This window comes from Cyclopterus lumpus, chromosome 10 (genome assembly GCF_009769545.1).
Source record: "Cyclopterus lumpus isolate fCycLum1 chromosome 10, fCycLum1.pri, whole genome shotgun sequence".
In the NCBI taxonomy this organism is placed as follows: Eukaryota; Metazoa; Chordata; class Actinopteri; order Perciformes; family Cyclopteridae; genus Cyclopterus; species Cyclopterus lumpus.
In genome coordinates this window covers 17252524-17396702 of record NC_046975.1, presented here as the reverse complement: position 1 = coordinate 17396702, position 144179 = coordinate 17252524, and the positions used below count along the sequence as shown (strand labels likewise).

Below are 144179 nucleotides of genomic sequence, written 5' to 3'. Positions count from 1 at the left end.
ATGATTGACCGCTCTGGCAAAGAAACTGATGATGGCTATCATAAGCAGTACTTGCATTTAATTACCCTGGGGTTTACAATGCATGATAAATACCCACATGCATAGAGATCGATAATTGGCATTCACAGTTTGGAATAATAACCATCAGACCTCCTTGTGAGCTTTTTCACGAGTCACTATGACTACCACACACATTTCAGGCATCTAGAAATACAGTATGAAAATGCATGCTCCACTATGAATCAATCGGTGTATTTCACCCGCCTATTTCAGAGCATTTATCTCTCACAAAATGCCATGGTATAGACTACAATTTTATTATTCGTTGTTTCACAATATCACAGAAATGGACGTTTTTTGTTCCGTTTGGTATCGTGGGCTTGTGAGTGATCATTTCATTCCACTACAGGAAAGAAAACAGCAGTGTGACTACAACTAACTTCCTTAGAGCTGCTCCTTAATTGGCCAGCAAGGGAAATCTGCCATTGAAATGTTGTCACAGGGAATGTGTGCTATCCCAAAGAGCGAGTGGTATGGGGAACTTAGGGGCCAGCATCGGCAGCATCTTTAAAAATCTACTTCTATTTGTTACAGGAAGGATTATGCAGATAAATGGATGGCCACATTTCTAGAAAGTGAAAGAGTATCATGCCTCACTATGCTTAACATATAGTTATCACAGGATAAGTATCAAGGGTAATGATATAATAATGAACGTAGTGGTATGATGAGTGGTGAACATTTTCTTTCTGTCACTGGGTTCTCCCTCTTTTCAGCCAATACCACAATTAGATTATCAGAGCAGAAATAAAATAATGAAATAGGACAACTCCTTGATCAGAGAGAGGCCAGCCTTAGTGCCGCTAATCGTTAATGTGAATCTCACAAACGTGTGGCAAATGTAAAAAAAAAATACGTTGCTTTAATTATCCAACTGACGTGAATTCATCCACAGTCACTCCAGACTGTTCCTCTCATATGATATGGCCTCATTAATTCAGATTATATTCACACCTCTCAGGGTTGTTATCACACGTTTTATTTTTATTTTTTGTGTGACAGGTCACACAAATGTACAAGAAATCTCCGAGGGATTACACATGGGACTGTGCAGGCGTTGAACACAGCTTCTTTTAATGCATTGCTAGAGGTGTTGATTGTTCTTAGCTGGTCACATCAGTTTCTTACAGAACCGGTAGAGCAACATCAGCGAGTTACAATTTGCTTTTCCAATTCAAAGTTTTTGCATAGTTGTAATATTACCATGAATGTTCAATGACTCACTATCTTTAATGGCTCTTGTGTGACGATTAATTAAATCAAATTAAATGCATTTCCAAAAGTCCTACAACATGTACCTATTTGCAGCCAAACAGTCAGATGAGAGGATCAATCTCAACACATGTCAGTGTTTGATACAAATGTAGTTCAAATCTTTGGTCAAACTTAGCACAGAGACTGGGACCAGAAAAATGTTGATCCAATCCAACTGGACCCACCTACCAATCAGACCAAAAGAGGGACCCAATCCAAAAGGGCCTCGGGCTTGGTCGAACCCGATCCTAATTGACCTGAAGATAACTAGACCTAGGACAGGACTAGGACAACAACAACAACAACAAATCGCTCTGGTATTTGGCCCAGACCAGTCCACCACATCTTCACGATGCCTGAATATGTAGCCTATACCAACCATGCCACTTCCAAAAATCACTAACTCTGGGTCCAAGGTCTTTTTATCGATTTCACATAATTTCTTAGATTCACTTTTAAAAGACACTTGCATTTGATACATACCCATGGTGATATACATACAAAATTGCAGAAACAAATCTCAGCTATCTATATAATGAAGCACAATTGTCTTTAGGCACAGTGTAAAGAGGTAATTTGGCCCTTAAATCTTATTATTAAAGTTCTTCAAATCTTTTGTGAAAACATACTTTTACTCATGTGGACGAACTGCTAGAAATTGGTTTACCAAAGCCTTAAGTTCACAAAAGTGGTGGAATATATGAATAAAGTAGTAGACACATGCAATAAAACACCATCTAAAACCACATTTTGTAATGTCGTTTAAGAGTACAAGTGTTGTCTGTCACTCTACTTTCACCAAATATGAGAGAGACTGAGATAAAATGGGACTGAGAAATGACTTCGTACTACAGATCAAGCATCATGGGATGTATGCAAATAAAAAATTAACATTAAACCGTTTTTGTTTTCAAACTAAATATTTACTATATATTTTAGTCTGTTTTTCAAGAACAGTTTACCAAACATGAACTGAATATGTCCTGTATATAAAAACAAAGGATTTACTAACTGAAAACTGCAGTGTTAGGTAGGAAGCGTAAGGTATGTAGATCCTTAGTTTTCCTAGGTGTTCATTGGTTAGTTTCATTGGCTCGATGTGTGAATCACGTACAATCTCATGAGAAGAATGACATGGAAGTAGAACATCTACCATATTTCTGTGCCGTTTTACCGCGTAGCACATGAACTTCTATGGACTCCAGAGGGTTTGTAAGAAGTCATTAAGGAAGATTAAAAGAGGAAACTATATATGACAAACAATCATAATAAATACCTTCAGAAATTGATGTTGCAAAATAGCTTACTCCACTGTGAAGGCTTTCCACAGCCAGCCAGTAAAGGACCACATTTGGTTCCTTTGGCACATTTTAATGCATCTATTCCAATATTTACACTGATCTTCATTATTGCATATTTTAATGAGTTTGCTTGGTTGTAAAAATGTAGTGAATCATTGTAAAGAAGATATAAGCTTCTTGTGCGTTTTAGCCGTTAGTCTGTTAATAGCTATTCATATTTTTTATTAATTATTCCTGACTGATCAGAACATTTGTAATGAAGAATCATTAGACCTTATTTGTTATTTTGTATTAATTTACTGACACTTTCACTGCAAGGTTTATCAAGACATGTCACAATGATAGTTAATGTAAGTAGCCTAAGTCATTAATTTGGTCATTCATTAGGCCTATAAACATTTGTTTGTTTATGTGTGGTGTAAATGGATAATACAGCATTTCAGTGGACTTTTTAATGCTTACTCTGCCATTGTCAAGTTGCTGCCAACGGCGTTTTTCGGAGAAGCCTGAGTCTAATGAGGATGTCCCCAGTCATCAGTGAGTTTGCTAATACTTGTCAAACACTGAAAAAGACTCTCCGCTCTCTACTTGACAGGACAAAACCTCTCAGCTGAGCGCGCACGCACCTTCATATAGAGCCCGTTCGGGCGGGCGAGACCGATACAGAAAGACGTGTCTCTATCGTCATGGTATTGTTTTCAAGAAGAGGCTAGTGATTATAAAATGTACATGTCCCGTAACTTGTTAATTAAAACTATTTTATTAGAATAAAAAAATGATTAGCAAATATCAAAGCAGCCAGCTGTGAATAAATGAGAAACCTAAATGGCGGTTTGGCCACAGTCGGTGTTACATTGATATGTGCGCCCTATCGAGATGTGCTACTTAGCGTTCTGGACATGCGGACTTATGGAAAGCTTGCGTTGTTTAATGACGGCACTGAGGCAATGGGGAGGGGTTTAAAGAGAGTGATTGTGCCAGCCCCAAAAAAAACAATGGGACTTTTTTATGGGTAGGTCAAACAAAAAAATAAAAATAAAGACAGTGGTGTCGGCCAAAAGGCACGTCGGCCCACCGGGAAAGTGCCTATTCTGCCAGATGGCCAGTCCTCCCCTGATTAGACCTGACCCAATATGCAGTTGACCTGAAAATACCCTGATAGAGCAAGACCACCAACAGAGGCAGCAGCATGATTTGTTATCAATTAACAAGGAGACAAAATGCAAAGTCAAGTCAAAGTATAACCTAATTCCCCCAATTACGTTTTCATGATTCAAAAACAATTTATAGAAGTAATTGAAAATCCTATTTCCACTTGCTGCACAAACAGTAAACATTCTGTAGGCAACTGGGCAACAGAAGGTAATCATTTGCAATCCAATATAATATATTTTAGGTCTGATTCAAAGATAGGATTCATCAAAAGCTATTACATTGACTACAGATTTACCGACATGAGACCTGTGGCTGTAAAACGAGACCCAACATGATTGAGTCTATTATGGACCCAGTCGGACTATGGTTCCTCAGAACCAAGTGGACCCAAGAAGAACTCTACCAGAGGGTGCTTCCCTATCAATAAGCAGTTGCAATAAAAAAAAAAGCTACAGTATGACGTTTTACTTTAATGTAAGTTGGTAAAAGGTTGATATGACCTTGCATTTTTCCCTGCAACATCATTTTAATGAATGTTCGAAATACACAAGGAAAATACATGCACACCATACACACAGACAGATGCTCACGCATGGATTTTAATGGCACGTCTCATTGGCACACCACATTACAAATCACTTACAGCGGGTGTGAAGATCAGTGGCCTTCAATTTCCTCATTGAGGGTAATTAAGTCAGAGTGATGGCTGTAGTCGGTGGGGGAGGTCTGGACCTGATTGTCCACTAGTCTCTCAGTGTGAAGTGTTGATGATTCCTTTGGACACAGCATTGGATGAGGAGCTGCTGTGGGAAACACTATATCAGCTCTGGCCACACTCCCTAACTTTACTCTCATTAAAGTTGGCAAGTGACATTTAACTACTACACCAGGGACTTCACAATGCAAATAAATGGCAACTTCAGTGATGGAATTATAATGGTCTTCTTATTGTACTTTTAATGACCTAATCTAGTTTTTAAAGTCACCTCCTCCGCAGGTAGGCTTGCCTGCTCCTACAAGCCTTCTTATTGGCTAATAGGGAGCAAACGATGTCAACTTAACTGCAGAGGGATTCTTAGCGGTGAGGAGAGGGAGAGGCTAAAAGCTCAATAACTTACTTTAACTCCTCCACTTTTCCCACTTCCAAACTGTCTTTATGTAGGCCCATTTGGGTATTTTCATGCTACATTTAATACAGGGGTCTCTCTAATCCCCAGGCTCGCCTAATGAGGCGGTAATGAAAAGTTAATCCACATAGCTCAACTCCACCTAGCCTTTAGCTAATGCTCCTTTTAACTCAGCTCTCATTAACTTTTAAAACATGAGCCATTAACAGGTTGGTAGACTACCCACCGGCTGGCCTCGCAAGCACTCTGGTATCCAACCACTCACTGTGTCTGAACTTTAAAGCACAATTAGGTGAGTGAGAGAAATCTTGGAACACACTGACCACCTAATTAGGATACAGTCTGGATTTTCTGGAGTTCAGCTGTCGGTGTATTGATTCCTCCTTGGGATTCTTTAGCTCGTGGAGTGGTCAGGTTGGGCACTAAACCCCGGTAGTGATGTCCCTGACGGTCTTCTAATTGTTGTTGAGGATGCACATAGGGGCACAGTTTAACTTCTGTCTGATAATTGTGGATTCTAAACAAGAGCGATTCATTAAGTAGAATGGCAAATATATGTTTTTCTTAGCTTCAGAATTATGAATATTTTTTCACAGCTAAACATATTGATTTGTTGTTGCACCCACTCCATTTTCATTAGGAAAATATGAATAATTTAAGAGGATAATTAAATATGAATCACAACTAACCCACGTCATAAGCTTTCGGGGGGGTATCTAGTTATTTGAAATAGACACTTCCACCTCTAATACAGACTGTGACTGTTGTCTTCCTGTCTATACATGACAACCCTGGGGCATAAAACATGTCTGACTGAACCAACGATAAACAGCGATTTGATTACGAACGGTTAATGCAAGGGTAAACAAGTGCGTACATTTGCATTCCTGGGGCTTTCTTGACAGCTCTCAACTGATTACCAATTCATCATTTTTGTGCTGTGCTGACAGATCATTCTACAGCACTGTTGCTCTGGAGAATGAGAATGAGGTTAATGAATGTGGATCAGGCTAATTCCTCTGTCTTTGCCAGACTGCAGGCCTATAAAATACCCATATATACAGACCTGCATGGGTGAAATGGTTTGTAGCAAAATGGAATTTGTCATAGCCCCCGTGGGACAGTGAGCCGAAATAAAAGCACATGCAGCTCTACTGTCTTTGCAGTAATAGAGATAATGTCTTTTAGATGTTAAAAGATTTGAAAGGCATCAGTTCCATGAACGTCATGTACATGTTTCACATTTAACTGCAAGGGAAGTTGCTTAAACTCTAAAACATATTTATACCGTATACCGATAGTAATAACTTTAGGCAAGCAAGAACATGAATGTTACAGCATGCCTGCCCAAAACACTCCAAGTTTAATGGGGGCATGCATTAATGTGAGAATTTATGAGATAAAGCATCTGCATCTGCATGTGAGTGGTCAGAACAGCTTAAAGTGGAGACCACAGGCAGTTGGTAAAATTTGCCAGACTGTTAACACTTTTAAAGTGCTGTTTGAGTTCCTGTCTTCTTTGGACTTTGGCACATCCTGTGCCTTCGCTAAATGAATCACATTGCCTGGCCTCTGAACCCTAACACAGTTTCTCTCACTCTCCTCAAATTCTTACAACACAGTCTATGCAGGTATGGCAAATACAGGCTAGAATCTGTAGAAATATTATGGGTCTATGATGTCAAAACACAGCTTAACATTCTGATATCTCCAGGGTGCTGAAACTCAGAAGTTGAGGTTCCTCCCACCCCCAAAGAGCTATCTTGCTCTCTCTCCTTGGAGGGCTGCCAGTTATCTGTTGTCACACTCAAAACTACAGTATTCCAGTTCCTATTACAGTGTAGACACCCGTCTGCATGGGTAAGATAGTATTTGATGCATTCCCTTATGATTTAAGACAGATTCAGCAACTAATTTATGGGCTTGCTTTGTAATTGCACGGGCACGCTTGCGCATACAAAATCCACCAATGAGTAATAGCCGGTGTGCAGTGCCACACTGCTAGTGCCAGACAGTCAATTTTACATAGTTAGAAATCAATTTATGGATCTTTACTTTGACTGTGTATATGGCGATGACTCCTGTGCCTGGAGGATCATTTTAATCTCAGTATATCACATTTTCTAATGAGAACAAAATACAAATTCCGGCACATGTATTTTTATAGAGCAAGTTTTAATTTTAATTGTCTGGGCTCTACAGTTACACTTTATATTAAGTTGTTAATTATAGTGATTAATTGGAATCATTAATTGTAACCATTATTCATTACGAAATCAAAGTCAATACGTATCTCTTGTCAAACAGACACTGATGTATTGTGCGTCATAATGAGTGATGATTACAGGCTTGTGACTGTTTGATATCACCAAGCAATATTTTACTTGTACTACTCAAACATAATCTGAACGTTGATCTCCTAATGTACTTAGTGTTAATTGATTTTTATTTAGTGAATATATAACCCTAAAATAGCAATGATACAAAAGGTAAATATCAGTTTCTTATATAACAGAAACATCTTTCATTTAATATAACAGAGTGCAGTGATACATCCCGTGCTAATAATAATTGAAGATTTCCCTTACACTTTGCTCAAATTCTACAGGGAAAGAGCAACCAGTTGGCCTATGAATCAAGTTCTGCTGAATCTCAATTTCACACTTATGAAATTAGCAAAGTCTTGAGAGATGAAAGAGACATGATTCAGCAGAATCTAGCTTTGACGAGTGGGAGAGGGGTTGGATGTGGACCAAAAGCATGACAGCCGCTTGCAATATTTGAACCAAGTCGTAGAGCAGTATAACGTAACAATATAAAGATCTCCAGGTAACATATGGAAACCGCAAGACTCTATGAAGATAACACGGTGTTGGCAGAATAGCGAATACATAGGATGGAATATACAAACCATCAAGAACTCAAAAAGATGTTGACGACCCATAGGAATAGATTAGGAGTAGAACTGACATTGGTCCCTTATCTATTAATAGCAATTTGCTGACCATCCTGCTTCATTGATTTGTATGAGAATCTACCTTCTGCTTCAATTTTATTTCAAATTCTCTATTGTTTTTTGGGGTTTTTGTCAAAAGAAAAGGAGGCTCCTGCCATTCATCTGTGTTGTGTTGCCAACAAACAACAGGCACATCTTCAGATGTCAATCTTGGGGGTTACAGACATTTTCCAACCGGCTGTCAGTGCAGTGACCAAAGTGATGCTGAGTAAACAAGCCTTATTGGAGAGGCATGATCTCTATGGTTAGTGTGGAGGCCGAGGGGAAGGAATTACCAAAGGGCTAATAGAACGGAGTTTGCCTCACACTCCATGATTAATTAATTATCATTTTCTGCTTGATGGCTCTCTGAGGGCCATGGTGCTTTGCTGCTGATGCTCTGTCAGCATTTGAGGCTTATTACTGTGCCAACCCATGTAAACCAAACAGTACACTCTCCCAGATACTTAAAATTACAGATTCATAATTTCCTAGTGAAAATGTAATTGGCACATTCATTACACTCTATATTAAAACGAATCATAGAACATATGCAATTACAGCAACCGTGGACACGCTATGTGAGCTATGTTTTTGATAGGAGTAGTTATGTACTTGAGTTTGATGGTTTCTTCTTTCTATATAAGGATATCATAATTTATTGTTCATGTCTTGACAGTGTCCCTCCATAGGAAGGGCTTAAGAGTATTCCCTGGGGGTAACACATCGACTGCGACTTAACTTTCAAAACTGTAATTACAAGAAGAAGAAAAAAAACAATAGAGATTAAAATGTTACATGCACTTCTGTCATGTTTGCAAGGGGCAACTTAGGCCCAGTAGTCGGAGTACATTTGGGTTTGAATAAATAATCACTCAACATTTTGTTGATCTTTTCAATAAACAGACTTAAAGACTTACGACTATTCTTGCGTCATAGCAACTGTTAATCATTTGATATTTCCAAAATAAATATCTGATACATGACGGGGTTGATTTGGATAATCAAAGCTGTTCATGGTTGTAATGCGAAATTTGCCTGCACACATTTCATACTTACATAGATGTGGAATAAAGCCCTCATTGGGCCCTTGGCATATCCAACAAATCAGATGAAAAATTGGAAAACTTTCTACTGACCAGATTGAAAGCTGTGCATGCATTCGTTCATACATCCCCATTGGGGGCACTTTGGCACATAAAAGCTATTCTTCTAACAACCTAATTTGGGTCATTTCACTGGACCAGTCATCTACACAAGCTAACAGGCCCACAGAGGTCTAGACAGAACAGCTTCACTGTTGCACAAAACCTTCCTCTAACTGAATAGCGGGCCCTGCCTCTCATTCACAAGTCTCATTGTTTTTACAGCTTCTATTTGCTTTTGACTGCACACTAATCTTGTATGTTCTTAAAGAGATGGAGAGCTTTCATATTATTTAATCAAAATAACATTTGAGAACAAAGCTGTAATAATAATACTAGCTGTTTAGTAAGCCATATGGAATTAGAAAAAATGGTAAACACATTAACTAAAGTTTCATGACATCTACACAAACCAAGTCAATGCTACTCAAATAAAAATAACTATATAAGTATTTATATAGCACCTATAAAAACAGAGTTTACAAAGCGCTTTGTCAGACAAAGCAACAAAAGCAAGGCAATAAAACAGAAAGCTCAACAGTGAGGCCCAACAAAGCTCCAACAAATTAGGGTAAGAATTAAACCTTGATAAAACGGTTGAATTGATGAAGCGATAAAACCAACAGACACGATAAAAATAAATAAGTAGAAGAGAAATAATTTAGCAGGCCTACCAAGACAAGGAGCAATGAAGGTACTGGTGCATATTTGCACAAGTGCAAGTTGCAAATGAATGTGTTGCATGAACCACAAATATTAGCTAGCTAACTTATGTGGCGCGGAACTGCAGGTCGAAGCCGGATCAGGGCCTGTCCAATGGGCTGGTTGCTGCTGGAGGCCTTTCTAGAGACCGAGCAGGAAGACTTTGTGTTGAACTTGCATGATTTCATCCCATTCCCTGCATAATCTGACCCAGTGGTAATGATGTCAAGGGTTAAGAATAACTATATAGAAATAGTGAATCTTCTTGCTGATAGTCTTGTTTAATTTTAATTTTAAACTGAGACGGTTTCATAACAAGTACATTAAAAGTACTTTACTTTAAACATTAGACAAAAGCAGTGCTATTTCAAATGTGCCTGTGAGAAGACAGGCCAGCAATGCAAAAAGCATGATCAGTTAAGGTAAAGGTAAACACTGGAGTGGTGCTTCCACTTTAAAGAGCCAAGGCAGCAGGTGAGGCTGTTCTAATTGACTGCTGAATGGAAAAAATGCTATAATGAGTGCAAGATAATCACCTGCTGACATAAGCAAAGAGTAAGAGGGTGAAAATGCAGTTGGGTTGTATTAAGAACTCCACTCTCATAGGATATGAAGCATATGAAGAGGTAGGCATTTTGCACTGCTGGAGGACTATTGAAGCAGCATGGTTTCCAGTGTCAGATGAGTTTTATCGTGCTATACTCTTACACAATTAGCAATTTCTCAACACTGCGCAATCTCACTATGACTCTCAAGGACAACACCACTAAACCACTCAACAGTATTTCTACTTGTATAATAAAGTACAGAGACAATCAAATATACGTCTCAAGCCAGTTAATTTGAGGAGCTCGTTAATTGCTGGGGGACGACTTTCACAAATGTCTATGCTTCTGCATTGTTATTAGCCCGTTAAGGCACAAGGCAACTATATGCAGAATACTTGTGGTAATAGTATTAACAGAGGTACTGCATTTCTCCCAACATTATCTTTTCAGTGTTTTGGATAATACTTCAAAATAAATTATAATAATAATCAAAAAGAAAACAACCATTTCAGACAGTCACAGAGCAACCCTTGGGCCAGCAACATAACTTATTCCAAATTTCAGAAAAGAATACCATTTCAAACCCTTAATTTTCACATGCTGCACAGATAAGTGATTATTGACTGTGTGGGTGTACTATTTACCATAAAACTAATATGATGTCAATTAGCCATTAATACAAATGTCTTGCCCTTTTCCGTGAATGTCTGATTTGACTCAGCATTTAATATGCAGGCACTATGTGCTTGCACACAGGGAGGGTGTTGAGGACAGTGGCTCGTTCTGCATGAAATTAAAAGCAAGCTAATGGCTGAGCTGGAGGAATACCACTCAAGAAGTATGAAACTGCCTATTTTCTGAGTCAATCTGCTACAACAGATAAGCCAAATATAACAGCCTGTTAATAATGTCATACAAAAGCAGAGGCTATAGGCTCTTTCACAGATACAGTCCCTGAAATGTTCGGGAACATTTCCTGCATTGGGCGATGAATGTGAATGGGAGCATGACATGATTTTCAGGGAAATACGCAGGCCTGCCACAATATTTTTGTGAATAAAAGCAGTAGCAATGCAGAGACACACATGTAAAGGGGTCCATCTGACGAAAGACACAGGTGAAGGGAGCGAATCAATCACATAAATCGGATTTATGCACGGTTTAGCAGTTCCCATCAATGCATGTTTCAGCATTAACAATCAATTTTCGAATATGTAATACATAAATACATAAAGAAATATAAATACATAAATCTGCCGCATTGTCATAGCATGTGAGAAAAGGTCCAAAATGTAAATGTTCCTGAATAAAGTGCATGTCTGCATATTTTTTAATTCACCAGCGGTGATCCAATTTACCAGGATTTGTGTGTGAAAGAGGCTTATTGTAAAAGTTGTTGCGTGTTGAGAGTGTTGTGTTTCAAATAGCTCGTCAAAAGCTTGTCATTTGTTGCTCTAGTAAAAATGCCATTCATATGCTGGACAACACTGTATGGAGGACAGGTGGCAGCTGGACCCATAAAAAGCTGCACAATGGCATGGAATAATGATGAAAAAGAGTCATTGACCAATGGGGAGTGCCATGAAATGGCACACATGTCATTGCACAAAGCCACTGGTCCATTCAGCCTTCATGACACCTGGAAGCCTTCACTCAAACACAATCTCAAGTAACACCACTTTATAACAGTACTGAAATATTGAGCATTCAGCAAGTTATAGTAACCTAAAGCTCTGTGATTTCTAATAATCATGCGCAATGTGCAATATTCATACATCGTAACCCAGTTTCTTTCAAAACAATGTCAGCTTTCACACCAAATATTGATCATTGTTACATAAGGTCATGTGTGGGATGGTTGCCATCGACACATGCCAATGTGCCAATTTAAATAAAAGGTCAAGATTTTAAATGAATATATTCCCACCTCCATTATCTCCATCCTGCAAGCTGTATGGAAGGTAACTCTGCATCGTACATCTTTTATTTTCCAATCGCAATGCATTTTGCAAGATGTCAATTTTTGTGTTTGGAATAAATGTGCAGCGTGTATTCCTGGTGGATTAGTCTCGATTTGGAGGATTAATCTTATTGTGCATGTAATTAAGCACAAGCACATTTTATTTGAAGCAGTAAGCTGTCAGCATCTGCACACTGATTAGGAACTCAACAACAATTAGGAAATAATTCTGTTTTCTTGACAGCACAGTAGAAGTTAGATGATTGTAGAGCCAACTTAAGGACCAGAGTGCTTGTCCAGTTGGATGCTATAAAGTGGTAGAACTGGCAGAAAGCACAATCTGAACGCTGAACCTAAACCCCACAGGGCTTGGCTCATGTCAACCAGTGAACTGTTTACATCCACAAAAGTTGAGAAGCTTGTATTGTCTTCCTAGCCTTATCAGGGACAAAGTAAACAACAAGTTGACAACAACCAGAAGCATGTCCACGCAAATCTTCTCCACGAAGCAAAAGGGATGTGCTCTGCTGTTTCAATAATGATATCTAAATACTATAATGAAAAAAATTATAATTTTGTCAATGTTAAGTTATTATGTGTGCACTAATAGAAGCGATAGTCGGAAGAAAAGACCAAGGGCACAGATCCTCATCCATCCTCATTACTAATACTCTTTCTGTAGAGACGGAGGTATGATGAAGGCCTATCTTCAGGGAAAATACTGTTTCACATCAATGCATCAGTAACTCCAAATTGCAAGTGAATTGGTCATATCCCCTTTGGTAGACTCCTTAGAGGGTGAATAACTCCAAATCACATGAGTCATTCTGACTTTAGGACAAATTCACTGTCATAAGCCATGTATCACATTTTTCTCCAGTTTCGTCATTTGTGTTTTAGACAGTCATATTATTGCATTATTTTTGTTATACTGCTGTGATTTATCTCCTTTTCTCTACTTTGTCTATTACGATATATTACCACCAATAATCAATGTATCTATCCCATGCCATTCAGCGTGCAGCCATGAAACTATCAAAAACTTAGTAGAATAAATGGGAGCTGGTTTAAGCCTATTTTTACAACGATATCCAGATCTTTTGGTTTGCTTTCTCATGACAAAGCTCTTTTTTCAGTCTCTATGGGAGCAAATACCCGACATGTCTGATTACTTTCTCTTCTTGCTCTTCCCAAGAAGAGTTTTAAATAGCCGACGCGATTACAAATAACAATTTTTTTAATAAAATCTTGCTCATTACTTGTTCACACACAGTCAAGTCTACCAATACCTTCTTGGGAGATTTGAGCCTGGGCTTCCAAAATAATATGAAATCAGCATGGCATCCTAAATGCAAATATATGCATGATGAATTAGCAAACAAAAACTCACAGTTAGATGTTTGACATCACGTCGCAAAAAGTAAAAGGTGAGAGCAGTGGTGGTAAATGTATGCAAGGGAGAAATATCACTATGTAATGCAATCTTATACAACACCAACACTATACTGCAGCTTCAAAGAATCCTGGGTTGAATCAAATCTCTATGACTCAGTTTCAACACACACCGAACATTATGAGCTTTACAAAAAGTAAAGCTTATTTCCTAAGCTGGGTTTAAATTTCTATGATCCCTGAATTGGGTTTCCAGTTAACAATGAATGCTTGACATACTGTTTGTTATTTTTTTCATGAGCTCACTTTTTCCCCAGGTCCTGAGCTTGACACTCATTTTTAATCGCCATACAGAAATTGGGGGACATTTGAGTTCCTCTTTTATTGTTTTCATTTTATGTTTTTTAAATGTAATGTAATTTTACCAACTAAGGTTGAGCCCTTACACTTTGGTCCGTTTCTCAGATTTAAACTTTTGTTCATTGCAACAAGCTGCCTAAGACCCTTTAACACAAACAACCTTTTCGGGCTATAAGGCTCCTCTGCCAAAGTGCTAAAACATCGGACACACTTGGTTTAGAGCTCCTGGTTGGTTTGCTGCAGCAACTGGGTAGGATTCAGGTCAGGTTTTCAGACCAAACACAAATAATTTGTGCTTATAAATCAACAAAAAAAAAACACTATCTATCTCTAATGGAGACCGAATCCAAAACATTCACATTTCACAGAGCGTTTTTTCTTCTTCTCTCTAGCCGTTTCAACTCAAAAACAAGCCAATCAATAAAATAATGAAGACATGGAATATGGAATAAAACCCTGTCTTCAGTATGTAGAGAGTTGGTTTATTTTAGTAAAAACAAAAATGAAACTTTTGGGCAGATTGTGGGGCTAACCTTTCATTTTCTGTGAAATTTGCAAATATTTGTGTAGGCCTTGGTTTGAAAGGCTTGAACATGAAAAGTAGATGAATATTGCATATTTTCCAATCGTTTTTTTTCTATCAGTGTGAAAAGAACTTGAATCAGGGGTGATCACTGGTGAACTGCAACACAAAAAAACTACATAAAGGACGTACTGTGATGAATAAGTAATTCTCTGTCCAAAGCATCAAAGGAAATGTAGGATGCAAGGGAAGTGTGGGGTGCAAGGGAAGGACCCAAACGCTGACCAAACAGGCAGATGGAGGCAACATAGGTAGGTAGGTTAATAGGTAGGTAGGTAATGTTCAGACAGAACACAGCACTGCAATTATGATGATCAGACAAAGAAACACAGAAATGTAACCAGTATATGTGCAGAGTGGCTGACGAGGGAAAGATAGTGGGGAAAGGAGGGAAAGTCCAAGAGCATCTGGTTATGACAATGGTTTGATTTGGGGAACGAAAAATGTGTCCATAGAGTGATAAAGCCTATTTTTACAACGATATCCAGATCTTTTGGTTTGCTTTCTCACGACAAAGCTCTTTTTTCAGTCTCTATGGGAGCAAATAGCCGACATTTCTGATTACTTTCTCTTCTTGCTCTTCCCAAGAAGAGTTTTAAATAGCCGACGCGATTACAAATAACAATTTTTTTAATAAAATCTTGCTCATTTGTTCACAGTCAAGTCCACCAATACCTTCTTGGGAGATTTGAGCCTGGGCTTCCAAAATAATATGAAATCAGCATGGCATCCTAAATGCAAATATATGCATGATGAATTAGCAAACAAAAACTCAGTTAGATGTTTGACATCACGTCGCAAAAAGTAAAAGGTGAGAGCAGTGGTGGTAAATGTATGCAAGGGAGAAATATCACTATGTAATGCAATCTTATACAATACCAACACTATACTGCAGCTTCAAAGAATCCTGGGTTGAATCAAATCTCTATGACTCAGTTTCAACACACACCGAACATTATGAGCTTTACAAAAAGTAAAGCTTATTTCAGGCATTAGAAAACATTACAATATACTCAGGAGTCTTTTATTCATCCTCCCCCAGCCTACGACTTTGGCGAGAGGTTCAGTTCCTACCAAATTGTAGAAAAAAATATATACATTACACTATTGGCAAATAACTTGAGACTATAGAGCATTTTAATACAGCATTAAGGTAAATCTGCACACTAGCTTGCTTCAGCCTAAACAACACACAGCATTGACCCTAGCGTTAAGGTCACGTAAGTTCGCGCCGAGTTACGAGAGCCCAAGGCCGAACTCAGTGGGAAAAGACAAAATAAGGGAGCGCCCGGTCCCAACACACACACTGCCCTTATCATTGACTAGGGCAAAGGGGAGGAAGATACACAGTAGCATCCCAGACTTTAGTCAAGGGCACCCCATCCTGCAAACTGGATTATGCCAGCTCTCACTACGCCCCCACCCTTGCACCCCGACAACATGCACACACACTGATGGATGAAGACCACAACCGATGGACGTGAGCCAGTGTGGGTGGGAAATACCCAGTGCTCCAACCAGGCCGCTTCTAGCTAAAATAAGCTCCGCCTGCTACAATAGTCTTAACCAATAGGACCTCACAAGAGGAATCCTTTTTGAAGCTTCAGTGCACGCTGTTTAAGCGCCTTTTGCTTGGATACCCAACCCTGTTGGGTGTTCATCTTAGGACCGTGCACGTTTAACTGTACGGGATGCAATACTCTGCTTTTTGAATGGTGAATAAATATTTGTGATTTTACCTCTCGACTCCGCTCGTCCGTTAAAAGCCTGAGCCGCACACTTGTTCCCTGCGTTCCGGCGCACAACACCATGCAAAAGAAAATCAGTTTTATATTAAGTTAAGATTTTTCCATGCTTACATTTACAGCAGATCAACATTTTCCTTTAATTTGAAAATACATTACTAAATTTAGAGCAATTTAACAGCCCAATCAAGCTTAAACACGCCCACATCAGAAAATCCAAAGATGCATTCAAACTTAAACAAAAATACAAGTTTTGTTTTAAAGACAACTATAAAGGAGGGCTGGATTAATACATATTGGGATTAAGTGACTGCACCAATGTATAAAAAAGTGGTTTAGTTTTTAAAGCAATGTTTAAGTTCCCTAAACCTAATCTAAACCATAACCACAGTAATTTAGCTAGCCTAAACTAATTCCAGAAAGTGACATTAAATTGAAAACCATCTGACACAAAGTCCAGTTAGTGTTATTCTCTCACCATCCTTTGATGGTAGAGGACCGCAACATTCTCATTCTGTTAAATTTTTGCTTATCTGGACAAATTGTACATGACTGTGCTGAGAGATGCACAAGGCATCGGTCAACCTATGTGTTATAGAAGAATAGAAGATATTCTCATTCATGTCAGGTCTGGGTGTATTTGCAATATTTTTAGTGATCTGACTTTGACACTCCATTTTCAACAATGACAGTATAGTAATTGCTTTGAGAAGTCATGGTTGAGCTTTACAATGATATCAAAATACCACCACCCTTCCCCACCCACTCACTCTACTCAGCATCCTGTCTATCTACAATGAAGTGCTATTACTGACGCCTTTCATTCACTCAACCGTGAGCCCTATTTGGAATTGCTCCACCACTGTCAGACCCACTGCAGTTTTTCAGCATGGGTCCAGAAGAACACAGTCTTCGCTTTTGTGTAATCAAAGAGACAAATATTGAGTGTGGTTAGATGCACATCAATTTTCACACACCAGATTTTTTCCTGTTTGATTTTCTGCATATGGATACCATGCCCCATCTGTAAAAGCTTGAACAATTTCAGCTTTTACTAACCTAAAATTGATAGCTAGAAAATTAATACATTAGAAAATAAATTTAAATACCTCATGCAACATCTTTTTTCACCTAATGTATGAATTGGAGAAAATTCATCTGGAGCTTTTTTTATAATATCGTATGTGATTTTTCTAACAAATAATAATTCATTAGTTCCAGATTCTCAATTGTGAGGATATTTAGCTTTTTCTGTTTTATGTGACATTGAACGGATAATCTTAAGGTTTAACAGGCAATTTGAAGACAATTTGATATTTTTACTATTTAATCACATACTTTAAACCACGACTAATTGAGAAAGTAAACAGATTTATCATCAATTAAAAGAATTATTTGTTGATATTTTGGTTTTGTTTAATCTGTATATAATATTGACTGAATTTGATTTTTTTCTCACTATCACATCTGATAAACATGCCATAGCAATAACAATCTAATGTCTCCCAAAATCCTGAAAATGTTATCCTATAACATATTGAATCATCCAAATACTGTGCTTTGATTATAATGTATCTCAGAATAATTAGACATGAACTTAAACTTGACACAGTTCACATTTTATAAAACATCACTATGGGGAACGGGTCCCTGTTTTCACTAAAGGGCTGGCAGTGGCAAATGTAATTAGATGGGAAGAATTCCTCCAGGTGTTTAATGGCTGCTCGCAAGGTCAGCACAGCCATGTTTAGGATGCCATTCAGGCGTGAAGAGGAGGAGCCGGGCCTGGTTGACTGGTGGTGTGAGCATTGTCGTCCCCTCAGGTGACTCACATGAGATCCACCCGCACCCCTCTCCATTGTTGTAAAATTTGACAGCAAATCAAAGGGGAGCGTTGTCTGTCTAAACACATTATCAGTGCGCTGTTGTGGGTTATTGAGAGAAGCCGCGTTCCTGCTTTCCCCAAGTCCATGAGATCACAGCTGCATCCTGGCATATACAACCAACCAGGCTGATTAACCTTGAAGACCTGGGGCTCAGTGTAGCAAGGGAGCGGCAAGAACACCAGTGTCAAAAATTAAATGAAACAGACCTGTTGGAGGAGCCGGAAGAGGGGCAGGCCTGCAAGATGGGAAGGGCGGGGAATCTAAAGTGAATCTTTAAGCAGTTTGTTTGGTTTCTGCTTTGTGGCAGATACTCTGGAGAGAGGCTTCCCATCTGTCCTGCTCTCACCTTGGCCAGTGTCTGCCAGCTTGGTCCGCTTGTCAAATTTGAGTAGTTGCTATGGGACTAGTCCACTGAGGCCCTGTCATAGACCACAGAGAGCAAGGCCCTATCATCAATCACACAGATGAGCACACACACCACAGGAACCTCTCTCTTCAATGATAGCCAGAGATCTAAATTATTTTGACATGGATTTTTATGCAGAGTATAGATGGATGATTGTAATCACTTCCAAAACAGGCCACTTGATTGCTCCTTAGTGGCTGCCACATTGATAGAAGGCTTTTTGGCAGAACTTCAGATATAACATACAGTTAATAATAATGAACCTAAATGTAATATGCTATGACATTTTAAAATTCTCCATCAGTAACAACTGGAGATGTCTTGTATGAATAGCTAGACTTGATTAGACATAAATGATCTTGTTACCAATCTTGTAACCTGATCCATTTCCCATGAATGTCAATTACACCCAATTATTCGAATTATGTTGAGATTTATAAGACAACGGAAGGCTTCGAAATGTTCAGCATTATTTTTTGGGAAGAAGACTAACCGTAAACCCTAGCCATAGTCCAATGCAACTTTATGTCTTACCTTTCTTCACGGACCAAACCAGTTTTTAGCGCTATAAATCACAATATTTATGAATCCATACATTATATATACAGAAACCTTTATTTTTGTATCTATTGCTATTAATATGGTAGTTTGTTATAAATCTTCCTAAGTTACCTTTAGTGGACCTAAGACAAAGAATCTTGTATGTCTGAAACAATGCTCATACTGATCCAGACTAAGTTTATTTCACCACCAACCTGGAACAACGCCCGAAAAACAATTTTAACCGACCAGAAGTGAAAGTAAACTGTCCCAAAATGTTGTTTCTCTAGTCTGTTATTATCATATCTAGTTGGTAGTTGGTAGTGGCATAGCAAAAATCACAATAAAAATGTTGAATAATTAAATAATTGTATTTATTTTGCTATCCCGAAAGAAAAAAAAACACAGTAGAAGGTATATTAAAAGCATTTCATTTTAAAATAATCCATATTATATCGAGCTAGCTGCTAGTGTCGTTAGTTTTTAGCTTTGTTTGCTTCATTAGCTCCGTTATTATTGCTTAGCAATACTTGTGTTTACATACAAAAGGTCTGTGTGTTTGGGATATCGGATCATCCCAAACACATTTTCTATTGGCCCCCGGACAACGAGACGCCATTAGTCTCGAATCACGATAACACCTATGACTCATGTTAAAGTTGGCTGCCGTACAGATGAAACATGTTGTCAAATGCAGCAGACACAACATGGACATAATGAAAAGTTCCTTGACTGAAAAGGTCTTCTTTTGTTGTAATAAGTGATGTAGAATCATGACTATCATGCCTCATTAGCCAAATAATAATAGAATCAATGACAAAAACACCCACCTCGTACAAACTGAGCAGATTTGTCCAAACAAATACATTTGCAGATTCAAATCATGACCTCACTTTGTTCAAATCAGGCTTAAAAAAAGTAAAAAGTGCAAGTTTTTTAATACGGACAGACGTTTTAGATTTCAAGTTTTATTTTTTACTGGATTATGGGATTGGTCGCGTATGTTCCATGAGTAGCTCTCCGCGGCTAATCAAACCCCCCCGTGGTTGCAGTGACTCACACTTTCTCACACCTTTCATTGCCTTTGTAATACTGCCATTGACTGACTGCTGATTCCTCACTCACTACTCTTTACACAGCTGAATATGCTCTCTTTAAGTGTTTAGGACGGTGTGTTATGCTAATAGCTAACAGCTAATGGAACCACCCGTACACACAATGCTGAGTAGATTGCCGACACTCAACTGCTGCTAAGCGGGAAGACAGCTTGGCAAGTTTAATTTGGTTTCAAGCCAATTGCCTGTAATACATGGGATAGGGTTAGAAAACAGAGCTGTGAGTCTTGCTGATAAATGAATAGTGTATTCTACAATAGCACGACCCTCTTAAAACCTTATTTTGTATTTTTTATTTGAGTCAGTCTGTTTGAATTTGTCATTACTGTAGCCTGGTAACTAACAAGAGATCAGAGGCCACTAATGTGACAGCATTCTACCAAGAGAATAATGGACTAATGCTGAATCACCTGTGAACATGGTGAGATAATTGCCATTTGGGAGTGATAATAAAGTCTGGGGAGCAACTCTGTCTCTGTCTGGTAAGTAAAGATTGAAATGCCATGTGACTTGGCCATGCTTCAGGTAAAGAACCTAAAGGTTTATTCAAGGCACCATTATGTGAATGTGTGAGCTTGCTTGGTTTAACAGAAGGTCAATTATAATGGAGTCGTGCTCAGGTTGTCACCACAAAGTGCATAATCAAGGGGTACTGCTGGGCTAACCGCTAATCCATAGCTGTGCACTTAAGCGTACCAGGCTTGTAGCCATGGATTGCAGTTCAATGGGTGCCCATGGTCCGGGTCTAAACCAAGGACCTCTATGTGTGTGTGGGTGGGGAGTGTGTCTGTGTGTCTGTGCACATGTGTTTAAGCATTATCCCCATTGAAAAAGACCAGCTGTCAGTCAGGTAGCTTATAAACACAATATAAGCCTTCAATACAGGTGAATGTCAGCATGGGATTGTTTTAAAAGCCACCTTTAATCAGCAAGCCATCCTCTTGGAGATAAATTGGCTTTGATGATATAGACTTCACTTAGCACATCACAAACAGGACAAGTTTTTTGTATGAGGACTTGGACATATATGACTTTAATTAAGGGGAAGACAGTCCCATGTTTCAAGCAGTGATATGAGTGCATCAGCTCACTCGCCAACAAATATTAAAGAAGAACATCAGTGGGAGATTCGGAATAATTGAGAGCAGTCTTTGTTAAAGACACAAGTGAATAGTGAGTAATCATAATTAATGGTGACTTATTGTAAGGGGTGATTTTTCTTCTCTGTAAATCCATTAGAAATATCATCAATTGCAATTTACTAATTACATTAATTGCCATTTATAAAGAAAAAACAGGGTTCAGGAGTTTGAAACTTACTATGAATAAACACATTATTCCCATTCTATCAATTATACATTTTTGAAATGGTCGATTGTTAACCATCCTTTTCAAAAAAAAATTGAAATGGGTAAAACATTTGTGAATCTTAAAAATAATACAACCTCTAATCACCTCCGGTTTTCCAAAGCAAGTTTGATCTGAACATAGTTTCTCAGAATCTGTGATAGTTTCACTGAGCTCTCAAATGTCATATGTTCCTCCAAAGTATCTGCATGATATGCACAGAGAGATCTCTGATCTGTTTCCATGTTCAATTTCCACCCTGTCGACTGCATTCCGACTGTGAGCCTACAGCCAAATCAGAGCAGCACATCTGCCCACACAAGATCCACAGCAAGGTCTAGTACCCAGTAGCACAAAATGCCAAATTGCCTACTGTGATACACAACTTTCTGCTTCTTACAGCCTGGGACATAACTTCTATCAACTCAAGCTGCAAACCTAGATATTTTACTTGTCATTCTATTTTGGGAGACATTTGGCATGTCAGCCTTGGCTCGACATCCTACTGATGTCTATCATGGCTCTACTTAAATTTGCCTTACATGAAGACGGTCTCAATGGGTCAGAACCCTGTTGGTGATTAGCCTTGAACAGCTTGAACAGGGGAAAAGAAAAGAGAAACCATTCATAGAGCCAACAACCCGAGGGCCTAAGAGAATATAAAAACAAATGAGGATACAAAGAAAACACTTTAGAGACACGTAATGTTTCCAAAAACAAATGAAATTGAGCAACTGCTACATGAAGTTTGAATAATGGACAGTTGCGCAACAAGAGCTTCAGACCAGCTTCCCAAGGTCATTTTCCCACCGCTGTGTGTACACCCACATCCATGTGCACAATGTGTGTGTGTGTGTGTGTGTGCGTGTGTGTGTGCGAGCGTGCGTGCTTGTGTGTGCTAAATCGCCTCTGGCGATGCCTGGAAACATGTTAAAACTTGAGTATGGGACTTTTGCATATAAATGAACGTCCGTTACATTCAGGCCCCTGCCAAACGATTTCACACAATGCTGATTAAGCCTTCCGCCGCCAGGGAAAGCTCTCTGTATTTCTCAGTAGACGAGAGTTGTGGTGTCTTGTGTCTGTGGCGTCATTCCCCGCACTGAGAACACCAGAAGAATGCCGATCGTCCTCTGCAACCTAGTCCAAACACACTACTTGCAGGGCTATGTTGTTGCAAGGCTGTAGAGTCTCAGACAGCGGTATACTGGATATGTGGATTCCCTGTGCCTTAGTGTGAACCCCAATGAGGAGGATTTTAGTCTGTTGAGAGATGGTTTTAGATTATTGTCACACATATATCAAATTACTGTAATTTTCCCTAAACATTTAAGGCTGGAGAAAAATAAATCCACGACTTTTGTATTATCAAGAAAAGGCACAAGGAAATGCACAGTAGACAGCAGTGCAACAATACAAGATGTGTATATTTTTTTGTGCTTATTTGCCTGAGAGTATTTTTTGTCCTTTCCTAACAGCTTTTCAGTCCCAAGGGCACAAGCCACAGGTTACATTCGTGAGTTTCTACACCAGCTTCACAATCGGTAAATCTTTGCTTTATAGGGTGCAGCATCATTTTTGTTTGCCTCTTCCTTCCAAACTATTCATTTCTTGAGTTTATCAGTACAACTTCTCAACAAAAAATCAAAGAATGAATCACTCTTTCAGATATACAAACATATAACAATCAGTGGGGTTAGATTCGCCATGCTTGCCCTAGCCCTCTGTCTCCTCTCTAGAGTTTTCACCACCTGCTCTGTGCTGAGAATATCCCTAACCCGTGGATCCAGGATCATTGGTTTCGACAGGCCTTACTACAGAACCCTATCAGATTAGCTAAACTATCTCTTGACCAATATGGGGTCTCAGTATCTCCAAAACCTATAATGAGAAAACCGAGATGGAATTTGAAACTCAGTATGACCGGAAGGATTAGAGTGCAGCCCAAGACTTCTCTTACCACAAATATGTCAGTTGGATTTGAGCTGGAGGGAGGCTTGAAGGTGGTTTTCTATGATGACCTACTTTCCTCCTAAACCGGTTGCAATGCAAGGACTTAGGACATGGTCAACGTCTAATAATGTTGTTGCCCCCAGAAATGGAACTGGCCTGAAAGTAGGATTCAGTCAGCACTAATTTACCAGGGCTACAGGACTTTCTATGGCGCATGGTCCAATGGGCATTTAGGGCGTGTCCTCCACTACTTTTGGAAGGTAGACAGTGAATAATCTGGGCGCAAAGTAAGGTACAAGGGGCAAAAGAGTCGATTAAAAACAATGGCAGCTTGTAAAGAGGTTAGGATAGATGCTGCAATAGCATCAGTCATAGCAGAACTGGAGAGTTACTCTTCATTGTAAGAAGAGCAAAGAATGGCACTAAAGGCCTTTCACGATGGACCAGATGTCTTCGCTCTTCTCCCGACTTGCTTTGGCAAGAGTTTTAAAGATTTTTTGAAAGTGCCTGCTCTTTCCGAAGCAGTTTCTAATGATGCCTTCTCAGATGGCACTGGGTAACAAACCATCTGGCGGGCCAGGTTAGAGGGGTCGTATTATGTCTCTTAATTAATCATAGGGTGTTTTGGGTGTAACATGAAATTAACTAATCAGTGTCATTTCCCATCCCATTTCCTTTAAAAGCCTGAACCTAGCCCCTTGCTATTTAAATGATGAATTTGGCAAATTGGAAAAGCGGTTTCTGCAGTGAACATATATTATTATTTCAAGGCTACATGCAAACAAATATGGATTGAAACTAAATATGTCATGGACATGAATGAGGAGTATGAGGTATATTTTTTCATAAAAAGAAAACAATTATACCATGAATTGGTGCATAACAGTTCACCAGAATGACGACGCAGCATTTCTGTTGTGAACCCCCCTATGTAGGTGCATCTTACTAGCTGAACAGTGTGCCCTTTACGTAGCCGGAAAATACTGCTCCATTGATTTTAGACCAGACTTTTGTTTGCGCATTCACTTCCTACTGCCTCAAGAAAGCGAGGCATTGACAATGGGCCTAACCACACCATTTTAGACCAACAAGCCCATGGGCGCACAGATGGGCAAACAGATGGGCGCAAGTACATTTGCTTCTTACACAACTTGAGAGCTGGGCATGAAAATGACACCAGCATCGGTCTGAAACTAGCGATGACGGTTGTGTTACGCTATGTGCTGCTTTGTGAAAAACAAGACCCTTTACATTTGTGTTCAATTTGCAAGAACAGCGTAAATGCTACAGTGACAGACTTTCTCTACAATTTTAGGTGAGGTTTCTCAGTTGCAGGATGGGGATTTTTAATTGAACTATGCACACTGTTTGCTCAAAAGAAAAACTGTGCATACATGGGCACACACACACACAGACACACACACAGAAATTAATTCCCCACTTCTGGCCTCACACAAGAGAATTGTCAGAATATGAAAAATAACTGTAATTTCAATATAATAATAGACTATCGTCCACACACACACATTTGAGGATTGTTTTAACACACTGAATGATAGGCTGGACTCAAGTCCCGCAGCACATTGAAGAAAGGGAAGATTCACGTTCAAGTGATTTTCTGTGGTCCTCACCAGGTACAATTTGCCTGCAGCTCAGTGAATATTTAAAAAAAAAGAAAAGCAAATCCTGATCATTTATATTCTTTCTGCATATCCCATGTGGCCCAGTATTCATGGGTGATTATATGAATTGGAATTCATAAGTATCTTTACTTTTTAATTATTAAAATCTGTAATTTTGCTTTGATACTGTACCTTGTTGTCAACCTGTACTTAATTGTTGATAAATAAAAGCGCTGCTAGAGTAAGACAATAACACTTAATCTGTTGATAAATATTTAATTTTGAGTGCACTGATTATGTATTGCTTAATCATAGTTTAAGATTATGTCCATTAGCATGAGACAAAATGATTGACATTTTACAGCTTTTTCGGGGTGTTCAAAAAGCCAACATTAAAACTACAGTATCACTCTTCTCTTGGTTGTTTTCAGCGTGAACAGCAGCATGAATGCAAACCTTTGGCAGTCTCTCAAATGCATCCTGTGCCCTTGAAAATCAAGAATGGCCTGTTCACACAGCAACTTATCTCCCAAAGTGAAGCTGACGTCTAATCAACACCTGCAACCCTTCCCTTTGCCACATGTCCAAGTGAGACTTCAAAAGTTGTGCCAAGCCACACGCTTCCCGCTGTGGGAGAGACAGTAGTTGTGGTGGAGGGGCAAAAAAGAGCTACATTTCTTATCAAAGCCCCCCAGAAACTGTATTTCTCGCCATATGCATTGGATAGTACCTGTGATGTGTTGTTGAAGCCTTGTGTCCCTTTGAATCGTGAGGATGCTCGTCTCACATGTTTGTGGCCACAGCGATTGTGGCCCACGATGTTATATTACACAGTTTAGCAGAGTGGGTACCTTTTCTTTCTCCCTGCTTTTGCATTTCACACACCCGAAGAAAAGAAGTGAATCCGTTTCTATTCGTGATCCAGCATGTCGCTTTCTCCCAACGACCCTCACGGCACCTGATCCATTTCTCCTCCAGCCTGCTAAACGCACACATGCTTTGTGTCCCACAATGCTTGATTGGCCATGCTGAATGGTTGATGTACAATGCATTGCTGTCTTGGGAGCCAAAATGCCTGTGCAGTCGTATCAGTGTGTTGCTTTATCCGTGTCTTGAGATGGCACAGTAGAGATCTGTCATCATATTGCGTGCGCCTTTTAATGGGCCACACCTCCTGTGTCACCATTCAACAGTGGAGATGAATACAGTCTTTGTCAAATGGGCTCAGTGTTAAGATGGTGAAAGGAGCTTATCAGTCTGGTGCTGCTTGCGTGCAATAATCAATTACAGGTGCCTAGAAGTGACCTTGAAACGTATTGAATCTGAAGAAATACAATGAGAGGATTTGAATTGCACACACTGGTGTAATACTGCCAAGGATTCTCAACACACTGTGCTGGAAACAGACTGAACAAGGCTGTGTGGATATATTTTCCCCCTGCCCAAACCTAATATCTTCCTGAAATGCATCGTCTCCCCTGGCCTTATCTCGCTCTCTGCTCTCTCAGCTGTAATTGTCGATGAGAAGCTTTTGGTGTTGCTGTTCCACCAGCAATAGCATGCAGAATGTGTATCCATCAATCTGTTCAGTTCTCCCTGAGCAGTTCCCTCACAGAAATCCGTTTAGAGCTTTTCTTATTGAGTGGAGTGGAGTGCAGTCCTTCTGGGGCTTCAGCTCTCTAACCTAGTTCCCCCTCAGTGTCTTTTCACAGAACCTGTTCCCATTTGTGAATACATGTGCTCACTAGATAGAAACAGAAGAAAGGCCAATGATAGAGGAGACTGAGATTAATTAAGTGTGGGTATCTGTTCAACATATTTCCATGCAGATTTTACAAGTGATAGCTTTCACAGTGTATTTCTAGCTGCTGTAAATTGCTACTACTCTTAGGGATATTAATACACTTTTACAACCAATTAAGTAAATGACTGGTATATGCATCTAAATATATATGAAGATTTGGTGTGCCTTTATTACTGAAGCAGTCCTCGCAGTACACTCCTGTCCATAATGAGCTGAAAGTGCGTTTCAATCCAGGAATTTCTGTTCACTTCAAGACTCTCATACCACTCTTGGAAGAGCTATTTACTCTCTCCAGTGTACCTCCCACAGATGAAGGTAGCCGTAATTGGGAAGCAATGTTTTTTTGTCATGATACATTTTACACCAAAAAAATGCATAGCAGACATAGCAGGCTGTTCACGCCTGTTCTAAGTGTGTTGCCTTAATTGATGTGTCAGTGACTATCATAGTGTTGAACATGTTTATGTTGAGAGCAACATTAAATATGCGTGCAGTAGAATGCAGGGACTTGCTGTATTACCATCCAAATGTGCAGTCTGCACTCATCCTCACCTCACAATTATGTATGAAATGTACGGAAAGGTACTTTACTGTACAGTTCACACTTGAACAACCTACTCATAGCTCTTTATGTAACCAGCGTGCTCATATCCTATCATTGTAGTGTAGTACCTTTTATTTCAATTATTCATTTAAATTGTTTTAATTAAGGTGTTTGAAATGTGTGTGGCGGTGCACAGCTCTTCATGAGCTTTAAGAAGAATCATGAACTTGAATTAACACAGCAGAGGAAAGAATTGTTATTGCAAGGTGTACTGTGTGTGCATGTTTGTATTTTGAAGAATTAGGCACAATTAACTGATGCTCAACTTTTTGTAAAACAAAGCAATCTCATTTATATGAAGCCCTGTTTGTATATGTTCAGGCTTTCTCTACAGAAAACAGCAATGATGTAGATTAGTTGCTAGCAAGGTGAGGATGTTTGAAAAGGAACTCATTAAAATCGCTCCGCCACTGAGTAAGAATAATTGTAAGTCTTGTTGCAATGGAAGACTTTGATCCAATTAAGCATGATATCGGCAGTCCAAGGTAGACAGAGTTGTGTGCTGTAACTGAATATACCTCATATCTCGCTCCTAAATTGAAGAAAATGAAAAAATTGGGTCCCATCATCTGTATTTGTCCCCGACTCAAAGATCAAAAGAGATTTTACATACGCGGTCCCAGTGTCTGAATACAGTCCTTTTTCCATCTTTTTCCATCTTAGAAGATACATTAATGTTATTTCGCCCAAAAGTAAAAACTGATCTAAAAGAAACACCAATAAATCCACCCAAAACTGTTCAAACCGACTTATATACAGTCCTTCCAAAAGTCAAATAGTAAATAAAAGGGGCAGTGTGGAAGTTTTAACACATTACATTGTATAACTACTCACTTTTAGTGATATTGGTGCTTGAACATTAGCATTAGGCTGATGCTATAATTCCTGTAAATCAGGGATCCCCCCGGCCATGACGAGAGCAGTGACCTGACCAACAAATTAAGAAGCAGGATGCAGCTAAAAGCTTATTTGTGTTAATTGCAACCTGATACACCAACAGGATCGATTGTGTCTGTTCAAAAGTCCTGGAGTGAGTTCTAAGAACATTAATAAAACTTCACAAATCTTTTTGTTTGTGGACGTCTAAAAATGTTCTCATTCTGCATTGTGGCTTAATATGTTGTTGTTGTTGTTGTTGTTGTTGTTGTTGTTGTTGAGTCCAAGCAGCTAATGTCCATATATTGAAATCACTATCAAGTAGTCTTAAAAAATCAGCCTCTCTTTTAAGTAACCTTTTAATCAGCCACTTACATGTGCAGAAGTAACCGTTGTGTTATTGGCATTGACCAACACATCAGTCAATCTCCTACACATGCATTATAGTCTTTTTGTGCCACTGGGCAGCCCCTTCAAAGAACACTTCTACTAATGCAGAACCAAAGGATTCTGTCAATCAGAAATGCCCCAGTCCTGCAGAATTCCCTGCAGCTTGACTTTTCTTCCCTGTCTGCAAGTTTGTGTTCCTCCAGCGTTCCTCTGTTAGCAGTGGGCCCTATGGTGCTTGCCGCTTCCTTGCGGCCTCTCCATTAGGCGCCTAACAGAGCGTTGGTCTGCGGCTGCTTTCTCCCTCAATGCCTCCATCTCCCTGTCGCCCTTCAGGTCTCATCGCCCTCGCAATGGAGGATCCCTCCGCCATGATCCCAGGACACATACTGTCCTCCATTACCCATCCTCACAGCCCACTGCATTCAGATTCCACTTCCAGGACTCATACATGTGCATGTTTGCGTCTGTGTGAATACTGTGGAGGAGTGTGAGTGAGTCGGCAACCACAGACAGTAAGTCATACCTAGTTACGCTACCCCAACACACACACACACACACACACACACACACACACACACACACACACACACATACACACACAAAGAGAGGGAGAGAGGAGAGGGAGGGAGAAAGGGATCAATAGGCCCTTTCAAAGGGTTTTGTTTTTAGCTTGGATGAAGTCGATCTGTAGATTCCTTCCACATTAACTGAATGAAAGACCTTCAGCAGTGACAAGTCACACCCCTGAGCCATCACATAAACACTGAACATCTGCCAGAAAGCAGTCCCGAGTCAACCATTACCATTGTTGAATAGTTTGCAATGAGCATGTTTTCTGAGAAGAAAACCCCCAAAAACTATGGCTGAAAGGCCAACATTGTCATTTTTTACTTGTTCCTAATATTTCAACAACTTTCAGCACTACTGAATGTACTTTTTGGCGTTTGCCTGAAGGTTTAAAACAAATAAAAAACAAAATTATTACTTTACTTTGTTTTGTTTTTTGCTTGTATTGTGTGTATTGTGTATCCCCTTACATGCTTTATTTCCTTGTCTGATAATGAAAAGCTGAACTTAAAGGTGTGTTTTGTTGATATATGTTGACATTTCGGTCACTTTTCAGGTAGATATTATTGATCTTCAGTTTTGTTTTATGGTCCAAATCTATTTATATTCAGTCTGCTCTCTATTCATGAATGTAAGTATGTATGGTCATTCTTACTTATGCAAAAGATTGAAAAATCTGCCAACGGTACATTGCTCCTCTCATTTAAATCAAATCACTCTGTCGTTGCCTAGAGTCACAAACAGCCCAAAACTGAGATAACAAATTGTTTTATCCATAGGATCCAATTAAAAATGCTTATCTCCACTGAGTGCACAAGTGATTATACTTGCCAGTGAACTCCAGGAAATAAGAGTGATGAGAGATGCTCGAATCATAACGTACTTCCAGTTAAAGAGAGTAATGGGGATTGGTACATAATTCGGTATAGATACCCATAGTGCATTGACGATGTATTATAAAATCTTTGGTGATACATTAACTTGTATGCCTGAGGTTGACATTTTTGGTTAAAACATAGGATCAATGGCGATGAAACTCCAATGCTCCGTTACAATGAACGGCAATGAATGTGATTTAAGCCTTTTTATTAACATAAACACACAAGCACAGAACATACCGTCGACCTCTGACCTCATGACAGTTGAAATGTTAATGAAAAGGTTTAAATCCCTTTCATTGCCTTCATTGTAATGGAGCAGTGTATTTTTCCAAAATGAATATCATGAGGTCAATATTCATTTTCGGTTTTGCCTTAGGTTTTATTTCGGGACAGTTCCTGGAGGATGGTGACATTTTCATCTCTAAATTTCATCATTTGTGATTTGGTTGCCGTAGTAGTAGTATTTCTTCTTTATGAATGGATCTGTATAGTGGACAGACTGACTCATTAGTGCAAAGCATTTTTTCCCGTGTGAGATTGTGAGATATATTGAATTGATTGGCTCTTTGGATTTCCAGTGTTTCCCAGACATGAGGCCATCTGTGGCACACCGGAACATTTTTACCATGCCACAGACTCATAAATAATAAAAATCCATTATAAATTGCTAAATTAATTCATAAAGTTGAGAAACAGCGTTACATTTTAAAGCAGCTTGACAACACCGATGGGTAAAGTTTGAGGGGTATTTCTCACTAGTGTATTAACACTAACCAACATTAAACCCATTCCAACAGAATTAATAAAGGAAGATAATCAATATGGGTATAGTTAACGACACAAAAGCAATACTCATTAACTCTGCTCATTGGATGTTATTAAATCCACAGCTAAATTATACTCTAACAGACAACACGTCCACATTTCATAATGTACATCAGTGTAAAGGAGACCTTTCCATTAGAATAGCCAGACTATCACATATAAGGGGACTGATTGGGTTGTAATGTAGGTCCCAAAGATATTTGGGGCTTTACTGAAGACCAGAGAAGGGAAGGAAAGTTGCATGCCAAATTACTCAGAAATTACTGAATAGCATTTACAATGCTGAAATCACTCTTCCCTCTTTAGAGACAGACATCTCTAAGCTATTACGTACCCTCATATCTCAGGGGAAACACTGCATTTCAGCTTCAAAAAAGAATTAAGGCTTAAGAAAAGAATCGGGAGTTGACATCCATAAAAAAAAAAAAAAGGTGATCTGGTTTCTAAATGAATAACATCCTATGAAAATTACAATGTTGTGGATTTTTTTAAACTGGCCTGCGAAGCAGTACAGAAGGTCGGTGACATGTGTGTGTTGTGGTAGATGCAATGGCTAACCATAGCATGCCTCAGGACACTGTGACAGCTCCCACTTGGATCAAGTTTTGCCAAGTGCATATGATGCTATAGCTTCTAATTTGGCACATTGTCTTGGTCCTGTTGTTGTTTTCTCTGTCCGTACCAGTCTATTTCCTCTATATAAAATAAGCAGATTAAAATATGCCTTTAAAACCGGACTAAAAATGTGAATCTAGCACATCTCAGTAACTTGGGCATTCATTTTAACTTGGTTTCAACCTCACACAAGCACCCAGCTTGCTTTAATAAGACTAAAATAAGATTAATGAATATCCTGCTTGCTTACACAGTTTTTTAATTGAAATATGTTACTCCTAGTGTTTTTAGTTACTGTGCCATGTATTTCTGAATGTCATACAAAATCTTCAATGTATTGAAGGCCAACGAAAATATATAAGGAAGAGTTACCGCTTGATTAATTCAATGGCTCTTTAAAATGTGACCAAGCTGCATCCCATCTGTTGTCTCACAATGGGATATTTTTCATGTTGATGAATGAAACACACATTTGAGAAGCTAGAGTATGCCCCTATCTTTTCCCAGCAGGCATTCGCTTTTATAGTTATTCAAAGCTTAGTAATGATGCATAGATAACCTTAATGTATTGGTGAATATATCATATCACCCTGTTAACATCATTTAGGGAAAAAACAGATCCTTCAAATGTGGCGCACAGCTAATTCAATGATGAAACATAACATCTAAATCTGGCAGCTGTGTTACTGTAAACATCCATCCTCACCATCCTCGTGCTTAGAAGCTGAGACCGAGTAGAGGCACACAATGAAAACTAAGAGCAGCTGTGGGGAGAGGAGGCTGTTGTAGATTAAATGTGAGTGGCAGACAGGAGGGGAGTTAGACTGGCAGAGAGGTAGGTGGGTGTGGAGAAGATTCACACAACCATGAGGAATTGCATAATGGCTGGGGACGGGGAGGAGAAGGTCTCAGCGGGTGGGGGTGCTTCTTGTGAATTACCAGCTACATTTATGAAGCGCTCGAGCAGCAGCATGCTAATGAAATACTTGATAAGACAACAGAGCAGGAGTCAAGTGCAAGTCCTCTGCTAAGGTATAATTTCTGCAAACCTGTCCCTTTCCTGTCCTTTTAAAAATGATGACAGAGAACCTCTATCAGGACTTTCACTGAACAAGATCATACGAGGTACAGCCACATATTAAATGAGCTCAGTTTAATAAAGCCTGTTCAGTCCATATGAGGACGTATGAGATATGGGCTAAAAGAGTCCATCAGGGAAGGAATAGGCCATTCATCCTTGTATACCTTTCTCTGTTTTACGACATGCATAGTGCCTAGAAGTGCGCGAGTGGCTACAATGTTGGTGGATGATCGTCATGGACATAAAACATATAGGCTAAGGAAAATCAATACGAGTGATGGAGACCGTTTACGGTTTCATTATTCCAGATTCATGACCTACCACCGCCCCATGCTGTTGTTGCCCCCAGGCTAAGGCTCATTGTCACTCACATTTGCTCATTAAGTGCCAATCACACAGTACTCCAGGCTATAATTTTGCCAGCGCTTGGCGGCACTGCAGATGTCACATAATGATCCCCTGCCTACTTCCTGCATAATTCAATGTAGGTGCAGTTGACAGAGTTTACCCTTGAAAGTGAACTCTGTAACTGGTGGTGAATTGGGTCAAGCTCAAAACTGTTCAGTTTTCTATGTGGACTGAATGAGATGCACCCGTCGAATGTGTTTTAGCCTGTGGGTCTGTGTGCTGGTACAGCTCTAATATGCATGTATTATGCTTTTATGTGCATGTAGTAGGAGCATACATATGCCTTGCTCTGATATCATTGTAAGAGGACCGTGAGTAGTGAGTGGTTGATATTACTTCCTCCTCTTCACGTAACATTTGGCGTTATGACCTTAAAATAGTCAGCTGAAATAAAATGCAAATAAAGTTTTATCTAAGGGACAAATCCGGGTTCAGGCCTCAAGGCCCAGTCGGACTGAGGCTTCAAAAAGGAAGTTTTTAGGAAGATGGCAAAATGTCTGTATACGTAATACAGTACAATTAAAAAGCATGTCAAGGTTCCTATGGCTGGCTGTGATTAAATATGAAGCGGTGCCCCGGCATGGCAGTCAATGAAATGAAAAGTGTCATGTGTCAGCAGCCATGATCCTGATTTTAATTGACAAGTTGTCATAGTTCAGGCATTTGGGAGGCAAATAAAATCATTCACAGCCAAGAGAGACAGAAACCTGGGAAAATTGATGCTTCCGTTGCAACCAGTTAAAAACACAAATTACACCACTAAGACCACGTGAACATGCAAAGAGCAGAATGAGAATGCCCAGAGGAGGTGGTTGCAATAATTTAATCAAGACAGAAGCCTAAACCCATGATACTAGCCCCTGTAGGCTGCAATATTCATTGTATCTCACATTAGGGCAAAAATAATTGAATGGAATGAATATGGGGTCAGATCCGTCTCAATATCAATTATTGCACCCAGAAGGATTAACAAATGTGTTTAGTGAGTTATATATCAGTGACTCTCCACACAAATAATAGTCTTCATTGTGTATAGGTGTAAACCAAAATCTACATATAAAAGAAATTAGATCCTCAAATATAATTGTAATACACACACACATAGTTGAAATCAACAAATGTATATATTTTCAATGCTTTAATTGAAATTTGTGATCATTGGATGTGATTTCTAAACAAATTGCTGAACCAGCAGATAAAAACTGCTTTTCATGTATGAACTTCACTGCAATTATGTGTTGGTTGTTTTTAAGACTCCCCTGACGATGCTCGAATTCACAAATGCTTTTTATTTTTCATAATTAGAAAAGTGTGTGTCCAGAGAGTGAATTGGTTTCCTTGACTCAGACCTTTCAACATATCCTTTAAGTGGCTGTCCTTGAAAGTTCAGTCCTAGCTGATTTGGCAACACAAAAATCAAATATGATTTAATATTACAGGTCCCATAACACAGAGGGAAGGAAAACTAACTATGGTCCTCTTAATAAAGAAGTCAAGCAATAATTGGCCTTTTCCATCATTCCGTGATCTGATTTTATGCTGCACACGGAATCAGTGATCAGCGAAAGTGAAAGTAGTTGATTACCTTGCTGAGAAGTTGAAGGTGTGCAGCCTGTCGCCTTCAGCTCTTCATCTAACACCTGGCTGCCACTGCTCCTTGATTAATGCAATAGTTCAAACGGATCCGCTGTCAGAACATGCAGAAAATGACCACTGTCTTGTTTCGTAGAAGCCTTTTTCATGAGCAATAGTCTGTGTCAAGCTCACTGACAAACCCACGATTGGGATCATATCACGATTTTGAGTTGCTGATCGGATCGGCAGAAGAAGAAAAAAGCACCCAAATACAACTTTAAAAAATGCCCCAATTAGGGCGGGGCACGGCCTAAAATGTATATTATGGTATGATTTTTAAGCGTGGACAGTAACTGTGTGTTTCAGTTTATATTTGTATTCGCTTAAATGTCAATGTAAATGCTTCTTAGTTTCAACAATCCAAAAGTCAATATAACTGTCAAATTTTAAAATGTCATCTTTTTAATTGGTAATTGTCATCTATAATTGATATTATTTTCAGAAAGCATGCAATTCAAATGAATAGGAAATAAAGGAGTGTATCTTTGTTTAAATACTTGCTTTGATCATTACACCATTTGGTTACCTCATTCTGCGATAGATAGAGAGTGTCTTAACATTTATTTTAATATAAATCTTTAAGATTGCCGCTTGAAGTAGTAACAAACATAATGCTGCTATATCACATTAATTGGCATGCAATCTACAAACTTCCAATTGCAACGCTAACTTTACCGGAGAGGTTAAAAAAAAGTTGCATGTAGTTGTTGTCGTCGGTCAACAGGTGATCAACGGATGAGGATACAGAGATTGGTCTGGTTGGAAAAGGCATTAAATAATAGTGAACTGTGTCAACTGCATCTGATAGTTTATCCAGTATATAAACTGGAAAGATAGAAGTTATATCCAACCAGTATAATGTGCACAGAAGCACAGAAGTGTGTGTGTTTTTGTTTTTTAGCAGCCTGGTGCTGACTGAGATAGATTTAATCACAGTTACCACAATGAATCATTTCGTGTAATGGTGTCACTGCTGTTTGGCAACACTTTTCAAATTAGAGGCTGCAGGTGGGAAACGCATATCTGTCCTGCTGCCTTGCCTCAAATGACTGACGTAATGTAATAAACCCAAAGGGAAGCTTTACATCCACAAGCCTTTGTTGACGACACCATATTAGTAAGAATCACTGTTCTTTCGATTATTATGCACTTCTTTAAGGCATTATTGCAACATAAAACTGTTTACCTGGGAGAATGTCTAGTCAAAGTGCATGCTCACATTATGCAGCATTTCTATGCAGCTGCTGTGCATTCCCGTCACAGATTTAATTTGTAATCGTCGAAGGAATCATATCGCATAAATAATACAAATGAGTGACGTGGTAAAAATGTTGATTCTCAGTGCAATGTCAATGACCCAATTTTCATCAAAATGTCAATACGCCTTGCATGTCCAGGGCACAAAAGCTTTCTTATCCTCACTGCTATATAAATACAGCCTTTGCAAGGTAAATCGTGTCGCAATACAACTCCAGAACTTCTGAGGCTAAAAACAGTAGCAGATTAACTACTTTGATAGACAAATAACCCTTGAAAATCATTTTTCTGGCAAAAATATCAAACACTCCCTGGTTCCAGCTGCTCATATGTGAGGACATGCTGCTGTTCTTTGTCATAGTTGACTGAGTGTCTTCTGGATGTGGACATTTGACTGGAAGAAACAAGCCATTTCATCATTTTTTTTGACATTTTGTAGACAAAACAATTAATCAAGAAAATAGTTAAGATTAAATAATTTATAGTTGCAGCTCTAAATTCACCCTCATAATAGCCCCCCATCATCAATGAAATCATATTCATGCAGTTCTGGCCACAAATGTAACTGTTTGACATATGTCATTCTTTTGAATGTTAATATTGGAAAAAATCCAATGTGTGGTTTAATTTTCCATGTGTACAAACCTGACAACTAGACCTGAGATAAGCACTAAATTGAAGCTCATGAAGAGTCTAATAGTTGTACTAAGTGCTTTGCGTAAAAAGGAAAAAAAAGTTATCAGGCTTCACTCCCTCTGCCAAAACAACCTCATTAAAGGGCACCGCTTGTGTGAAATAGAGCAACCATTATGCATTATAACCCTAGTTCCACAAACACAGGGAGAGCCCTTTATTCAGCTTTTCTGCCTTTTCCATTATTTGCTGCAAACATAATGGATACATAACAGAATCACAAACTTTCCATTAGGAGAGATGAGCTCTAACGTTGTTTGGTTATACAAAGCTTCACTATGCTTTGGAAAAATGAGCTCAAAAGGAGGGATGCACTCCTTCAGACACCATTGGGTCTGATACTGTTCTCATGTACTCCAACCGATACCATCACGGCAAAGTGGCGTTAACCTTTTGTCAGTTGAGCCGATACTCAGTTATGCTGTCAGGCTTTCGCCTGATGCATAAACAGGTTAAATCCATCATTTATCACCAGCTGCAGTGCATGCACAAAACAGGAAGTCCCCAGTAAGTCTCCACCACATAATTTAGTTTCGTTGTCAGCTATAGGGGTCAGCCAGCGTATTGCAAGCCCGCTGCAATGTTGACGAGAGTCCGGTCGAGTCTGAGAGCATGAGGGTCGATGAGCACTAAGTAACGTCACAGCTGTGAATGTATCAGTGCCGTGTGTGTACGGTTTATCAGTGAATAAATGCTACAACTCCTCGAGACCCGCGAGGAGACCCAAGCTAAGATCCCATGTCTTGCCTGTCAACCAGCTGATGACCAAAGTGAAGGTGGCCAGTCATGAAGTTAGTAACAGCTCCGTCCCGGGCGCACGAAAGGTGGGCGGACCCTTAAGATGGACCAGTGCTGTAATCCTTTGAATGGCTTATTTTTTACTCTTAATATTTCTTTTAACTGAGAAATGGAAAGCATGGTAAATTGGTTAATTCTAAACAGCTCTACTTAAAATTATGCTTGTTGTATTTTCAAAGGTATTGTTAGAAATGTAATGATATTATTAAGCACTCTGTAATCAGTTTTAGCAAGTACCCCAAAGGAAGGTACTTGTACTAAACGTGTTTTCATAGAACTATGGTTACAATGTATAAGTACTAACCTCTCTACCTTTGGAGTATTTACAATCCTTGCTTCAATCCAATGCTGCCCAAACTACATGCATTATGTAATTCTCATATGTTACCAATTAGAGAACCCAACAGAGTAGAGTTTCTCTCAGAGAGAGAGAGAGAGAGAGAAAAAATAGGGCCCAGAAATCATCTGCCCTGAGGGGTAACTTGTCGCAGGTTTTCACTTCAACCATTATCAGGACCTTGTTAATTGCATGCATCATTTTGCTATTGTGATAAATGTTTTCAGAGTATAACTGCAAGCCTCCCCTTAAGCATTTAACACACCATTTAAGTGTTCGACCTCCAAAAAGTGGCCCAGGTGATTTTACTGATTAACTTCTCTTCAAGAAAAGCAGCAACAATTATCTAACATGGCATAATCATTGTTTAGAATTATAAGTTCTAGGCTCCCAGAGCATATGGTTGTCCATATCTGGTCTGAGGTGATTACAATATATAGAATAATTCCGTCCATAGTATTTACTAAAACACTGATATCTACCGTTTTATTGTTTATTCAGTAGAAAACAAATTCCTACTTTATTACGAATATTTACCTGAAGCTGAAATAGTTGTGGATAAATGCTGCTCAGCTTGTAAAAACATGTGTGCTACTCAACGCACATGAAGACATAAACCTAATATATTCTAAAGCTTCTGGAGGTAAATATGGTGTTGATGTACTGGTCATATACTTTGAATATGGTTCTATAATTTAATGCTACTGCATTTCACAGTTTAATTACACTACATTTACATCTTAACAGCTATAGTTTATATTCTATTACAATCATAATTCCACTGAGCCTTCAATATATAATACATTGTTATAGCTTTAACCAACAAATAGTATATTACTTTAGGAAAACTGTTTTTCTCAACTTGATGTTCTTATAAATACACTTTCAATAAAAGATAGACAAAACCACCAAAACATTAGGGAACAAGTTTCCAAATAGAGACCTAAAACAAAAATACAATGTTAATCTCCAGCATGCAACTTAAGTGCTGTGAAAAGCCTTTTCCAAGTTGCTGCATGAGAGGCAGTCAAATGTGAAGAGTTAAAGCTACTCAGAGTGGCTAACAGCACTGAAGGCTAAAAATCCCATTTCCATCTGGATTTCATTTAAAAATGTAAACACACTTTGTTGCAACACATAAATCCCAGCCATGTCGCAACTCCTGAATTGTCTAGAGGCGTTATCTAATCCCTAAAACATTCAACTCGTTGCTCAAGTTCTTTTCTCTCTTTCTTACTTAGTCTGCCTATTGCCCCGTCATTTTTCCTCAAATTTGTTCCCACCCAGATGAACCTTAATTGAATTGGATTCTAATATCTTTTGATACAAGTCATATAAAATAAATAAATGCCATTAAGGAAGGAGTCACACCTCTATCTCACCATTCTTCTCTCATTTGGGATCTGGCTCAATCTCAAGACTGTTTTTGGCGATTTGGTCCTTGGTGTTCTCTGCTGAATGGCTCTTTTATCAACCACGATGGCTTTTTTTCTCCTTCTCGCCTCCCAGCTCAGTGTGAGAGGGGCTTGGATGCACCCTTCTCTCCCCACCCACTCCTTTCCCCATGCTCCATTTCTTCCCCTTTCCTCCCCTCTGCTCTTCTCCCCTGGAGGGACTGCCATCCAGTCCGTACGGATGACCTGCATCATCATCATCATCAGCACCACAGCGAATGAATTTACTCTCCTTCAAAATGTCCTGAGATGGCCACCAACGCTTGTCTTTACAGTGACACATGGCTATCTAAGTTCTTCTCACTTTCGCTGATGCACGCCACAGGGCTGATGATAAATGGGGCGACATGACTGATCACGTGTGAGGATAGAGACTGTGACACACAGGGAGAATCAGCAAGGTTATGACAGCCGAAGTTGAAGGCCATCAAAGGCAATTACTGCATGTGTTGCAGACATAGAGGTAAATGTCAGGTGTTCGCTATCTGTAATGTTGGTGACTAATAATGTAAAATATTTAGTGTATTAGCCTGGTAACTGTATATATTGCATCATCTTACAATGTTCAATTAGACTGCAACCAATAGGATGCAGACCTATTCATGCATTCACACGCAACTCCATGGACACAGAGAAATATGCACTCGTTCACACAGGAATATTTCGTGAAAATTATGAAATTACAAAAATATGATAGAAGCGGAAAGTGCTTATTAGATGCCAATTATGGATGCAATCTCGTTTGTAACATGCATTTTGATTAACATGGGTAATCGACCAGAGTAGTTTGAATTATTGATTAATTGGAGGATTTTCATGGGGGAGTGGGGGAATGTAGCAAAAAGGTCTGTACATAATGTACAGTGTATCAGACTGTACTACACCACACATTTGGTCAACTTTTTATTTGGCAACCAAAAGCAGATTTTATCTCAGAACAATCCAAAATGAAGTTTTTAGTTTTTTGTAGTTGCAGCCTCAATATATTCCCACTGATAATAGCCTCCATCATCCATGAAATGCATTTTGGTCACAAATGTAACTACATAACATTTTTCATTCTTTCAGATGATAATATTGCAAACACATCAATGAGAAATCATTTGAGTATGGTTTTATTGTTGATAAAAGGTAATCCAAAATGCAGGCTATTTTAGGGACCACTTAATTAGCATTGCGTTTTCCTTCTAGGGCTGAAAACAGCGTGAAGAGAAAAATAATTAAGTGTTCTATTTTGCTCTACTATTTGCAGCTCCTTCCAGACTTAATTGTGGCTAATTAGGCAGTGTTGGGAGTATTGATAAGCAGTTAGGTGACACACCTTTTCAAGGCAGCCAGGAGAAACATAAAAATGGCTCATTCAATTCAATTCAATTCAGTTTATTTTATATAGCCCAAAATCACAAATTACAAATTTGCCTCAGAGGGCTTTACAATCTGTACACATACTTATCACAACTGTGGATGAACGTGAAAGACGTTTCCACAGTAAAATAAGACGTAAAGATTAATCTTATTAAAGTCTTGTTATCAAAATAATACTAACTGTCATGATAATGGATATTAGACATTATGTGAGACAGGCAGGTAATTGTAATAATAAAATATATAATTGCTGAGTATAATGTCACAGAACAGCGCACAATTAATTTTTATTTGGCCCCAATACTGATTATAGTTCTTGACAAATTGGTATCTGATGGAAAGGGAGTCCGATACAGTTACTTAAATATATATTAAACATGTATCTGGCATATTGAAATAACAGTTGGATTACTAAACTTGGTACATTTTAGATTCCACAAGCTACTTAATCCAACCTGGTTGAAAGCTTGAAAGCTTCAATTATTGATGTGAAATTAATGAAAGTTTAACTGGGAAAATGCAAAAGCTAGAGAGAGGATGTGACACCCTGGGGGAGTTGTGGAAACACTCAGTCCACTCGTGGTTGAACAGTGGTGTTAAAGTCAGGGTTCTTCCCTTACACACACACACAATCTTTGACAAGTGCAGAAGAGTTATATTTTGGCCTTCTATCAAGTTACAGAATTAACATTAATAAGCAACAGCTGGTATGACCAGCCCCAGGCACCGTTTGTCATTTCAACCAATGAAAGCCACCGACGGTCAGCACCGGTTGAAAATGAGAAACTGCTACCTAATGTCATGTACACTTTACTTTGCTAATGATAATTAGCGCCAGAGCGTAGAAATTCATGTATTTTGCCAACCTCAGTGTCTGAACTCAGAGTAACTCACGGGGGCGCACAAATCATTTTTCACATTGACACATTTTAATTTTCACTCACATATGCACAGGCATTTATATCTGCTTTATTTGGCAAGTGCATTCAAATATGCCTGGATCCAACCTGGTGGCTCTGTTGGTGCCAACAATTAAGACATAAAGCTGAAAAATAATCTCCTAGGCAAATGCTCACCCCCAAAATGAACTAAAACAAACAATCTTCAGTGCTCAACAAAAAAAATAGAAATACAGTACTAAGTACATAGATTATTTTGAAACCTGCTGTGAATGTCTGATCTCCGGTGGTTTTACTTTCTTGCTTTGTGGGATTTAGACGTGGACCACAGGGTGTGCCAGCTGTGACTTCACTAGTGGTTCAGCAGGCGGCCACACCCATCAGTGTGGTCAAAGGTGAAACGGAGACAGGGAAGTGAAACACTAAAGTGTAAAGTTACACTCTAGTACTTCCTCATCTGGCAAAGGACAGTGTTTTGTTGTATTGCCACGCAAACATAACAACAATGTCCATCTTTGGAAAGCGGAACCGGAATTATGTTTTGCATCCAGCTCAGCTCCTCTGTTTATAATTACCAATCTCTCCCTGCAGCCTGTTGACTTCTCTGCGCTTGAAGTGCCACAAGCACATTTCATGCAATTTACCTCCTGAATAATTTCGAATTGATTGGGAATGAGGCACAACGCACATTGATGTATTGTTATAATATGGGATACTTTTAGGTCGTAGATTTATCGGCTTCACTGCTGGGGAGTGAATGTCGTCCAAATTTGCTGTTGCCAATTCATGCCAAGAGCAGTGCATGTGTGCACCTCCCCCCAGTCAGAAGGTGAGCGTAATGCCAGTGCTATCTGTCACAGGACCGTGGATGAAATGGGAAGACGGAGAAGCACAGGATCAGTGTTTACCCACCTGGCCAATTAGAAGACAGAGAAACCTACAAGATGGAGTCTGCCTCCCGGAGCAGGTACTAGTTGCTGTTATGGCACTCAGCAGTTGCTAGGCAACACCATCTAACTGTTATTGAGAAAACTTATTGTGGGTATGGCTATCATACGTATATGTTTTTTTGTTTGTTTTTAAAGAGTGCATGTGTGAGGTTTGAAATCACCTCAGACTGAGAACAAGGAATGTAAATACATTTCCAATCTGCAGAAAGAGGCTCTCTGTAAAAGTGAAAGCTATGTGGGAAACGGCACATTTTAAGGGAGCACAGATTTATCAGCAGCTTCTACATTGGCCAACACTTCCGATTTAAGCGATAAATCTTATGTGAAATGCCGGGTAACAGTGCATAGTGTGTTGTAGTTTGTTAAAGGAAAGATGAGCTATGGGTTTCTGGGAGGATTTGATATATGCACCGCTTGGCAGGGGATGCGGCGTAAGCAGAAATGATGAGAGCGTTGACACGTTGGCATACATCACATGGGAAGTCGTAACACCCCTAAGAATCTATTTCAAATGAAATACCTACTTTATGTCTATTACAACATTATTCTACATGATGAAAAAAGAAAAAAACTCTTTCATTAACTAACTATTATGTAATGTATTAGCATTTCTTTATTAAAAGCTGATTGTGTTTATATGCACTTTTAGGTAGTGGCCCTCATCATCATGAAGGTTTTTGTATACTTTAAAAAACTATATTATCTGAACATTACAATGGAAAGAAAAAACCTACAGACATTTCAGCTTCATTCTATTGGCTAAACACAACCTTTTAAATAAACATTGTGGGATTTGTATCATGTTTATTTTAAACATGATATGGTACCAACTTTTAATTTGAATAGTTTGTGTCTTATATAATATACATTTGAATGCAAACACACTGAATTTAATGATGTCTCTGTAATGGTGCTGACAATGAGACTTTGCCTGCAGAAATAAATACAACTTATTGCAGGCATATATTACAGACACTTAAAATTCTGGATTAATGCACAAATTGTAATATCAGAGTTGGGCTGCATGCATTATACAGAGAGAGGAAGAGAGAGAGAGATGAGGGCAAGTAGCCAAATCATGTCTATTAGTGCCGCATTTTCCCAGATCCTCAGCATGAAAGCTACACCCCTTAACCAATGCATTTTTCTCTGTATTTGTAATTATTTCATTAAATATTATATCAGTCCTTCAGCCCACTGCTGCCTGGTTCAAAGGAAGTTTGGTATCATGGCCTAGAGCCCGAATCACATACACACACCGACATCACTCTCCTCTCTCCTTCCCTCTTTCTCATTCTGTCTTGCTCTCTCTTTCTCCCTCACTCAGGCACAGTCCAGCAATGCCAGTGTTGCCCCAGGCTGACTGATCACAGGAAGGAGCAACATTTTTGAATTCATGGGAGGATTGAGTCACACAGTCCCAGCATCAGCCTCTATGCGTTACCCAGCTTTGCTGTTTTTCACTATTGCAGACCGCTATGATTCAAATGGAATTTTAATGGCCTACTCTGCTAAAACCGCATCATTGTCTTCTCCCATTTGTTTCTGGATTTGTCTCCTGCATGATAATGCGCTTGGTGATCATTTTGGTATTTGCTTAGTCGTATTGTACCAGGTATTCTGGTGGTCCACTAACAGATCCTTGTGGTAGTTCACGAAATCTTATATTGCTTTTTGGATTTTTGACACATTATGTCAAACAATACAATACTGTTGCTGCAAACTCCTCATACAGACTGCGTATATAGAGAGTTGAGCGATTTAATCCAAAAGGGATTTTTCTGTTTCACATTGTTCACTTGATTAATTATCAGTACTGCCATAGCCAGGGAATTATTTCCCTAAAATAAAAAAAATGGTAAATACAGAAAAATCATGATAATGCATGTGTATCATCATCAACAGGACCATCATAGTACCATATTTTGATTGATGATTGATCAGCGTATAGATTCACCATATCTATATTGGCATATTATGGAGCCAATATAAATTAAACTGTATAGGTGGAAAAAACATCAGCCATTGTAACCTTTAGAAACTGAAGGAAATTACAATTCCAGTATTATGCAGGTATTGACATTCTCAACCAGCTGCCAAGCATGGATGAGTTGTAATACCTTGAGGAGCTCACCTATTTATATTCATAGTCGTTCCCATACAGGAGGGGGCAGTGCAGTGAACCTCTCTTGACTTCAGCCAGCGGAGGGATTCAGAGAAAGAAGAACAGTAGATGGATAAAGTGAAAGTTTAAACCCAGGGCTTATGCACACAGAGACGATAATCCTAACAAAATCTCCCTCCAGTATCCTTCACAATCAACTTAAGGAGATGACCTTGGGTTATACTTTCGGTCACGTTCACTTTCGTCAAGGATGTGTTAAACAAGCAACTTAATCGATGGGTAGAAGTCAATTCTAAAGGTTTAAAACACTCAGAAAAGTGTCAATATATTGGTAACTGACTAACATTACACTATCTAGAATGCCACACAGTTGCCTGTTGATTTAGTCGACTATACGATTGACTTCTTATCTCTTTTGTCTCCTGGTTTTCCATGTTGTTTTCATGCAAAGTTTGGGCGGGAGACGTGCAAATGAGTTTCACACGTGTTATGCAAATTATTCAATTTTGCATAAAAATATATTCTCCTTTTCTTCTCTCCCACCAGCACAGACACATGACACCCGTAGATAGAAAATGGGGTTTGATTCCACACAATGTTCCTCGTCTAAGCTGTGTGGGCGAGTCATGTGTCTCTAAATTAAGTGTTTTTGGATATCGCTACTCCGAGACTATTTCTAGTCCTTTTTCACCACTCCCCTCATTCCATAACCCCACCGAGATCAGGCACACACCGACACTCATATATTTTTGACAGGATTCCGCATTAGCCGACCTATCGGACATCTATTTGACACACAAAGTTAATGGAGAGCCTGTTTAATCACAGAAACAAACAAATTAACCTTTAAATACCAGTAGGGGCATTTAAGTGCTGGTTACACTCATTGTATATCTATTAGAACTCTGGTCGCTCGCTGTCTCACACACACAATCAACCCCCCACCCCTAATACCTCCTTGCTGTCGGCTGCAGCTGGGAAGCGAGGTGAGCCTGTATATGTGGGACATCACAGAGCTCATTAATGTGGCAGTGCAATCAAATCAGGTCAGATGAATGCATTGGTGCTTACTGCCCAGAGGAGGGATTTGATAGCCAGTTCAGAAATGCCTGATAATAAGTTAATTAGACATTCACTTACTAGTCCTGAAGCTATTTCATCACTCGATAGTTCCTTGATAGGGTTTGAGTCTTGAAAATTGAGTGTCACATACTAATATTCCTAATTTGGATTAGAAACAGTTTGCGTCCTAACTTGCAATTTGACATAATCATAATCACAAATAAACTCATTTACAACCAATTTATTAAAGATTTAAACATTTATTAAGATTTTAAGTATATTGGGATTCTTCAGATTTTTCCATTATATAGTTTAGGAATTGAGTGGGGACATAGCTGGACATAGCCAAGTGCTGGATATACTATACCCACACTCATTTTATGGGGTTGTCTGGATAATTTAAAGGAGAGGTCTTTTGTATGTTTAGTTTTTTTTTTTTTTTCATCTCGGGGGATGACTGGATGCAGGTTTTTATAACATTGCGATTCAAAGTCAAATATTCTTGCCCACAGTTTGAGCAGCATAACGTTCAGTATTATTCTTATTCATATCACAATCTGTGATCAAAACAAAAACAATACCTCACATCGGATCAGGAAAAACTCCCAAGAAATAGAAAATAACCTTTCACGTGGGAAAAAGGGAAGAAACCTTCAGGAGAGCAACAGAGGAAGATCCCTCTCCCCGGATGGACAGAAGCAATAGATATCATGTGACCAGAATGAGTTACATAAACACATTCAATGAATATGACAGAATGTATGATTAATTCGTAGTAGGCATGGACCACGATCCAGACCTCCACAATCCATGAAACGGAAGGGGAGGGGAAACTGCAACACCAAAATGAAAGAGCATTTGAAAAAGATGTCACTTTAAAAAAAGAAACTAACAGAAGACAACAACTAAGTCCATGGTATTATTTATTTGGTTAGTTGCAAAGTTGTAAATATTGGCTTGTCGCCCTCGCTACCAATATTAGCATCCCTGATTCAACAATGTTGGGCTGATATAAAACATGCGTGAAATTTGAATCGTGGTGTTGTTAACCACTTCACTTCAGGTTAATCCATGAAAATAATTATGTTTCCGATTAATGCAGCAAATAGCTTATTTATTGTCGCATTCAGTGGCACTTGTGAGTAGTTAGTGTGGTACGATTTGGAATGAGTGTTGGTATATAAATGATTGGGTCTGTCCATTCATGTTATCAAGTCAAGGTGCTCTGAATTATTAATTGAGTCATGAAATGATATAACGGGCAGCTGGCTCGTTCAAAAGTGAGAACACATTGAGTACAGTACTTGCTGGTTAAGTGGACTGGAAACTCAAAATTCTGTTTGTCTAACTGAGTTTGCCATGTGATGGACTGAAGACCTGCCAAGGTTGCATCCTGCCTCACACCCAATGCATGCTGGGATAGGATCCAGCTCCCTGTGACATTGAACAGAGTAAGTGGATATAGAAAACGGATGAATGTATATAGACAATGTTATCTGTCTCTCTCTCCCCCTCTCTCTTTCCTTCTATTCAGGGTGTTCCAGTTGTGTCGTCCCGGCAGTGGTTATATAGTGGTGTATTGTCACAAGGGTCCTAAACTCTGCAACACCTTCAGTTCACAGGGGACCTCGTCCTTTCCCCTGAGCTTTAGTTTCAGTCTTCTAGGCCCTATCCCTCATGGCTGCCGTCTCAGGGGAAAAGCGCAGATAAAGTGGCATCTGTGGAAATACAGGAAATCAAGGGGTAACAAGATAACTTTGAAGAAATAAGAGCTGCTGGCTAAGTTGTTGCAATGGTAATTATGTAATTCATTACACAGTGCACACTCCATTTGTAAAGGAAGGACGCACACTAACTATTAAATTACACTTAATGTAATCAATATATAATCAATATACCAGCAAAGTAAAATTGTCTTTACCACTCATCACCAGAATAAGGCATCATGTGTAATATACTTGATGCTAACATATACTGTGATGGTAACATCACAATTGCAGTAAATTACAATTATTCGTGCCATACTGCATAATAAATTAGGCAATTGTACCTTCATCAGTTTGGCTCTTTTCTGCCTGGCTATAGTAACAATGAACACAAACATTGTTATTCATAGCCTGACTGGTGTCTGTTAAAGTAGCTAGCCCAGCTCTGGAGCAGGGTTATTAGCTCTGCATTAAGATGAAATCTGTCAATTCGTTGCCCTCTATGGTGGTGACTAAATAATGGAGATATGTTGAGCAATCCTTGTCGCACTATGCCATCAATGCATCTTGATGCTGTGGAGTTGAATGAAAACATCCCTGACCATTGTTTATTTACTTCTTAAATTAGCCAGAAATGACATTGAGACTGCAGGGTTATAATAGTTGTAGAAAAACATCAGCTGCCAATCATATTTGTTCCAAAGAATGTCCACGTTCACTTCTTTTTTTTAATGGCTGAAACAAAACATTTATTTGTGTTTTGAAGATTATAGGGCTCTATAAACTTCCTAGTTTTGGATGACTATGGAAAACTAAGATTACCAACAACTGTAACTTATTTATATTTAAATACTGAACCTACCCTTCTGAATTCCCTAGTCACATGATGAGCTCCATTATCTTACAATACCCAATGTGCTAGTTTAATCACCCTTAATATTTACTTCTCAGACTATAACCATATAACCAACACTGATCTTTACATCATCATGAATGGTAAACAAATTGTTAAACTAAAGTCATTTGCCAACCAAAATATCTATATATTTTGTTCTCTTTCTGCTATCTTTGGTAAGTGGCCATGGTATGAATCCGACAATGCACTAAAAGGTTTACTGATATAGTAAATATCAAGGAAACGACACAACAGGAAGTTGGGCACCAGAAGTGGACTTACTCAGTGCACTCATTATTTTCCTGTACTGGAACAACTTTTTTATACTTTGCTGCTTAAATCCCTCCTGGCAAAATGTGTGCACGTGTGTGTATGTGTGTGTGTGTGTGTGTGTGTGTGTTAGCTGCTGTTGCACGTATAACCTGTTGCTGACAAGTCTTTTTATCTGTTCTCTTCTTCCCTGGCCTGCAGCACACTCTGTAGCAAAAGTGTTCAGCTGATCTGAGACCAGTGGCAAGGTCACTAGAGATCAAGAGCCCACCTGCTTCACTTTTCTTGGGGGTGGGGCTATGCCTCTGCCTGGCAAACTACTTTGGTTAGAACATATGTGTCAATTGTAGAAATATGTGTTAAAATGTATACTACTGAAAAAATGTGTCACGCTCAGCTTTTAAGAAATACAGTCACCAGGAAGGTTTAAGAAGTTATTAAATCTAGTGATGCTGTTGCCAATTTAGGAGCACTGCTGTAAGCAACTATGTGTTCAGCTTTGCACCATTTCTGTATTCAGTCACTTTGCTCTGACTGTGCTGCATTGTGCAAATTGAGTTCACTGATTAAAAGCTGTAGTGTTAAAGGTGTTGCAGCATTAAATTAGACACAGATTACAGCAAATCTAACAGACTGAAACTACTGTGCTGATACTGCATTATATCGCATGTGCAGTTACAGTTTATTTGTAATCAAACCATTTGATACTGCCCACTGTTTCTTTCATTAATCTGTGTCAACCAAAAGCCAAAAGCATTGCACGTGTTTTTTCAAAAGCTTGATTGCCTCTTTTACATATTGAAATACTTGTTATACATTTACATAAACACAACATCTGGTGTAGAAAGCAATGCATTATAGCTTTGTTAGTAAATTATTATTAAACTTAGTTTATTGTTTGTTCACTATGCATATTTAGGGGATTAATTTCAATGTCAATTGAGGAGTACAGCAAAACATTACTTTTCTCTTTGGCAATCAACCAATGAGGCACTCATTAAGACCAGCATTGTAATTGCTCGGTGGTGTTTCACTTTGATTTACTCTCATCAATAAATAAAATACAATCACTGCTGTTTGATTATACCGTGTGCGTTATTCTCAAGTGATGAGATGAGGCTGTTATGAAGGTTATGTATGATATACTCGAAAATGTAATCGAGAACAGATGAATGTTGTTCTGCGTCTTGATTGTAAAGCTACAATATTACTTTTGCTGTAAACCAAACCGTAGTTTTGACGCAGTTTCAACAATAGTGAAGTAAAATAATTCTGAAAACGTTTAGCCCAGTGGTGTTTGGAAAAAGATCATTTCAGGAACATAAAAGAGCCGGAGGGAACATTTCTCGGAGGCAGAATTTCTTTTGTGTTGTATCAATTTCCTACGGCTGGCTGTTGTTACCCTTCTCCAGTGATGCATAAAGCCCCCAAAACATTCTTTAAGGAGCCAACCTCAAGGGTTGTAAGTCAACTGCTGTAGGATTGTACAGTTCTTGTCATTCCTTAATGTAAGAAGGACATGTAATTTACCTTTTTTTTGGTATACATTTTAGTTTGTAATACATTACTGGGGATATATTTGTACACGTTGCAAAGCAGCATTTCTCACAATGTCACATACAAACAAAAACATGAAATAGAGCACAACTGGATTGCTCTGATGTGAATTTATTATTAGCAGTCCACTAGAAACCAAATTATTTTTTTGTTTACAAGACCATTGAGGTGACTATAAATGAATCATCTTGATTTAAAAAATAAATTAGCTTTCTGTGGAAGAAAAAGTGGTCTAGTCTTGGTCTTTTAATCATCTTCGAGGGTCAAATCTCTCAAGCACATCTTTCAAATACTAATTAATGGAGGTATAGCTACTGAAGGGATTGATGCGTTGTTCTTTACAGAATATTACTGTATGTGATAGGGGGCTGACATTCACTGACAAGGAAACAATACAGTTTATTTTATAGAAACTCTTCCCTTCCAGGTTTATCCAGATTATTCACACAAACCTACCACTGGAAAGAACATTATTGTTTTTTTTCTCAAAATGTGTTTTTCTTCTTAAATGAGGCTCTGGGGATTCTTTCAGCGGCTCACGCCAACTGAAGGCATTATTCAGAGCATTTAACTGATGGTATCAAGCTTAGGCTAACTAAGTAATGTAATATTGATGAGGGACAATTAGCCATAATGGGACACTACACTTTCTGGTCTGTGTCACCTATTAGCTACTTTGGAGGCAAAGCCGGGATTGTAATGCAAATTCACAGTCATTCAGTTGGTTAACAGATTTGTCATCCACTTGAAATGCTTCTCTTCTCGAGGTATTAATGATGCACTATCCTTGAAGCAGCATTGGCAGCAGCAATGTTGTATTTTGGTTTAGCTGGCCTTTTAACATGGAAACATGCAGCCAACAAATACATCTGCTTGTTACTTTATAACCACTTTTCCTTCAACTGCAAAAAATTGTATGAGGTCAAGAAACGCTATGAAGCCATATTCATAATGACAGCCGCATTGATGAGAGAAAATATAACCAGTGCTGCCTGTCGTAAATATTTTTAAATAAATCTTTATTCATCAAGAACAAAGTAAATACCAAAGACCACACTACAAAGGATTACAAAAGGTCCCCAAGCAGCCATATACAAATATATATACAAATACAAGTAATTAATTTAAACTATTTATATGTTGTACTCCAGTAAAATAGCACTAAATTACATTTGAAAAAGATACATAAAAGGTAGGTATTATATGTATCTATCGTAAGTACATAAAGGGCAAAGCATACTTCTAATGGTATATTCCACCTAGAAGTTGAAACATTTGCTAATAATTCCTAAAACAGGGAGCTTCTTTTACATTTTGCATATGAAAGATATAACCAAACGTTTAAAAAATGTATTCACTAGAGGTGTGGAAATGTATTGATTCGAGGATGAATCACGTTGCAGACATGAACGACTCTGGATCGATGCAGTGACGGAACATATTCGAGAGTTTCATTTCATTTCAGCTCAGTGTGAGTCTTTACTGCGTCTTTTCGCTGTCATTTACTGTCCGTCACACCCGTTAGTTTCCCCTCTCTCTCTCCTCTGATTTCCTTTCACCCGGGGTGGAGCTCGCACACTTGTGCCAGGAGCAGTGAAGACGGCCCTCTGCAGTCTGCTAGCTTGTCGCCCTCGCTACCAATATTAGCATCTCTGATTCAACAATGTTGGGCTGATATAAAACATGCGTGGAATTTGAATCGTGGTGTTGTTAACCACTTCACTTCAGCTGTGCAGCATGTGCAGTGGTATAGAAAATTGAGGATGCGATACATTGAGAATCGTTGGCAGGCAAATGGCAATAGAATCGTAAAGATTTCACATCTGAGGTATTTATATCTTAAGTCCTCATCTAACAGGATTGAAAGTGTAGATTTTTAATACATAACTTACAATTGAGTAACTTCCAGAAGAAACCTCATAAAAGAGAGCATGCATTGAGGATATGTTCTGTTGTTTTACTCCTAAATGAAAACACATCCACTGCTCAAGCAAATAATACTAAGTGGTGTTTCTAATCCAATATAGTAAAAGTTGACCCTTGTTGATATACATGGGGAGGACAAACTGTCACACCTCTCAGTATAATTCAGTACTTCTCAACAACACCGCAAACTACAGCCTCTACAATGGAGAACAAACACCTCTCTAAACAGTTGAACCTTATAATCTTGATGAGGCAGAATTCAATGCAGGGAGCTATGTACTGAATCTGTTTTAGCAACTGGCAACTGTGGGTCTTTTAAAAATAAATAAGTCCTGCAATGCAAATCAAAACAGTGATAATAATATTGAAATGTAGAGCAAAAGACACATTAGTGCTGGAGGTATTACAGAATGTGGGAGCAGGATTATTTAAATAAATGATTATTGTCTTTTTGGGATACCATACATTTCTCCAAATTGATACGATTTGCTCAACCGTTCATTTGTAGACATTATTGTTTGGTCTTTTCAATTTTGATTTTGACTTTTACTAAGCTTAGCAAGAAGGGTGTTTGGGTCTTTTTCAGTCAGTGAGAATTCCCCTTACTGTGTGTCCCACAGTAAGGGGAGGTTCTGACTGAATCTCAGATAGCTTTCTAATGACCTCCGACCAGAACTTTTGGATAAGTGGGCTGAGCCAGAGGGCACGGAAGTAATCTTCTGTTGAGGTGGGATGGTTGTGATGAGTCAGAGTGAGCAACTGGAAATGTGTTATGGTCGTGATGAATAGCTTTGTCAGCCTCAGTGAGTGACCTTGAACCTCACTCAGTAAGTATAAAGAGGTGGGCTCTATCATTAGTACATTCACTTCCCTTCCATTGAAATATGTTGTCTCTTAATCACTCTATTATCTCTGCCTAATATTTTTTACAGATATGGCCTTTGCATTTCTCCAAAAGACTTCAGTGATGTTCAATATTAAAGAGTAACTTCAACCCCCACTGCATCATTTTGAAGTGGGCAAAGGTGCTGAGAGATGAAGCCATCTGTATGATGAAAGCCTTGAATCAGCATTGACAAACAGCCAGAGCTGATGACAGCTCGCTACAGTAGCTTGTAGAATAAGGATTTTTCTGTGCATTAGCATTCTTATATTTCATGAAGTAGACTAGTCCCAAACGGTCAACTCAATCTCAGAATTAGCCTTGTAAGCTCCGTACTGACTTAAAAACAATAGATGTCTTATCGAGACATTTTTAGGAAATAGTTGTTGGCTTCTATAGTAATGCTCTTCCCGAAATTAGCACATTCAAGTCTTATCTGAGCAACTTGCGACCTCCCAGAAAATGCATATCTAAACCCAACCATCTATAAATAAGACCCGAGCAGAGTATGTCATAATTTGGGTAGACACCAAAAAGCTATACACGGCTATCGTGGTTTTAAATTCACTACCTGGTACAAACACATCTCACACCGAGCTCTATTAAAGCCTTGATCTGTTGCTACCTTGTTTCACTGGGACTGAAAGCAAATATTACAGCGACAAAAAGCTTTAAATAAAGCCTCTAAATTGCTTCTGATATTGTTAATCACGCTCGGATAGTATTACATGGACAAAATAAACTGACTACGTCAAAACTCTCTAAAGGAGAAACAGAAAATGACTCACTTTCTGTGACTTTTTTATAGAAATTCTGATACAGCCATAATCTTCATCTTTTAAAATATTGAGAACAATTTATCTCACAAACATGTTTTCTGGTAATTAAATACATTAACAATCTATGTAAAATAACTAAATTGTAAAGCATATTCAGTGTACTCTTGTGAGAAATAAATACCTGACAAGTGAACAGTACTGAGTATTTTCTCCTTTTATTAATAACTTTAGTACACAATGGACATACCAGTTTCAAGTGTAATTGTAGAGAAGGAATATATAAATACAGAACTCACCTATATCTTTAAAAAAAATATAGAGAATAGCAAATGTAATCAAAATAGAAGGCAGACATAAAACACATATTGGTCTGGATCAACTGCATGCAAGATGTATGTAGCCTTGATTACCTCACTGATTATTCTATCATTATTTATAATAGCCAAGGTTAGCTAGAGAGCTTTCATTTTGGTTCTTAGACCCCCTTTGTTTATATTTGGTGTCATTGCAACGTACAAGTAATAGGCATCTAGTGTGATAGCTTTACACTAGACGCCCATTACTGTCCATTGTAACATTCATATCAATTCAAAATGTGAATTGAATGGGTTTTATTATCTGTGTAATCTGTGTGTGGGGGGAAGGAGGGGGCGGGGGTTGTTGGATATTTTTTATCTATCCTTTAGCAGCCTTACGTTTGCGTGCTTTGAACGTATTTAGAAAAATATTTACAAATGTAACTAAGACGTAGACAAAGCCTACGAAATTATGCCAGTTTCAAGCAAGTCAAGAAGAGAAGTGAATAAGTGGAAAGCGGAAAGCAGAGCTGTGGAAAGAGAAATGCTTACGTAAGATCCTGGGAAGAAACAACAGTTTTGATAGCACAAATTGTGTTAGCAACAAATGTATTAGCATTACGTAAGGGAACCCAATAACCCTAAAACAATAAAAACTAAATCAGCATTTGTATTGATTTATTAATTACCATGAAAGTGTAGCAAAGAAAAAGCAAGCATGGCACAGTTCAGCTTGATGCATTTGGTTTTCACTCCACATAAAGGTTTTGTAAACACTGGTGCAGGTGAATTTCAATGACAAAAGGCTTGAGTGGCTTTTTAGCACAATGCACTTTCTTTTTAACCGTCAGTGCAGACATTCCAAATGAGTGCTATTCATTTTGATATCAGAAAACATATGCAGCTTTCAGTAAGGGAAAACCTGAGGCACCAAATGTGCATGAAAGTAGGGTTATTACAGCGTGATATAGGAGATGGAATAGGAGAATTTCATTTTCAATGACAGCATGAAGCATCAAAACTACTACAGACCAAAACACTACGATTGTCAATTGTTATCAATTTCCTTAATTCTTCAATGAATTGATGATCAGTCAATCAATTAGTCATTATCCTAAAAAACTTTTGTTCAATTATGAAATGTCTACAGCTAAATAATAAATTAAACTGAATATCAGCATGCTTGTAAAGATAATATCCTATAGTAATAATAACCTATATTATCATTATTATTTTAAGAAATATGATAATAAAAAAAATAATGTAGCCTAAGAAGAAAATAGAACCTAACATCTAATATCTATAACTAATATCTCACATTGTCACGATTTCTGCCTACTTGCTCTTGTTGAGGAAAATATGTATGAGCGCAGCCTAGTCACAATCAGCCTAGCGACTACAAAAACACTAGGGCTGTATGGAATGTGTTTTTTTTTCAAAAATGTTGTTTTTGAAAGGCTAATTACAGCCCTGTAAAACATCCACTTAGATGGTGTGTTGGGGGCATGCAGAAGTGGATCTACTGGCGTGCCAGTTTTGCCACTCCGGAAAATTATCAAAGTAATGTCCATATATCGTAGGATACGTTGACAATGAAATTATTGTGACCGGTTTATTCATTATGAATAGCATGTTCTGACATTTTTAATGAATAAATTGGTCAGTGAAACTTATAGAAAAAAGTTCAACAGATAAAACTTGAAAATTGAGAAAGTGAATGAAAAGTTAGAAGCAGCTAAAGTAATGATTTGCCAATATTTTGTATAGATATTTCCCCGAGTGTTAAAATGGCCAGAAAATGTGTTTTAGTTGGACACTATGTTATAGTGCAAGAATTGGTTTGTTGCAACCAAACATTAGACTGTCAGATTATTTTTTCAAAAAGATCACAAGATGTAATCGAGAAAACAGACCCTCGCATCATTAAAAGCTATCGATTCATAACAGCTGTGAACAGTGTCAAAGGAATATTGCCATACTGAGCATCAGTACAATCCAGGACAACTGAGGATGTTTAAGGATGTGGCTTTCTCTCGTAGCGAGTGTCATGCCATTACTGCCCCCCATGAGTGTTTGTCTGTCAACATTCATTTAGGTAGCGCTACCTAGCAAACTAAAATATTGATGTATCACTATTTACAGCCATACATGATTTTTTATAGGATGATTAAGCTAAAAACAAATGACAGTGTTGTGAGATAACGCAGAGTATCAGCAACCACATGCACACACGCTAACATAAATAGATACGTAGACACCAAATGGACATGCAGACGGAGGTTTAAGATGGGACAATGGCACCAAAATAGCCCTCGTATGAAGCTCTCTGCATTTGAAAAATAAATAAAAATCCCCTGAGGGCACACCGCTGCCAGCCTGTTTGTTCTGAGTCTTTCTGTGTAGGAGACAGCAGAAGACGGTGCAAGCGCACAATTGTGTATTTGTGCAGGGGATGTCAGTAGTTTTGAATGTACTACTTGTCAATATGGGTTTGCACGGCATGGGTTATCAAAGTAATGCGAAAGAGAGAAACAGCGAGAGAGAAAGAGATTAGGGGAGGGGTCCTAGGGAGAGAGCGTGATTACTGCATTAAGCATGCATCAGAACCCCTCCGAGCCGTCTCTGCAGAGGCAGGGCATCTAGATGAATGGTTATAATATCCCTGTGTTGCGATAACGCAGCAACAGTTGTTGTTTCCCGTTGATGGCTCAGGGGTTTGACAGACGTAGACACCGACCTTTGGAAACCAGTATGACAACCCCGCTGTCCTTTCTCCCCCAAAGGCCTGTGACCCGTTGAGACCCTGGGGACAATGAACCGGCAGCACCAGTGGGAAAAGTCCATACATGGCTGGAGGAACAAAAGGCTGGCTAATGCACTGTTTTCTCTTTTCATATCCTGGTGGGGTTAAGCTGACCTTATGCCTCTTGTTGCAACATGGTGGAAGCAGCACCCACTAAGACGTTGACCTCGAGAGCCTTGTCCTCGACGCCACCCCGTGAACGCATGCACTTTCAAACGCAGAATGTTTTGTCCTGCCCAAAACGTAAGAATCTGATGAAAAAAGGGCAATTTACACAGAGGTGTGATACATGTTTGAATGCCCTCCCATTTTGAAATCGTTTTTGTTTTACTCGTTTGTTGTCAACATACCTAATTCAGGCGAGGCAATGCTGACACTGTGTTATCAGTTTGCCGGTATGCTTTATGAAAACAGACCATTACCCTTCAAAGTCCCATGATGCGGCTCATCATGATGTTTCCTTTGAGCACAAAGAGTCCAAAATGTGTAAAGGTAATGGAATGCATTGATTCCACACGCTGCCGCTTGTTCTTTAATACTTTTCGTCAAGCCTTTGTATGTCGACATAATCAACCTGAATAAGAACCGCAAGCTCTCTGATTTTAAAAATAAACCTTGTCTTTGAAGCCCAATTTATATCGCTGCTGGGTAACTGCCATGTTGCTCACACCATCAAATGGACGGACAAACGAGCAGTGAAAGACCCAATCAATTAAAAATAGATACATTTGAAGTAAGCAACAAATAACAGTTAACACCGTGTCACGGGCAGTTTCTTTTTGTCCTCAAAATAGGTCCTTCTTATCCTTAATATGTGCAAAGTTGTAGTTTAAATAAATAATAATTAGATTTAAATTTATTTTCTGTATCGTATAGAGATACGTTTAAAAAGGTATGGTCCACTGATAACACAGGATTCCAATTTTTACTTTTCCAACCTCTGTCTCAAGATATTGACACTGGAAAAAAAGATCACAAAGTAATCTCAGTCATCTTCCACTTTCTATATACCCTCTATCTTTTTCCCTTTTTCCTTCACAAAAGACGGATTTGAGTTGTTCAAGTGATAGCTTGAGCGATGGCCATCTTGGGAAATGAAATATTTGCTGAAACTCTGTGCCCTTGAAAGGTAATTCCCAAGAACACAGAAGGTATAGAGGGAACTGTGGAGAACAGAAATGGGTTTTCAATCTTACTTTATCAACCTTTCTCTAGTTTCTGTCACTTTGCAGTACCATTCACTTCACATTCAGAATAAATTCATACATCTGCATCATCATGAAATAACGGAAGATGAGTTTTTTTTATTAGATTCAGTATTTAAAATGTGGCCCTCCAACTTTAGATGCCAGTGTGATTTAATAGTTCAAAACAAATAATAAAGAGCTCATACTTTAGTCATACTGTACTGAAAAAAATATATAAGCACTTTCCACCGGTATGATATGTAACGCCATAACACCAAAATAACAAATATACAATCAATGCAGTTCATTTTTTCAATTCTCAATTTTGAAGATATTTTGTGAGAATTAACTCAATGTGTTGGTGAAACAAGCACAAGGTGAAAGGACATCCTCTTCAGGAAATTGTACCGGGCATTTGTTTTGAAATTGTTCTGACATTCTCTGGACCAAAAGATACGTTTATTAAATGTGGTCTGGTGATAATTCAGTCGTCTGGATTTTCTCTTCACTTCCATGATATTATGAGCTTGATGATGGACATACATAAATGTACCATACCGGTATCACGCTTCTCTAGTCTTCCAACTACTCAAAGCGCTTTAACAGTACATGTACAGCAATGGCTACCATGCAAGGTAGGACCTGCCCATCAGGACTAACTAACATTCATACCACATTCACACACCGGAAACAGCCCGCGGTGGACAATCGGGGTCAAGCGCCTTGCCCAAGGACACATCGACTAGCGGAGCTGGGGATCGAACAGCTAATCATTTGATTGAAGCACAACCGTGCTCTACCACTGAGCCACAGTCGCCCCTGTGCCCACCCACATACTGGTGTGATTGATTATGCCAAACCTGAATGTTAAGAAACCATGCTTTCTTCCTGAGGTGGTCTATATTGCATTTGATATTTTGGCGACAACCTATGGAATTGGCGTAAATGTGGGAGAAAATGCAGAGTAAGGGGTGCATCAAGAATAATCAGGCTGTACAGTGCAATTGTATGCGGATAAATATTTGCACTTGAATGGCACACATGATCATGCTAGGTCAAGCATTTGTGGATATGTCAGTGGATAAGTTGAAAGAAACCCCTCAAGCAGGAAAAAGTGACAGTATTTTTCATGGTAGACACATCTTTTGACACAGAAGTGTCACAATGTGCAGAGTGGTTTTTTTGCAGGGGAGCTACTGACTGCTTTTGAAGGGAAGGGAAAGAGCTGATTCGACTGGTCATCAGTGACACCACACCATGGGGCACTCGTTCACCTTAATACCAACCACGGGAGGACCATCAACAAGCAGGCAATCAACATCCTCAGCGAGTAAAAGTAACATTCTGAAAACACAGGATTGTAGTAGTACTGCCAGCACCAAGTCTCTTCCATCTTTCCCTGTGGCTGGCTATTGTGCAGCGGACAGCCAACATGAATGCTGTGGAGCGTCATCCAATCAGCTAAAAAAAAATAATATCACTGGATGCATCTCAATCTCCTTCCAGGCCGGTGGGACACCAGGAGTGCACTTAAATGCACATCTCTTCCCTGATACTTATCACATCAGACAGCACCTTTTGTGTACACTCTGCATAGAGCTCAGTACATGGTATTTGTATCTGCACACTCATTTGTGTTACCTCATGTAATCGGCATGCAACCTTGCAGTATGAATGAATTGCATGTGTAAGTTGATGCAATAAATATATATATTTTTTTTCAGGTAGATTGAGAACTTTTGGTCTACAGAAAAGATAACGTAGTCAGCGGGGACACTATTTAGAAGTTTGCGATTTACTTTAAGCAACCAATGCAGAACTTGGAAAATACTTATGTTCTCTAAGTGCAGTCCTGCTTTTACTTGATTTTGATGAACAAAAAATACAATATGTACAAACCATGGCAAAAAAAGGCCTTGCTCACAGCACGCCCACCCTTTCTTTTGAACAGAATGTATTGGCGCTGTTAACAAGCTTCCATGCAACCTGACAAGAGATTGTAATATATATTTATCGGTAGCCAAGTATAGAGAATGCCTCCTTCAGAAAGGTACAATTGATCTTTTGTGAGTGTTTCATAATATTCCACAGATTGAGAGCAACCATTTTTTAAAATTAATTATAGAGCCTTGAATCTCGAACAAATCTGTTCCAATGACGGTCTGAAGGGAAAATTTATAGAAATTACATTTACTGTAGTTGGACCTCAATGATGTATCAATTCAGACCCATTTTCTCCCTTCCAGACAGCCGATTGCAGACCACAGACATGAGTAATTGGCCAAAAGTGTCAGCGGTTCATCTAAACCACGTCTTTGTTTACACCTCTCTCCTTTCTGTCCTTACAGTAGTGTGGTGTTCTTGGCAGTAATTGCAAAAAGTGAGAGGGCCAGGCCTCTGAGAGGAACCTAGGTGGCTCAGAGGTGACTACAGTCCCTGCAGTTTGAAGTGTTGTCTGCTTGAAAGGGAAGTTGACCTTGACAAGACAGCAGCCTCTCTTTGCCTTGTGGGTAGCAACAGGGAGGGCAAAGGGCACTTCTGTCTGCCCACATCGCATTACTTAGACCTGGTGGTAAATGTCACTAAAGACCACACCTCAGCCACAAAGAGATGTTATAGGAACAGAGGCGAAAGCGACCCCTCCAAGGTTGGACAGTCTTTGCCAGAGGGGAGTTTTGTGTTGATTCCAATGGCCCCATAGTTTAGGGTCTCCAGGCAAAACAATCTCAGCTGTAATAAAATGTGAATAAAATGCCTGACACAGTGCCCCGGCTCTGTTTATGTTGTGCTGTTTAGTCCTTCAGATGACAAAGTAATCCCTAAAATGTATTATCTCATTAAATGTAAATATATTCATCATTACATTCACAATAGTTGAATTGGTCTGGTCAGCATGATTACCATCCACACAAAATACTACATGTTTTCATGTTTCTAAAGATTTAATTTATGTTATAATGTATTGGACAATTTATTCCTTTATTATTTATTCATTTTATTATTATTATTTGCTTAAAACTAAATGGGATAAACATCCCAGTGCAGCCAGGCTTCTTAACAGGTATACATGTGTAGCCATTTCAAGGTGTCTCTTTTGCAATCGATTAGATATTACATTTCATCCACGAGCCATTGAGTGTTGCTTATTTTTGCCGTCTTTCTCATATTAAATTTCAAACTGGTTGTTAGTGGCTGCCATCACTCATCATTCAAATTATATTCTGCATGCATTGTCATGGTGCCAGCAGAAAGTCACAATTTGCTTCCCATAAGTGTGACATTTGTGTTTCAATTTTCAAATGCACCATTGCCGGTGTGCCAGGTGTATAACAATAAAGGTTAGATAGATCTAAGATGTGAATGAGTTCTATATTGGCTATTGTGCGTCAAACATTGTCTCTACTTGTTTTAAAGACTATGTCAAAGTAAAAAATTACAACACAATGGTTTTATGTGCTGACTGTGCTTTACCGTTTCTGTAGTATACCATGTTTTTCAAGGCATGTGAGACAATAAGGGAAATATGCAGATCTGAGACCTCCCTGAGCTCTCCTGATCACTCTGTGCCAAATTTCTCATCTCTCTCCACTGTACAGTTTGCTGAAATAAATGAAGTTTTTAGGAAGGGTAATTTGCCCTCTCTCTCTATCTCTCTCTTTCTCTCTCTTTCAATAATAAAAAGATGGCGTAGGCATATTCTCAATATCTCTGAACTTCAATTCTACTGCAGTGTAATTCTCGTGGCCGAACCTCCCAAGTCAGTTCCTTTGGACTCTGTTCTAAATGCTACAAAGTCATGCCCATTCTTCTGTTTATCTTTTAATTGTGGCCATTTACATGTACATCTGTGTTTGAGTAAAATCTCATTGAACTGTGAAGCAGCCCCTGCAGATGTGAGTAAGAACCTGTTTTTATGCAGTTTAACTACTGTAACTAAATGTGTATACTTATACAGGATATCCATACTTTATCTTACTGTGGGACCACTTTCAAAGAAACAATCATTACTATCCATCGGATGATTTTGCTTGATTCATCATTCATTAATAAATATTGTACTCTATATTTTATGTTTCCTTTTTAGTAGGACAAATCAGCCTATTGCCTGATATTTTGAAACTTGACTAAGGACAGTCAGTGCAGCTGTGATCAACTTATAATTATTTTGCTGCTTTTCTCATTCGTCTTAACCACACTGCAACTCACACAACTCAGCTGTGCCAGTCAAAGAATCACTCTGTTGCACCACGTCATGTATATACATAAACACACTATGTACACAACAAACTACAGTCCAGTCTGAAGCTGACAGCTTGCTCTCTGTCACATCACAGATACCAGCTGTGGACTCTGCTTTAATAAAGTAAATTCCAACATCAGCTTATCAGAGTGCGAGAAAACAAGAGGAGCAGCGATACTCTGATCAACACTCAGAGTGTCTCACACTGGACGCGCACAGCAAGCCTCAATAGATTTGGTCCAACAACAAAATGACAGGATGGTTAGCAATTTACTGTTAATATAAAATCGGTATCCTGTATATTCATAATGGCATATCACCGAGGAAAACTTTGATCAATAGGTTTTTTGCAGGATTGGACAAACTCAAGGAGGAGAATGGCTGCAGGTGCTCCACAGATGTATTATGAGATGTCCTTAAATAACTACATTTCTTTAAAATAATACAGTTATGCCTTTAATTTCCTTTTCCTTTGCCTCCTCAGCGCTCTCTTTCTCACACAATTTTGACACTTGGTTCATCCCTCTTAGTCCACTCTTTCCTGAGCAAAGTATAACCAATGGATCAAAATTGTTATATAAGCCTCTCCAATGTCGACCACAGCACAATCCTCTTCTCCAGTTGATGGAACATTGGCACCACCCCCGCCACTGGTCAGGAGAACTAGCAGTCTTGGTTTGGGTCCTAAACAAGCCTGTATGAGCTACACTACAAGGTTACAAATAGTCACATCAACAGATAACCGTGGCCTCAGGACCAGATCCTGTAGTTTTACATGCATGTAGCGGAAATAATACAGCAACGACTGCCCAGAGCTTTGAGCTGATTTGGTAGATTAGTCCATTATTGATTTGTCAACTGACACAACTCAAGCAGAACATTGGCTGGTTTCACTTTCTCAATTTGCTTAGTCTCATGTGATTGTAAATGTAATATATTAAGGTTTTGTACTGTTGGTGAGATAAACCATTCTCTATTTTATGATTTCATGGTCAAATAATAAATTTAAAAATAAAAACCATCATTATTGCAGCCCAAATACAGTTACCGTTCATGATTCATAGAGTAGTAAATACAAAGATATTATTAATATCAGTACGGATGTGTATACACATCATATGAGTTTGGCATTTAATGTATTTGCACCTTAAATTTACTGTATACACATTGTATATAACACTACCATAGTTAAAGCTACTGCATCCATGGCATTCCAACATATAGATAGACACAATGACACATCATAGTGCAAATTATACTAGTCACACTATGAGGTCTAAATGTCAAAAGAGAAAAAGAAGAGCATGACCAACTTATGTGTGTTTAAGTTGCATGATTACAGTTTCATATGAGTGACCATCTGAATGACTGCCCCTGCCCACCACTACCACTTCAGCACTAAGCCGTGCTACTCCACTCACAGCAACAAAGGTAACAGACTGTCAAAGAGCAATAACACCAACCACTGACTGAGAACAACAGGCTGATGCATCCGTGTAAACTGCAGCTTATGAAAACAATGTCATACAGAGATGAATCCGTAGCACGGCTGATGTTCATTAAGCATCACGAGCAGCGCAACCAAGCCAAACCGAAAAAAAAGCCACAATAAACATCCAGTCTCTAAATACTGCATCATAAACAAACATCCAACCACCAAACTATCACACTACACATAGTTCATGGAATGAGGTATTACCTTTAGAAGAGTTTCCTCTTTGACTTTGTGAGTGCAAACTGATCCATCCGATCTTTAAATCCCATCGATCACACCAGGATGGACTCCATAGCCAGCAATGACAGCACGAGTCAGTCAGTTCTGGGCCAATGACAGCGATGTACAATCAATGCCAAACCCTCCTGATGGTGATTAAATAAACTATTCTCCTGGTGCAGTTTGTCTGGAAGGAAGCGATGCAACAGGTCACCGGTAAGGGAAGATGTTTCCTTTCAAGGTCAGCGCCTCACAGCTTGGTTCAGCAGTTTTCTGAAACCTTTGATGAACAGCAGCTTCCTTGGCATGCTGCATAAAAGCCCTTCTTTATTTAGATAACCATGTTGTAATCTTTTTGCTGATTCCCTGGCTGGAAAAAAATGAGTTGTCTCATCCAAATTATTTTTTTTCTATTTAGAGATGAACATCCATGACATGGCGCACGGCTTCCGGCTGGTCCCGACTGCAGGACCGCAGAGTTTCCTCTCATCTTTACTTTATCTGCCCCAGTGCACCGTAAGAGCTGTCAGTTTACAAGCCTTACAAAGCAAACATTACTTCCGTTGCTGATGACAGCCCTGATGCTGACTTCGAGACTAATGTGTCTGCTGCAACAATACCATTATCTTTGCTGCTGATGTCTGATTATGGCTGGCTCCTAGCAGCAGGTCTAGCTGATGACAGCACCTGTTGCTGGTGATCCGACTTCAGAGGTTGTGTCATGTTTTCACTGGCACAAGGTAACGTTTTGGACTCGTAGTCAGGCCATTCGTCTCCATCTAGGTGATAGTGGAACGGGCATTTGATGCTAATAAAGTTGTTAATTGGACACACACGTTGAAAATATATCCCCGCCGGAAAACAGGTGAACATCTTATCAGCAGTTCAGGAGATTTTGCATCATTGTCAGAAGTCAGTAAGCTAACAAAACGAGCACTTAGCATGGGGCACTTAGTCCGACAGGTGAAAACCATTAACGTAAACATTGCTTGTAATTTCAGATGCCAGCTTTGCGCTCAGTGCTGCTTTCATGGATCGCTGCCCCTAGTGGCCGAAAGATATAGTGCAGCAACTGAAGGAGTCGCAATGGAGCACAGTGAACTAGGCACTCAATAAAATAGCTGTGCTAATAACAGTGGTGGAATGTAACCAAGTGCAATTACTCAGCGTCTATACCTAAACAATGTTGACATGTTTGTAATTTATCCTTTTAATACAACTCATTTTGTATACTCCATTACATTTTAGAAGTAAATATTGTAATTTTTAATCCACTACATTTATTTGGAACTTGTTCTTAATATTCTAAGGTAATGAAAACTCAATGATTCTTATTTTCAGGTGATTATACATGACAGAGAAAACATATATATTTATGAATATCATATTCCATTTCTGCCATTATATTTAAAGGCATGTGTTCTTTGTCTTTCACAATTATATATGAGGGGGCCAGATTATTCACTTCAATTAACACTTCAATAAATAATATAATAATATAAAATAATGCAGTTCAGTACAACGCCACCACTAACTATGACCTTTCTCGATATAAAACACATTAAATGCACACCTATTTTTTGGCAGTGTCAAAAACACATTATAGTCATAATACAAGTTTTCCATTTAATATTCCATTCCAATATCCAAAACTTGTTTAGGGTCGCAGGAGCTGATCCCAGCTGAAATTGGGAGAAACAAGGGTTCGTGTCTGGTTCCCAGACATCCATTTACGCTCACATTCACACCTATGGGCAATTTAGAGTCCAATTAACCTGAGCTGCATGTCTTTGGACTGTGGGAGGAAGCCGGAGAACCCGGAGGGAACCCACGCTGCCACGGGGAGAACGCGCAAACTCCACACAAAGGGACCACCCGGGATCGTGGATGGAACCCTGGCCCCTCTTGCTGTGAGGTGACAGTGATAACCAGTGCGCCACCCCATATAAATACATATTCATATAAATAAATGTTTATTCACCGCTGCATTGGATAGCAGAAGCCCCTCATAATTTCAGTAAAGATTAAACAACAATTACTTTGTTTGCAATCACTAAATACAGCTCTCATGAGGCTCTAACAACGTCCCACTGGATAAAACTCATGGGATATGTGAGCAACTGACTCAATGTTTACAGTTGGTTTACACAAGGTTTACAATCTGATTTACATTTGGATGAAATTACTTGTGTTGCCTGGGTTCTGTTTATGGTTGTTACACTCAGTTCCTTAGGTCCTTACAAACCTACAGCACGTTGTAATTACCTGGAGTTGCACTACAATGACGATGCATCACGGAGGGGAGAATCCTTCATTTAGCAAAACACAACTGTTGCTCCGTTTGGTTGGGTGCATACCTTATTTTTGCAAATGACAAATCCCGCTTGAATTTTAGCCTCTGAATTGTTTTAATACATGCACATGTCTCACTTTTCTTTGCTTTTGTCTTGTCACTGTGCCCACAACACCCCAAACTATTAAATACTTGAGAGGGCTGAGCTGGATAGATCTCTTTTGAAAATAAGGCACTGATGCTTCTTACCTAAGAAAGAGATTTGCCTCGTGGGAAAAGTTTTTTCTGAGTTTTACAAAGAGATACAAGATAAAGCTATCAATAGCATCTCCTTGGTATGAGCTATAACCAAGGATACTGTGCCTGTGAAAACAACACTTCCTGTGACATTCCACTGTTTGATTATCTGCAGTAACCTTGGCAATTGCCTCAATCACAGGGAATTAATTCGAGTCATGCCACTCCTTCCCCTTCCCCTGAGATGTCTCGGGCCCATGCATCGTACTACTGGCCCTGATTCACCCTGAATACCAGCCAAGCCCAACGATTTTCAGGTCCCCAGGCCCCCATTGCTATCTGTCTGCCTCCACTCTCAAAATGGCCCAGTCTTTTGTCTGCACACATGTTATAGCTGCCAGATGTAGGCCTTTTTTATTTCAACACTCACAGATGATGTTAAAATGAAAAGCTTTTCTTTGCTTAACAATGTTCAGTCCATATATGAGACTGTGCGTGTCAGCCTAAAATGTTATCAGGTACTCCACAGTTTCAAAATGTGTAGAAATCATAAACATTAGAAAGTAAAGAAGAGCCATCTTTGTGCACGTAGTCTCCGTAGGGTGAAACATTTGAAGCGGGTTTCATGTCCAATCTATAATATATGTTCTGCATCATATTTCGGCTATAGCATCGATTTAAAAACAGAAAGTTATAACTTACTGTTTGTACTGTGGTCACATTTTACAGCAGCATGAATGGATTGCAAGGTAAATGCGCATTCCATCAGGCCATGAGACCTTCTTCTCAGGAGCTTGGGCAATGATTATTTCTCTCTGTCTCAATTGAGTTTATGAGGCAAATAGCAGGTGCTTTCTCTCATTGTGCTGAGTACAGCCATACCACAACGCCTGCCTATTTAAAGGACCATGTAGTTGCACCATCCAATATATGGGCTGCTGTGATGCCAAGCAGGTAGCCTTATTTCCACTGCCTCAGCTTTGTAATGCACAATTAATGAGCCACCTCACATGGGTTAGACGAGCCCTTTTAAATACTGAGGTACGTTCAAGAGCACTCTTACTTGGAAGCTTTTGTCATGCTAGACTGGCCACCTAGAGGTTGACATTTTCCAGGCTTTCTATTTGAACCTACTGTGTAATGGCATTTTGATTGGAAGCCATGATCCAAACTCTTATAGTACTCTGTTGGGAAGGTTTTGGTGAGTCATATTAAACTATTGAGGACGGGGGGGGGGGGTGCTTTGTAAACCTTGACCAGAATGAGCCTTTTTGTGTTCTTTGCATGCACTTTTCTGCTCTCCTGCTTTTTCTATGTCTGTGTGGGTTTTCAACAGTCCAAAGACTGCACAATATAATATAGTTAATATGGAGACTATGAAATTGTTCGTAGATGTGAATGTGGTTGTGTGTATGTCTCTATGTATGATACACAGGTGACCTTTCACACTGCTTTTTGCCCAGTGTATGCTGGAATAAACTCCATCCCACCATGACCCTGAATCATGGTTGGAATGGAGGGACGGATAACTGACAAGTGAATAAAATAATGCACGTTTTAGATAAAGGAAAAAGGGACATTGGACATTTTTTTATGGTTTTCAGCACTTGAGGTTTTCTTTTTATAGCCCATTGTTGGTGGTGTTTTTATCTGCAAAAATATGCATAATGTATATCCTGTATGGATTTGTGTCAGTGGTAAGGGGAAATGATGTATGTATGCACATGTAAATGAATGGTGACTGGGAGGAGGAGGGGGTTGAGTCTACAGTGGAAGGGTTGTCTTGGACCAAAGGCATCTGTCTGGGAGTGGCTGTAATTGGCTGCAGTGTGGCATTATCTCATTAATATGGAGCCCAGGGGAAGAAGACAGCCAACTTCCTCCCTCTGTGTTTGGTTGTTTGACTGTATCTCCATTGATGCTAAACGCAGTGCTCCCAGGGCACCCCATGCCTGTTGCCTGGTTCGTTAAAACCAAGAAAATGAATATTAATGTCATACAGACTTGAAGCTGCAGTCGCAGAAAGGGCTCGTCAGTCTAAAGGCTGTTACAGCCGATTTCTGGGTGTACTTAATAGGGGCTATTTGGGAGAGTCCAAATCCTGCAGGAAGACATGCTCGATCAATATGGAAAGTGCTTTTGACACCTTATTTCCCCTGTCCACAGGGGATCATAGCACACTGTGCCCAAATCTAATCACAGGACTCGTGGAAAAAATGGCCAACTCTTAATCACTTGGAAATATACAAGTTAATCATGTTAGGTCTATTTCCATGGTCTAATTCCCAGTAGATACATGCACACAACACAAAGTTTTGAGAGTGCAAATATATATTTATGGCGTTCATTGGCAAAGAGTGAAGTAAATTGAAAAAGATGTATGTGCATGATCTTGGGAAGGCAGTCAATATTGTCAGTAACCACAACAGTAACATTTATGACAGCAACCACTGCCTGTTTTCAATTTACTAGACACCAGTAGCACCAGAAAGCAGACGTGTCAATTCAACCATGAATATAAGTAAACAACCACAAACAGAAGCATCATAGACTCTTTCTCCAATCCATGAACTTGCTAAAAGGACACAGATTAGACCAGAAATATGAATATCATTATTTTTTACTCAGAAGAAGAGGCACTGCTGAAAAAACATGACTTTTGACACTTAAAGGGATAGTTGGACATTTTGGGAAACACGCTTATTCTCTTTTATGAGTTAGACAGGAAACAGAACAATTCCACGCTTATCTGTCGGTTATTAATAAGAAGAAACCCGCTAGGAGAGTGTTAGCGTAGCTTAGCACAGTCTTATATAGTCTATATTTGACTTCTCATCCAACCCTTGGCAACATGAATAAGTGTATTCCCAAAATGTCTAATTATTCCTTAAACATCCATTCATTCAGTGTGATTCTGTTTCACGCTGTGCAGACCTACTGCTCCTGCTCTCCAATTCATAACTACAGTCAGCTCCTTAAGTTTTCAGGGAGGAAATGTGAAATGCAATCGTCAGGGTTTTTACAATGTGAGCCATGTGTGAACTTTAGAAGATAAATTACTTCAATGAGGAGTGAACATAATCTCTTGCTAATAATTTAAGGAAGTCTCAAAAGTCCTTAGCAATTTCTTTTTTTTGTTCAAAGCTAATGATTAACTAAAATGCAGTATATCCAAGTATATATGGCGTCAGAGGAGGTTTTGGAGAAAAAAGGTATTGCCATTGGAAGAAAGAAGTAGAAAAGTCAAGGTTAAATATAGCATTGTTACATAATCAACACCTGATTAAGGTTGAGTGAAGAGACTGCCCCGAACTACTAATGTGTCAGTCCCTCCATTAGACTGCTATCTGCTAGCAATGAGCTGATGAATTATTAATTATTAATACATAGACATCTCACTGGGGAGCCCTGGATCCTCAGAGCAGACAACCGTAAAGGGACGTTCAAGGTCAAATAAAATAGGTACGTAAGGATAAAGACACTGGAAAATAGCGATGATTGGTTTAAAACACAGCACTGTGAAAGGCTCCCCACTCGCCCTGCGGTCATATCGGCTCTTTTTCCATTTGAATTTTAGCAGCATTAATAAAACTTCAATTAACCATCAGGGGTCCATCTTCCGGCTCTCCTCACTAATCTAGTTTGATGGAAGCAGTTAAAGAATCAGCAGAGCCAATTTAAATCCCTCCCACCTTAGTAGTGACTGTGAGTATCAGATACTTGTAGTTATAACAGTGATACCATTTCACTGTCAGACAAAGTGTGGAAGGCTGCATCATGTAGTTTCACACTTTCTTAACCCTGTTTCACTTTCGCTTCCCCAATAATTTGTAGCTCTATAAACACTGCCACGATGTAGACCTGATGTCACACTGGTTAATTGGGTCTGACCCCTGATGCTTGAATTATTTAGGTACTTTGAAGAGAGAAACCCAACAAGCCTCCCTAATTGATATAAGCAACACACAAGCACACACACCGCTGTGAAAGGGTGTGCAGATCCCTGGCATTTCAGAGGCCTTTTGGGCCCATTCCAATTCTTTTCCCAGCAAATTGGATGTTTTTAATGAGGGACCACCCTGTCTCTCCAACATTGTCTGAGCAACTGCTAACCACAGCTGGATTTTAGGGTCTAAAAGACCGAGATGAACTGCAGTAATAGATTTTCATTATGTTCCAGATCTCTATTATAGGTTTCCTCATATTTCCTTTTACAAATTGCTTACATCATTAAATCTGCAATACTATTTGGTCAAATTGTTGTTAACGTTAACATGCAAACTGTATATTCAGTTTCATTTTCTTTTTGGCAGATTTAAAAAATGAATAATCATAAAAGTATTATTTTTGATTAAGATTTTTTTTTAATAATTGTGAATTATAACTCTTCTAAGTTGTCACTGCATTTATATTATTCAATGTCTTTTAACATGACAATTATTATTCCTCATTTATCAGCACATGCAACAAATGTTAGTTCCATTCAGGACTTTAAAATATTCATTTATTTTTCCTTTGAAAGTACTTATTTTATACATTTGATAGATGACATTATAAAGGCATTCGAAAATTATACGGTAATAATAAATGTAAACTATACTTTGGTGTCTCATTTTAACCTCTTAAGATTTCATTAAATTCTTCTTTTTTTCTTTGTGAAGAATAAACTAAATGGCCGTTTTGGAAAAGGTTTTCCCCGTGTCTAAGTTGGCTCCCCTGAAGCCCAGATCTGCTGAGCAAAATAATCATCTCATCAATAACATAACAATTGTGTTCAATTGCAATCATCTCATCAATTGCCTCAGACATCACTCAGCAATTACCTTGCATTTATTTCCTCCAGGGGTGTCTTCAGAACATTTGAAGGACTTTAAGGACCAGTGACCACAGAGCAACAATGACCAGAATGCCATTTATGAGCTCCATGGTGCGTAGTTAATAACATAACAGCATAATTGCAACACTTTCTTGAAAATAATCTTTAAGTCTTTAAAAGTACAATTGCTCACAAATATCATACCTCAGGTAAAATACAGTGCACACATTGTTGTTTGGGTGTTGTGATGGCTGTCATGGCTCTCATCTGTTGTTTTGTAAAATGGGAGTCAGGTGAGTTTTCAAAGGGCATTTCATGGACCGGTGCTTTGTTGTCTCCCTCAGAGCAGACATTTGTGGCGAAAACAATAAAAACATCTTACAACATGTGCTGCTGTGGTCAATAGGAGGAGAATGTATATATCTGTCAATCTTAACCTCACTCATCTATTCATACTGGTATGTACTCTTTAACTACTTAAAGAACTTGAGAACACTCGAGAACTTGAGAACTTCACAAGCAAGTCATATCTGTTGTTTATGAAGTTTTAGTATTTTAACACGGAAATGTAAAACATAACTATTTCTGACGAGGGCCCATTTTCCCAACGTATCTACGACCATAATCAGTTTTTACCCAAATCTCATCTACTGCTCCCCAACAGCGACTTTTGCCTTGCTTGCCAGTTCATGCAACTCTCCAGTACACTCCAACAAGGGCCAATTGCTTGAGCACTTCTATGCTTACTCCTCAGCGGCCATCTGCTGCTGTACGTGTACGTGCTACTGTATGAATAAGTTCAAGAATAAATTGTCACCCCGTGCATGAACTGAAAATGTCTCATTAGAATAAGTGTCTCAGCATGTGTCAGTATGATAGATGTCAGAAAGCTTCACCAAACATTCTTCATAGAATGTCACAATGTGCAAGAGCTCACCTGTAAGACATTCTTCAATTAACTTAGCATTCACAATAGTAGGTGTACAGCTAGTCACTTTATGAGCACTACTACACAATAATAAAGCATGTCATAATGATAAATGGTTTGTATAATGCTAAAAGCTGTATGTATTCTAACATTAACTGCCAAGTCAAATCGTACTGCATTACTCTGCACTAAGAGGCCTGAGACTTCACTCAAAGATGATGTTAATTAATTGTTATCATTGGTGATGGTCATGTTTTTGTTATAGACAATTAATCTTCATTTTGTGAATGGAAACTTGTCTGTGAAGGGAGTCTGCAGCTGTCAGTTTGTCAAGCAAGGTAAGGGAGATTTCATGCTCCCTCCATATGCCTAATCATGTAAAACACACAAACATGGTGGTGATTTGTTAGCTGCCAGTTTCATTCCACCACCAGGCTGAGCCAGTAGATAGATCAAGCCAGCTGGATGCTCCATGTCCACTTTCACTTTAAAGCCATTTCAAATCAAGAGAGACTTTATTTAGAGTGGACAAATAAATGTCATAGTGCACAATGAAGTGAATTGCATTGTGAGTTTTGGGCGTTTAAAGCCCATGGTTATATAAAAGGGGGTGGTGATGTCATTGTTTGTACAGGAATATCACCCCTAACAATATGATTGACAAAGGGAGATTGTGAATTTAGAGTGAATGCCAAAAGTCAGCTGATAGAGTAGAAGCCATGGAGCAAGAGACAGTGAGATTTGTGCATGAATGAGCCTTTCTGACTAAACATCTGCTCAACTTAATTATTCCAGGTCTGTCTTTGTGTTTTTACTTTGCTGTTATTTAACAGAAATAAACAAACACACTCCCGACCAAACAAATCAACTCACTTGAAATCCAAGTTATCAGGAAATTGCTATCTGCAAATAAGAGATCAGACTCCGGGGTTAAGGGATGCACTCGCAAGGTGCATCTCAATAGTGAGAAGCACAAGAAGTTATCAGGGCTTTCATCTATTAGTCTGCAGGTATGTATGTTTTATGCATTTTTTTTCTTCTTCTCTGATTAAACAGAACCTCAATAAACCAAAGAATTTAAGAATGAATCATGGCAAGTGTGAATATGTATGAGTTCTGCACTCAAACTCTATTGTTGTCCAATATCAACTGATGTGCAGTATGTGGCCTAAGAAATAAAGTGTTCCTATTAAGCTTCATACATTGGTTGGGTGAGAATATTGGGAGAGAATCATGGGGAAAATATTGCCTCAAACCATGCTTGACCTTTTTTCTCCTTCATAATTTATTCATGCACTCATTCATTGTTTTGTAGCTAAAACAACTGTGTAAAGTAGTGTGAAGAGCCAGGTATATTGAAAAGATGTTAGAGGATAGTCCTTTATATCCTTTTCTATTTATATCCATATCCATGTATGCACATATAAACACCGTCATATCTGGTAGTGTCAGACTAAACTGTGAAGTTATTTACCATGGATGTCATTTTTGACAGAAAAGCTGAAGCTATAAAAAAAAACATCCAGTCCTATACATATTATACTGATTGCCATAAGTAATCTCTCAGAACTATGTTCCATATACTATATACAACACTATCTGGGGTCTTCTATGCACATCTTTATGGCACAATCAGTTGTTGACACATCTGTTAATATTGACTGTAAAGGGAGTATTTATGGATGTTTAATCTGGGTTTTGAAAAGGTTCAATTTTGCTAGGGTGTGAGTCAAACAAATATCAAACAAATGAAATGTCAAAGTTGGTACCCGTGAACAAATGAAATGTCAGGGACAATACATTGGTCCATGCCCTCCCTCACCTGGCTCATCATCTCCAGGCAGTCATATTTGTAGTGAGACATAAGAGGGCAGACCAAATAAGCTTTCTTTCACTGAGCTGACCTATTAGCACCCTCTTATTTGAACTGCTGAATGAAAAGTACCAGGGTCCTTTCTTCAACCCACCGCAGACAGTTAAGGTCACAAAGTAAAATCCTTTGGTACTTTCCTCCAACCTTTGGCTCCTGACTCTGCTTTCTCCTATTTCCTCTGCCTGGCACAGAGCCTTGATTCCTCCCAGTGTGGACATTCTCCCATGCACCAACTCTGACTATCAAAACAACAGTCATTAGGCAAATTTGCCTTGGTGCAGGATTACGTTAATTATCATGGAATTATCACTTCATTAAAGCAGGCAGAGATAAATTATCTCTGATGAAACAAATGCAAAATCAGGAAATAATGATCAGTCCACACACAAAAAAAGAGAAGAAACTGCTAGTTGAGGGAAATCAAGTCATTGTGTTCCAGAGAGTTGGTCCCTGAGAGACATTGCAACATGACAGAGCAAGTGGGTTTCCACAGCCGTGATTGAGGACCACCCACCCCTTTACCCAATGCAGTGGCATTTCACCTCAATAGAGCCTGCATTTTCCCAGCAATTCATGCAAGTCATTAATCATACCAAATACCATTGTTAATGAATGTCTGCATCAGCCCAGTAACGTTCTTTGTTTCCAGGCAGAAGGCTGTACTGTACTGATGATTTTTTTTTCATTTCATGACCTCACTATGACCATGATGACGAATATCCAGATGACTTTAACGCACCAGGATCATATTGTGCATTTGCTTAAAACCAAAATGATTCAAAGTGAAACATCCTTGTTTTCCACATTGCAAGAGAGGACTATGGGAAACATACATTAAAAAAAGGTTTTGTAACATCATTCGCTCTTTTTCAATTATCTTTTTAAGGTGCGACAGAAGACAATAAATCCCATGGGGCGCTCAGATATTCTTTTCCCTAGTCTTTTTAATGATCTAAATGACTGCAGCACAAGGACTCTGGTCTCTGCTTGATTTATAATCATTAAAATAACCCTATTGTGACATAACACAGTAGCCAACTTTCCATTGCTTAGCAATATCAACTGATGTGCAGTATGTGGCCTAAGAAATACAGTGTTCCTATTAAGCTTCATACATTGGTTGGGTGAGAATATTGGGAGAGAATAATGGGGAAAATATTGCCTCAAACCACACTTGACCTTTTTTCTCCTTCATAATTTATTCATGCTCTCATTCATTGTTTTGTAGCTAAAACAACTGTGTTTTCCCCCTTCCTGATACAGCAGGTCTGATCGTCTATTTGGTGCTTATTCTTGAAGCCTAAAACTGTAATCTGATGTTATCTTGTCTGACAGTGTGTTGCCCTACAAGCTGAAAAAATCTTTTGTCTGAATGGAGCATAACATTTTGGTGACACGAGGGGGCAAGAACAATTCTCGTCTCTTGTTGCCCCCATTACTGTTTCCAGATGCAAAAAAAGGATTTAGTAGCATCTCCCTGTCATGTAAAAAGCAGCGAACCTGTCTCTTGTGTGAGTACACGTACAAACCAGTGTTAAATGCCTAATTATTCATAAAAAAACAACATGGCAGCTAAGTGGTTGTTTGCAGTTGTCATACTATGGCCAACAACCGTGGGTATGTAACTCAAGAAAGATCATTGACAATAAAAACCTCGGCCTATCCTCATTGCCGTTTCCAATAACCATCCCTCTTCTGTTGCAATAACCTGCTATACAATGTGCTGATTTAGCGACTTGATGAACTGCACCACTGAAGCTGTAATGCAGACTCCACTGAATCCCTTAAGGACTTTCTCCTAATGGTGGCACACTCTTCCATAAAAATGCTAGTTTGCTTTGGAAATTGAGGTGCAGGTTCATTAGAAGCCATCCTGTTGGATTTGAGAATAAGCTCCCAAGTGAGTCAGGGAGAGAGGCCAAAGGAATCACCAGAGACGGGGGAGGAAAAAATCTAATACACACAGTGTGTTTTTCTGGATCTATAGTAGGTTTTACCCTCTCCTGCAGTGATGGTGGTATCACCCAGGCCTTCCATTGTTTCAGTGTTACAAGATGAAAACTTACTTACTTACTTACTTATGATTCATGAGGTCACTCTAAACAAAGGCACTTACTCTCCAGGAATTTGTGATTTCTAGAAGCGTTGCATTGCTAGAATGAGCTGCAATACCACTTTTCAAACAGCACAAAATACATTTGAATTCAATCCCCAGCACTGAAGTGTGCAAAGTTGAACGAAATGATTGGAAATAATAAGAATGGAATTTGACAACAAAAATATGGTCAGGACAAAATTGCACTAGAGATGAAAAAGGTGTGTGGACACAATTCTGAACTCAAGGATTTTAGCGATACAATTCTCACAGCATAGCGATATATACACTGCTATGCTGAGTACACCGGTGTCGAGTAACAAATTACATAAACCACCCACAAGAAATCTGTGAAGATGTATTTCTGATGACGCAGCTACTCCACCATGGCCGGAGAGCACTCTTTCTATCCTGACGCTTGATTCCAGACAACTTTATGTTCTGCTTTTGTGGACGAATCTGTCTGCAACCATTTCTACAACTTAGGCTCAAGAAGAAAACGTGTTCAATTTTCTTCCACCAGCTGCACTGGAAGCTACACATACCTGTAGTCAAAGCTCTAGGCGATCCATTCACTTTTGTTCTGAGATTTAAATACAATAAGTAGTGTGCACTCTGCACACCATTCCAATTTCAGCTCTCTAAGTAATCTCTCATTCTTAGTGAGATCATAGTGAGATCCTTTCAACCCTTTTGTGTCACCGCCTCTTATAAGGAGCACAACAACATTTCTTTACAGCAGTCATGTATAAATAGTATGCATATCTAAATATGTTAACATTTCATTTGCATATAATGTCGATCTTGAATAGTTTGATCATATGAGGTATATGTAAAGTATGCATGCACACTATGCATCAATGCATACCAAACAGATACATAAACAGAAGATGCTCCCTCACATCTTTACCTTTTGTAAACCAACATTCAATTGGCTACAAACTGGCTGCAACTGGGCTTTAGGAATGGGCTTTAGAATAAAACCTGAACTGTAAAACTTCTTTATAAATCTCTTTGTTTAAAAAAATGAAAGTTTTAATGATCCCCCAAGCTGCTCTCCAGAAATGATGTTTATATATGACTAATCTGCAACCGAAAATGGGTTTTGAAAGAAATACATTTTGTTTTTTATCAACATAATTAGGAAATCTTCTGGGCATTAGTGGCAAAAATGTTGATATTGAACATATTTGCAAATCGTATACAATCTTTCTCTACAATCACAGCAACCTACTGCATGATAAACACAAACATGCCATGGCTAGAACTAAATGCTGTCTAATATTTTTAAGGTGCAAGATCCTAGGTTGGGAGCATTTTGATTGCCTCTCAACGTCTCTCAGCATGCCGACGGCAACTCATAGCTAACAACAGTGTTCGTGGCGCTAATGATGCTCGCGGTGATAACAGTACTAACGGCGCTAACAGTGCTTGGGGCACTAAAGATCCTACCGGCGCTAACGGCGCTAACAGTGCAAACTACAGGGGAAAGTGCTGAGAGAGCTAACAGTGTTTCACTGATGGGGAACGGGGAATGGGTGCTCCAATTGAGCAACAACCCTGTTGGTCACCTGTAGCCGCCGTATGTGCAAAGCGGCAGCCGTGAGCTAACCAGTGTGGCACCGTCACGTGCACAGAAATGCACTGAATCAACAAAGCAAAGGGAAGCTCGGATGAGGGCACACACGGAGGGAGAGCGACTTCATTCACTGCTCAGAGAAACATTACTAAACTATATCTTTACATAACAAATAGTTGTTTGCTGCTATGTTCATGTTCAGACAGGTCTTTTAAGATGTCTTCAATATGAATATCATAATTAAAAATCTATAGTTATAGAGTTACTTCAAATGCTGTGGAAGGATAGTTTAGCATAAATCTCCTCACAGGAACTGTCACAGGAATACAGCTGGATCAAAAAAGGCCGATATCACTTTCTCAAAGCAACATTTCGGGTAAATAATACAAACCACGATTAATCACTTAGAATTGTTAATAACCAATATTTGGATCAGATTTCTCTGCTGCAGCTCAGTAAAGAAAGCCTTGTTCTGTCACAATGGCACATCACAGGGAAATTAATTAGGTGACATGCAGGACAAAACAAGTGTTTTTTTTATATCCCAGCTGCCAGCCTTTTATCTTTCCAGTGTTTAAATGACTTTGTCTGCTCTGCCAGCAGTAAAATACATCTTTCTTTAAGCGTGGCTTTTTTACAAATGTCTTGCAGCCACATAGATCACAACTGGTTATAAACAGGGCTACAGTGCAAAGGGAAATCAACACTGCATTCAGCAGAAATGAAGCAGAGTACCGAAGTTAAAAAGAAAAACAATCATTTCTTTCAGGTAAGCAAGGTAACATGAAAAAAAAAATCAATAATTTTGTTTTGCCATATATTTTGTGAGACTATTTCTTATCACTGACAGCCACATTTGTATTCTCATTTATGCAGTTGATGTTGTGTTGGGAAAGAAATAAAAGCTGTGAAAAGTAGCCATATTTTGTATTTGTTCATTTAAGTCATTTTGCAGTCAAGCTGACAGCCACCACAGTTGAAATTGATCTTCAGACGGTTTGTGTCTCAACCACTAAGTTCCAAGTTGCTTAAACGTGACAACGTTATTTAACTAGGACCCGACACACCTGACAGCTGACCTCAAAGGGCTAATTTCGACAGAGGCAGACTCCATTGCTTCATGGTCAACTCAGTTGGAATTTATCAATCCTTAGAGAATAAATAGACAACCCCCGCTTGCCAGCTAAAATGCAGACAGGTTGTGAGAGGAAATGCTGCAACTGCTCAGTAGTTTATTTATAATTTGAAACCCATCACTTTGATTATGTTTAATCTGTTTGCGCTAGAACCCATTGTCAGCTAAATTATAAGCGTAATAGGCACAAATGCCATTGCCAGCCAGTGGTCTTTTGCTTGTAGGGGAAGAAAAAGAAAAGGCAGATGCAATAATAAGGAGAAAGGGCACTCAATGGAAAAAATCACTGGTTTTTCAGACCGCTCTCTCTCATTGAATGCCTCCACTGACAGTTCAATTCAACATGTTGAATCGGCCGAATGACTGCTGATGAGGGCCTACTAAATCCAACAGTGTCATACACATTGCAAAAGCTAGTGTGATGGCGCTAAAGTGGTCATCTTCATTCACCATTAGCTTGGTGCTTGCAGAGTACTTAGTGTTACAGGCCTGTCTACCAAGAAGCTTATTTTCACTGTTGCATTTCTCTTTATGTGCACACAATGGAAGCGTTATTTCCCCTGGCACTCCATATGAAAACCAAAGGTCCAAGACACAAGCATTGAACCGTGTAAACTGTACAGCCTGCTTGAAAACATTATGTTGTCTAGAAGCAGAACAACAAAGGTTAAAATCAATATGTCATCAAATTGTAGATAATGAAGAAAGCAGGTTAAATTCAGTGACAGCATGAATTAACGCAGATGCCAAGATAAAGAAGCTGCAGTCTTGGAAAATCCAGTTTATATCTTGCGGAGAAGTCTTCAAACTACTATTGTCTAAACATCACAAGGAAACAACAACTAGAAACACCTGAGAAAAGACTTCTCACTCCTGCTAAAGGGATTTACATATTCTAGAAAACTACTCTCCTGTCTGCGAGCATACCTCAGTAACCATGAGAACTGACACCTGAAGTGGCGTGCTCTTTTGGTTTTAGCTTTTCACAGCACATTTTGGTCTCACTTTGAACTGCAATCCATCTTTCTGAATTACTGTAGCAGTGGAACAATTGATCCAATCTTTTAGTCCCCTGTAAACTCCTCTAAAAAGCTTAATTCAATGGACAGAAATGCAGATGGATGGCAAAAACTAATAAAAAATGGTTCCTACATTTAGATGTTTTGTATTTGGTATTCTGTTTACTGTCACTCTGCTGCCGTCCAAAAGGGCGGAGAGGTCAAGCAACATACCCTCACTTGGGTAAAATAAATGATTGCCAAGCAGAGGGTTTAGGTCAAATAATCACCCCTCCGATAATGCATGTCCATGGAGAGGGCTGGTGAGATTCATTGCTGTGCTACGGCTGACAATAATGGAGGCTTTCAAAGGCCACAGTCTTTAATTTCTTGTCCCTGCTATCAGCGTTTTATCCTCTAGAGAGGGGGAGGTCAACTGGCCACTGTCCCACAGCCCCAGAGCCTACATCCTGGGCATTAAGGGCTGAGAGAGGTGGCTGAGGTCAGGCTGGGATTCCTGCTGGAGATGGCAGGCAGAGGGGTCCTGGGGCTCATCGGACCCTTCTCAGACAAAGAGGCTTTACAGAGCAGCTCCCAGGTCAGTCTTATCAGGGCATCACTAATGGTTATGATATGATCTGTCTAGCATCACTTCCAATTAAAGCTTGCCGGGGGAATGTGGCTGCTCCCCATCTCACTGAGGGCACAGTGGTGTTCAGTGAATGTAGACTATTGTTTGAGCCACTCATTTCAGAAGCGATCAAAGTTCCATTGTGACTACCACAAAAGGAAATGGCCACTGGCCAGGCCTATTAGATATTTAGTTGTGGTGGGGAAATGGAGAATGTAGGCTAATCAGTCTTACTGATAGCAATTGCCAGCCCACTCATTGTGACAAAGACTAACCTCTTCAATACAATATAAAGCTAGAACAAAAAAGCCCCTCTTCCTTTTGGCCAGGAAAAATACGTCCCAGAGAGCCTTGAGAATTTCTACAAACTTTTTCTGACTACACATAGTCTCTGAGCTAATACCTTATTCTTAGAACTTGCCACCTTCAGATGACTGTGACTGCAGTAAAGCCATAACAGTAGCAAAGCCTGAACTTGTCAACCACAGAGCAGTGCAAGCCAGCGTCCACCAAGGACCTGACATCTCTGTCTCAGCCCAGCTGTGCTGATTTGGTGTGAGGACACATACCGGGCGTGGGGGGCCCAGCTCTGTGCCGATTTCAATTATCTCCAGCAGTGATGATAATCGTCTTGCTTAAAGGTGTGGATCTGTGGAGCAAACCATTATCTGTTTATTAACTCATCCAGGGAGAATGGAAAAGTACATGATTGAGGAAATTGCATAAAGCCTATACAGCATTTTGCTTTGAAGATACTTTGTAGTTTTAGATTTGCGAGTTACAACGAATTGCTGTGAGAGTAAAAACTTTTTTTCTCGAGCTTCGATTATACAAGAGATGTGAGCCTAAAGTGCTCAGTGTCTCATTTGCATGCTTGAAATATAAAAAAAACCAATGTGGCACACTGCAGTGGACCAGGGAGAGATAATCATTATTTGTAGATACAGTATTTGAGGATGCAGTGATTGAATTAAACATGCATCTCATATGGTGCATTCAAGATACATCAGATAAAACGGAATCAGCCCATTTTATGTAGCTACAGATTCCAATATTGTATCATCCTTTAACGGTTCAATTGCTAACGTTTGCAACAAAACAGCAAGAGAGCAGGACATTTATGCTACTTCACTGTATCAAACGTGTTGTTGGCTGCCATCTAATCTCATGGTGAACCCCCAACCAGAGGTTAGTGAAAAGGAGTTGGTCATAATGAGGCAGGAGCAGCTGCAAGCCTTTTGATAGAATGAGGTCACTAGAGCGACAGAGATCAGTGATTCTGATTGGGGGTTGGTCGCAGGGGCGTCTCACTCAATAGAACTGGCGACAAACTATTTTGTATTGAAGGAATGCAAGGCTGCAGGCTCTCCTGCTCCTTCTCAATGCATGTCTGTGTCATAAATAAATCATTTTAATTGTTCTCCGATTCCCCCTCTCACCATTCTGCTAAATTATAATTGAAACATTAATAGGATAATAATAGGATGTGTGTCCTGGTAACCTTTGATATAAATCTCGCCTGTAAAGGATAATATTCTCCATGACCACCATGACTCAGGAGTAATTAAATATGCGTGGATAAGCACCATTTTAGGGATTTACAAATATGGTTTCTGCATTGCAAATAAGGTTTGACCCTGTGGGATACTGTTGATATGGAAGATAATGTTTTTTAATAATACGTTTGAAAGAATTACTGCAATATTGTGCAACTAAGTTAGTTTTTCAAGTTACTGATTGTGAGACAGGCTTCTTTAAAATGCACTTTTTTGCCCCTCGGTTGGAGGCAGTACCCTTAGCTCAGATGAGTTTGTTATGGAGTCGCATGGGTCTAAAATCTACTGAAAGAGGATGTGTAACTTATATGAGTGGGGCAAAATAGTGGTATTGCCCATGAGAAGAGAACTTAGCTAGAAGAAACAAGATCCTCCTTATAGACTAATGGATGTGTTAGCGAATGCGCTTTCAGACCAGCTTTCATGTTGGCTCCACCAGAGGGTATAGAGGGAATGGCAAATTAATTATAGAAATGAAGCCAACCTCCTTTTCTTATCATGGAGGGCAGCTGTGTGTTTCCCTCTCAACCCGTTTCCCTTTTTCTCTGTCTACTGTGCTGGAATGTGTCCTTTTCGACATCTCTTCTCTGCTTCTCATCATCAATCCATAGTAACTTACTCAGGAGAAAGATCTGTTCATGGGGGAGGTGGAAAGTGGAGCCTTTATTGAGTGGAAATATCATAGAAATTGTTGCAGACTAGCACAGGAAGAATCAGGCTCAGTCTTGCCTCTCAATTTATTTCATAGCTTTTTTTTAGAACCTTCCACTCATAGTCGACTAGTAGATCGATATTTCAAGTGGGATCTGGTGTTGTAATGACATCACTCTGTTGGCTGTGAAAGCGCATTAACAACCAGCCGCATGTGAGTCTCAATGACAGGCTACATGGTCCTGATCAGCGTCTGTGTTGTCGTGTTTTGAGAGACATTTGGAAATGTCTCAAACATGTCATATGTGACCCACTCTAGTAAATGAAAAGAGCAATACCATCAGAAACAGACACTAGCGCACACTCACCTCACTTGCTGGACCATTCCCAAAGGTCTGCTTTGGAAATAATGGGAATGAGCAACAGTGAATGCATGGAATATTAATGCAGAGTTGCAGCCAGCCTCCACTCAAACTGTTAATTTCCATTTTATCATGACAAATAGAATAGACATCACTCCACGTGTTATCATGCTGTTTTCAATAACCGTTCTTAGACTCTCACATCATATTACAGATTGTAAATGGCTTATGGCGGACCTATATCTAGTTCAAAATGAAAGATGATGCATACTCTTATAGCACACACACACACAAACACATTTCTGCTTCACTGATTATTCAAGTGAACCAACGATGATGTCAGTGCGCATTAAATGCAGATGTTAAATGTCATAAAGTGTCATAAATTTCCTGTTTTTGGCTTGTGTATTTATTTGGTAATCAAAAGGTTTAAATGAAAGTATGATGCCATGCTCTGCTTTGACAATGCATCCTATTTTAATGTTAGTACTGGCAGTTTGATTTGTGCAATATCTGTGTGGACAGGCACTAAAAATAGTTCAGTCAAATTACTTATTTTAATGTTAGCAACTATGCTAACTAGCTTCCAATTTCCCAGGGGAAGCTAGTTAGCTTGGCTTGCTTACTAAATACAAATAGAAACAGAACAAAGGAAAGAGATAACAATAGAAAAGAACAATGGTTCCTACCAAATGTTGACCGTTGCTAACGGTGTGTAACCAACACAATGTTCACTTTTTTGAGAGAGGGGGAAACACTTTAGGTGTCATTCTTTGTAGGCCAAAGGAAAAGCCCATCCAGAGGAAGGACGCCTGGAAAGTGTTTCCACAAATAAGCCCCAAAAAAGATAAACAACTTTTTTTGAAAAATAGCGGTAGTATAATTTTATAACTTTTACACCAAAAATCCGAAGAACTTTAAAATTGTATTGAGTAAAGACAATGAAACAAAGCAGAGGACATTTAATAGTTTAATTATAAGCTGCTGTATACATTCAGTGATTATTCTGATTTTCATGTTGCCAGAAGCCATGGGTGAGACCAGCAAAACATTCAGCTACAAAATCTAGTTTGTTGTATGCAATTTGTCAATTTTCATTCATATTTTTCCACATTGTACACAGTTTACTGCAAAGCAACATAAAACCACATTGCTGATGTGCAACACGGTTCTTCCAAGACCTTAGTTTGTTGAAACATGATTCCATCCAGTCTGTTGTGTGGTGCTCGTAGGAGGGGAAAGCCCTGTTTATACCACTCTGGTCTGAACCTTATCTTTGAGATCAGCTGAACACAGATGGTGCAGGGTGACAGCAGTGCTGAGCAAAGCTAGTCTTCACGTACGAATTCCCTCAATTGAGGCTGAAAAAGTCTTGTTTAAACTGGATTTGGCCCAATAGTAAAGGCGACTCAATTAGACTGATAAAATCGGTGGAACCCTGTGACCAGCATGAAGAACGCTGGGAGCCGTTCTTTCTCCTCCTTAGATACTAAGATTAAGCAACATCCTGCAATTTTTAAGGTTTCGTTTGCATCTTTTTTGGTTTCTTTTGCTATCTCACTCTAAGCTCGTTGAACTGACACACTAATGTTGGTGCTGATATCGCTTTTTTGTTGTCGTTTTTTTTGTCTTTTTACATTTTCTAGTAGCCCACACAAAAACTTGATGGCACAAGAACTGACCAATAAGAAACTCTTTACAACAAGGTAGACTGCAACAGTTGCCAGGAGTCACACAGTAAACAAAAAATAATCCAACTTCATTTTGAAAATAAAAAACGAATCAGATTCAATATAAAAGCAAAAGACAAATGAACAAAAGCAAGTTAATTTCAAGTATAACTTACTCATAAAATAACTACACAGCATTAAATATTCTCATTATACATTTTTAAATTATTTATAAAATATATTTTGGCATATATGTTTTTTTTTATTTTTGTGTTTGTGTAACAAACGCTACTGTAGCTTCAGTTGAACACCAATGTTTATTTGTTTTTTTTCTCTTGAAACAAAACATTAAAGGGATTGTCACATAACAACAGGTTATTAAAAATGATAATAGTAAACCCTATAGAGAGTTTCACATAGCAAGACATTAGTGACGATCCCTTCTATCCTAGCCCCATAGTCAAAAGTCAAAAAAGTACAAGACCAGAGCACAATGTTCTAATTTGTGCTCCACTGGCTACAATCAAAGTTGGGCACAGGATATTTCAAAAAGTCTTTTTTTCCATACAACTCAATTTGAACACAAGGATCCGTCTGTCCCATTTCCAGTGTTCAGAGTGGCTGGGCAGATAGCGAGAGTTCGTTTAGCTCCATCCTTGATAAAATATAAATACTGTAAAGACCTCACAGTCAGATGACACTGGAATGTCCTCAGGGATACGCAGAGAAAGTTTAGTCAGGGAAGGAGGCAAATGAGACCTTCCCCTGAACGCACTGCAAACTGTTGAAGGAGTAAATTGGGAATATTCTGAGATGAATCCTGTGTATGTCATTTATTACATTGATGGAGCTCACTATACAAAGGAACAAAGAGCGATTTTGGCAGCTAGAACAAACTGCAAAACCAAAGAAGGCAAATATCAGTTTGTGTTACAAAAGTAGTTCAAAAGGCATAAGTGTACTTATGAATTGACCTCTCCGGTGTCCAAACACGCAGTGTTCTGCTTTGGCGCAAGCGCTGTCGAGGTCCACTGGGCATGTCCATGCAGTCAACAGTAACCTGCCTGTCCACTCATTACAGACTGATAGAAAGAAACTGAACAAAAAGCAAACAAGGAAAAAGTACTGCGACTACAACAAAGCCACATCCACTACCTCGGCTTGAGCACACAACTAGCCGCAGCATATTACAGTTCATCATCCTCAGCTCGAGCTGGTTCTTGAATATTATATACTGCAAATGGGTGTGTCTCTCTACTTCCACAGCCTGACTTTGTTCTGTGTACACAGAGCTGTTGTGGGGTACATATATGTGAGTTTACACGGTGTGTGTGTATGAATGTTGCTTTGTGTCATAGAGAAGCTCGCTAGAGCACAATATCCTTCAGGCGCTTGCTGCTGGGGGATTCCTTGTCTCGGCCATCGTGGAGAAGCGTGTTGATCTCCCTGACAGCTGGCTCACTGTCCTTCCCCTCAGGCTGCCGCAGCAGGCTGTGGTTGGCGATTCGCTCTGCGTCGCGGCATTTCAGTGTGTTGTAGGCAGATGACGGCTTGGACATCGGGCTCTTCAGGTGCACGGGGGAGGTGATGGGGCTGGCCGCCTCGCGCCCGTTGCCAGCTTCACGAACAGCCCCTCCATTGGCCTTGGGGCTACACACCTGAGACTCCTGAGTCCGCTTTCCCTTTAACTCTCCCCGCTCCACGTCCTCTGGCCCATCCTTGCCGAAGGTGGCAAAAGTCCTCTTGGCGGTGCCATCCTCGTAGTGGGGCACGTCCACTGTGGTGGCCTCGATAGACAAGGCGATGACATTACGGCCGTGCTCGGGTGACTTGGCGCGCGGCGGGATGGCGACACGAGGCATCCAACAGCGGTCAGAGTGGCCGAGGATGCGACACTCGTCCTGGCAGTGAAAGCCTTCGCTGGGATCTGTGGTGACACAAAAGAAAGAGGAAACACGATTGTTAAATTTGTCTGTAAAACTAGCTTTATGTTCAACTTGTATACTCATTTGCTATTTGGCTATGTGACATTAGGTTGCACTAACCCACTAAGCGCTTGGTGTACACGCACACACGCACACACGCACACACACACACACACACACACACACACACACACACTTATGTGGCCTTGATTTGATTTAAGTACAAATCTGTCATGAAATAAATGAAAATCAATGCTGCATTTTTATTATAATCAAAACATCCGAAGTTAAACATCTCTGAATGATTTGCTTTCACTTCAATGCATTTCTGCATCTGCTCAAGACTGCGGTCCCGTCAACAAACTGCTCACTGAAAACTAGAGCTGGATGTTTTGGCCAGTTCTAATGTGCCAATTAAATTATGTATTGTTAAATCAAAAGTCCATTTGCAACTCTCGTCTAATTGGGTTTTCTGTAGCAAACATAGATGAAAGGCAGGTTTAAACAGTGCAATCGGATATCTCGCGGAGAGAGACACCAGACGAGTTGCGGTGTTGTTGCCTGGTTCATCTCTCTCTATTCCTCTCTGTCTCTGTCATCTGGCGCCGCGTTATAAATATGTGATGATGTTTAACGCCGGAGTGAAAAAAAGAAATTGCCTGAGTCGGTATAACTGCACTCTTTCGTACTTTGTTGTGTTGGAGGGGAAGGACTTTCAAGACAGTTTTTGTCTCGTTATGACAACAAAAAAAGTGTTGCGCTCTCTTACTCATACTGAGACACTGTAATTATGTTTTTCCTTGTTGGTTTGATTTTACATATACGTACATGACAATTGCTAAAAAAGCTTGATTCTAGGAATATGTGAAGAAAGATGCACACTTCCAAAATGATTCTGCACTAGAAAACATAACAATTTAAAAATCTCTCAATCCCACTGTGCTGTGTTTTCCACCTGCTCCAATCTTGAGAAACAACCTGCGACTGAGATGGGCAATGACACATTTCTGCGTTCCCCTACCGCTTACACTCCTAGCAAGAGACATCCTCCTTTTCAGAGGCCCAAGGTGAAAAGAGAGGATTTTGAGAGGGATTGCCATCGACCCAAATGCATACGCTTACATCTGGCAATCGCAGCTTGACAGATCACCTAATTAAAATCACTAATGATCTGTTTTTCTCCCTTCTTTCGTGCACTCATGAGAGGCACCTCTGCTTAGACCCTGGGGATCGATATTTAAAGATTGGAGACGGGCCTTTCAGGGACAGATATACCAGAGCTGTCCCTCATAAAGTATAATCTGATGAGACTGGCAGATAACATGGTGACTAAATGATGGTAAAAAGTATCGTGGGCTGTTTGAACCCAAATATGGGAAATGGAGTTCTGGAGGAATCGTCACGGCTTGAAGGCTGAAAATGAACACCAGCACACACAAAAAGAAAAGCACCAGTGACCAATGTCCACATGAGCGCTCCATAGAGGAACAGAGGCGGCACAGAATTAGCTTCCTTTGATCATGTTTGTGTCTAGATGCGAATACGCACACTGACACACACAGACCACGGCATTCTCCTCAATAAATGCAGACTGAGACATCCTCCTCCTTACAAGGGACGGCATTGTAATAAGCCTCTCAAATGGAGTCTACGATTACAACGCAAGTTAACATCTTACAGGAATTCTTTCTGTGTAAAAAAATATAAGCTGTATGAAATATCATTAGACATTATCATCCCCATTATCCAGACTGCAGCATAAATAGGCAGTTTTATAACATCTCTATACAGTTAAAATCATCGTATGAGGCCAAAAGGAAAGAATGAGCAAATTGAATATATTTTCCACTCTTGTATGTATGTAAATTTGCATGAAGGCTGATTGGTCCAAGGCACTGCACCGGCGGCAATCAAGGAGACAAAAGGCAGGAAGCTGGAGGTTTTGTTGAAAGAGAAAGGGATCAATCAGAATGTAATAATGTAATCAAAAGTCTTTACTTCCGTAAAGACTACCTTTTTACCAGGTACCAGGAACATAATGGAGAAAAAACATGCCAAACACTCTTAAATGGTCCACTGTGACGGTATTTTTAAAGACTTTTCAAATCCTGTGTTCTTTTTTAAAATCTATGTAGCTGCTTTATCATAAATCGTATTTTGAATTTACCCCTTTTTGATGCCTTTTCTTGGACCAATTGTTAACAATAAATATGCCAGCATTTCAGTCATAGTAGTAATGTAAAGTATATTTGGAAATATTATATTGTATTACTTGCCGTCATTGAAAAACTCTTGATGTAATATGCATTTCAACATCGTAATGTAAATATTCAGTTTACATTTCACTCCAGTGATCTAAAAATATTTTTTTATTTTTTTCTGTGCTCATTAAAGATTTAGAAGCATCTTGCTTATGACTGCAATTTCCTCTAAATACTTTTGGCTTTTTTTCTATAGCCTGAAGCACTTTCTAAAGCATGAAAAGCCTCGAAGCACAAAGACATATAAACAAGTCGTATGCTCTCTACTTAGCAGAGCTTGCATATGCAGTGAATGCCATTTTCTCTCCTTTCCTTTAGGGGTCTAGGGGAGAGCAACTGGGTTGTAAATGGCATTGTTATGAAAGCCAAATTCCATTAACACTCACACATCCTGCCTCATCTCAGGGCTTCATAAAACGCAGATGTTGCTTTGAAAGAGCCACAAAAAATGGAAGAGACAAAAATTAAATAGAAAAAAGTTAAAGGCCATTGACCTCTAACAAAACACAATCTCTTCCTATTCAAAAAGAAATGAGCAAACTGCAAATAGAAAGAGATGAATTAATGGCTTTTACAGTGGCGCTTATGTTTGGAAGTCAAAATGAACAGAATAGAAGACAGTGACGCTTCCTCCTGCGGTGAATGTGAAGTCTTCAGGGAAAAAAGCTTGCCAATCCGTTTCAAGAGCAGACTTAAAGTACAGTACAGAGCAGGATCTCATTGGGAACATTTCCTATCTACGATTTTAATACCTATTAATTACTGAGGGAGCTCCATGTTTTTGAGTGTGGCACATTTAAGATACAAACGGTCCGTTGGAAGTGGAGGCAAAAAAAGAAAATCTATGTCTCAAGTAGCACAGCACTGCTATCGAATCAGACATATTGCATTTTATTACTGAATAAAGGTCCAAAGACTGGCAAAGGCACTGGGGAACACTTTAAATATGTATGTAGTGATGCGCATGGGTTTGGAGGATAATAAATATTGCCACTTCAAATGCAAAAAACAAATTCTCCTGATAATGCTGGTCATGTTTTTCTTTTTGTAGCTACCTCGAATCGCATCACTTTGGATCAGCAGGGGGAGAAAACCCACACGTTCCCTGCCATATCAACTTGTCTCTGCAGCCTACATGCAGTCCATTCAATCCCGTCTCCTTCCCTCAATCGGATAAAGGCGCGTCTTGACTTCAAGTTACAGCAGACAGATCTTCAGCTTCGGCACGGGGATCCCGCAACCCGACAGGCTCATTGCTCCATTTACCCCCGGACGCACCGCATATGATGATCCCTTCATGTCATGGAGCTGGAGGTGCTATTTGTTTGTTGCTAATGTAGCGAAAAAGAGGAATCAGCAAAAGAGTCAAATCCCTTGACACAAAGGGGAAGGGATGTGTTCAGTGAAAGAGGCAACTTCCCCGAAAAACTCCCTGAGCTTTCGCCAGCTATTTTGCGTCCTGGTTGGCAAACACTTGGAGCCTGGCTTTGAAAACACGGGCGCTTTTCCCTCCAAAATTAGCTCACACAGCCTCGAGGTAGAAAATAACTGATGTAATCCTATAAAATGAGAAAGCAGCCACAATAAAACAGAAAGCCATATTTTAGGGCCAGAGACAAGGGGGTTGAGTTGATGGGAAACCAGATTCAGGTGACAACATCTTCATTTTCTTTTTCTTAGTTTAACACGAGCCACAAGGCGATTGGGGGCTTGCTGTGCGACACAATTCAGTCAGCTTGGTTTTACAGCATGATGAACCCTAAAAAGAATTTGGAACAGCGGCGTGGCATGATAAATCATTTTACAAAGAACGTCTGCCACTTTTGGCTTAAACTACTTTTTTGTATTTCCTCTGTATGCTGACATATTTGTTGTAGCGGTAACAATGGATGTTCTGATTCTGTTTGTCATATGAAAAAAGAGACCCCTGAAGAGACAATCTGACAGTATGATGTAGTCATTAAAGCACATCGTTTAAAACAATTTAAACCTTGATATGCTTTTCTTGTGTCCTGCATAGACTTTACTGATTTCCTTTGATTTCTCTTCTTTTCCTGTTCTTTCCTCATTGTCTTATAATATTAAACCCTTATCGAAAAGCTATCAATTCAATTTGTATAGCCCAAAATCACAAATTTGCCTCAGAGGGCTTTACAATCTGTACACATAAAACATCCTTTGTCCCAGGACACACACATCGGTACAGGATAAACTCCCCCCCCCCCTCCAATAAACCTTCGGGAGAGCAACAAAGGAGGATCCCTCTCGCCGGATGGACAGAAGTACAATATATGTCATGTGTACAGAATGAACAACATAACAATGCATATGACATCAATTATTCATATAATAGAGAGAGAGAGTAAGTAGTAAGCTATCAAATATTGCCTGTCTATAGACTGAGACGACCATTATTGAGCTCTGGTGATTGAAAGAGCTCTGACATCATGTTTTAAGTCTTTTGTTATTGCTGTGGGAGAGGACCGGTACCAAAAGACGAAAAAATTCGATCTGCAGAAAGTTAAATACATGAGACCGTAGTCCTGGAGACTCTTTCCGAGGACAGCCCGGCCCGTCTGAGTGGTGTACAGAAAGGATTTAATTTGCTGCTAAAATGCTATCCATCCTTCTGCTCTCATCTTGGTGTATCTTTGACAGTAAGATGGCTGCTTTCTAATTGCTCTCCATATTAATTTTCCATCCTGGCAGTCACATGGCAAAGACTGATTAAATCTAAATTGTTACTACTTGTCTTGACGCCGCCTGTGATGCAGGAGCTGATGAAAGTATCACAGGGGAGGAGAAATTCAGAAAACACGGCACCAGCAGAACCGAGGATGACGGTCTGTGAATGGTTGGCGCTCAGACACCAAAGCCTGATCCTAACACTGGGGATGGAGCTTAACATCCAGTCTGCCCTAACTACCGCAAAGGGCAGTTCTACGGCCAGCCGAGGCTGAGACTTGGCCGAGCAGCCTCCCACACGACTCACCAGGGAGAGTCCAAGCACTGCTGTCATCCCAGCCAGCCAATTCAGTCTGTGGGCCATAAATCAGCCTGGAGGCTTGGCTCCTGCGGGAGCGGCAAGATGGAGTGTGATGGTCTTGTTTTTACAAACAGTAGAGGGGCACCCTTACTGCGCCACGCAAGCCATCATTCTCTACACAGCACCGAGTCCTCTCCTTCTCCCCACAGCATCTGGTTCAGTCACATCAAGCTATGCCCCCTTGACACCCCCAGATTCATCCCTCGCAGTGCCCTGCTCAAGCCAATTCTTTATACCTCTCCTCCTTCTATCCTCCTCTTTCATCTCACCAGGAATGCTGTCTCACGTACATCGCTGTAATTAAATAAATCTCTCGTTTCTGCCTATCGGACCAAAATTCCTTTCTTCTCTTCCATTCACATATTAATTGTCGAGGAAATTACACTCACTTTGCGGCCTTGTTAGCCCTGTCGTACGGCTGGTGGAGCCGGGGGTTCATGTGGCACTGGTTCTATTTCTGGGCATTAGTACCACTCAATTTATCAAGAACGAAATCACTGTCTAATCCATCCAGCACCGCAGAGAGCGTCTGACAGTTTGTCACTTCCACCCGTCCAGCCCGCGTCCTCCCAAAAGCCGATACCAAATGGCAAGTTAACTTAATTCTGAGCCCCTCTTTAAGTCGCAATTCTTTACAAGCACTTGTCAGTAACCGTTTTCGAAGCGAACAACAGCTTGAGCCACATTCTGCAAATGTTTACTTCCTCTGTGTGTATCCACTCGCTCGCTGCCGGCCCATCCAGCCCAGCCTGTGCATTCTACAGCAGGTCCCGGTATAAAGAATGAATTTCCAAACTGGTGTTGACAAACAATGCACTAGCTTCTAAATTGGTACAAACATCATCTGTTTAACAGCTGTGTAACAGCAGCAGTAAGAGAAAAAAGAAAGCAATCGCTTCGCTGTTTTATAAATCACTATGTCATCGCAGGGCACTGTTTTGTTGAAAAGCAGGACCGCTAGCCAATGGACTGCTTGATGGAGTGGAAATGAAGCGAGCTGGTTGTCATGATGACATGCATGGGTGGGCTGGCTTCAGTGCCCCGGCAACAAATACTATATGTAACAATGCAAGCTGAGGGCGTTCTCTCACCATATTGTGCTCGCTCTTGCTGTCGCTGGCTTCGAGAGGTTGCCGTGTCTCAGTGAGGCTGCGGAGGCATTACCTTCGGCTTCTATCGTGACCTATGCAACGCTTGGAGGGGCAGGAGTTACAGGGGTCAGACCTTGTGTGATCTACAGGTTTTTAGACCATAATTCATGCCCTGGTTTCATACACTAGATGAGTCACTGACTGTTTAACCCTCTCAACAGTCACTCTGGACAGGATTTAACCCAGGTGCAAAGGCACAGAGACCTGAGCCTGGCTGCATGAGGCTGAACTTGACAGAAAGCCTGTGGGAAGGCCGGTGTCATGTCTGCTTCAGCATCATGTTTGGTAGAGAATATAATCAATATGATGAAAAAGTAGGCGTTACTATTTGTGTCAAATCACCGTCATCAGAGCAAACTTACTCCTGCTGTTGCCTACAAATCTTTCTGTACCACTCTGGTTGGAATTATTCAGATTTTCATTTTTTTTAAGTTTATTTGACGGTGTCTGGGATGTGGCAGTACAGTGGGATGTGTCGGGCGAATATGAAAAAAATATAGCACTTCGGATAAAACATCATTGTGTCTCTTTAGTGCAGCATCACAGTGAGATAATCGGACCACAAATCTGAAACTGAGGACTTCCCAAAGTGCGTTTAAAGAGGCCTTAAAGGAATGGTTGCAGCTTATTATGGAGCATAATCAAATGTATATATATATATATAACTTTTTATGAACAAGATAATAAGAGCATGTTGACGTAGCTACCCTGGTGCCTGCTATTTACATGTTGATTGTATTGTCTGCACTTGCTGTCTTGTTATGTGTTGTTTTATCTTGAGATGTGTTAAGGTTTACACTAGAAAAACCACAATGGGGGGAAATTATGTTTTCATCCTCATTGTTTCTTTTAAATCATCAAATTAACCAAATGGTTCTAGTTACACTTTTATTTGAAAAATGTCAAATCAAATGTACAAAAATGATGTTGGAACATACATAATTATATCATATGTATTAATGCATTATGAAAATGTGAGGAGGTTCCTTAAGTGTATTTTGGTTAAATGTTTGGGTTCATTTAAATACAGCTCATAAATACAAACTGTAAAATGACTGAATATATCTGTGCTTTCCTCCACAACCAAAATGAATATGTACGTTAAGGATGAAAAATAATTAGAAAATGTTATACTGCTTTTTGGGCTCATCTTATTCACATAACTTGATCTATTTCCACTTAAAAGAGGTTATTGTGAGGCAATCTCATGCAGGGAGATATTCAAAAGCGTCCGAAAAGGCAAACATGAGAGAATTTTATTGAGTCTAAGGGGCTTTTTTTGCTTTACTGGTTCCTTAGCAGGCCATTGAGCTCTTCATGGCACCTTCCTTGACACTTTCGATTCAACACTTTATTAACTGATGTATAATAAACCGATAGTCTCCAATAACACGTTGAAAGGACTTGTTCCACATGTGATCTTTGACTCTTTGATAGACACACATACTGTCACTGAGACTATTACTTACTTCACAGCTTTGCATTCATTTCTGATAAAGGTATAGGGAGCATTGTGTTGTACTGAGATGAGATCTACTTCTAATGACACAGCAAATGTCCCCTTGGTCAATTCCCAGTGCCCAAATTGCCCTTCTAATGATAGGCTTCAAATTAACCTGTGTTCTGGCGCCCCAGGCCCACAGCAACAATACAATGCACTCCCAGAGCAGGCCACTGACGTCCCAGTTGCAGACCTGCCCACTCCGCCATGCCAGCCAGCCAGCCAGCCAGCCGGCCAGGCCGACCGCCTGTCTGCCTGTCTGTGTCTGCCTGGCTTGTTTCCTCAACAATGCATTGGCAGAGGACATCTTTAAATACATCGGCACAAATGCAGCGTTTCTGTGTTTAAGCTTGACCGAGCTAGCAAGCTAATTTGCTCCTAAACCCTTGAGTCTGGGAGAAGCAAGGGGGATAGACTCTTAAATTACATGTGTGATTGGGGTTGAGGGGGGGGGAAAGCTATACGGTGTGCAGGGATGGAGAGCAGACGTTCGGGATAAAGCGGTGTCTAGGACTGAGATCATTGATGCCTGCAAGGAACAAAATGTCACTGAGGTCACTTAGTAATTAAGACATTCCTTCATTGAATCTATAGGTGCGCGATCAGCAGGAATACATCCCTATTATATTATAATAGGTGTGAATTTTTAGCAATTGCAATGGGCAGGAGAGGAAACACAAACCACATATGTCAGGGAAATAATAATGATGAGGGGACAACAGTGGTCTGTGTGGCATGGAGCTTTCCCCTAATAGACAAGAGGTCTAATGTCGATTTCAAGACAAACACCAAGATTTATATTTGTGAAACTTTTAATCCCGATAGTTAAAAATCATAACTTATCAAGTGTGGAGACAACTTAATGGTTTGGGAGAATCTATAACCCATAAACATCCCAGAGTGAAAAATCATTATATTCTCACATTTGCCATGAAGAGACATTTCTCAAAGTTTTAATTTTTTAAATAATTTTTTCCTTTCTGAAGGGCTATTTCCATTAGCCATCTGAAATAAAGACAATACTTCAGTGCCTGTCGATGTGTCCAGCTACAGACAACTCGGGCAGCATACCAATATCTTTTTTCCTCTCTCTCTTTCTCTCTCTCTCTCTCTGTGAGCTTCAGTTTTGCCTCAAAAGAGTGGCCTTACATAATTAATATAATGTGGCTTCTCATTCAGTCATGTTCACTTTGTGTCAGCCAGGACTATGTGTTTTATATTCCATTTTATCTTGTCACAGAAGCACCAGCATGCTTCCAACTCTCTCTCATCTTATCCTATTTTCTGTCCTTTTTTTCCCCATCTTCCTTTTCCCGACAATGTTAACAACCTCTAGAAGTAGGGCACCATAACATGACGAGTGTGCTGGCATGTAGTGTGATGGGCAGGTTGAGGCCAGCATGCAGAAACACATACAGTAAGAGGGGGGTAGCGGCACATTGGGACACCGATCATGGTTTAAAAAGACAGTCCCCCCCCCCCCCTGTTTCCCAATGCACCATAGAGTGTCACTCAGGAAGGAGAGACATATAAAAGGAAAAGGAAAAAACAGCCGGGCCCTTGCTGCAAGGTGATAGATTAGATCTACACCTACTGTGCTGAGGAAAAGCAACAGTGAGGCCTTTCCAACACTTTCTATTTCCCTGTCACAAAGGCCATTCAGTTTGCCATCTGGGGGGGGCAGGGGGGCATGCTGACTCTCTCCCAGCATCTTCATTATTCACCACAGTGAGGCCTGCACCGTGATGACACTTAATATCAGACAGTCAGAACCGGTGTCCGTAGCATTAGCCACCCACCATCCCACTCCACTCTAGAGAGGATTGTCAGCGTTGAGGTAGTCCACTAGAAGAGCTGCAGCTCGTATCTAAGACACACAGATTGAAATGGAGGTGAAGACTGATCTGGAGAAAAGAGAAGGAACTAATAGGCACATCTTTTCTGATTTGAGGAACATGACTTTAGCATACATATGGATGATGGCAGGGGTCTGACACAGTGGTAGTAATTGGATTTCTCAGGCCCCGTGCCCACTCATGATAACATGTTGAGCTGTGACATGAAAAGTCCTTATGTGTGGCAAGGGAGAAAGGTGCAGCAGAGTGGAAGTGACAGGTGTCAAAGATCCAATTCCCTCGCTCCTCTCGATCCTCGAGTTCCTTTTCTCTGGAGACAGATGAGGAACAACCTGCCCTGTGGTAAAGCCAAACACCCGGCTTGACATTTAGTTGCAAATCCAAGCTAGTTAAACCTATGTAGAGTGCAGCGGAGGAAGAGGAGGAGGCGGAGAGGAGGAGGGCAAGTGGGGGGCTGGAAGCACCATGGATATAAGAGGTCATGGTCTGATTGCTTTATTTATTTTCTGATGCTAATGTGAGCTGAATATAGAAGGAGCGCAGGGTTCTTACGATATGCCGGAGAACACACAAAGGAGCCCCACTGCAGCACTGGGAGGGGGGGGGGGGGGAGGGGTCCTCCGTAGGCATTCTGGCCTCATCTTTAACGAGGACTGTATAAGAGCAGGCACATCATTAAAAAAGAGCCATTCTGAGACTTTCCTGTCTGCCATTAAACTTAACAGCCGACCTCTCCCCATTACCTGTTATCCTCCCCTTTAAGGAGGAGGAGGACAACAGGGTTTGAAAAGTCATATTTGGCTGGCAAAATGCATCCACTGAGTGAATTCTGTCCCTTACTCAATTGTAAATAACATTTCCTGGAATATACCACAGGTATTTTGTTCAACAATACAAGTCTATACTGTAAATGAGCAGATTCATTAACAGTAACAGTAGTTTGTACATGGTTCATACTGATTTTCCACTTACTAATATGGTATGATAATTAGCTTAATGCCCAATAGGATGAGTGGTAGCCTGAAGGAAACATCTTAGCAGAACAATACAACATCTGAGGGTCTTTGTGAATAATGTAAATGTCGATGAATTTACTTTAATATTATTATCCACCACCGCCAGCTACGCCACAATGTAGAAACACCACTCTGTATCCTGTTCAGCTCTTGACCTTTCTCACACATGAACAGAGTCACAACAAGCAGATCTCTTACTGCAGTGTGTGCACAACACAGTAATTCAGATTGACCAGTTAACTCAATGTGGTGTTCAGTTTTAGGCACATTACAGTGTTGATCTTTATTCAACTAGAACAACACTGTTATGACCTGTAACCATGCGGGTTTCCTTCTGAAATACTAGTGTGCATGTCAATCCACGGAATGAGGAATAAACAGAGCACAGGGGTCTAAAAGACTCGGAGATTCTTGGATATGAAGACATGTTGAAAGACAAAATCTAATAAAAAGGCCCATAAAAAGCTGGAGGAGGTCAAACACACTCAGCAGGTCCCTCCTCTCCGTTACTATGCATTCACTCTCTCATCAATAGTTTATAATCTGGGTCACCGGCAGCCAAAACGTGCCTCTCACTGTTGAGACAGACTCAAAATGTTGAATTACATCAAAGCGAGCTCATCCCTGCAAGGTCATCTAGGGGACAACGAGGGATCACTGACACTAATTGGTGAATGAAAGATAGTAATGACAGACGTGGTTTGGACGACTTCCCTTTGACCTCTGTTTAACTTCTGCTGAGCACAAATCCAAAGAGCATACTGTGCCATGCTACGTTTAACAGCGTATGCAGGGGCTCTGAGAGAGAAATTCTGCATTTCAACGGCTATAAAGTGTAACAGAATAAATCATTCTCGCTGAATATACATGAGGAGGAAAAAGTATGGAAATATTACAGAAGTATGCCTGAGGTAGTAACCTTTTGTTGCCACAACTGAGGAGGACGACATCACTTTACATATTCCTGCTACATATTCCATCTGAGTTATAATGTTGTCAGGAGAAACAAGGTGATGAGAGCTAAGATAAAAAAAACAGAGGGAGATGATAAAGGCACCGGGGGAGATAATGAAATAAAAGAAAAACAGAAAGTAGGAATTCTCAAATGGATTAAAGAGGATGGAGGTATAGCGTTTTTTCCCACAGAAAGGAAGTAATAGGGGTTTAAAAAAAAAAAGAAACGCACATTGCTGCAGCACAGGAGTACCCCCCTTCCCCCCCCGCCCCTCTCTCTCTCTCTCTCTCTCTCTCTCTCTCTCTCTTCCTCCGTTACCCCAGCTGCAGTGATAAATGTCTCTTTGTATTCTGGACAGAAAACTGCGGGCTACAATGTACTTGTCAGAAGGCTGATTTTCCCCTTAAACAGAGCAGAGTATATTCCTAATCTTTCCCTTCACAGAGGGAGAAGATAAAACAAATAACTTGTGCTGAGACACATAATGCCCAAACACCCCCTCCACACACACACACACACACACACACACACACACACACACACACAGTTTACTACACATGTATGTGCTGCGCAGATACCGCTGCGCTCCTGTGTGTGCAACATATGTGTCTGCAGCAGGTGCAGCGATGTGCTACTGCTTGCTATTTGTACTTTTGTTAAATTTCACAGCATCCTTAATCCCTGCAGTATAGCCATGGTTCCACCATGAGGGCTCATAAATGGGAGTCAGTACTACAGGTAATGGAGCTGATTATTGCTCTCTGGGCTGCGGGCCAGCTGCCAGACTCTGCCCTGCCTAGAGGGAGCACAGGCCGCCTGGTGTCTGATATCCTGGGATCCCTGTAATACAAGCCTTGCTTTGGCAGTCACTCTGAGACTATCCTGCCCACTTCCAGCCACACACTGAGGCTCCTTTGAGTTAGTCTATGTGTATAGTATGTCCTCATCGGGTTGTTTACTCCACATGGTATCAGTCTATAGTCACACCATTTCAGCTACACGGCTGTGGTGAGGCATGCTTTTTGTAAATGTGTATGAGAGACTCACGAGAGGAAGTCAAGTTGTCTGGGGATATAAAATCCTCTATTTTCTGTGCTCGGGGCAGAGTGGTTCTAGTGACCAACTTGTAGGCACGCAATTACATTCCTGAGAAGACATACAACAATTACTTATCAGTTGGGGACACATCCCCCCCGGCAGTGTCACATAAATCTCTCTCCCAGCTGACCAGCAACCACGGGAGCCTTCATTTCCACTAAAACCCTAATCTATTAGGGTGTCCAGACCAGTGCTGGTTAAAAGATACCATGTTAGCGGCATCAAATTATCATTCTCAGTTCGACAGTAATGTAATTCACAAGTAAGACATTTTCAGAATATTGCAGTTACTGGCTTGGACTACATCACAGGTCAAATTTCAGCATTGAATGATTCAATATCTCTGAAGGAAAAATAATTTTACTTGGCTGCACTGTCACAATTTAGGTGCACGAGACAGCCTCTGCACTTGTTTGTGGGTGGGAAGGATGCCATATAAAGAACAGCATGGGGGAGGAGGCTTTGTTAACCTCTCATTGTGTTGAAAATGCATCACAGAGAAGATAAGACTCAATGCAAATTGTGTTCAGATTATAATCCACGGAAGCCCACATCAAAGATGGAGGTACAGGATCCTGGTTGAGGTACAAATGGGGCTGCGGTCTTGAAGGGGTTGTGCCCCCGTAGTGACCTTAAAGAATTAAAACACAACGCTGCGGTTCGGAAAAAATGGCCTCCGCCTCGCTCCCTCAGACACAAACTAGAATCAAACGGAGCCACAAAAGATGAATAGATTGGAGACAATGCTACAGCTCTGCTACTGGAATTTCACTCTATTTCCCCCGACCAGTGGTTTTTCTCTCTTGTGTCATCTATACATCTTCCTCCCTCACTCTCTCTCTCCCCCCTTTCCGTTCAGATTAACCTTTAAAGACACACACACACACACACACACACTTCATATACTGTCTACACACCCTCTCAGCCCAAATTTAAAATGCAGGTACGTTCTCCTCTCACTTTAATACACCCTCTGCCTCCATCAACTTCAGCACATTACCTGTTCTTAATCTCCCTCCCTCTCTTGGATCATCCTGATCCCCCTGTTTCCCCATCTGCTGATGATTGGGGCCCAGCTTGGCGAAGGTGCTCAACAAACAACTGCGATTCACTTGGTTTCTGCGGAGATTATTAACACACCTAGCATGCCACGGCGTCATGAATAAGCAATGGAGATCCGGAGCCCTATTTTCTCTCCGTCTCTCCGTCTCTGCGTTTCCTCCCTCCCTCGCTCGCTCTCCGTCTCTCTCTCACTTGCCCTGCCGCGTTGTGAACTGAATGCCAGGATTGTCTCGAAAATGAGCTGTCAGCGGAGGACCTGCAATGAGATACATCAGGCTCATTGTGAGCCCGAGAAAATAATGAACTATTCCCATTTCTCTCTCTGATATGTTCAATACGCTATCCGTGACAAGTGCAGAGAGATAAGCAGTCCCCTCTTGAGCTGATTAAATACACTGGGTATATTCAGGAGAGCTTTGGCAGAATGAGAGTTCAGGGGACGCCATCATAGGATGAGAACATTACTGTGTGTTTTCAGTCCGGGCTGGAGGAGAAGACCCTCTGCATGCCTTTTTGCTCGTGGCTGTGTTGGTGTGCGTAATTGAGGAAGAGCAAGCTAGAGGCAATGCTTGTAAAAACTTAAGAGAATCAAAACATGTCAAGTTTGTTTAAGCGCTCGCTCACATCTCTTAGCGTATTCCCTTGTGGATTTAACTAAAGGGATGATGGGCTCTCATGAGATATAAAAATTGTTGGTTTATTTATTTGAGAACCGCAAACAAATACTACCAGCCAATTAATTTAATTTAGAACGAACGTAAACGTTGTGTAGCTGCTGGCCCTGTTCAATGTGGTGCCCCTCGGTGCTGCCCCTGGCTTTTGAGTTAATTTCTCCATCAATCATTGTGTTCAGAATCACAAATAAACTGCGTAGCTTTATGTCTTTGAGATTGAACTGTATGCCTCAAAAACACGTGTTAGGTTAAATACCCGAATTCCCCAAATACCCGAATAGTCTTTTCCAAATTTCCAAATGGTTGGAGTAACTGACATTTACTCTATCATTGATCTATTTAGTAAATTAGCCAACATTACTGTTGACCCAAAGCAAGCTAATAGCCCTCTGCTTCAACAGCAACTACTGAGCAATAGATAAACTATCACATTATCTCTCTTTTTTCCGTTTATCCTCCTTTTCTCTTCCTTTTCGCTCGGCCCTACAAACCCAGGAAATATGGCCTATATTATAGACTACGTAGTAATATATTTTCAAAAATAGTATAAAAATAGCATTACTGAAAAATAGTAAAAGTAATAAATTTTTTAATTGTTTTTTCCCCCTTGTTAGGGGGCGCCCCTAACTTCCACCTATAGCGTGGCTTACTTTAATCACTAGAAACAGAGATAAAGGAAATCCACATCTCCCCTCTGAATGATGGGGGTTTATTTTACCTGGGGCAAATTCAAACTTGGTTAGCTCTTTTTTATAATTTTCTATTATTATATTAGATATAATTTCACTAAGACAGAGCCAGAGACCTCACTGAGTCACACCGTTTCATTCAGCGGTGTAAGCGTTATAAAAAAGATGAGCACAGATGGACACGGCTTGATATTACATTGTATTTCTTTAAACAGTACTTCCTCCAGTCTCTACATCTCAGAGGCAGAATCTGCATCTTGGTTGTTCATTACAGACCTCACTACACCTGCTAGCAAGCCGTCTCCAGTGTGTTTGAGCATGCAGCGTGTGTGCACTCTATCTTTCTTAATGCTTGCATTGCACTGAGCTCTTTGTCACTGTCAGCCATTTTACCTCCACCAAGGGTTACACATTAGATTAGGCAAATCAAAATCAAAATGGATGGTCCTAGTATAGAGTTTGTATGTTAATCTCATCGTAATATATCATATCGCAACACGTGTTGTTGGCGGCCCGAATCACAAGACGACTTTTCGTGCTTAATTCAATCAAATGCGGTTTGAGAATCAGTCAAATCCTCTTACACAGTCACAAAGTTATCTCGGAGTGAGAGAATGAAGTCTCCTACTTATCAGAGAGATTGTTTCCTCCTTGCCTCTTTTTATTTTCCCTCGCTAAGACTGCTTTCTCGACTCTCAGCTCATCTCTCCATCTCTGTCTCCCTCACACGCCGACTCTCTCTCCTCCTCCTGCCGTGTTGTCAGCACAGCCCTGTTCCTGTTGCCTTCCTGATTCTGACACCTGTCAGCATTTTTGTTAGTAGATCAGAGAACTGCAAACTGGAAATGTTCCCGTGTTGAATTTAGGGCAAGTTTGCAGCGGAAACATGTGAGGTGCCTTTACTCTTTCTTTAATTCAACAGGGGAAGGGAACTGCCTGACTGGCACAAAGTTGGGAGATGTGGGTTGGAGATGTTTGCAGTCAGTAGATGGAAACAGACGAGGAAGACAGAAAGACATATGTAGGGGGAGGGTAGAGAGAGAGACAGAGAAAGGGGGGAGGGGCTGAAATCAATTAGGAACAGTGAAACCCTGTGGATCTGCTGATGGAAGAAGGGAATATGGAGAAGTCTGCGGCCCACGTAGGGGGCTTCCATTCCTGGGCTCCAGCTTCAGGCACACACCCAAAGGGAGCGAACAGATAGATGAGAGATATTCTCCAGAGGTGGAGGCCGAGGAATATGTCAGAAATAAAAGAGGCCTGTTCCCTAATTGAGCAGTCTTTTGGGTCTAATAAGCCAAGCTCTCTTTCTTTTTCTTTTGCACATTGACCTGGAAATAATTCAAAAACCAAGACCCCAACCCTCTGAACTGCTGAAACGGACAGTGTGAAGCGACATCATAACCTCCCTTTCCGTCCCGCAGAGATAACTCAACAATACATGAATCTTAATCCTTAAAAACCATGGCTCATCCATATCCGGGAGGAATTAAAGTGTGAGCTATGACAATCAAAGGAAGTTGGAAAAAAAATAGATTTAGCTCTCTTTGTCAGCAGCCCCCTCGGAGTCGGTTCCCTCGCTTCCCCCGTGACACTAATGGTTCTACAGAGCCAAAGCTAGCATGTCGCACATTTCAACCAAATCCCCCTAACTTCACAGACATGCATATAAAGATAAAGACAAATTCATTTGATATAGCGCTTCTCCTCAGTTTATAGTTACAGCGATATCATCCATCATTATTCTATTGGCAGATATGATGGAGCCATTACATGTTAAAGATAGCCCCTCCTTTATAGATTCAAAGAGATTTAATGTAATTTGTTCTTCAGATACTTCCTAATCTAATCCACCGGGTGAGGATATTCCAGGTCAGGTTTTTCAAAAAGAGCACACACGCCTCTTTAGACTCTTGGCAGGGATTCAACAAAGAGGCATTTGCTCAGATTTAAGTCTAAAATTTCTTCACAAGCACTTCGCTGAAAGTTACCGTGGTGGTGGCTGGTGCAGGAATAATGAATAGCTGTTGTCGAAATATCAACAGGGAAGGGCGGGGGGGGGGGGGGGGTGGAGGGGGAAAGCATAACTCTGATGGACAAAAGCCAAATATCAGACTCCTAAATTGAGACAGGGAGGGGGGAAAAGCCCATTGTGATTCAGAGCAGGGCTAGTTAGCAGCTGAATCCCGTCACACAATTGGGTTCCCAGACATGAAAGCACACGACAAGATGGGGATTCGGAGTCTTTGTGTAAAGGTAACGGCTTGTCTCCTGGGCAAACAACACCTCTACATGGCACTGGGAATGGTAAACATTTGCACTGTAAAAGCCCAAGAGTTTAACCCTTCCTCCATCCCCCTTCAAGCGTCCTTTTGTTCTCAGCACTTAACACAAGAAAACAGAACAATAAAAACACACAAAACACGAGGCTCCTTCTATCCTCGGCTGGCGTGTGTTGTTGTCCTTTGGCAATTGCAGTCTCTCGACTTGTTTTCTGCTTTAGCTGGCAAGAAGAGGCGCACTGCACAACCGAGTTGGTCCCAGAAGACATCTAAGCAGCGGAGTATTTAGTGAACATTCCTATTTGGTTTCTGACAATACATCAAATAGAACCAGCAGACAGTGTCCGTTTTTGTCAATTAAGACCGATGAGCTCAAAAGTGAAACCACATCGTCGCATGACTGTAACCACTGCGGCTCACATATCGTTAAAAAGAAACCTCAACTGTTCTATTTCTGCCTTTGTCCTCAAGTGAGTATGCACAGAAGAAAATGAAGGAGGGAAAAGAGCTAGTGTTCTCCGGAGGAGCGGCCACGAAAAGAAAAATGTGATGATGTGAAATCCTCCTACAACAGGAGAGACAGATTCAACTGTGCGTCATGCTGAATCTGGCCATCTCTGTCGGCCCACCATGCCCTTCAACTGTGTAATTGGCCCGTCGAGATGGTAATAGGGACAATTTCATTTGCAACGTCATTACATTTCTGCACGTGTAAGGATCTTTGGTCAAGTCGTTTAATAATTATGAACGGCCGCTCATTACTCTCTGGTGTGACCGCTGCTGCTGACTGACGTTCTAAACAAATGAAAGGGAAGCTTCCAGTGAAGCCATTTTGTTGAGTCCTCACTGAGGGAAATTTAGCTGAGTGCAACATTTAACCAAAAAAAAGCCTAATTGTTATTCCAAACAGATACTTTGTTATGATCTGTTTGTTCTGGTCAAGAGAACGGACAGCCCTGTGAAATAGCCACTTTCATTATACATTCAGAAAGGCATGCATCCATTTGGCTGAAACAGATAGTCATTGGTGGTGTTAATGAAAAAAGAACTGCCTCAGAGAGCTCTCCTCACTTGTAATATTCTTCATGTACATCATTTGTAATTGTTTCCAACAATGAGATCCCACCACTAGAAGACCTTTTTAAGGCGCAGGATTTTCGGGGGGGGGGGGGGGGAGGGGGTGTTGTGAAGTAATTACAGCTGGCAACCAACAGTCAGCAAGTTCACTTTTCGTTGTTCATTAGCGTCTGACGCCGCCGAAGTTGAATCTAATGGTCACCACACGCCCTGACCCGGTGTACGTCTGTCTGTCTGTCTCAGCGCATTACAATACGGAGGAAGCTGGCCGTGAAGGCAGGTCCATTCGTGTGACTGTACTGTAGGTGAAACGAAGGGTTGCCTAATCTTGTCATTCCCCAGTCAAACAGCATCAACAGCCAAATTGCTCCAGGTGAAGCATCTGGTTGGTCAAACATGCCAGGGACCAGAAAAGGAGGAACCTTCCAGTCTTTTTAATGCTTCTCCAACCACACCCACACACTTCAGAGTCTGCCGATAAAAATAGATAAATAAACACAAAACAAATCCCATGATCTTCAATCCTTCATGCATTTTCACAAACTCGGATCCCTTTTCCTCTTCTCTTACTCATCTAAAGGTCTTTCCTATAAGAGCCGAGTAGAGCAGCGAGGGACTGGAAAACCTTTCTGGGGCACTGTTAGTAAAAAAAGAACTAAAAAAATGAAGTTGGCACAAGTTCCCAAATTGCAGCACAGCGCAAATGTACAGTTCAGATACTGCGAGTGATTTCTGTCCTCAGAGGGTTCTTTTAGAATAAAATGTCTGGTACTCTCACCTCACTCAGAATAAAATTGCTAATGTCAGTCTTTCTAAAATGTCTGCAATTTTCCACAAACACGGACCGACTCTCGTGTTCTGCTGAGCTGTTACACCTGTGCATGCCGTGTTACCTTTGAGCTTGGTAAATACCCTCAGGTGCATACAGTTACATCCTGGTGTGCTCCAGACAGCGTCCTCCACTCTCTCTCTCTCTCTCTCTCTTACTGACCCACTCTCTGCCTCAGTCTGACTGGCAGTAGTTAAGAACGAACATGACCCTGACACTGACTTCTGCCAACCAAGTGGATGTCTTTTTAAACGGTGAGTCAAAAATGAAACATCAACATTAATTCCCTGCTAAATGATCCCACTGAATAATGGATGAGGCACATGGAGATATGTAGATTTCCACCTTCTACCTTTGTGAGCCTAATTGCCGCCATTCAAGCACGTCTGAAGTTGGCAGACATGGCTACTATCAGTCAATAATGTTGCCTAAGCCTGTATCAAAGGGTAGCCTTAGCTGTCAGAGATCGCTTACATTAGCTACTCGTGCAGGACATCAAAGACGAAGAATAAAACTGTGATGTTATTCATACTTGCACATCTGAAGCTCGCAATGGGCATAATGCACCTTAAAAGATGCTCTCGTGGCAGAAAACACACGCTGCGGTGCACACACGAAAACACATTGGTCTTTTCTTGAAACTGAACGCACTCCAAAGGATGTTGCAATCCTCCCGGCATACAGAACACACACACACACACACACACACACACACACGCACACACACACGCGTGCATACGTACGAGTAACAGATTTTCTTACCTTGGTCTGGCAGCTGGCAAACATTGGGGGGGACAGTCATGTTCAGCACATCATTGACAGCCGTGTCAACATAGTGTCCTCTCTGGACGTCATGTTCACTGTCGGTCTGGTCGCTCTCCTCGTGGCCGCTGTCCTTCAGGCTGTTCCCCTCCAGGTCTTTGAATGTCGATGTGCTACATGGGGGCCAAAAGGGAGGAAGAGGATATGTTGATTACCTGTCACATCACCTTCTTTCACACGCTCTCCTTGGCCCCCGGTGTCTCTGATGGTTTGTGACGAGCTGTCCGTCTTTCTCTCCCTGTCCTTTTTTCAAAAGTCCTTTCTATTTGCCCTTTTTATGGGGTCTGTTTCCATGAATTCCAAAACAGACGAATAGTGATTTGTTGTTGTTGTTGTTGTCGTCTTGGTTAAATATTACGCTTTTGCAGTGAACAAAGCCTCGCTCCAGCTCCTACGCTTGCAGTGACCATAAAACAAGAAGGAAGTTTAAATCTGTTGAAAGCCTTTTCGGATAGCGTGGCAGCGATGGGGCGTCTCACACAAGGACATTTTGGATGGATTCTCTGACTTCAAGGACGTAGCATTGAACAAACAGGAGGCACTCGCTCACTACAATCAAACAAATACTGCAGTAATCAGGAATTCCTGGAAGGAAGACGGATGGAGGAAACGCTGCAAGCATACAAACTGAGCATCTGTCTTGTTTGGGGCTCACAGTCAATAAAGACGATGGGGTGGGGGGGCACAATCAACAGCTGCACAGTAACAGCATGATTTCCCTTCATTTGATTTCCATCCCACTGGAACACATTCTGCTTTACAAACAACCCTAAATAGGGGTGAATATATGAACATGTGTTCTTTTAGGAGAGAAAACGTATAGATGGATGAGTCATGGAGAGGGGAGAAAGGAGGTTAGGAAGGTGAGAAATGAGTCGACGGAGGAGAAAATGAGAGTATAAAAATGTGCGCAAACAACAAGAAAGGTAGAGGAAGTGAAGGACAGTGCAAGGTAGCCGCATTCCCGGACCCAGGCCCCACATTCTCCAGCCTGGGAGAGGGGACTGCAGCTAATGCCTGCTCTCTGATGTTATCACTGTAATTGCACCTGTCCCAGACCAGAGGCTCACTGGCTCCTGAGGGATTTCTTTGTAGTGTGCTGCAGAGGCCCACACTTGAATGCTCTCTGTTTACATTAATGCCGGGAATCTTTTCTTTTTTTTTGTAAGGGAAAGGAAATTGCCATAATAGGTTTTCAAAAAGCTGAGATGGCCTCAAACAAAAGAGAGACTGGAATGTTACATTGCTGCAGGAAAAAAGGAGAATAATTGTAGTTTTCTAAATGAGCCTGGTTACAAAACCCTGACTGGAGGGAATTAATATATGACCCCCCCCCCCCGCTCCATCCCAACCTCCAACCCTGCATTCTCGTAACCTCATCCAATATCCTGGTGTCAGGAGATACAAAACACAATGAAAACATGTATTCTTACGTCTTCACGCAAGAAAAAACTAAACAACAACAACAACAACATTATTGTCTATTTATGAAGCTATTCATGTTTTGAAAAGCAGATGAAGAAATGCTCTTGAGAAATCTCCTGAAAGTCATTTAATCATTGAGTGGTTGTTATAAGCCCTGAAACTGATGCAGTTCAAGCCAGATGTTTTGCAAATGAAGCAAATTACAAGAACAGTAATAAGGTTATCTGTAAATATGAAAATCATTACTTGCATATTCTGCTCCGGTGTGTAATCTAATAAATGTGCGGCTCATTTCAACAAATGTCTACTAAACGCACTACGGAGTAATGATATTTATCACAAAATCTTATCCTCTCACTGCAATTATACTGAATGCAAAACATGCAGGAGCACATGCAAACTGCTGCAATGGTAGATGTGCACTCATTAGATAAAACCATTACAGATAACAACGGTAACGAGGTGCTGGTAACAATTCCTAATCAACACATACCTTTTAATGAGGTGGGCTCTGCTGTTCACGTAACTGGAGTCGATGGAATAATTCTCCGTCTGTAAGAAGAGATACAGGGGGTGGGGGGGTGAGTGGGTGGGGTGGGGGGTTGTGGTTGAGGGATGATGGGGGGCAACAGAGAGAGGTACTTTTATTAATGGAAGCAACCAAAATAATGTTCGCAGTAATTGGCTTTCAGTTGAAATGTTATTTTCCACAAAGGCCCCGGTGAGCAGCCTCGACTTTCAAAGGGCTGCATCCTATTCTCTTTCAAAGCACACACACAGAGAGGCTGACTGGGAGTTGAGAGCCGAGGAGAGTGCCGCAGCGAGCGCATCCTCTCGTCTCCTCTCGTCTCCTCTCGTCTCCTCTCGTCTCCTCTCGTCTCCTCATCACCCTCCCCGCTCTCCATCCCTTGCTCCATTCCTCCGCTGCCGGTCAGCCCACCGTCTTTAAAATGGAGTCATTAGGACGGACGGGCAATCGCGCAGACAGAGGGAGCAGAAAAGTTTCCCTTTTCTTTTTCTTCTCTGAACTCTTCACTTTCACCATTTTTGAGACGATATTAATGTGGAAATATTAAATAAATAACTGCAAGAGAAGTGAGTGTACCGGGGGAATCTTAACTACGCAATTGCAGATGAAAAGACTTTTAGAATATGCATGCGATAGATCTCTGACCCACATTAGAGAACACAGTTCAAAGGCACCCTACATTCATTTTTTTTTTGCCTCCAACATGTATTTAGCAAGGAGAATGTCGAGTAAGAGCACATGGACAGAGGAGTTAGTGTACACTGAGCAGGTAGCCTCTCCTGCGTCTGCCAAGCTTCTACTCACACTTGGTAAGATGTCAGGGGGCCAAAGGGTATCAAAGCCTCTCAAAGGACTTCCCCAGTCCTGCGAAAAGCCAGGATACGACCCTTTCGACAAACTTTGATAAGATGCAGGTGTTTTCTGCAGAAAGAAAGCAGAGCCTTCACTTAAAATTCCACGGCGCAGATACTGTATCCTGATAAAAAGAAGTCAATGGCAGACCTCCGAGGGAAGTCTACAGAACCGATATCAAAGCCCTGTTGAAAAAGAGTCACCCCTATGATAAGGAAGGTTAATGCAGGCACCGGAGCACAGTTGCTGATTATCAAGCGGGCTACACATTTGACACAGGCCTGCTGTTGAGGTGGCAGCGGCCCCGCACAGCTGTCATACATGGTGACCAAACAGATTTGGATTTAAACTCAATATGCGACTGTGCGCAGCCGCTCCTTATTAGATGTTAACGGGGTTGAGCATTCCGAACTTTTTCAAGTGAATCCACAATGCCGAGGAGTCGGAGCAGTGAGGACCGGGGGAAGCAGCGGAAATGTCAAACATTAGTCCCCGTCTTCTTGGATCTCTTTAGAAAAAAAAATGCATGAATAAATAAATAAATAAATGTGATGCTGGCAGATCACAGCAGCCAATGTGCGGTGTTTACCTCTGGCAAATAGCTCCCCTGACCTGTTTTGCAGTCTATGAAATATGGAAGAGCTTGTTAATGCAACCAAATACAAGTCCTTGTTTGTTTGGATTCGTGCTATTGATGCCATTTACTCAGGGCTTCAAAGACCACATATATGCTGTGCGGCATTATTATCTGACTGGTGCTGACGCTGTTCTTCTCTCTTTAGTTGCCGTAAACTTTAAGGAACTCGTATGTATGTCAGAGATGTAGTTATCTCTCAGTATTCTCAAAGGTGCATGGGTCTACCTTCAATCATTAGGAGATAAGCTGTTGTTTGCCATCTCACCTTCTTCAATCCTAATTATTTTTTGCAGGGAGTCTGTATAATGATAGGCAACAATGCGAGGGCAGGCCTCTGATTGGGGCTCGCTAAATTATGATGCAATGTGTTTGTGCCGAAGGTTAGCATCATTCTGTCTCCCTTTACCATTTACCCCTAATTAAACTTTAACTCATTAATACAGAGAGGATAATTCATAAAAGGGAATTTAATTAACATTTTATTATTAGCTCTTAATTTGGAGCACACCATGTTTGTTCTCTTGTATTACCCCTGACTCCTTTTGTTCCCGTTCAGCTTGACTCCATTAAATATCAAAGGTAACTGCAGCGGCAACACACAGCAACTCGGATTGGTTATTAATTCATGATTAACACATACCACTTCACGAATGTATAAATCATGCCACGCACACGTTTTATCCAAGGGTAATATCCTTCTCTTAAAAGATTTATAGATATTAAACATTTCTATCATAGATCAATAATGTTTTGTGCCCTGCTGTGCTCCACTTTGGTCCCAGTCAAAGCAAATGAAACAGCCTCATCTCCAACAGTGGCTGTGCATCCAGTGAGAGACTAATGAAAATGCAAGGCATGAGTAACAAGGGGAAAACTTCATTTAAAAGACAAGATAGAACATTTCTTGTGAATGTCACTCTGGCTGCAGCCTGTAATTGGTTTGGATGGCAGGTTCTGTGTAAGCACGGCCTGGAGAGGAAGGTAGTATGCCCCGGCCAGCTCTCAAGCTGTTCCAGTCCAGAAATGGAACTGTACTCTCCATAATGCAATTCCTTCTCAGGGTGTATACATGCAGCTATCTTAAGTGTAGAGTAGATAAAACCAAAAGAGAATCTTCATAGTATTACTTTATTTATTTTTTGCTTCACTATTCCTTCCTCCAGAGCTCCCGTTCAACACAGCAGCTACTTGTTAATCAAAGGTGGAGACATCCACATTTCCTCTATTTATCAAAGTGAATAAACAAGCACTCATCATGAAGGCATAACCTTAGGCATTGGTGAGTCACTCGAGTGCCTAATCTGAGGAAGAATCGGATGCATTAGCCCAGGCTTCCTGTAAAGAAATGTAATGTCTTCCCCCACATTTCTGACCGACCTCAAATTGGAGGACATGTCAATATGTCTTGCTCGGAGGTCAAGTTTCAGGCAGGAGGATGAGGACTGCTTAACTACAGCGAGGACGCCACAAATGGCTATTTAATCAGGTTGGACAATGTGTTGTTGTGATCTGAGCGGCCCCAGTTTGGCGGCTAGAGCCACTCTATCCCCATAATTATTGTTCCGTTTCATCTGGAGGACTGGAGGGAGGATTGTCGTCCCCGCTGTCGCTGGGTGACTGATAGGTAGTGTAAGGATGAGTGGGAAGGGAAGTGGAAAGAGAGTGGAGAGAGCGAGAGAGGGTGAAGGGGAGGAAATGGGTGAGACTTGACCTGCGGGAGATTCGCGGTCCAGCTGCTGCAGCCCAGGAGCTTTCCCCTTTTCACCCTTTGCTCCTCTCTCTCTCTCCACTAAAACTTGAGTCACGGGGACGATGGGCTCGCCTCTCTGCCACTGAGAGGAAAAGCAATCTCCTCGCCTAGTTGCCGCCGTAAGATTTGATTTGCCTTCCTCCCAGCGTGACAATTGGTTCTGTAGTCTGGATGCAAGTGTATTCATTGTGTGGGGGAACGGGGAGCACCGGAGAGAAGAGGTGGGGTGGAGAGTGAAGACACCAGTTGTTACACCAGTAAACACCCGACAAGTTCAGCAGATGTCACACAGATAGGAGAGAGAAAAAAAAATAGTGTCACACAGCTGCCCTACTGTATGTATTACTGAGGCTGATACAGCGCAGAATCACATTTAAACAGGGAAGCAAGCTAGAAAAATATGGACAGATGCAGCGACATGCACTGATAACATACTGTTTTGAAAAAGATAAGCAGTCTTTGCCAGGCTGTGTCTTTGTCTGGAATAATTGCCGTTTACTAAATTACAAGATTAAACCTTGCTTAACCACAGAGGCATACAGTCAATCTTTTAAGAAAAGTAAACATTTGAGATAAACTGTGTGCATCAGATGAGAGTTAAACTGCTTAAAAACAGAAGGTATTTAGGCAGGGCGGGGCAGGTTGTACAAGACTGCGTCTAAAATAATTGAGCATCTAAAAGAAGAAAAATTGATTGCGGGAGTGAGCGTTTCATGTCTGTCATGGATGCAACTCTTTAATGTCACCCATTTAGCTGAGGAAAGACATCAAGCCGCGTTTGTTGCGGAAACAACATGCTCTTTGTGCCACACTAAAATGCACAGTTTAAACATACAGAACAGGACGGGACAGAATCAATTAAAACTGTCAGATCGAATTTTTGCCACTTCAGTCTGTGTTCGTTCAGTCTGTGTTCGTTCAGTCTGAGGTTGTGCCTCAGTCTTCGTTTATCGCCGGCGCTCGCTCGCGGACTCCCCTCGGTCGCGGAAGGAAACGTTACACATAATGTGCCTTGTTATTGATATCCCACTGCTAAAGGAAGAGATGGGGAGAGAGAGAGAGAGAGAGAGATACAGGGGGTTTACAGGCCAGATGCAATTAGAAAATGAAACGGCTACATTACCTAGGTTTAGTTGTGATAAAGTAAAAGAGCAGTAAGAAAGAGGAGGAAATTATAAATACAAATAAATTGAAAACTAAACCGGATGAAGGATGCCTTGTGTCTGAAACTTCCTGTTTACAGATGCATGTATTCACCTCATGTAATTTTGCAGTGAGGATGCAGAGGAATGTGTGTGTGTGTGTGTGTGTGTGTGTGTGTGTCGTGGGTGGCTTTCTCATCCCATACACCGCGAAAATGAAGAGAAATGCTTCCCTTTAAGCCTCTTGCAGCTGGCGCCCCCAACCCCTCGCCTCTGGGTCTGCACCCAGCAGCACCTCTGAGCGGCTCACGTTCGGTCTGTATGACACCCATGACGAAGACACAGACCACCGAGGCACCAGCTCGGAGTGGGTTTTTAATGTTGTTTATTTATGTGAGACGGAAGAGGCGCTCTTTGGCCCGTGAGCTGGCCGTAACCCACCACCCTCTGCCCCGAAGACCATCATCACCACCTTCTTCCCGATTATAGAATTTCCCATAGATCCTCTGCCATCTGCTAGATTATAGATTTCCCTCTTCCTTTATAGAGGGCAGGGCCCCTACGGGAGGATCAGCGGTAAAAAGGGTGAAAGAGTGCCTGAGGCACAGCCATGGTTGTGGATAAGATTACATTTTCTATTTCTGCCTGCTAAAGGGGGCCTGCCATGATGAATACAGAGAGTTGTTACCATTTAATATCAACTGGCTCCCCTGCAAACTCAAATTATAAACAATCAATTGTGACACAAGGGCACATGTGTGACAAATAACCTGTCACATTCTCTGCATCATTTCACTTCATCACACATCAATATACGCCAAACCCAGAAGCCCATTTGGGAATCAATCATATTCTGAAAGTGAGTGATTCTGTGGTGAAAAGGTTTTTAAATGCTCCCTTGCTTTGCTGCAGCTTGTACATTTTTTTGCAGTCTTTGTGACTGGTCAAAAAAACAACAACAACTGGGTGAATTGAGGGCTATTACGAGATCAATTGTGTCCTTGACCACAGTGTGGTAAGTGTCGAGTATTGTTTGAGCAAACCAAATAACAGCTTCTCTAAAACACAATGAAACAGATTCGCAAACACAACACCCCTTCCTGCTTACACTTCCTCCTCATTTCGCTGGCCTTTCCGTGTGAAATTGAACAAATATTTGCTCATTCTGAGGAGAACAATCACTCCCTGCTCTCATGAAGTGAGGAAACGGGCTAAAGCACTAAAGCTATTGCTTGTTCCACCTGTGCATCCCTCCCCAAGCCCCCCTCTCCCCCACAGAGGAAGCTGCGGAAGACAATGCGGCGGTCTTTTATTCTGAAACAGAGACAACAGTCCAGACCAGTCTCCATGTCACTCAGGCCTACAGGCTCCACAGAAGTCCAGTTAGTAGAGATGTGATTAATTATACATACATTGATAGAAACAACATTCATTATTCATGAGCTTCTCAACGTCAAAGCTATTTCCCTCCCTTTCAGCATGATGAAAAGATTTTAAATAATAGGCCCCCTCTGCAGACGTCTGCATTCCAGCGGAGTCGGCTGACGCTAAAGAGGCTTAAGTCAGAGCCGATGTCTTACCAGAGAATCACCGCTCAGGACCGACATGTTTCAAACTGTTGGATGGCTGTGTGGGTTCCGGGGTCTGTGTTTTTGTTTTGTCTTTGTCTGAAGAGACAAGGGTGGTTCCTTTAAGCCTTTTAGATGGAAGGTATGGTGTCCACCCTGAATGAATAGGCGTCCCCTGCCGCACCCGGCACATAAGGCTGGCTCGAGCTTCATTTAACACCTGTTCAGCGTTCAGTTCTGCATGTTTTTCCCAGACTTATTCTATCTCTGAGTCAGAAAGAAAACCAGAGTATCTCTATGAGATTACGACTCACGGTTTTGCATAGTAAAAAGGGAGGAGGAAGGAAGGAAAAAGACTTGACTATCTCGGCTGTTTCCCAAAAGAAATCGGCTTACGTTCCTTAAAGCCTGCAGAGCCAAATGAAACTCAAATAGCAGGCACTTCCCCTTTAGGCAAGTCTTGAGGGATTTTCTTTAATTTGGATGTCAGACCGAAAAAAATGTTCACACTCACTCTCATCCCAAAATCCATTAATGTTTGTATGGTGCCACATGAGAGAGGTAGGTAGTAATTCTTTTTAAAATTTTTTACAGACTCTGGAAATGTTGAGTGGAACATCTAATCCAGGTAGATTAATTGTTTCCAGGAACCGCTGTGAATAAGCACTACGAACATGTGTTTTTAACAGTCATTTCGTTTCTAGAAGAGAATTACTAGATAGCATCTTCTCTTTCCCAGTTGTGCCCTATATTAGCCAGTGTTCAGGGGGAAGGGGGGGGGGATACTAAATTAGTGCACAAGGAATCCCCAAAGGTTTCTCCCACCTCCCCTGGGCACGGCCTTAAAAATAAACATTGAGACACTGCAGATTATGTAAACACTTTCCTCCTGAATGCTCACACGAGAGGAGTGACTGAAAAAACAGCATCACTTTGAGCCGCTTTTGAAATCAGTAGACTTAGAATTGAATGTTGATTAACTCAGACGACAGAAGAGAGGGATCCGCGAGCAGAGCTGACCAGCTTGCGCTTTACAACACGGCGGAGCGCGACGCTCGGTGCGTTTTCTCTTAGCAGCTTAAAAGGTGGCTGTCAGTCGCATCGCATCGGTGCTGCTGTAGCCTCTCCGTCTCCCTCCCGCTCTCCTTTTCTCTCACTCAGTGTGACAAGGCATCTTTCCAGACATTTTAGTTGGATGGAGATTTGCAGCAGCTCATTACAGACTGGGAGGCTCCGTGAGCGGATGCAGTCACTCGGAGATGGATTGAGTGGGTCTGTTTATTGACATGCCTTAATCTGACACTGGGTAAAGGGAGTGAGTCACCGCCTCCAGACACACTACCACATCACAGCCACTCCAGCAAATAGGGAGGCAGCGCCCAGGACACAAGAGGAACTTCATCAGCGCTCATTAATCCAACTACCCCGGGCCAGTCGCTCAAACAAACCGTGTTTACACTGCGTGTTGGCTGGATGGAGGGGTGATGGAGCTTTTCAAAGGGCATGTGTGCAGGTGCTCAGATCCGCAGCGCACACACACAAGTGCAAAAACTGTCGCCGCCACACACGCACACACACACACACACACACATACAAACATGTACTCCAGCTCATCAAAAAGCAACCCGCCCTTCTAACCCACAACCCCCTAAACACAATATCGGTTTACACCAGCTGCTAAAACTCAGTTGGTGCACTTTGTTTCGCAAATCAGAGCTGGTGCACAAATCAGGGGTGGACTATTGGGCTCCATGCCAAAGTACGTATCACAGAAAGGGGCTTTTTATTGAACAGATGGGCATACGAGATCTTTTTGCTCGCGTCATACAAGGCTAGTCCTATCAGTGATCCAGCTATGGAAGCCTAGTTAGCTTTTTTGATCCTGTTTGCTGGTGCTTCAATGTGCATCACATCTGGTGCTAATATTTGGGATGGTCTTTCTAGACAGCTGTCAGCACCGATCGGATTGACAGCAGAGTATTAGGTGCTTTCACATCATCACTTAAATCCGGCTTGTTAACAGGACTGTGACAGGCTGCCATCAGAGCACAGGAAGAACAAAGCAGCATCCAACACTTAGTGGTCCAGCGGTAGTGTTTGTTTTCCATTACACTGCTGTTTATTACTTTGTCTGATGGATGTGGACGTGTGAATCCTCTTTATTTTACATTTAACAGTAAATATTCGACAACAAAGAGAAAATATAAACCCCGGCAAAAGAAAACGAGAAATATATGTGAACTGTGTATGCCAGACACAAACAAAATACAAAAATACATCTTTCTAGAAGAAATGCCTACATGCAGACACACTGGCGCAAAGGCAAAACAAGCAAAAGGGAATAAACACTGTCACAAACAGAGTAGCGCAACACAAATTTACAGCGAAACGCATCGTGTTAATACGCACACACAAACACACACACACACACACACACACACACACACACAGACATGCAGTACAGTGGCAGCGGGGCAGAAAGTCGGAGCGGGGCCTGCTGTCGCCTCCGTCAGGGACCGGGAGCCGAGCAGCTTGAAAGCAGGGCTGGTGGAGAGGGGGCCAGATGCAGCGGGCTTGACCCACTCATTCGTGAGGGAGGGGCGTGTTTCAGCTGCCGAAACACACAGGGATTAGCCGCACTGACTTTATTTAATTTAATTTGTATTAGGGCCGTCTTTGGGGGGCAAACATCGTTTTTCACTGCGGGGGGATATACAGGGTCCTGGAAAACAGCAACAGACGGTGGATCTTTGCCTCCTGCCCCAGCACTGTATTCCCAGACCTCAGGCGCACACACAAACACACACACACACACACACACACAGGCACATGCGCATCTCTTACTTCCCCCCTAATGATGTCTTTATTATAAAGTCAAATCTATCCAATTGAAATGCATCTTCAACTCTGCATCCACCTTTCCACAGCATGATTTCTTGAAATGAAGACCGTACATCCTTTTGTTCTGCCACCATAAACAACATGTAGTAATGTTCGTGCTCATCAAAGCTCTGCTTTGTGCGCTTGTGTGTCTCTTGTTTGTGAGTGTTGCAAATACACACACACACACACACACACACGCACTAAGCTGTTATCTACCAAGAACATATCTTAGGGGTGGATGTTTATCTATGCTGATGCAGATTGGAGTTCTCTTTGTCTCAGTGCAGTGGTACATAATATTATTTGTCCTTTGCTTATTTCTCCTTCACTGATACAGTTTGATATCCCATAGCAGAGAAATCCTTTTAGTTACCGCCAGGCATCTAATGGGCTTTTACTTGTAATCTGGGAATTTAATAAATGAAAGGGAGAGGACAAAATCTGCACACAATCGAATAATTTAAGTCCCCATTGCATTGTGTGGAACATGACTTACACTGTTAAGCAGAAGGAAATAAGTGAGTGCAGTGAGTGAGTGAGTAGCCAACATGCCTCCTCACAATGTACAATAGCCCTGTGGAAAAATAGTACAGCGATCAGCCATCAAGCCGGCTGAAGCCAAAGCCCGCGGTCATATGAAAGCTCCCTTTCTGTCTTGTGCAGGTGACACGGTCTGGGAGAAAGCTAATGTACCATGCACTGGGAAAAGTAGTTTTATGACAAAAACATCCAACAAAAAAAGCAGAAAAGAAATGTGCTAGCTGCAAAAGCACCGCTTTGTCTCTCTCTGCTAGACAGGAAGGAGTGTCCTGCTGGAGCCCGTTCAAGACTATCAGGCGCGCACTAGCAATCTTCTCTCCTCTCTCCCCCAGCCCCTATCAAAAGATGTTACTGTGTTTAATGTCAAAGAAAAAAAGCAAGAGAAGCAATCTCCTTCTCCTTTTTGATCGCAAGTGGAATAATTGGAACCCTCTTAGGCTCATTACACGAGTTGCCCGCCAGCCAAAAGACGGCTCCAACTGCCCCTCTTCATTCATGTGGGAGCTTTGAAAAATATCGCTTCCTCTAGTAACAACTCTTTTTGAGATGCAATGACTAGAGGTCCTGCTACCTACACTAACGGGCAATCCCACAATGCCTTTGAAAACACCTCTTTCCACTACCACTGTCAAACATCGATTCAGAGGAAACAGCAACAATCTGGCTCGGTAATAATGTCATTATGCATATTGCTCTGCACTTCTCAACCTCTCTCTTTTTTTAGCAATGCCATTCTTCTCAATTACATAAGGTATTGCATATGTGTAGCGAGTTAATTTGGACCCCTATTACTAATAACCTAATTTTCATTGTTATTACAACTATGCTTGCAATTATTGTGACTCTAATTACTATTACTGTATTACCTAAATTAACCTTATTCTGGATTTAGATCACCTGCACGGACGGTAGCCAAGACATGCCTTTGAAGAATGGCACCAATGTCCCTTCAGATAAATCCAGTATAATTAGCTGTGTGCCTTACAGGGCCAGTGTGATGGTAATAATTAGAGCTACTGTAGCAAAGGTCATGCAAAACAATTTAGAGAGGATGCTGGCTGCATGAGTAATAGGAAGAGAGGAGGAGCGAAAAGAGGAGGAGGGAGCTCGGATGCATGTGATGTGATGATCTTCCAGAGGCAGAAGACGTATGGTTGTTACTTTACCTCTGCTCTCGGTTCATTTTTTAACCAATGCTCTCAAAATAATAGAAATTGAAAAGCCATTTGAATGGCAAGTAGACTCCCAGCTAACGTAGTTTAAATGGATCCATGATTAGATTTGAGGAGAGTGCTACAGGGTGTATCTGTGAACTGGTATCAGATGAAATCGATTGGCTGCCTTTGAGGTGTGATAGCCGCCTCGTCACCCTGTTGTTGCATCTGTTCATTAGCTCGAGTTTAACATGTTCATGCTCACCCTCAGTTATTGTTAGAGGCGGAGAGCGAGAGATGTGTTGCTTCATCCAAGTGCACAGGTTAATGAGCTGAGTCATAAATGTTGACACTGAGGTAAACAAGTACTCACACTAAGGTACTTCTATTTCTGCGTCCCCCCCACCCCCATCCCCCATGTGGATTGGTGCTCTCTGTAACTCCCAAGAGGAGAGCTCAGGGTTCAAAGCCTGGATCCACCTGGAATTCACTCCACTCCCTCACCTCACCACCGTTACACCCCAATGAGGCCGACACTCAAATATAGCATCTCAAACAACACATATGCCTCTGCGTCTCTATTCCCCCCCCCCCCCCCCCCCCCCCCCCCCACACGCACACACACACACACACACACACTCCCAACAACACTTCATTAGCAGTGAGTGATACAAACAGTTTAAACTGTTAGTATAATCCATTTCTATACATAGCTCCTGTCTTTGTCAGTAGCACCTGAACTGTGCCACAGCTGCTTAACAAATCAGGGAGTTACAAATGGAGTACTTTACATTGCAGTCAAAACATGACCGTTTTTTTTGTTTTAGATGTTTGCATGTGTTTTCCTGGCAGCTCATGGTTTGCATTAATGCAATTAATGCAATTAAAGTGCATTAAAGAGATAGTTTGACATTTTGTGGAAAGTGGCTAATTCACTTTCTTGCAGAAACTTAGATGAGAAGATTGGTAGGCCTACCACGATCTGAGCAGGAGACAGTTAGATTAGCTTAGCACGGGGACCTGAAACAGCTAGTCTCCTTGTAAGGGGAAACAATTCAACTCCCAGCCTCTCTGGAGCTCATTAATGAACTAAAGCCGCATTTCTACTCAATGATCGGTTTTCTATAACTAATAAATAATATAAATAATATAAGTTGTGGATAGTACCTAATACTTCATTTGGTATCACCTGTGTGCACTTTAGATCACTGATTGGTCAGAGAGAATCGTCACCAGCACGTCACGGGACATCCTGCACAAACGCCACCTTTTTAAATCGATCAGCTCACATTCAGCTGGGAATGCGACCTGGACTGACAGGCTACTTACTATCCACGCTAAAAACCAAAATGGAGAAATGTGGTGTCATAAGTCCGTAGAGTCGAGTCAAGCCAGGCAGTGGAGATGAGGCATAATATGTTATATCTTTGTTTAAAACCTCAAAACCTGAGGAGGTAAAAGCTGTGGTTTTCCTGAGGGTTATGTGCCGGACTATTTCCTGACCGGCAGCGGTAGTGAACTGGAGTCTCTGTTGAGTGCCCGGCAACAACGATACAATGTCAAACTATTCCTTTGTGGAAAAAAAACTTGCAAAAACAGTAGTATGATGCTTTAACGGTAATGTTATTTTTGGTGATTATTAGCACCTCCACTGACACTTAAACCTTCGATAGTCCATTTTGTTTCTAGTATTTTTAATAAGTGAAACTTGATAAAGATCAACATAATGCTAAAATTAGACAAATTGCAATTTTCTGTCGTTGTAGCTTTGATCGGTTTATCTTTGACAGGGGATTTATGGAATTCATGTGGTCTCAGATCCATAGTTTCTCTGCAACAAAGGCTGGAGCCATTTTGTGTCAAACAGTTCATAAATGTCTGTGTTAAAATGATTAAAGGCAACAAGCACAAAGTGCTGCAGGACATCTGATCTAACCGCTTCATTCAGTTAGACTCAACTTACTGATGAAAATCATTGGGGTGGGAGCAGAGGCATGTGCTCAGATCCATATGCCTTTGTGACAGTGGGGGTTTAAAAACCATAAATTGTGATTATCATTGATCTCATTCGTTCAATGCCTAATCTCTGACTCATATCCGCACCGGCCACGCTGGGTGACGATGAACCGTCCTCCCCCACATCTGAAGTCCCAAACAAGTGTTGAGGGAAGCAGTGATAAGCAGGTCCTTATCCTTTTAAAGACACTCCCGTAATCCAACAGTGAGGGAGGGAGGGGGCTTCAGCTTTAAGGGATTTAGTCTGGATTATAGCTAGTCCTCCAAATTAAACCAAAAGTCAGCTTTCTGGAGTTGCTCATGCAAGCTGCCGACTGGCTTGTTACCAGCATTACTAACAAGGCAAACGATGGAGGTCTATAATTAGAAAATGCTCTCATTCAGCCACCAGGCGAACACACGTACGTAATTCAGAAGCAAATCTCAACCAGTCCTCACTTAAACCGAATGTTCTGCCTTTCGCTCCCCTTTCACTTCCCAGCTGACCTCCTGTGACTGCACTCAAAATGTCTTCCGTGCCGTGTACCTGACTCTCGTTGCCAACCAGCTTAGCCACAGACAAGCTTCTCAGCCAGGGCAAGGCTGCTCTGTCCCCATTGATGCTGCTTCCCAGAGCAAAACAAGGCCAAATCTGGGGCTTAGAGGCTAAAATAATCATTACTGGGTAGCAAACAAATGAAAAGTCAGAACACCAACTCCCATGTCAGTCCTCCCCCACCACCCTTGGTATTTTGTCTGCTGTCCTTTAGCACACAAACAAAAATTAAGCATCCACGCATTAACATTTGCAATGGACAACATTTTGACCTGATACTGAACTGAGAGAAAAACAAAGCTTAGTATCTGACCTTTTTCTACAATACAAAATATAATCTTTTACGCAACAACGTTAAAGGAATACATTCACTGCCTTGCTGGGAGTCCGATCTAAAGATTGATACCACTATCTTAGAAAACAGCTCGCTTTGTTCTTTCAAAAAGAGATACATCTGTATACCAGCATTGCTAAAACTCACTACTGTAATTAGCTAATTAAATATTGTTTGTTTAATTCAGAGGCTTTTCAGAATTATTGGTAACACATTGAAATATTCCTTAAATAAATATATTGGTTTTACTCTTTCTTTTAGGGGAATATTTCACCATTGATGGAAACTAACGGTTTCCCACTTTGTGCTAAGCTAGGCTAAACACATCACATCTTCTGTCATTAAAAAAAGTTAATTTCCAGAATGTCCAAGCTTTTTAGATGCATATTAATTTTCCTTAAATGGTTCACAGAAAAGGTTCTAGAGTAGTGTCTTTAGTGAGTTCATAGTATTTTGTAGTGCAAGTATTTTTGTCGACACATTAACAGTCCTTACACTCTGCTTTGATGTAACAATCCCTGAACTAGATAAGGGCACTAAAACTCAGCTCCAGTGACCCTCTGTGCTCCCCGACAGAGCTGCCAACCTCCCTTATTAAAGCACAAAGATTATAAGCACAAAGATTATAAGCAATCTTCCCTTTAACAAGTATACATATGCTGCCCTCCCTTCTCGCTGGCTCGCCATAAGTCCGACCTGGGAACAGGTACAGGAGAGTAATCTTGAAAATCGGCGGTTACTGGGGCAAGAACTGTGCTCTGAGCAGTCAGACACTGCAGGCCAAGAGCTTTTCATTCATTAACTTGGCTGTCTATGCTGTAGTATGTCAAATGGTGGACGTGAGGGGAAAGTCAAACCTGATGTCCCATTGTGCTCCGCAGCCAGACACTGACTGAACCCTGAATATTGTTTTCTGATGCCATAAGAGAGCACAAAGAGGCGGGTGAAGTCGTTATCAATTCCCTTGCAAGGCAATCATAACTATTATCATTAGTAGTGTTTTCATCCTCCGAGCTCAGCCCAGAGTGGATTTCTAATCTATTCCCTGGCACACATTCATGTCTTTCCAACTTGACCTGGTATCACTCGAGCAAAGACATGGTTTCCCACCTCCCTGGAAACGAGATATGGGCGTGAATAATAGGCCAGGTCCGTTTTATGAACAGCCTTAATCCCAGGAAAACAAACTCAAGCAAAACAGGCCCACCTGAATTGCTTTCAGGAAAACCAGATAATCAAAATGCAAAACAGCCTTTGATAGAAAAATAAGCAGACTTCCAACAACAAATCCTCGACACCTAACATCAGCACATTCTCCAGCCAAACTTTTATTTGTATTCTGTATTTGGGTTTTCAATGTAATCACACTGCACACGGCGCTCCATCCACGAGCCATTCTGATGTATGTCAGCCCGAATCAGACTGACTGCTTAGAGCTTTACAGACGTCATGAATGAGAAAAGGAGGCGCACATAGAACACATTAGGGGTCCCACCATCTCCTCAGACAGGGGGACAATGGGTATGGGAGCGGAGATAAAGGAGGGGGATAACAGGGGTGAAGGAATGGTTGACGTTGATCGGCCAGAGAAAAAGAGGAGAATGGGAGAAAAGAAAAGAAGAGGCCCAAGCCACTGGCCACACAGGGCAAAGGGAACGCGAGGGCTCTGGGAGGCATACACTCGGTCATAGCCCATTAGGCTGGCTGGGTGAGAATGCTACAGCTCATTACATGCTCTGCCTCTGTTCTGTGGATGAACAATGCACAATTACGCTACCCTGCTGCTCCTCTAGCCATGCTGCTGCATGGCTCTGAGGCGACCGATATTGCCGCTATAGTGACTCGCCTGCCAACAGCCTCCGTGCTCATCAAACATCCCATACATGTGCTCCCTAATGCACATCCAGGTTTATGTCTAGAAACCCGAGCGCTGTATGAATTGACTAAAATAAAAGGAGGGGAGAAACAGGAAATACTGCTCAACCACTGGAGCAAACACAACAAAAGGTTTAATGCAGCATTTGTGTGTGTAATACAATGACGTTTGCTCCCTTTTGTCCGCTCTGCCGGCTTCAAATTATGTTTAAAGGTAGACATCTGACAAAGGGAGGAAGTCTTTTGTGTCCGGCTGAATTAAGTTATACTCGATGTTGCAATTACCGTGAAGCCATGTGCTAACATAAAGATTCAAAAATAAAGACCGTACAGTGGGAGCAGGCGACGCTGAAAGTGTGGGGACAATATCTGCAATGCAGTGAATAACTAAGCTGAGGATTCATCTATCTACCAGTAAATTGGTCCACTAGAAGTCTTCCTCCTTTCCATTCTGCAATTATGCATGCAAAAGTTGACATTTAATGTGATGGGGGAAATGCTAACTAACATCCTCCTGCTCCCTCTTTGTTTTAGGGATGGAGAAAAAAAACAGGACACTTGGAAAGGTCATTCTTCCCTGGTGTCAGAGCTGGCTGCTTGGAAAAGTTTCCTCTCACAGCGAGTATTGTTACGTTCCAGAGAACCCGAACCCCCACATTTCCCTGCCACTCAAAAAGCATTGTATCACTACTCTGGAGAAAGCCCTGGGAACTCTGGTAACGATGTGGCAACCAGTCTGGTAACCTCAGGTTCAGTTAAGACAGTACAGTGGAAACAACAAGCCTGATAAACATGATTTTTTAATTATAACCTTTTCTCCTCTGTGAACTTTCTGGATGAAATTTGTTTTTGGCCCACTCAAATCATAATGGTCATTACGAGAGAATTGTTATTACTTTTTTCTTGCTTTGTTTACTGGTTTTGTTGCTCCACAACAGATGAGAAAGAAATAAGAAAACCCAACAGAGGGGCTTATTGTGAGTCCCTTGTTATTCGTATCTGCGAGGAAGGGAAAAAGCATTGAAGAGTTGATGTTTTCTTACACGGCATGCCAACACACATTGAACAAATGCATCCGTTTTAATATTTGTGAGCCAAGGCGACGGAACAGAGGACACTCGTCTTGACGCACACTGCATACGACTATTGTGAACTTCCACTGCAAATATATTCCACTCCTGGGCATAGTCTTAGGATTTGTGTTTTTAGACTTGACCTTTTCTATCCTATATTAATGTAATATAATTACAGGCATTGTCAACCACGGGAATCTCCATTAATGAGAGATGGGTTATTTTTTGTATTATCCTCATTTCCTTTTTCCAGAGACTTGTTTGGCTTGACTCGATTTTACATTAAAAACTGCAGAGGTTTCAAACTTTGCAAAAGAAAATGAAAGGCTGTAAATGATTGCTTCAAAATGTCTTAATAAAGGAATTTTCTTGATGGTCAACCTCCACTTGGACCTGGATTTCAGTGACAGAAAACAGAATGCCGCATATTTTTGTCTGAGTTTAATTTGAGAAGTAAAAAACAACGCTTCGGGAAACTAATTTAAATGAATAATTACGACATTGCTTACAGGGCTTAACAAGGTGCGTAATGATTTCCCTTTCCCCAGCGATAAACATTATCACTATGTCCATTTCCTTCACTCCATTTAGCTGTTGTAGCGAACATAGTCGGCTGATGTTATCAAGATGTTCAACCATTTGATGATTTTATCCTGTACAGTCAAGACTTAAAGGAAATAAGAGTTCAGCCAAAATGGATGCTGAAAGCACTATGCTCTGTTAATACCACTTTCTACATTTGCAGATACAGTCAAATAATAATAATAATATTTCTTTTTTTTTTCCAGGGGGAACAAATATTGTGTACCAATAACAGAAATGTGACATTATTGCATTCTGTAGAGGTTGATATGGTTTGTGCAATAGAAATCGCCTCATCCCAACACCACATTTTACAGAGACAAATAGCATGTTTCAGGCAGCAGCAATGCAGGTTGACGAAAATCATTGGCATTCTATAAATAGACCTCTCTCCCCTTCTTCCTTTCCGTCTCTTCTCGTTTTTCTAGGCCCTGCCGTTTCTCCACAGTATAGCTATTACTCCCTCTGCATGCTCCTCACCAGTCACATGCGGTCAAGGACACATACAGTGACATGTGTACATCAGACGCTGTCACTCATGTGTTTTGACTCTTAAGCTCTTTGGCTGGATGCTCTGATCCCGACGAGAGGGTGGCAACCCGGCGGGCCTGGCTGCTTCCGACTGGCTGCCCGGGGTTGTTATGTCATTTCATTATAACTCCGCAACATCGAGAATGACGTGCAGTGATGGGGTGTGGCGGGTTGGGGTCAAAGCTATAAAAACCCAGCCAAGTGTAAAACTAGCACTGGTTGTGCACGAAGTGAAAACCATCTTGTTGAGTAATGTCATATAATCACCCTGCAGCTTCACTAGCTTTGTGTGTTAAACACAATGGGAGGAGCCAACTGAGGGGCGCAATAAAGAGGGAACCGAGTACATCACTGTCACACTGTTAATTTATTTCTGACAGGCAAGGCTTTATTTCACCTTATAAACACTGACACTTGAAAAGCCGAGCATCTCTGAAGTCTCTGCCTTACAAATAACCTCTCTAAATAATTAAGAGGTTCATCTGCCACTCAATCAGCTTTTGGAGATGAAATGATTCATTCTCAAATCGTTTGAAAGGAGGAGACTTTAAAGAATGCAACATACACCTCCCACTCTTCAAATGCCAGAAAAATTTATTCCACTACGATTAGTGTGTCTATCTCTTTGACAAACTGTTCAGCGTTTGGCAGTTTTTTTGGTCACCGGAGAATCTGTTCAAACGGATTTAGACTGATTGAAAGGATAACTCAATCATTAAATTGACAAAAAAAATGTATAGTAAATTGTTTTTAAACCAAAGATTGTGATCTCGTTCCCTAGAAGATAAGAATAATTTGTGCTACTATGGTATACGTAGGTGTAAAGGACGGGTGGGTTCTTTCATTCATGCAAGTCTAATGTTCATCCTGTTTTAAATGCGTGGACTACAACTCAGGACATTTTTCAATTAGTTTTTGCTGAAAATGTCAGGCTTACTCATTCACTTTTATTCACTTCCAAATGGCATTGACAACTGTGAATACAAAGCTGACTCAGACACTGCAAAAATAAAATCAGGCAATTAACTTCTACATTTTGAAAAGAAGCTCCAGCCACCATCTCCTGTTGCAGCACAGCACGCATTCAGCAACAGCGTGGAAGCTGAGACGGGTTTTACTTCCACTTTGTGCTTCTCTGCTTTCCATGTTGCCATTTCCCAATTACACTTTCAACCAATTGTTGACGTTCTCTTCTTTCTGTCAATCACAGCATGTTGAAGTCAACAAAAGCATAACAATTATTCCAGATCCAGCCTGTCGAGACACATTTTAGGGACTGAATTTGTTTCACTCTAAATCTGCACCATCCTCTTGATAAAAAAAAAAATCCCATTGAAACGCTGTGGAATATACATCATATGCTGTAAAAATGTCTGCACTGAGGAAAATCAGTAAATATATATATACGATTGCATGAACACTAGAGCTGCCCGAAGAAATCTAATGCGACAATGAGCTATTAAAGGACTCTTATACAATATTCGAAGTTAAGCCCATCTTCAACACAAGGCCAAAATCGAAACAACATTAAAAGTGTACTTTAAATGCAGAAACACAACAATGTTTGATTACCGAAACGTGTGATATCATGCGTCTCGTTTCTTCGTCTGAGATTTGCGAGTCGCTCATAATGATGTAAATGATAACCTCACGGCCCATATTTGAAATAGATGTGACACCCCATAAGAATTGTTGTGTGTGCGCGTGTGTATTCATGAGAACGCATGTTGGGGGAGATTGGCAGTTTCAACAGATGTGTAGTCTGCGCTGACAGCATGACATCTACTTTGCATGCTCAATATGACACGTTTGAATGCTCCCGTGCATATTGTCCTGATGTGAAGTGATAGCGAGGGATGTGCAGCCGCGCTGGAACCACTCCCCGTTGTCTCTCCTACAGCAATATGAAAACATCTTCCTTACTAACTAGGGAGAAACAGTGCCTTGATTATTAATCCATTTCTGCCAATACATCCCAGACACTGTTCCTTTAAGACTTTCCTCTTTGATAACATTTATAGTTAGGGCTGGCTCGGGCCCCGAGTTATGCTACAATAGGGACTGCCAGGGGACATAAACTTACACTGCTACTAATACTGTGTTATCATGAGTCATATTTCTATTATTTGAACAGTTTTTGTTCTTGTCATAGATGCTGTGCATCTATCTTTCTCTCTCCCTCGCTCCCCAAGAGGAGCCTGGTTCTTCTTACCATTGAAGGGGGAGTTTTCTTTACCATCGTCACTTATAGGGAACGTTGGGTCTCGGTCAAAGACCTGAAAATTCATGAGATGATTTGGACCTATGTAAAAAAAAATAAAAGTGTTCAACATGATTTGTAGTACAAAGTCCAGTCGCCTTTTTTTCTAATTAATTTAACACTTATCTGATTCATTTATCACCTGTGTAGAAGAAAAATATCTTGAATTAGGCTAATCAATGAAGTAAGATATCTTTTTTTTTTCTGCTATGCTCATTATCTGCAATCACAGGTGTGAGAAGCCTTAGTACATTAAAAAAAAAAAAATTCTAGCCAAAGGCCATTCCTTTACTGTATAATTGTCTATGCTACCAAGTGATTCACTATAATTAAGCCATGGAAGACAGCTCTATTCTCCTGTGAGCGTTCATATTAGTGCTACCACAGGCAGGTCTAACAAACATCTCACAGCTGATGCTTTTCAAAACTACGGACAGCAACAATGTTCAGGGAGGTATATACTGGTACACATTCTCACAAGGGAGAATGCAGTATACACAATGCAATCGCAGGTACGAGGCCTTCGGGGAGACCTGTCACTGTTATCTTGGCCAAGTTGGCTGTGTTTGTGTGAGTGCGTCTGTGTGCCAGTGGGCTTTGTCTGAAGCAGGAAAAGCTTGACTTCAGCTGCTCTGACAGAAGCAGGATGCTTACTGGCCCACATAAACTAACAATGTAGGAACATTTTACATTGATCAAAAACACTGTTTACAAATAGAAACCAGCCCATATCCTCTTTACTAGAAACCCTAATCTGACCTGGTAGCCACACTGTGAAGGCTACGATAGTTTTTAATCTACGCGTTATAAACAAACACAGAGTGATCATGGAATACGAAAATCTCCGCGACCCACGATAAAGGAATCATGGATAATTATGAGGTTGCCCTCAGGATGAACTTTTTTTTTGTGGGGGGACAAAGCAGCCTTAATAATCACAACAGTGTGCTGGCCAGTCAATGGGATATGGGTGGAGGACTTGTGGAATCAAGTGGTTTCAAGCACAAGCTTGCTCATTTTACCAAAGAAATGATCAGTCATTCCACTGCTGTTTGTTTGTGCTATAAATGGCATTGTAATGATACTGAAAACGTTTTTTATTTAAGAGCAATATTTGAACATACTGTCGAGCTGCTGTCTCTTGCAAATGTCGCAATGGGGCGGAAAGAAAACAATGACAACTGTTATTGCGCTGGGATTACTCTGTTGGAGGTTATATGGCATGCTCTTGCTCTACTGCTGTTTCTAACACACTTTCTCAACTACACACACACACACACACACACTCTTTTCTCAGTCCAGGGAAAATATGCAAAGGACGGGTCAAAGAGATGTTTGTCAACATCATGTGCAAGGCGGAGAGCAATGGAGGCTGCATGCTAAACAGGCCCAGCCTCTATCCAGCCAATCAAATGCCTCTAAGCAAATGAGAAAACGTGATCGGGCTCAGACACCTGGCACTAAGACTCAATCACCCTCGCTCACTCCTTCCCTTCTTATCTCTCTATCTGCCCTCACACATCTCTATCAAGATTCGCCCAAGCTTTGCATATGGAATCATCTAAATCAATCTTCAAGCCTATTTGTCTCCCTCTCCACTTTTTCATTAGCTGAAACAAATAAAGGCTCCCCTAATCCTGCGGCAAATGTGCTTTTATTGGATGGTTAAGCCACAGAGACAGGAAGCCTGCTGGAGCTTTTAACAACGACGGCTGATTCCTCCGTGCAGTCAGACCCACATTTGTTCTTGGCTGAGGAAAGGCCGGTGGTGACCTGCATAGCACGACCTACCAGAGAATACAATCACAGCATACGGGTCACTGCGTGTGCCTGCTGAATCCCCCACCTCTGCCTCCACTGACCAGATAACACCACAGGACAACCCCCTACAACAGTTCTCATTCCTTCCACCTGTGTTACTCACACACAAACTCAGTCAGAAGCAGCTCCGACAGGCCCAGTAAATCAGCATGCCGGTAAGTAGGTCTCATTGACCCCTCAGGATCCGCCGGTGCCGGGCTCTCTAGATCATCAAGTCAATACATCCATATCCATCTTGTGTTTTTTGTTTTAAGACACACGCTCCCAACCCCGACACCTTCTTCTCACTGAATGTCAAACAGAAATTGGAGTCATCAATTACAAGTGTGCGCATGGAGCTGGAGCTTATTTTCTGCTGTCTGTCTAGGAGTGAGCGTGATACACATTCTTATACAACCAACACACACACACGCACACACACACACTGATGCACCTTTTCCCTATCACACACACACAACCATAAAAGCCCATTTCTCCCATGGGATCAAGGACGAGTGGGTCATGAAGAAAAAGATTTCCAAAAGAATCCAATAGACCAGTTCATACATACAAAAATCTATAAACTAAAGATTAGCTCATCTGCATACACTCTGTCAGCCTGAATAGTCTTTCAAGTGAGACCTCCACCGCTCTGCTGGAGCCATGCATGGCATGACAGGGAATTCAATGGCTGCCTGTGCGGAGCGGCCATGCGGTAACACTGCAGCCAAATGGACAACACACAGATAAAGCATTTAAGCAATGTTTTTTCTTCCTGCTAGCACCTGAAAGGATGTGTAGCAGAGCTGATTAGCGGGGTCAATACATCTGGCAGGTTCTCAGCACTGACAATGAAAAAGAAAACAAGTGGAGTAGGAGGGACCAAATAATCCACTTTGTCAGGCCTCCAAATTCTGCTTGGCAAAGCGCTCTCAGTCGCAGGTCCGCCTCAATGTCTCGGCCCCTTGAAATGCCTTGAAGGATTCCACTCAGATCGACTGACAGAGCGTCACTCGTGCCATTTCAGAGAGCTTAGCTTCCCATCAATAACCGGGAGACATTTCCCTGACATTATAATTGGTGGCACGGTGGAATGCGAAATGTAAGTGTGGAAAGGTGGTGCATCGTTTGTTCACAGCTCAGTCTTAAGATTATGCACAATCCAGGAGTCCTATTCATGATAATTAATTAAACGGTTAGTCATGAGAATCAATTTTACAACCACACCTCCCATTTTCCTCAACCCCCTCACACCCAAAGCAGCCCAGCCAAGGATTTAGGACAGAGCACAGCGGATTGTATCTCACCTCTGGCAGTGGCATGCCGTTGATGATGAGGTCTGGCTGCTGGTGGGCCTGCCCAGTGAACGGGTGCTGATAGCCATGGTTGGGAGCTGCATTGCGTGAGTTCTGGTTCTCCACGTTGAGGAAGGTGCTCTCGGAGCGCCTGCAGCCCAGCGGCAAGCTCTGCTGGTGGTAGTCGAAGTAGTTGAGCGAGGAGGTGAGAGACGAGCAACTCACCACATTCATCTTGTCTGTCTCCTCGACGTCACGTGGCACCAGGCGGATGTCGTTCTTGCTCAGCTTCTTCTTCTTGCTGGACTTCTTCTGGTTGCCATATGAGTACTCCGCCACCCTGCGCAAGTAGAAGAAACTGAACAGACTCAATAAAGCAGTGTTCTGCCTTCCCCTCCCCTGTCCACACGGTCAAGAAGCACGCCCGCCATGCCAGCCCGGGCGCTGCTCGACCATGGGTGCCAGACAAGCGCTCATTGCCCGCACCCAGGGGTGGAACAGCACACTTAAAAGGCATCCCCACTCCCGTCTTGCAATGGAGCTGTTATCCCTTGTTTTTTTTTGTTTTTTTTTGCATTTGCATGCTCAACAATCAACATGTCACAAACAGGCAGACAATATGCAAACATGCCAAAACCACAGAAGCAAAGCACAAGGACACACTGATATGAAGCAGCACTACCGGTATATATGCAATCATATTCAAAGCACACAACCCACACTAATTCCATTTTTTCTCTCATAATCAAGTGAGCCCACGAGCAGCACAGAGTGCACGAGAACTGCAGATTCAAAGTAATTTAGCTGCTCTCGGTGGCTGGTGCAAACTTGAACTGAGCATTTTTACTTTAATAAGAGCAAATGAGCAACACAGCCATGTTTTATCATAGCATCCTCCGTTTGGGGGAATTATCCATTCTTTGCACAGCCTTGCAGTTTTCCACAAGAGAACATATGCTAAGTTCTTTATCGTGATTACTACAAATCTCAATAAACACATTCCATATCATTTGTGATGTTTTTCACCATCTGCATTACTTCAAACTTTGAAGGAAGTCATTTTTAACCTTTCGGCGTGGAGCATATGGTTTATTTTCTGTTAAAGCCCAAAACAAAACTATAGTTACCCATAAAATAGCAATATCTGCAACGTCTCTGTGCCTGCATCTTGAACGCCTCTGCCCCCGCTGGCCTTTGCTCCTCACTAAAATGCATCTCTAATCCTCCGTCTCTTCTAAAATAACACTGGCCTAGACGCACCACCATAGTTTGTCTTTTTTCATTTTTCTTTTAGATTGCATTTTCAAAACAGCTCCCTCCCTCATTTTGCTGCCCTTTGATTCGGAGGAAAGAAAAAAGCAGCTGCAAGGGTGGAAAATACTCCATCTCTTTTTCATTTATCATTCTAACATATTGTCTCTCTGCTCCGTGCCCAAATTGAAATCTGGGAGGGGAAATCTTCAGAGTCAGACAGACTGACAGAGGACAAGCAATAAATTGGAGATAACTGCTCCTCATATTCGAGGTGGCGACTGAGAAGCAGAACACATCAGTGCTGATTAAAGCACCCAGCAGGGACAGCGGTTCACACTAGGAGAGTGAAGTGCTGAAAGCAGTTCTGAATTTGTAGTTTTCTAGTCATTGTTTCATCTCTAAACAACACGTATAACTGACGTGCAAAATGTTATATTGCATAAAGTATCTGTTGTGATGGAGATAGCAACACACATCCTTCTGCATCAAGTTGGGTTCAAATAAAACCTTTTTAAAGTGGTTGTTTTGGTATTTCTATGACGAGAAGAGATGTGGATTCTTCCTTATAACAACATAATGTAAGTGGAGTCGTCTTTTTCTGAGAGCTACGACAGAAAGAAGAAGAATTGATTTGAAAATTGAAGCTCTGCAATTCACAAAATGTCGAAGAGCACTTAAAACTTGTAACAATTTCAACCAAACAGTATATGAGAATAAAAAGACACAATTCATAATCTATATTGTGAACAACAAAAAAAGAGCAAAAATGGGGGAGAATATTTTTTCATGACTACATGCTTGAAAAATGCCCAAAGTTAACTTTGAATTAAGAAAATTATGTTTGGAGCAAAATATGATTATAGCTTCAGGTTAAACTCACAAATCCAATCTATATGTAAATTTATAGTGGTAATGTGGCACAGGGAAATCAAAGCCAGAGCTGATGTTCAGATTGATGAACAAAACAGAATGTTCAATATTATGCAAGGTCCGGAAAATAATAATCTGGGTAAATAGTTAACGATGATGTGATTTATGTGACTTTCTATATTTGTAACCTAAGATATTGCTTGGTGCAGAAGAAAGCCGAGGCACATCTGAGTGATCCTAGAGGACTGTCCATAATCACACTGGATTAAAGCTGATAACAGCCAATCAGCCACGGTGGACGTTAAATAATAAATGTCTGGGACTGCTATTGAACCAGTGGGACGTTAATTGTCCAGCAACACAGCCGCAAATTGAACATGACAGTTGGACCGTCGTATTTATGAGTCAATTGGTTACAATGGAAGGATTAAATCAATCAATCACGTCTCCCTAACGCGGAACACTGGGCCTGAGCACAATGTGTCCGTGCTTAAAGCAGGCGGCGGATGAGTCTACTTCGGTTTCAGCTGCTGGGAGGAAACAAAAAAAAAATCTGCAGTCCTCACACTCGGGCCTACATGCTGCATGACAAAAGCAACGCACTCACAACTCGCAGTTTCAGGCACGATCGCGGACACACGCACAGGCACGGACGCACGCTCACTACCCCTCTCACTCATATGCGCGCACACACATTACACACACACACTTTACAAACACTTTACACACACACGCACACGATATTTAGTCAGTACCTGCAGTTGTACGTTCGGATCTCCTTGTTATCCCTCTTGCACTTGACCGCCACAAAAATCATGGTGACAAACAGGATGGCTGCGATGGAGCCCAGAGCGATGATGAAGATGAGGGAGAGGTTGACAGGTCCGATAGGCTCCTGTGCGTTCAGGTCCGGGGAGAGGTACACCACGATGTAGGCCGAGGCGGATAGGGAGGGCTTGCCGTGGTCCCTCGCCACCACCGTGATCTCGTAGGTGGATTTCGCGTTTTCCCCAAACATCCTGGTGGAGCGCACCTCTCCGTTTACCTGGTCGATCTCAAAGAAAGCCCTGTCCCCCTCGGAGATGGTGTAGGTCAGCCGCCCGTTCTCCCCCTCATCGTAGTCGTCCGCTTTAACTTGGGTCACCATGTAACCCACCCCGGCGTTCCTGGGGATGGACACCTCCGCCGTGCCATTAACGAGTGGAGGGTTTGTCATCACAGGTGTGTTATCATTAACATCCAGGACAACAATGCGCACCGTGGCGTTACTTGATAAAGAGGGGTTACCATTGTCTCTGGCCAACACTTTGAAATCAAAAGTCCTGGTGTATTCATGGTCGAATGATCTCATGGAGTAAATGCGGCCTGATGGGTTTATGCTGACATATGTGTTTACATCCATGTGCTTGATCTCACCGGGGACTATGGAGTAGGAAACGGTGCCATTCATCCCCAGGTCCGGGTCTTCTGCTGACACCGCGAGCAGACATGAACCAGGGAGGTTGTTTTCCATCACCATCTCTTGATAGTGAGGTTTGAGGAAGTGGGGAGGGTTGTCATTTTCATCTGAGACTTTCACTACCAAAGACTTTGTGGCGCGTAAAGGGGGCGTGCCACTGTCTTCTGCTTGGATTGTCAGATTATATGTGTCCTTTTGCTCTCTGTCCAGCCTGCCATCAACAAGTATCGTGGAGAAGCTCTCATATTCTTGAAGTCTAAACGGAACATTGCCCTGCAGCCTGCACTGCACTTTACCGTTTGCCCCCGAATCCTTATCTGACACCCTCACCAGCGCAATGACATATCCACGCTGCGCGTTTTCACTAACTTCCACCATCTCTGTGTTCAGTGAGAGTAAACTGATGACAGGTGGGTTATCGTTAGTGTCCATCACATTCACGGTGACTTTGCAGTGAGCTGGGATTGAGTTGGGACCTAAATCTTTGGCCTGGACGTCGATCTCGTATATTTTCGCTGTTTCATAATCCAAAACACCGTTGACGGTGATGATCCCGGTTCCGGAGTCAATTTTGAACGCATCCCTCGTTTTCTCGGCAACGTAACTGTTGAACGAGTACACAACCTCGCCGTTAGTGCCCTCGTCGGGATCCGTTGCATTCAAGTCAATGACTAATGTATTTATAGGGGAATTCTCCATAATATGAACAGTGTACACTGGCTCGTCAAAGACAGGGTTGTTGTCATTAGAATCAATTACCTTGATATTTAACTGGACCGCGCCTATTTTAGGGGGGTCTCCTCCATCTTCTGCGCTAATTTCATACGAGTAGTGGGACTGGGTCTCCCTGTCCAACGATTTTTGCACAACAAGCTCAGCAATTTTAGACCCATCCCCTCTGGTCTTTATTTCTAGTCCGAAAAGCTCATTTGGAGTGATGGAATACGATTGCACTCCAAAGATCCCCGAGTCCGGATCGCTTGCCCCCTCTAGGGGAAACCTGGTACCAGGGGAGGCGTTCTCAGAAATTTCAATGTCAATGTGGCTCGTTGGGAATCTGGGTGGGTTATCGTTCAAATCCTCAATTTCAACCTTGATGACACAGATCTCCATAGAGTCTGACATCACTTCTAGGGAAATAATGCACTTTGGGTTCTGTCGACAAACTACATCCCGGTCTATTTTCATTTGGGTTGTAAGGATTCCGGCTGGACTGAGTTCCACCCATCGTGGTTCTGAATTGGAAATAACCCTCAAGTACGGGGGCTGCGAAGCAATCTGAAATCCTTGCTTTAGTGCGTCCTTTGTCACGTTTCCAATTACTGACCCGGGCTTCATCTCCTCGTTTATTCCATACTTTACGTTGATAACAGCTTCAGCCGCGACCCAATAAAGGAGGAACACAGCAATTGTTTGTATTAATTCCATCTCCTTGGTTTGCATTGTACCTGTTGACTTTTTTTTCTCTCAGTCGGATAAAGAGCTCGCTAATTACGCACGTCAGAGAAAAAAGGGGAAAAAAGCCTCCAAATGAATCATCTCATTGAAATGTCCAGAAAAGTGTTCGGGGTGACGAGAAAGCGCTTCTAGTATGCACATTATATCATGGCGTGAAAGCTATAATTGTAACAAGTGCCTCAGCCTATTGTACTCTTCTCAGGCAGAGCACATCCTCCGGTCTACTGCAGCGGGCGAAACATTGGGGACGACAGATCTGTGAACACATGCTGAATCTTCTCACAACAGTGATTTAGCTCTGTAAATCCGTGCAGCTCTCCTAAAGCGGCACACTGGTCTTACACATGACTCATATGATGAACTGTCCGTTTCCAAGTGGGCTGAAAGGAGGGGAAGCGATCGGACTGCATGAATGAGAATTCCTGTGAGCAAGTCCACAAAATGTTAAATCTTCCGTGCAGAAGAATGACTGGGGTTGAAAAAAGTCCGTGTTAAAAGCTCCGCCTGGGTGCCAGCCAATACTTAAGTCGCATTTCGGATAAACATCTTGCTTTGTGTGAGATATTACAAGCAGTGATCAAATGTCCTCTTCGGCTCTATGCTTTCAAACTGCACATCGGATGAAGAAAAAAGCTAAAAGAATCAGCAGTCACAACATTATTCAACAACTCAAGTCCGGATATCTTTGTCTAAAGAACATGGGTGCGATGAGGGGATGTCTCATCTCATCACTGAAGTCCCGATTACCTTTTTCTTTTTTATTATTTCCAGCAGCTTTAGTCTTTCACCCCCTTGGCACGTCTTGGAAGCTTTTACTTAATTTCCTCGTATCTCACTTGGAAAAGGGTGCACATATCCCGATAATTAGTCCATGCAACATAAAAGACAAAAAGAAAAAAAATCCGTTGAGCCAAAAAGCCAGTGGGGAGCAAACGATGCAAGAGCCTACTGTGGGTACAAAACGCATTTCATGTCGGGCTGCAGCAAAGTAGAACCACGGTAGCCTATATCCAGCCTGGTTGGGGCAGAAAAAAAGAAAGAAATCACCACTCGTTGCAAGTAGGCTGTCTAGTTGACTCCAACAAGCGCTCCGCTCGCTTCACTGGTGCACACTGGCGGACGCGCAGCTCCAAGCAGAGCGCTCAGTCTCAGTCTCAGGACCTGCAATCCCCTCAGCCAATCAGGGGTTACACAGGAGGGCTGGGAGCTGCTGGTGGGTGGGGCAAAGTACAGCAATGAAACACGGCCAACTACCTGTTCTCCTGCAGATGGACGACTCAACGGGCAATTACAGCGTACAAGTTGAAACACGGAGCTGTGTATTAGATGATGGCTGGAGCAGCGGTTCCAAAAGGGAGGTCTGGGGACCCGCGGGGGTCTTTGAGACGGAGACATCGCTACTCCAGGAAAAAGAAGAGAGTAACAGACTAATTTCTCCCAGTGGAGGCACCGAAGAGATGCTAAGGATAACTTTTCACAGATGTGTCCTTGTTTTGTCTTACAGTAGCCAATGGGCTATCATTTGTAACGAGCCATTTTTTTTACAACACCGATCTTCTCAATGGGGACCCTGGAGGTTAATGTAGACTTAAATGGATTTCTGTTTGAGCCTCAGTGACAAGTCAAAGCCTGCTAAACGTCGAACCAGAGCAGACAAAGAGCATTTCCGGCTTCCTTCTACTGCATAATTTAAGTTGTAACTGTGCGCTTTATGTTACATCATGTACACCATAACCTGCCTCCCATGTGCAATACGTCTGAACTTAAGCCATACCGTGCGCGGACTAAATAATTAAAGATTAATTATAGATTATGGATTCCATGTAGCAGCGTGCTGGGTGGAAATCTTGCCGTCGGTGAGATCATTTACATAGCACCACTTTACTCATGAAACAAGGTCTTCTGACCTAATATTAGCCTTGAGCCTCCTTATCAATTACACGAACCCCACTGGGGCACACAGAGTTAAATATCATATATCATATTTTTTAATAGTCTGTTTCACAGCTGAATTTCACATTCAATACGTACGCATCAACACCAGTAGATACAAGCCTATAATGGAGTTTCATCCTATGAAAATTAATATATTGCCTTCACTGGAATGAAATCGTTCATGTTTGTCTGTCATGTAGAAAGGTTCATAATGAGGTGGATGGACTACGGCCTCTCTAGCCTGGCGATAAGCAGAAAATAAAATACATGATTAGCTACAGTGCGTCTCTTCCCAATTATCTCCACGTGACTTGGGTCGCTATCATATCGAAGCTCTTTACGACGTGAACAAATTCAGCCGACCAAAAAAAGAAAAAGTAAAACTACTCTGCCAAGAAAGGAAAAAAAAAGGGTGAAGTTCCTCATCACCCTCCCTGAAATCTTCACATTCAGATGGAAGCGACACTCGGTCACAGCCGGTCCTCCTCACACACACACGCACACGCGCGCACGCAGACACGCACGCGCTCACACACGCTCCTCCCCATGCAGCCAGCCTGTCCGCCTCTCACCAGCGCGCCATCACATCCTGTTGAGGCCGATTTCAAAGTCACAAGGGTGACATCTAGCGTCCGCAGCCGCCGCTCGAGTCTGTTATTCCGGCTTGTCCATCTTTACCCCGGACTGTTTCACCCCAATGAAAAACAACCGTGTGCCACAAGAATAACAATGAAAGCACACGGGCAAATCAATTTCCTCTTTATATTGGAATAGAAGTCGGCGGTTTGACCACAATTAATATGCTGTCCAAGAGGTGAATTAGTTCTGAGCCATATCCAATCATTGTTAATCAATAAAGAGTGATTGAACTGTGTATGGGAAGGGGAATAAGGTCATTGTTGTGCAATATGGACACATAATTTACCTTACTTTATTTTACGTTTTTATTTATGACACACACTTAAACTGTGTCAGTAGATTAAACACTTGAGGATGAATAGTAGCATCTTCACTGGGTCTATTGCAGGGTACTAGACAGACATAAAACCCTTCATAAAATTAAAAATATATTGCTATCTCTGTTTCTATATATATTACAGGTTAACACGAGAGTAAAAGGGAAGTCCAGAAACACTTACCACCACCATTTAGTGTTGTAAAATAAAATAAAATAAAAAGATGAAGCCATGCAAAGAATCACTGGCCTCGGATGAGATATTGTTTTAGGAGGAAATATTTTTTTCTCTTCTCTTGCATAACGCAATCCCATCTTGACAAACAAGCAAGTATCAACAAAGCAACTTGTTTGCTCTCCCATAACACTTTTCAAGACGTGTTGCAGGCGCATGAGGAGAGCGCAAGAAGAATCTTTAAGCTCATAAATTCTTAATGTCAGAGAGTTAAACAACCGTAGGCTTTGGCAGGGGGTTTTCTTTTCCTCGGGGCTTTCTGATGGCTGTATGTACAACTTAGTGCATTGAACGTTTTGTATTTCTATCAGTCTGCGGTGGCGTTACAGAGGCTTGCATTGGCTGCTTGATTCTCAGCCAAACAGGCGCTGTCTGGAAACAATACAAAAAAACAAAAGAAATGTGCTTTTATTGTGACAACAGGCCTGCAAATGATCGGGAGACATGCTTGCATGAGCAACAATGTATAATCAATAGGGCTTTTGTTATTGTACCATGTGTTTTTAGTGTATTCGTGTGATTAATAGTATATTCATCGTGATTTGGTTCATGTCTAAACGGTTGAGCTGAGACTTCTGGTGTTAACCCTCATATGTAAAGGTTTAAAGTCCTTGGCCTTCATGTTTTTGTCCAATTTGGAGTGCCACAGCGGCTGATGACGGCTATGAGGGTTAATAATATCGCAGATTTTCTTCCCACTGCAGCTGAGAGCAGTGTGCACCGCCTCGAGCAACAGGGGTGATCATAAACTATAGCGCCATAATTTAGCCACGATGTATTTTCTTTCTCTGGGAGAGTGGTGGCATATTTAATTTATGAGTGTACAATACCTCCACAGCCCTCCTGCTGTCGACGTTCTCTTTTGTGTCTTTTATTGATTTTACCGCTATGTAAAAAAAAAAAAAAATCGTACGTTTTCTCTTATGGGTGGTGGGGCATTGACTGCTTGGCATCAGGCTTTGTTTACGTCGCTATCGTTATTTGGTCGGTGAAAAAGAAAGAGGGAAAGTGACTGAGAAGGTATTGTGTTTATTCTTCTACTGATTCATTAAACTGTCATGTTATTCAGATTCAGGACCGCACGCTATGTTCTGGCTTGAGTTCTGTTTGTCACCTTCCTACAGTACACTAACCGATATAGCTTCCCCCAAGGAAGACAGGTGCTGAATACTGAGTATTTACTTCAGAAATATCCTTACATTATGCATCATACTATTCATCGGATATTTATTGTTGAAAAACAATCAACAAATGGATAAATAATTGAAAGTTCAAACTGCATGTGTGAGATCGCTTATTGTCTCATAAACAGGTTTATAATCGTACAGCCGTGATATAATAGTTCTTTGTTTATTGAGAAAATATGGATGTCTAAATGTATCTCCGAATATAAGTTTGGCTTGAAGCGGTTTCTTCTTTAACGTGAAGACAGGAGGCAGAGTTTGGCTATTTAAATCCATGGGAATTTCACAACCTTGCACTGGTTTTTGAGCACATTTCTTGAAGGATTTGTGGTAGAAAGCTTGAACCAGTGCAGTTGAAAGTACACAGAGAATGAGTGATTTTATTTCATATCATTTTTTTTTCTTTCTCTGCTGCCAAGGAACGGCACACTTCTGTAGTCTGTCCCTGCTGCTTGCTTGGAAAGGAATATCTAAGCTCCTCTGACAGATGCCGGCATTATCACCCCCGTGTCCTGCCCGCCACTGGAACTCGGCCCGTGCACAAACACGGACTTACAGGAGCTAGCGCAAGACAGCAGAGACAGACAGCGGCGCATCGATTTTGAGTGAGCAAGATGGCCACGCTTATTTTGGCTGGAGCTGAAGATGACGTTATTATTATGGTCCTCATCCCTACAGCTTCGCAAAAAAATGGATTTCTGCTGAGCACCCCCCCTTGCCAGAGGCGTAAAAAAAGGAAGGAGAACTGACAGGCTTAATCCACGGGCCTCTCGTCAATGACGATACGCCCTCCACTCCATTCCAAACTGTGCCTGTCCATGATGCATCAATTAGTATCAACTCTCACCATCCATCTGAGGGTTCACAGAGTCCCCTGGGACTGTGAGTACAATTCAACAGCAAAGCGGGCCTTTTCTCTGCTCTTCTTTGGTTGTTGCGATACTACTTTGAATTGAATCCCCTTTTTAATCCTAATTTCCCCCAAAGCACTGGCCTGCGACCCCCATCGTTGTTGAGTTGAAGAGGAAAGAGTGCAGTGGGTACATCTCGGCTTTGTGTATTTCAATCAGTGTTAATACCACTCGAAACCATTTATTTTCCTCCCTGTCACTTCTCTGTCAATCTGTCAGTGGAAAGTGGAAATTCTGGGTTTGTACCCATTCTGGCACTTTCCCAAATGCAGTGTTACCAGAGAGCAAAAGTAACTTTTCTCATGGCTGATGACGCACTTGTTGGGCACAAATGTGTCCTCTTTTACCGGCACAAGAGCTGCTTTTGATTTTCACCCATGCGATTTTACCTGACACGTGCAGGCAATGGATGCGGATGGTCTCATATTAGGGTGGATGTGGACCTCGATGCAAACAGATGCAAGTGAATGAAAGGATTGATGAGAGTGATTGTTTGAAGTTGCCCGGTTGGTGGGGCCTCTGATCATCAAGAGCTACATTGATTCAATGTGCAGTTTGTTGTTTAAACAATTAATAATTCTCAACCCAATGACCCATTTACTTCTGAAATGAAACATGTTGAAGAGAAGCTTGTTGTATTTGTGCATAATTGGTTTAGCTATTTATGCTGTTAGATGGCAATTAACAGACTTTGTATACAGTCCTCTCATGTTTGGAGCCAACTGTACTCACACTGGTTCTCTGAATGTCCGTGTGATGGATAGCAATTTAAACTCTAAATGGCTATTTATTAAAGAACTCTCTTCAAAGTGAAATTACATTTTGAGAACATTAACTTGTTATTTTAAATGAGCATTTAAAATAACATACGATAAAAGTGCTAATGTTCACAACGGATTGCTAATGTTCTCTGGTCATTTTCACATTTACTGTCCAATAGCATTTGGTCTAGAACAGTCCAGTTATATAGACAATTTGCTCATCTTTCTTAATTTTCCTTTCAAATAAATGTAGACATGCATTTCTGTGCAAAACCGTTTATAGAGACTACAGAATATAATGCAGAAAACCATTATCATAATTAACGAGACACTCAGTCAGGAAAACAGGGCAAACCAAGAATATGTTGGTTCCCTCATTGATTTTCTTTTTGCTGCCTGCGGGGGCTCCCTTTTTAAAGAGAGGACAGGCTTTACAGATTGTTGGAGCCTTGCATCATTTTTGATATTTCCCAATTACAATGGTATTTCTCCCAAATCAAACAAAGTGCTGCTTGTAACACATTTAATTTCCCCCTGAAATGAATTGACCGCTGAACAGTATTCTTTTAAACATACCTGAATTGGGAAATCAAACATTTTACAGTAGCTATGAATGCTTTAGGCAACATGAGCTGGTAACAAATATTTTGGAGTCTGGACCGAGTCTGCGATATTGATTACAGATTTTGGAGCTGAATATATTACATTGCTTGACTGTTTGAAGCACATTTCTTCTCCGTTTCCATAGCATTAAGCACAATAGGTGTAATCAGAAGCACAATACAATGTAATTTTGATCTAATCATCTTGCTGTGCAGAATCAGTTGTCGTTGTTCGGAGGCCCGGGTCTGTTAAAAGTAACAACAACAGAAAAAAAGACACAAACCTAAGGCTCTGAATAGACAATAGTCAGGATCTTTGAACACAGAAGTTTCTGTTCACCTGGCGTACGGTCAATTAGCTTTGTGTTGCTATGTTTATTCAATGTCAGCTCTGATTAATAGGCACAACATGGTGTATAGAACACCTGAACATGTAGTATGGTGCCTGGGTGGGACATTGTTGCCATCTGATACCATCTCCACAACACGGTGCTTATCTCGTTTCCCCCCACCCCCCTTAGGGGGTGTTTACAGCTGTTTTCTCGTCAAGACAAATTAGTGTGACTGTGTGCCTCTTTCACCCCCTCAGAGAGCAGCAGTGAACAGAGACATCCTGGTCACTATACCT

General features: G+C 41.0%; 1 protein-coding gene across 2 annotated transcripts; it reads right to left on the bottom strand.

Annotated features, from left to right (window-relative positions):
* Positions 1–86269: 86269 nt before the first annotated feature.
* On the bottom strand, positions 86270–136953 carry pcdh19 (protocadherin 19). Of its 2 annotated transcripts, none has more exons than XM_034543701.1 (5): positions 134807–136953; positions 131940–132285; positions 109065–109123; positions 107087–107259; positions 86270–86829 (listed from the first exon to the last, which is right to left on the bottom strand). In XM_034543701.1, exons 1-5 carry the CDS (start codon positions 136951–136953, stop codon positions 86270–86272), a joined length of 3285 nt encoding a protein of 1094 aa, XP_034399592.1. The 2 variants fall into 2 exon arrangements, with proteins under 2 accessions (XP_034399592.1, XP_034399589.1); XM_034543698.1 differs by having other exon boundaries at positions 131940–132267.
* Between the last annotated feature and the right edge of the window lie 7226 nt (positions 136954–144179).

Coding starts and splice junctions, on each gene's coding strand:
- pcdh19 (XM_034543701.1), bottom strand. CDS start 136,953: ATGCAAACCAAGGAGATGGAATTAATACAAACAATTGCTGTGTTCCTC. Junction 132,286..134,806: donor ATCCGAACGTACAACTGCAG/GTACTGACTAAA, acceptor GAGTCTGTTCAG/TTTCTTCTACTTGCGCAGGG. Junction 107,260..109,064: donor AGAGCCCACCTCATTAAAAG/GTATGTGTTGAT, acceptor GCCCCCATGTAG/CACATCGACATTCAAAGACC.